The sequence below is a fragment of the Pan troglodytes genome, chromosome X (assembly GCF_028858775.2).
Source record: "Pan troglodytes isolate AG18354 chromosome X, NHGRI_mPanTro3-v2.0_pri, whole genome shotgun sequence".
In the NCBI taxonomy this organism is placed as follows: domain Eukaryota; kingdom Metazoa; phylum Chordata; class Mammalia; order Primates; family Hominidae; genus Pan; species Pan troglodytes.
This window is the reverse complement of record NC_072421.2, coordinates 151,216,680-151,326,251: the sequence shown is the minus strand read 5'-3', so window position 1 is coordinate 151,326,251 and position 109,572 is coordinate 151,216,680. Positions and strand designations below refer to the sequence as shown.

Genomic DNA, 109,572 nt, shown 5'->3' with positions numbered 1-109,572 from the left:
GCCCTGCACTTTCAAGGTGAGAACTTTGTTTCATGTTTCACTGAGCAAGTTGAGAGCATCTGATGAGAATTTCTTTCCTTGAGTTCCCATCATCAAACCTGTCCCCTCCCCAGCCCTAGCCCCCTCAGGTGAACCCCTCCCACCATGTGCAGTGGTCTCTGCCACCCCTGAGACCCCCTCTCTCCTCCTGTTTTCTGCATCTGTAATTTTTCTCTCTCCCTGTGGGGTCAGGCCCAGCAGCATACCAACATGCCCTTGGAGCTTCTATCACCGGAAGCTCCCGCTCCTGCCTCCGCATGCCCCCTGGCTCTTGCCCTGTTTCACTGCTCCTGTTTACAGCAAAACCCCTCAAGACTCCTCTACACTCATTGTCCCCCTTGATCCCCACCTGTAACAGCGTCCACTTATTGCCCTCCAATATCTGTTTTTCTGTTCTTCCATAACACTAGATTTGTGGCTTGGGGACATGGCAGCTCAGGTGAAGACCCATTTCCCAGCCTCTATGCACCCAGTAGGATGGTGGGGCATGACTGCGCCCATACCTGCAGGGCAAACCTGTGCTGGCGCCTTTCTTCCTTCCTTCCTTCCCTTCCTTCCTTCCTTCCTTCCTTCCTTCCTTCCTTCCTTCCTTCCTTTCTTTCTTTCTTTCTTTCTTTCTTTCTTTCTTTTTTTTCTTTTTTGAGATGGAGTCTCGCTCGATCACCCAGGCTAGAGTGCAGTGGCATGATCTTGGCTCACGGCACCCTCTGCCTCCTAGGTTCAAGTGATTCTCCTGCCTCAGCCTCCAGAGTAGCTGGGACCACAGGCGCCCGCCACCACACCCAGCTTATTTTTGTATTTTTAGTAGAGACGGGGTTTTGCCATGTTGGCCAGGCTGGTCTCGAACTACTGATCTCAGGTGATCTGCCCGCCTTGGCATCCGAGACTGCTGGGATTACAGGCGTGAGCCACCATGCATGGCCTTGTGCCAGCCACTTTCTGTCTCCTTACAGCTGAAAGGCAAATGTGATCTGTGATCATGGGGAGAGCTACCTTGTCGCACCAAAGGGAAGTCGCACGTTGAGGATGGCGGAACAGCAACAAAGGCAGCCCGAGGGCCTGAGGACCTGGAGCTGCCACATCGGCCCTGGGCTGCTTTCCTGGGTTTTTAAAAAATTAAGGCATTTTGTTTTTTAGAGCAATTTTAGGTTTGCAGAAAAATTGAGCGGAAAGTAAGGAGTTCCCACAGACCCCGTCACTCCCCTTACGCCTCCCCATGATGAACATTTCGAGTCAGTGTAGTACGTTTGTTACAATTGGTGAGCCACAGTGAGAAGCTCGCATGAACTAAAGCCCATAGCTGACATCGGGGTTCACTCTGGTGTTGTCCATTTATGGGTTTGGACAAAGGTATAATGACATGGATCCACCCTTACAGTATCATACAGAGTAACTCCACTGCCCTAAAAATCCGTGAAACAAGTCCTTATTGAGGGTTACTGTGCAGAAAATCAAGTGCACGCCTGGTTTTTTCACCTGCCTATCCACACATGCAGCCACAACTTGGACCAACTAAAAAACATTTGCATCACCACAGAGAATGCTTTTGTGCCTCCAGGCAGCCAATCCCTGGCTGCAGATCTAAGCCCTGTCCTGCAGTCTATGGCTGTAGATGGTCTCGCCTGCTCCTGACGGGTATGGAAATGGAAGCACACGCTCTGGAGCTCTTTGTGCCGGCTTCTTTCTCGAATCACTTCCATGAGACTCATCCAGGTTGCCATCTGTATCCCTTCTTCCCTCTGTGATGCTGACTAGTAGCCATTGTATGCACGCATGCACCGCGACTCACTTACCCATTCCCCCGTTGATGGACGTGTGGGTTGTTTCCAGTGGTAGCCATCATGGATAAAGTGGGCATATGCAGTCCTTTCTCTGAGATCCGTGCCCTAGAAGGAGCAGTGCTGGCTTGTGGAGTGGGCGTGCCACCCCCTTTGCTGTCCTCTGCTTGGTGATGCTCCTGCTTTACCAGCGCCTCCCTCCTAGGCTCTGCTAGCTGGGGGCGTTTAAGGGAGACCACAAGACTGGAGGAGGAAGAAGGGACCTGCTCCTTCCTGTGCGCACCATCTAGCAAGGCTTCTTCACCCTTGCAGCAAGTGCTTCATTTCCGTGGCACCACCTGAAGCCAATTTTCAGATCTCTCAACACTTGCAAGACCAGCTTCATTGCATCCCACCTCTGAGACACCACCACCAGACACCCAGTGCCCTATGCTCCAAAATCTGAGTACTAGGCCATCCCCTGAGCTCAGAGACCCCAGCATCAGCCAGACCCCTGCTCCTTAGAGGTCTGGATCCCAGCCCCACAAGTCCCTCTAATGAGCTCACTCCTCCACAACTAGCTAGGCCACGCCCCCACCTCAGACCTCAGAGACCCAGCTTCAGCTCTGTGGGCCTCTCTCTAACCAACTTCCTTCCTTCCTTCCTTCCCTCCCTTTCTTCCCCTTCCTTTGTTCCTTCCTTCCTTCCTTTCTTCCCTTCCTTCCTTTTCTTCTTTCTTTCTCTTTCTTTCTTTCTTTTTCTTTCTTTCTGTTTTCTTTCTTCTTTCTTTTTTCTTCTTTCTTTCTCTTTTCTTCTTCCTTTCTCTCTCTCCTTCCTTTTCTCTTTCTCTCTTTCTTTTCTTCCTTCCTTCTTTCTTTCCTTTCCTTTTTCTTTCTTATCTTTTCTTCCTTTCTTTCTTTCTCTCTCTCCTTCCTTCCTTTCTCTTTCTCTCTCTCTTCTTTTCTTATTTCTTTCCCCTCCCTCCCTCCCTCCCTCCCTCCCTTCCTTCCTTCCTTCTTTCCTACCTTCCTTTCTCTCTCTCTCTCTCTCTCTTTCGACAGAATCTCCTCTGTTGCCCAGACTGGAGTGCAGTGGGACAGTCATGGCTCACTGCAACCTCAAACTCCCAGGCTCAAGTGATCCTCCTGCTCTCTCACAGCCTTGATCTAGGGCTTCTTCCCTGCAGAACTGTGAGAGAATCCATTTCTGCTGTCGAAGCCACTTGGTTTGTGGCACTTTGCTATGGCAGCTCCAGGAAATTAACACAGCCCCTCAGGCTGGGGAACGAAGGGAGTTAGGACTCTTCAAACAGAGGAGGCTGGGCGCTGTGACTCACACCTGCAGTGCCTGCACTTTGGGAGGCTGAGCTGGGAGGATCACTTGAGCCCAGGAGTTCGAGACATTCGTCTACAAAAAATACAAAACGTAGCCTGGTGTGGTGGCACGTGCCTGTAGTCCCAGCTACTCAGGAGGCCAAGGCAGGAAGATCACTTGAAATCTCAACTGCATGCACCAAGGGAGGAGCTGTCATCCTTTCTACTTCCTGATCAGATCCTGGCTGATAGCAAAATTGGCAGCTGGAGTGGTGTCAAGAATCATATCCTGAAAGATGGGGTTTGGAGATTGGTTTGTTTGCGTCCTTGAGCTTGAAAGCAATGGTAAGTTTCAGGGTCTCACTCCTCCCGACCACTGCCTGACATTTCATGTGAGACACGTGGCGAGGCTGGGAATCAACTGACGTTGCGATTCTGTAACCCAAGCAATTAAAGTTTGTGTTTGATTTAGCACTGTTAGCCCTGCAGGTACAAGGAGTAAGAGAATTTTTAGGGCTGACCTGGTAGCCCTCTGGTGCCTTGCAAGAGGATACCCATTCTCCTCTCAGGACCCACCACAACCACCCCCTGTCCCACAATGAGGGTGCAATCCACCACAGGTGGACAGGTACACACTAAAACACAAGAGGAAAACCTATACACCAGAACAATAACATGATTTTCGTTAAGAAATATTGGCAAAAACCTGGGCGAGTATGTGTGGAAGTGAATTCTAAGGATGTTCTACCAAAAGGGATGGATATAACATTGGATTGGGCACAATTTCTTGAGCTGGGGGCATTTACCACAGGGCCTATATTTAATGTTGGTCCATGCCGCTGAAAGTGACTCTAACAGCCTATGTGGTTGGTTGATTTAAACTGGAACTCAACTGTGGCGTAAATTCAATGATAGTGAGATGCCAGAACAACCCTTGCCTAATGGAGAGAAAGGAACCCAATGTCACGATTCTGAGGGAAATAGCAGAGATTAGTGCCCTGAACTTGAAGGTTGCAGTCGTGATGTCTCTTGTATGCTATTTGTCTATTTGGTGCTTGGCAGAAGGTGGATGGCTCTTCAAGAATGACCGCAGGTGAATTGATTGCAGCTGCTGTTTCAGACGCAGTCACTTTACTGAAGCAAAGCGTCATAGCCCCTGCGTCTAGCTTGCTACTGCCCTGTCAAATAGTAACACCAGAGAAAAGACCACCAGAGCACTTTCTTTTATTGCTCAGGGTTGAAAAGCTTATGTATTTGCACTTCAAAGACCACATTTCTTTTAACCTGGCAGGGCCAATAGTACATCTTCACAGTCTTCCCTAAAGGCTCTGCCATCTCTCCTCCTCTCTGACACGAAACGGTACTTACAGACTTTGATTCTTTCTCTCTCTCTCTCTTAATTTGAGACAATCTCGCTCTGTTGCCCAGACTGGAGTGCAGTGGCGTGATCTTGGCTCACTGCAACCTCCGCTTCCTGGGCTCAAGCGGTTCTCCTGCCTCAGCCTCCTGAGTAGCTGGCACTACAAGCATGCGCCACCACACTGGATAATTTTTTTATCTGTAATATTTTGTAGAGATAGGGTCTTGCTGTGTTGCTCAGGTTGGTCTCAAACTCCTGGGCTCAAGCTATCCTCCTGCCTCAGCCTCCCAAAGTGCTCAGATTACAGGCGTGAGCCATCGCACCTGGCCAATAGCAGTTGTTTTGATGGTAAACTTTACAACTTAGCCTCTAGGTCACAGAATAGTTAAGTGGTACTATGACTTATTTAAAGGAGAAATTAATATCACCAATACCGTGACTGTAATTTGGAGATGATTACAAAGACTGTTGGGACTTTATGTCTCCCCTCTTGAGAAGAGGGTAGGAGCATATTTGTATGAAGGATACTGGCATCTTGTTAGGCAGAAACATAAAGTTGTCATTACTGCTGAGGGAAGTTCAAATTATGCAAGAAGGCTTCGAACTGATGTTGCGAAGCCAAAGGGGCAGGGGCGGGGAAGGTGCCATACTCTGCTTTGTGAGTCTGGCGCTGGGACTCTGAACCTACATTCCTTCTTTGTCTTCTGGCTGGTTGTCAGTTTCCACCAACTGGGACACTAGAGGGAGACTGGAAGGCTGGGAAGGAGAGAAGGGTCTTGCTCCTTCCTGTTTGTTTTCCATTCCTGTTGCTGTAGCGCCAGTCTCACTTGGCCCTTAGCAGCAGCAGTGGTTTCAGGCTCCAGCTCATTTCAGCCTTCTCGGAACCTGCCAGATGACACCCCTTCCTCGGAGGTCAGAGGCCCAGTTCTACATGCCCCACCAAGTGTTGGCAGCACCAGCAGCAGACATGCCACACCCAAGATATGCAAGCCCATTGATTATCAGAGGAACGCAAATCAAAACAACAGTATCACTTCATACCCATTAGACTGACAAATACACACACACCTAGAAATGCAGGCAATAGCAAATGCTGGCAGGGATGTGTGGCTAGAGAGCGCTCATGTACTGCTGGTGGAGATACAGACCAACACAACCATTCTGGAGAACAACATGTCAGTATCTCGTCAATTAAGTATATACTAGGTTGGGTAATTTTGGTAATTCTCTGTAATTCTGCTCTTGGGTATACATCACAAAAATTCTTGGCTGGGCGTGGTGGCTCACGCCTGTAATCGTGGCACTTTGGGAGGCTGAGGTGGGAGAATTACTTGAACCCAGGAGTTTGAGACCAGCCTCAGCAACATGGTGAGACTTCATCTCTGCAAAAAATACAAAAATTCGCCGTGTGTGGTAGCTTATGCCTGTGGTCCCAGCTGCGTGAGAGGCTTAGGCAGGAGCATCCATTGAGTCCAGTAGGTTGAGGCTGCAGTGAGCCATGTTCATGATACTGCACTCCAACCTGGGTGACAGAGCAATGGCCTGCATGACAAAGGTCATGGTAGCATTATTTGTAGTGACTAAGGAAGCAGATAAAACATTAGGGAGTGTTATGCAGTACTTGGAAGCAAGATTATATGTAGACTCAACAATATAAATAGAGCCTAAAACCTAGTGCTGAATGACTTCTGTGTCTGGCAATGACAAAATAAGTAATTTGACCCACAACCTCCACTGAGAGCAACTAAACAGACTCAGTAAAACAGGGAAAATATTTGCTTGAAAATATCCAAGTGATAATAGGCAGTGAAGCATATGGGACCAAGATATGGGAGAAAGGAAATGAGCTGAGAGATGAGCTCAGCATTTAAGGCTGCTTATCCCCTGTGGCCATCCGCTAATTCCAGCAGAGACAGCTGAGGGCCCAAGAAGCTGAGCAGAACAGTTAGCAGACTTAAGAGGTGAGGGGTCAAAAGTCAGAGTGCAGGGCTCACCAAGGAAGAGGGCCCTAGTAAGCTCCTCGTGCTTTGGGTCGGAAACCCAAAGGTCTAGGAATAAGTGTAAACTGGAAATAGAATAGCCCTCTAAAGGACTGCATCCCTGTCCCCTAAGGGACTGTAGTCAAGATTTGAGCTCTTTCAATCCCTGAAAATTGGATTAAGGTGATCAGGATTTCTAGTGCCCCAGCTGCCTGCCAGAAACAAATGTAAATTTTCTCTGGAGGAAGATAACATTGTCCTTGGCCTCAAATGATTTATGGTTTCCATTCACAATGTCCAGCACTCAATAAAAAATAACCAGGACAAGGCCCAGCATGGTGGCTCATGCCTGTAATCCCAGCACTTGGGAGGCTGAGGCAGGGGGATTGCTTGAGCCCAGTAGTTCAATGTTACAGTGAGCTATGATTGCACTCCAGCCTAGGTGACAGTGTGAGACCCTGTCTTAAAAACAAACAAAACATGTCATAAGGAGAAAAGAAAATTTAATAAAAATGAAATTAGAAAAGTAATATAATAAAAATAGAGCCACAAGGACTCCAAATAATGGCATTATCAGATACAGACTTTAAAATAATTATATTTAATAATTCAAGGAAACAAAAGATAGAATTGAGAAATTTAGCAGATAATTTGAAACTACAAAAAGAATCTAGTGAAAAATTTAGAAATATAAAATATACAAATTAAAGTTAGGAGCTCAATGGGTGGGATATACAAGAGCTGAAGAGAGAAATAGTGAACAGAAAGATAAATCAGAAGAAAATAGCCAGACTAAAGCTTGGAGAGGTAAAAAGGTGGTAAAAGACAATGCAAAAGGAGGTAAGAGACATAGGGGATACAGAAAGAAGGTCTCATATATGTGTGTGTGCGTATATATATATATTTTTTAAGACAAGGTCTTGCTGTGTTACCCAGGCTGGAGGGCAGTGGCACAATCTCCACTCACTGCAGCCTCGACCTCCTGAGCTCAAGCAATCCTCCTGCCTCAGCCTCCTGAGTAGCTAGCACTACAGGCACATGCAATCATGCCCAGCTAATTTTGTTCATTTTTTTTTGTAGAGATGAGGTCTTACTATGTTGCCCAGGTTGGTCTTGAGCTCCTAGGATCAAGGGATCCTCCTGCCTCAGCCGCCCAAAGTGCTGGGATTACAGGCATGAGTGACCATGCTTGACCTAATATATGCTTAATTGGAGTTCAGAAAAACAAGGTGAGAAAGAATGGGGCACAGATAATATTTGAAGAGTTAATGGATGAAATATTTCCAAACTGGTGAAATATATCAAGTCAGTTTCTAGAAGTCACGTGAACCAAGAGCGGGATAAAACAAACAAACAAAAAACCACACCTAGGCACATCATAGTAAAACTGAGGGAAAGCAAAGACAAAGAGAAAACATTCAAAGCAGCTGGTGGGTGGGTTGATTACTTTTATAGTTATGCAGTTTGACTGACAGCCAACTTCTCAACACAAACTACAGAAGCCAGAAAACAAGACAATGGTATATCTGATGTGCCAACAACAACAAAAAAACTGCCAGCCTTGAATTTTATGTCCGAGGACAATCTCTGTCCTTGGATCACAAAAATGGCCTCAAATTCTTGCCATCCCTGGATGCATACCCTGTTGTGATGGAACTTTCAGCTCCTCCCTGCAAGAGGTAGAGTCCATTTTTCCACACTCTCAGATCTGGGCTTGGCCATGTGATTTGCTTTGGTCAACGGGACATTAAAAAACACAAGGCTTAAAAAGTGCCAATATGGCTGGGCGCAGTGGCTCACGCCTGTAATCCCAGCACTTTGGGAGGCTGTAATCCCAGCACTTTGGGAGGCTGAGGTGGGTGGATCACCTAAGGTCAGGAGTTTGAGACCAGCTTGACCAACATGGTGAAACCCTATCTCTACTAAAAATACAAAATTAGCCGGGCATAGTGGCGCAGGCCTGTAATCCCAGCTACTCGGGAGGCTGAGGCAGGAGAACTGCTTGAAGCTGGGAGGTGGCAGTTGCAGTGAGCAGAGATGGTGCCATTGCACTCCACCCTGGGCAACAAGAGCAAAACTCTGTCTCAAAACAAGAAACAAAACAAACAACAACAACAACAACTCAAATAAGGGAAAAGGTGGTAGGATGGCAGGACTGACTATCATGTAAGCTTAGGAGCAGCTATTCAGTATTTGGGACTCTAGAGAAAGTCAAAGAAGAAAAGAAGAAACAGAAAAACTCTGTGTTAGCTGCTCAGGTCTGTTTACTGAAAGGGAGTAACTCCTGTTCTGGGCAACCCAGAAAGGAAAGGAAGCAAGACATGTGTCATCATTGCAAGAAGCAAGGACATTGGAAGAGGGATTGTCCAAAGAGACTGGGGCATGCAGGATGGCAGGAACAAGAGAATCAGGGGTGGGGGCCTAGGAGGATAAAACTCTCAGCTAGGAGATACTTTGCAAATGGCTCAAAATGGATAGATTGAGGAGATGGCAGTGGCGGGAAGAGATTAGGGTTAAGTGTGTGTATGTCGGTCACTGTTTGCCAGGCTGACCTGTCCTTGCCTTTTCTCATACAGACTGGTGCTACTTATTCTGCATTTGCCTTGGAAAGCTCTTGCTCTTGCTTTCCATCAGTACAGGTTGTTTGTATCTTGACTCAGCCTTCTACATATTCCCTTCCCTCCAATTCCCATCAGATGGGCCCTCTGCCTTTGCCTAAGGAGCAAGTGCTCCCCTTTTCTCCTGACTCTTCTGTAAACCTATTGGCGAGAGACCTGCCATGCACCTCCAAGCCTACCATATTCAGTGCCGGAAAAGCCCCCTTCCTGAGCTGACACAAATCAATGCATCTTTTGAGCCCTAGAGAATCAAGATGCTGATTTAATTTGAGCTATAGAACCCATAAAATCAATTTACCAAAGGGATAAGCCATAGCTGTGTGTAAAACAATCTCCTTTGTTGGGAGCTCAATTAGAAGGAATGAAATAGGTTATAAAAGAATTAGAGGCCAGATGTGGGGGCTCACCTGTAATCCCAGCACTTTGGGAGGTCGAGGCAGGAGGATCTCTTGAGCCCAGGAGTTTGAGACCAGCCTGGGCAACATAGCAAGACCCTGTCTCTACAAAAAGCAAAAAAAAAAAAAAAAAGAAAGAAAGAAAGAAAGAAAAATTAGCGAGGCGAGGTGGTGCATGCCTCTAGCCCTAGCTACTCAGGAGGCAGAGGTGGGAGGATCTCTTGAGCCCGGGAGGTTGAGGCTGCTGTGAGTTGAGATGGTGCCACTGCACTCCAGCCTGGGCGACAGAGCAAGATCTTGTCTCAAAAAAAAAAAAAAATAGAGAAACAAGGGATAATTTGAAAAAGCCACCACTTTGAAATAGTCTCACACTTCTGAAAGAGAAGAGAGGTAAAAGTGATGAAGATGGTCAACTGCTAAATTTATTTGTATAAGATCTTAAAGAAGGCCGGGCATGGTGTCTCACACCTGCAATCCCAGCACTTTGGGAGGCCAAGGCAGGCAGATCACCTGAGGTCAGGAGTTCGAGACCAGCCTGGCCAACATGGTGAAACCCTGTCTCTAAGAAACATACAAAAAATTAGCTGGGTGTGGTGGCACGTGCCTGTAATCCCAGCTACTTGAGATGCTGAGGCAGGAGAATCACTTGAACCCGGGGGGCAGAGGTTGCAGTGAGCCGAGATCACACCACTGACCTCAGCCTGGGCGGCAGAGAGAGACTCCGTCTCCAAAAAAAAAAAAAAAAAAATCTTAAAGAAGTAAATATGTGTGCTGTTCTGTTTACTCCAGCAACTCTTCTGACTTTGGTACCATTGTCTGCAAAGTTTTTCTCTGTAATTGATCAATTTTCTGCATTTTCTGTCTTTCCATTCCTCTAGCAGATGAATCTAAATTCTTGTTTGCTTTTGCTTATGAGAAAGTCTGATATTTATGGCAAAGAATTCCTCAAGGGTTTTGAATGCTCCCATTATTTTCTCTAGTCATTTACAGAAACACTTAGAGGAATTTCTCCCACCAGGGGGATCTATGATTATTTGCTATGTAGACGACTTGCTACTAGTAGCCTCAGAAACTGAAGAGCAATGCAAAACTGATGCTTTGGCTTTACTGCAATTTCTCATCTGGCGGGGACATAAGGTCTTGCTAGACAAATTGCAATAGTGCTAACCTGAGGTGAAACAATTAGGGCATCTGTTGTCAGCTGTGAAGAAAGAGAAAAAGAAGCTGATCCTTAGGCAGGAAGTATAAACAACGGGAAAGACTCTCTTAATAAATATGAATCTCCCTTTTGGAATACCAGAGCATTTGAATCAGACAGAAAAAGTCATTTTATTCCTACTGTCATCCAGTAGCATAAAAAAATTAATGAATTAATTAACAAATTAATGAATCCAGCTCTGAAAGACTCATTGGCTAAGATTCTGCAACCTACAATGTTAAGATGGCCTGGAACTTTCCCACTAGCCTTGTTTAAAATTACAGCCACTCCTTTAAGCAAGCATGGCCTAGCTCTAACTTGGGTCCAAGACCAAGTCCTGTGGCTGATTTTTTTTAATGTTTTTATTTATTTTTATTTTTTGAGAAAGAATCTTGCTCTGTTGCCCAGGCTGGAGTGTGGTGGCATGATCTCAACTCACTGCAACTTCTGCCTCCCAGATTCAAGTGATTCTTCTGCCTCAGCCTCCCAAGTAGCTGCGATTACAGGCATGTGCCACCACACCTGGCTAGTTTTATTTTTTTGTATTTTTTGTAGAGATGGGATTTTGCCATGTTGGCTAGGCTGGTCTTGAACTCCTGGCCTCAGGTGATCCACCTGCCTCAGCCTCCCAAAGTGCTGGGATTACAGGCATGAGCCACTGTGCCTGTCCTTCCTGTGCCTGATTTAACTGAATCCTCCCGTAATCATACTCAATACTTAATAGGGCTTTTCTCTTCTTTAGAAACCATGAGACTTAAAAAGTCAGAAGGATCTGGAGGTAACCCTCCAAAGAAGTCCACCATCCCGGTTGACTGGGAGGTTTCCTCTGCATCAAAGCTTTTCCAGGGGAAAGGCCTGGGCTGCCACTGTGCTGAGAGGAATACTTTCAAATGCTACTGATCACCTACAGGGCCATCGGAGAGAAAGAAAAACGCAGCTGGACCCTTGGGAGGATTGCATTGTGGTTGCCACAAAGGACTTTTCCTGTAACTGGTATTGGCTGCTCTATCCACAGTAGTAGTTATTTGAATTACTGTAAGACTCACATTTTTACTAACAAACATGTTATTTTTAACTTTGAAATTGATCTGTTTGGAATAATTTGATGCTGGGAAGACATAATCTCATCAAGCTGTAGGAGGCCCTCACTCATAGCCCAGCAGCGATTAGCTACAAAACAGTTCTACAATATCATCATTAGCAGGTCTATTCATATTTAAGGAAACAATTAGATATTGGGAGTATGACTATAGAACAGATGAAAAGAACAGCATCTAATCAATAGACAAATAGAAAGCTGGCATATATAGACAGAGGCTGCGAAGACAGGTATAATGTCACTTCATTAATTGTACAATGTAAGTTCTCTCCAGTCCCAGTATGGATAGATAAACAAAGGGTTGTCTGTTATCCAGGGAGACTTAATAGGCTGTTATAATAACATAACTTGATTGGGACTGATGCCTGAGAAAGTGCCAATAGGATGAGTTTTCCTCAACTAAAAACAGATAGGGCAGTTTGGGCTCGGTGGTTCATGCCTGTAATCCCAGCACTTTGGGAGGCCGAGGTGGGCATATCACCTGAGGTCGAGAGTTCGAAACCAGCCTGACCAACGTGGAGAAACCCCGTCTCTACTAAAAATACAAAAATTAGCCGGGCGTGGTGGTGCAAGCCTATAATCCCAGCTACTCGGGAGGCTGAGGCAGGAGAATCACTTGAACCCGGGAGGCGGAGGTTGCTGTGAGCCAAGATCACACCATTGCACTCCAGCCTGGGCAACAAGAGCAAAGCTCCATCTCAAAACAAACAAACAAACAAAAAACAGATAGGGCTGTGTACATTACACCCTGGAAGTTCATAGTAAGACTTTGATCCGCTGGGCGCGGTGGCTCATGCCTGTAATCCCAGCACGTTGGGAGGCCAAGGCTGACGGATCATGAGGTCAGGAGATCGAGACCATCCTGGCCAACATGGTGAAACCCCATCTCTACTAAAAATACAAAAAATTAGCCAGGCGTGGTGGCAGGCGCCTGTAGTCACAGCTACTCAGGAGGCTGAGGCAGGAGAATGGCATGAACCCGGGAGGCGGAGCTTGCAGTGAGCCGAGACCACACCACTGCACTCCAGCTTGGGTGACAGAGCGAGACTCCGTCTCAAAAAAAAAAAAAAAAAAAGACTTCGATCCTAGATATGGCCATAGGTATCTTTGTAGTTCACATTGAGAAATACCATTCAGGAAGACAAAACAATTACCAAAGTGCCTACATTATTATTGTCAATATGATGTTACAGGGCCAGGCATGGTGGCTCATGCTCGTAATCCCAGCACTTCAGGAGGCCAAAGTGGGTGGATCACTTGAGGCCAGGAGTTTGAGACCAGCCTGGCCTGGTGGTAGGCACCTGTCATTCCAGCTACTCAGGAGGCTGAGGTAGGACAATCGTTTGAACCCAGGAGGTAGAGGTTGCAGTGAGCTGAGATCGTGCCACTGTACTCCAGCCTGGGCAACAGAGCAAGACTCCTCAAAAAAAAAAAAGTTACATATATATATATATGTATATATATGTGTATATATGTGTGTATATATGTATATATCTATATATGTACATATGTGTATATATGTATATATCTATATATGTGTATATATGTATATATCTATATATGTATATATCTATATATGTGTGTATATATATGTATATGTCTATATATATATACACACACACACATATATGATGAAAACTCAAGAAATTCTGGGGGTCTTACAAGGACCCCCATTCATTAAAAATTTATAAGACTCCAGAGTTAAACTACTCCTTAAGCTTGGATTGGATAAGATTTTGTAAGGAGCCACAAAATAATATTCAAATGGTTAGCCATTTGAAAGCTCAGGCAATGAAGATGTCATGACAGCTAGTACAATTAATGTGTGATGGAGGGAAATGTTTACACATTTGCCTACAAAGAATCTGATTGAACCCTGAACCATTGATGTGATATATTTGAAGGTTGTCCTCCAAAGCAAGTATTGTACTGAATTCAAAAACTGATGCTATTGCAATTGTGGTCATTGTTTTGCATTTTACTATGGGCTAGCTGGATATTTAGGCATCTGCAACTTGCCCAGAAGAAGGTAAAAGCAACAATGGTGTTAATTAAATATCGCAATGTTATTATTTCATAGTAACACAGGAAGAAGATTGTAAGAGCAAATACAGATTAAAAACAAGAGGCTTAATTCTCTCTGTTGAAAATAAGGTAAGAGACTCCCTGCACCTTTTTCCTTTATCTTTTGGAATTTCTTTCTCTGTCCTTTTCAAATGTATGTAGATGTTTTTAATGGCTAAAGAAGCTCTGGCCAGTTTCACAACTCAGGAATGTTTCCTCTCCTCTGGGATCCGGGAGCCAGCTTTTCGAAATGTAATTAATCATCCAGGAAGATAACTCTCTTCATCTCTCAGTTTCAGCTGCCACCTGGCTCCGAATTGTGAAACCTGCCTACTGTAGTGGATACAGACCCACTTAGCTGTATAGAAGAGTGAGGCCCTTTCTGTCTTTTGTTTTTAATTAAATTTCCCCAACATACTCCATAGCAATGGGGAAAGGACAACACCTGTTATAATAACATAACTTGATTGGGACTGATGCCTGAGAAAGTGCCTGGTCAGATGAGTTACATTTCCCCAACATACTCCATAGCACTGGGGAAAGGGAACAACTCCTTTCCCCATTGCTATGGAGTATGTTGGGGAAATTTAATTAAAAACAAAATCTTCTCCCAACCCAGAAAACCTCTCCACAAAAGTAGAAGAGAAAGAAAACAATTTATAATTGAATAAGCATTAAACCAGAATGCGGTGTGCATCACAGGTAACCCATTGGAGGCATTGCAAAGACAGAAAGGAAGAAGACTAGCGCCCTAGCAGCCCCTTTGGGTCATGGCCTCGTCCCAAGGATGCAGAGGGCGGGCACTGAGACCGTGAAGGCATGAAAGGAGAGGAAGGACTTGATTTGCGAGTTGTGCAAGTCATAGAATTGGCAATATCCCCTCCCCAGGGGTTCACACTGTGCATTTTCTCCAGCAGGCAATTGTGATGGGACCAGAGAATTGCCAATGGCTCCCTTGCAATGTAAAAGTGCCCAAGTTCCGATATGTGTAAGCAAATGCCTCTGCCCTCAAAGGGAGATGCATCTCAATGCACTGTTGCTTTTAAAGGAAGAGAGTACTTTGGTCAGCTTCCTGGCATTGCTTAAAAACAAGACCCAAAATGGACCTTGTAATAAGACCCTACAGAATCCTTCTTGAGGATCTTCAGCCTGGAAGTCTTTTTGTTTTTTTTTTTTTTAAAGAAAAAACAAATTTTGACCACTGCCTGACATTATACACAAAAAAATCAATTCCAGGTATGTTGTAGATCTAAGAACAAAAGGCAAAACAATAAAGCTTGTAGAAGACAACAGGAGAATATCTTCAGGACCTGGGGCTTGGGAAAGATTTCTGCTTTGCTTGCTAGGAGGCTGTCTGACTCCTCCTTTGGCCAACAATGGAGTTGGCAGGGGGTTTCCATGCACCCCGTTGCTTTTGTGTTGCTATGCAGAAGAGTGGAAATGCTGTCTCTCACTACCACCTTTACGTGTTTCTACCCAGTATCCTTTTAGAAGAGATGTTCTTTCTTTTTCAAGGAACGCCTGTCGAAATGCATCAAATGCCTAGTCAGCAACTAGTGATCCTGTGAGTTTCCTCCTTTAATTTGCTGAGTAATGAATTCTGTGGAAAGATTTCCTGATGTTGAATCACCTCTGTATTTCTGGAGTAGACCCGAAATTCTATTCTATTTATAATAATAGAATATTATGTCTTGGTCAGACATAATGTCTTATTCTTTTGCTATATCGCTGGAATCCATGTGCTTATCTTTTATTTATAATTTTTGCATTTGTAATCAGAAGTGACAGTTGTTCACAGGTTTCTTTTTGTACTGTGTTTAGGAGGTTTGGGCATCAACCTAGGTTTAGGTATTGTTGGCTTTATGATATGTTTTTGTGTGGACTGGAATAGTTTAAATGATATCAGAATTATTTTGTCTTGAAAGATTATATAGGACTTGGCTTTGAAACTACTTAGGGTTGGTACTGTTTTTATGCAGAATCCCCTCTCTATTTTATTTTATTTGACACAGGGTCTCCCTCCATTGCCAGGGCTGTAGTGCAGTGGCATGACTGTAGCTCAGTGCAGCCTCAAATTCCTGGGCTCAAGCGATCCTCTCACCTCACCCTCCTGAGCAGCTAGGACTACAGGTGTGTGCCACCACGTCCAGCTAATTTTTTAATTTTTGTTTTTGTAGAGATGGGAGTCTCACTATATTGCTCAGGCTGGCCTCAAACTCCTAGACTCAAGTGATCCTCCCACCTTGGCCTCCCAAACTGTTGGGATTACAGGCGTGAGCTACTGAGTCTGGCTTCCTTCTCTACTTTAAAATGGTAATTTGTAGACTCAAATTTTCTAGTTCTTGTTGGGTTTTCAGAAAGTTATATTTTGTTAGGAAATTATCAATTTTTTTCTGTTGTTAAAGAATCAGCTTTTGTATTTATTTACAATTTTTACTATTTTATGTTTTTTATTTTATTCATCCCAGTTTTAATCTTTATTCTCTTTTTCCCCCTTCCTTTGTTTCCCCTTTGGCTTCTCTCATTCTTTTTCTGGTTGTCGTTGACTTTTGATCTATCCTCCTTAATCATGCATATCTTGACTATTCTAACTGCCCCTCGTGGAAAGCTTGAGTTGTGTGTAGAGGTTGGGGTAAGACATGTTCTTCTTTTCACGATGCTCTCGAAGCTTGTCGCTTCTGTATGCTCTCCTCTTTAATCCAATGATTGCTTAAGATAAGTTTTTTCTTTTCAACTTCTTACTTTGAAAATGTAAAAACCTACAGAAAAGTTGCAAGAACAGTACAATGATTTGGTCTCATCATTTGATATACTATTCAGGCATAAAAAGAAATAAAATACTGATCCATGCCACAACACAGATGAGCCTTGGAAGCATTGTGCTGAGTGAAAGAAGCTACACACAAAAGGCCACATAGTGTATGATTCCATTCATATAAAAGATCAGAATAGGCAAATCCATAGAGACAGCAAGGAGATGAATGGTTGCCAGGGGCTAGAGGAGGGGGGAACGGAGATTGATTGCTAACAAGTAATGGGTTTCTTTTTGGGGTGATGAAAATGTTCTGGAATTATTAGTGATGGTGGCACAACATTGTGAGTATACTAACAACCACCGAATTGTATGTACGCTTTAAAGCGGGTAATGTGATTACCTTTTTTTTTTTTTTTTTTTTTTTTTGAGACAGAGTCTCTGTCACCAAGGCTGGAGTGCAGTGGTGTAATCTCGGCTCTCTGCAGCCTCCGCCTCCCGGTTCAAGGGATTCTCCTGCCTCAGCCTCCTGAGTAGCTGGGACCACAGATGTGCACCACCACGCCCAGCTAATTTTTGTATTTTTAGTAGAGACGGGGTTTCACTATGTTGGCCAGGCTGGTCTCGAACTCCTGACCTCAGGTGATCCGCCCGCCTCGGCCTCCCAAAGTGCTGGGATTACAGGCGTGAGCCACCATGCCCGGCCTATTGTTTTTTTTAATTTTGCCTTTAAAATTGTGAATTATATGAAAATACAGAAAATGTATACAGACAGTTTATGACTAAAAATAAACCACCAACTACTGATGACAATAAACCTGAAACAAAGTAGAAATATACTAAATTTACTAAAACAGACAAAAAAAGAAAGGCCGGGCATGGTGGCTCACACCTGTAATCCCAGCACTTTGGGAGGCCGAGGCGGGTGGATCACTTGAGGTCAGGAGTTTGAGACCAGCCTGGCCAACATGGTGAAACCCCGTCTCTACTAAAAATACAAAAATTAGCCGGGCGTGGTGGTGGGTGCCTGTAATCCCAGCTACTCGGGAGGCTGAGACAGGAGAATCACTTGAACCTGGGAGGTGGAGGTTGCAGTGAGCCGAGATCATGCCACGCCACTGCACTCCAGCCTGGGTGACAGAGTGAGACTCCGTCTCAAAAAAAAAAAAAAAAAAAAGCAAGCAAGCAAGCCCTAGTAACCCTAAAAGTATAAAACAGATTGAAGCAGCGGTTTAAAAATCTTCCCACAAATAAAACAGCCGGCCCGCATGGTTTTACAGACAAGTTCTAGCAACTCTACAGACTCTGCCAGAGAATTGAAAAGGAAGGACCATTACCCAACAAAACCTTAATATTAACTAGGCAAAGACAGAACAAGATAGGAAGATTGTAGGTCCATTTTGGTCTGGAATACAGAGAAAAAAGTCCTAAACAAAAATTTTTCTTTTTTTTTTTTAATGCAGGGAATTATAATTAGATTGGCATAGTTAAGGCCAAAACTATAGACATGGCTACCTTATTTATCTTCAACCCTTGCCTTTAAGAGACAAATGAACACAAAACACAGGTGAATCTTGCTTGGTTCTAAGACAGTGAAGGAATTTCCCCAGTATTTAAATATATTCACATAACCAGTTATATAAATCTAAATATAAAACCAATCTCCAGTAAGTTTTAAGACGGCACTCACCATCTTTGTGAAAAGTTGAACATTACTAACGAAGTCTAATCATATCTTTAGAAGGGGTAAACAGTGATAGCATTTACTGAATTGGAGTTACTATTAAAATTCAAGAACTGAACGTATTCATTTAACCACAAACCAGACTTAGTTTTAAATCAGGACTGCTCAAAAAAATATTCTGTCAGTCATTCATGATCTGAATTCTGGTGTATGAGATCTATTAAAGGATGGTACGCATACAAAAGTCATGAGACATTTCTGTTTTGTAATAAACAAGGCAGTGGCCAATTATTACTCATTAGTAGCTTTTTTGAGAAAAGCTATCAAGTCTGCCCTTTCTTCCTTCTTCTTAATGCCGACAAAGATCATTTTTGTTTCAGGGATGTGCTTTTTGGGATTCTCCAAATACTCCATCAGTGTATCCTCTCCCCAGGTGATGCCTTTGTTCTTATTGGCAACCGTGTAAGAGTATCCAGCGGCCTGACCTGTCTTCCGCCCGAAGAGACCATGGAGATTTGGCCCAGTCTTGTGCTTGCCTCCCTTTTCAACGGTGTGGCACTGGGAACACTTCATAATAAAAATCTTCTTGCCTTTCTCAACATCACCCATATTTAATTCTCCTTTTAGTCGCTGGCACAGCGAAGATTCCCGCTCCGAAGCTGGACGTCCCCACTCTCACAAAAATTTTTCTAAACCAAATCCAAATGTGTATAAAGGAAAATAGCCAATAATGACCAAGTTCAGCGAATGTCAGTAAAGCAAGGTGATTTAATATTAGAATGTCCATAAATGTCTTTTTTTTTTTTTTAACAGAGTCTTGCTCTGTCGCCCAGGCTGGAGTGCAGTGGCGCGATCTCGGCTCACTGCAAGCTCCGCCTCCCGGGTTCACGCCATTCTCCTGCCTCAGCCTCCCGAGTAGCTGGGACTACAGGCGCCTGCCACCACGCCCGGCTAATTTTTTGTATTTTTTTAATAGAGACGGGGGTTTCACCGTGTTAGCCAGGATGGTCTCGATCTCCTGACCTCGTGATCCACCCACCTCTGCCTCCCAAAGTGCTGGGATGACAGGCGTGAGCCACCGCGCCCGGCCCATAAGTGTCTTTTAACCCAGGAGCAGGATAAAGGAGAAAGACGCTGGTCATCTCGTCAAGTGCAGAAAAAGCATTTGCTAAAATTCAACACTTATTCATAACAAAAACTCTTAATAAGCTGGGAATAAAAGGGAACTTCCTAGACTTGATAAAATACACACATAATTGTATTAATAGAGAAATGTTAGAAATATTTTCTTTCCTTTTTTTATATATATTTTTTATTTTGAGATGGAGTCTCTGTCGCCCAGGCTGGAGTGCAGTGGCACGATCTCGGCTCACTGCAACCTCTGCCTCCCAGGTTCAAGCAATTCTCCTGCCTCAGCCTCCCAAGTAGCTGGGATTACAGCCACCTGCCACCATGCCCGGCTAATTTTTGTATTTTTAGTAGAGACGGGGTTTTACCACGTTGGCTAGGCTGGTCTCAAACTCCTGACCTCAGGTGATCCGCCCACCTCGGCCTCCCAAAGTGCTGGGATTACAGGTGAGAGCCACCGCGCCTGGCCTAGAAGCATTTTCTTAACAATCAGTAACAAAGCATGCCTGTCCACTTGTACCACCTCTTCTGGGCTTTGTTCTGGAGGCTCTAGCCGGGGTAGTATAGCAAGAAAAGAAATGCAAGGCATAAAGATTAGAACGGTGGAAATACATCTGTCAATATTTCACATGAAGTGATCTTCTGAAACAAACAAACAAACAAAAAATTCCGAAGAGGGTATAAAGACAAATTGTTAGAAAGAAAAGAGACTTTAGCAAACTGACTGGACATAATGATGAATATACACAAGCCAAGTGTATGTCTATGCACCACCCATAGTATTTAGAAAATGCGCTCTGTAAAAAGACGTCATTTATAATAGCAACAAAAAATTTAAAATACTCAGAAATAAGTAAAATAAAAGATGTGGGTGGGGCATGGTGGCTCATGGCTGTAATCCCAGTATTTTGGGAGGCTGATGCAGGAGGATCACTTGAGCCCAGGAGTTTGAGGCTGCAGTGAGCTAGGATCATGCCACTGCACTCCAGCCTGGACAACAGAGCGAGAGCCTATCTCTAAAATAATAATAATCATAAAAAGAAAAAAGAAAGATGTACAGAAAATTCTAAACACACTTTAAAAGACCTAAATAAATGGAGAGATATTCAATGGTGATTGTTAAGATAGTGTCAAATCTCCCCAAATTGAGTGAACAGATTCAATGCCACTCTAATCAAAATCCGCACAGGATGTTTTGAGAAACTAAAGTTCATTCTAAAATGTATATGGTAGAGCAAAGGTCAAGACTAGCTCAGACCACCCTGAAGATGCACGAGGAGGGCTTGCCTGGCAAATAACAAGGCTTACTATAAAACTATCATAATTAACAAAGCCTGACCTTAGTTCGAGGGTAGACAAAGTAGCCAGTGGGACAAAATAGAGAGCCCTAAAGAGACCCCAGAAAGATGGACCTTTAATATATGACAACAGCCTGGGCAACATGTCTCTGCAAAAAATAAATAAATAAATAAGTAAGCCAGATGTGGCATGCATCTGTGGTCCCAGCTACTCGGGAGGCTGAGGTGGGATAATCACTTGAGCCTGGGAGATTGAGGTTGCAGTGAGCTGTGATCGTGCCACTGTACTCTAACCTGGATGACAGAGTGAGAACCTGTCTCAAAAAAAAAAAAAAGAGAGAAAAATACATATATAATATGACAAGGTGGCAAGGCAGATTAGCGAGGAAAGAGGGATTATTTAACAAAACGAGAAGGAAATAGAGGTGATTTATAATGGGGAAAAATGAAATTAGGCCCTCCACATCTTACACAAAAATAATTTCCAGATGGATTAAGGATTTAAATGTCAAAAAGGAAACTTTAAGATTCTTAAAAGAAAATGTAAAAAGTATCTTTCTGACCTTGGATTAGAAAAGGATTTCTTAAACCAGATATAAAAAGCATTAATCCTTAAGAAAAAAATAAGGTAGCCGGGCACAGTGGCTCATGCCTGTTATCCCAGCACTTTGGGAAGTGGAGGTGGGAAGATCGCTTGAGCCCAGGAGTTTGAGACCAGTCTGGACAACATGATGTGACCTCATCTGTACAAAAAATTAAAAAATTATCTGGGCGTGGTGGGTGCCTGTAGTCTCAGCTACATGGGCAGCTGAGGTGGGATGATTGCTTTAGCCCAGGAGTTCGAGCCATGTTTGTGCCACTGCACTCCAGCCTGGGCAATGAAACCCTGTCAAAAAAAAAAAAAAAAAAAAGAAAAGAAAAGAAAAGAAGAGAAGAGATAAGATGGATTTAATTACACTAGAATTAGAAACTTCTTTTTATGAAAGACTCCTTAAAGAAAGTAAAAAGGCAAGCCACAAATGAAAGAATACACATAGCTGGCAAAGGATTAGTGTCTAGAATATGTAAAAAATTCCTACAAATCAATAAGCAAAAGGAAGAAGAAAATATAAAAACGGGCAAAAGACAACTCCAGGCAAAACAGAAGAGAAAACACATGTGGCCCAGAAACCATGGAAGAAAAGAGCAGCCTTGCTGGTAATCAGGGAAATGCAAGATTATGGTGGGGTACTGTTTCGCACACATCAGTCTGGCAAAAACGAAGGAATCCCCCAAATAGCAAGAGTTGAAGGAGATGTACGCTTGAACCCGGGAGGCGGAGCTTGCAGCGAGCCGAGATCACGCCACTGCACTCCAGCCTGGGCTACAGAGCAAGACTGTCTAAAAAAAAATAGATGAGAAAGATGTAGATCAAAAAGGATCTTGTACACATTGTTAGTGGAAGTGTAAATTGATAGGAGCACATTGGAAAACAATTAGGGCTTATGTAAAGTTGCATGCTGGCTGATCTTACAGTAACTCCCAGGCATACATACAAGAGCAACTTCTCCCCCTTGCACTAGGAGACAGGTACACAAATGTTTACAGCAATGCTGTTTATTTATTTTTATTTTTTGAGATGGAGTTTCGCTCTTGTTGCCCAGGCTGGCATGCAATGGCACAATCTCAGCTCACTGCAACCTCTGCCTCCTCGGTTCAAGCGATTCTCCTGTCTCAGTCTCCCGAGTAGCTGGGATTACAGGCGCATGCCACTACACCCGTCTAATTTTGTATTTTTAGTAGAGATGGGATTTCACCATGTTGGCCAGGCTGGTCTCAAACTCCTGACCTCAGATGATCTGCCCGCCTCAGCCTCCCAAACTCAACTAAAGAACATATAATTTTAAGCATATATGATACAGCTATATTAAAAAAAAAAAAAAACTAGGCGGGGGGTGGTGGCTCACACTGGTAAGCCCAGCACTTTGAGAGGCTGAGGGGGAGGGATCGTTTGAGCCCAGGAGTTTGAGACCACTCTGGGCAATATAGTGAGACCCTGTCTCTACAAAAAAAATTGTAAATTATTAGCTGAGTGTGGTGGCATGTGCCTGTAGTCCCAGCCACTTGGGAGGCTGAGGTGGGAGGATCAGAGGGAGGATCACTTGAGCCCAGAAGGCGGAAGGTGCAGTGAGCTGAGATGGCACCACTATACTCCATTCTGAGCAACAGAGCCAGACTCTACTCCCTGCTGAAAAAAAACCTAAATGGGAAGCAACCCAAGCACCCATCGACAAATGAATGGATAAAGAAAATGTGGTGCACCCGCACAACAGATTACTATTGCGCCATAAAAAGGAACGTAGTTCTGATGTATGTTACAAGATACATCAACCTGAAAACAACATGCTAAGTCACATAAGCCAGTCACAAAAGGACAAATATGGTGATTCCACTTACATAAAATATCTAGAATGGGCAAATTCACAGAGACAGAAAGTGGCTACAGGTTACCAGGGGCTGGGGGAGCAGGAACTGGGGAGCTATTGCTCAACGGGTGCAAAGTTTCTGTTTGGGGCGATGGCAGTGTTTGGGAAACAGTGGTGATGGCCGAACATTGTGAATGCTCTACTTATACAACACAAGTCAGTTGTACCACTGAGTCATACTGAAAAATGGTTACAATAGCAAGTGTTGTGTTATATATGTGTTCTATCACAATTTTATTTTATTATTTTTTATTTTTTTGATATATTTTTTCCAGACAGGGTCTCGCTTTGTCACCCGGGCTGGAGTACAGTGGTGTGATCATAGCTAACTGCAGCCTTGACCTTCTGGGCTTAAGTGGTCCTCCCATCTCAGCCTCCTGAGTAGCTGGGACCACAGTAACACACCACCATGCCTGGCTGATTTTCTAATTTCTTGTAAAGACGTGGTGTCACTATGTTGCCCTGGCTGCTATCAAAATTTTCAAAAGCAGGAGAATAACAAATGCAAAATGCAGGATACTGGTTATCTTGGAGCGGGGAGGTGGTGTTGGGGAGACAGCAGAGCACCTGGGTGTATTTCAGTAGGGCATTGGTACGGGGCCCATTCCTGGGCTGGCCAGTGGACTTACAGACATTCATTAGCTTATTTTGTATTTATTTTATTTTATTTATTTTCTGAGATGGATTCTTGCTCTGTCCCCCAGGCTGCAGTGCAGTGGCGCGATCTCAGCTCACTGCAACTTCTGCCTCCCGGGTTCAAGCAATTCTCCTGCCTCAGCCTCCTGAGTAGCTGGGATTACAGGCGCCTGCCACTGCGCCCGGCTAATTTTTTTGAATTTTTAATGGAGACGGGGTTTCACCATGTTGGCTAGGCTGGTCTTGAACTCCTGACCTCGTGATCTGCCCGCCTCGGCCTCCCAAAGTGCTGGGATTACAGACTTGAGCCACCGCGCCCAGCCTTATTGATTTACTTTTTTGAGATGGAGTCTCTGCCACACAGGCTGGAGTGCAGTGGCACAATCTCGGCTCACTGCAACCTCCACCTCCCAGGTTCAAGTGATTGTCCTGCCTCAGCCTTCTGAGTAGCTGGGATCACAGGCATGCACCACCACATCTGGCTATTTTTTTTTGTATTTTTGTTAGAGACTGGGTTTCACCATGTTGACCAGGCTGGTCTCGAACTTCTGACCTTAGGTGATCCGCCCACCTCGGCCTCCCAAAGTGTTGGCCACCGTGCACGGCCTTAGCTTATTTTCTAAACAGAAAATAAAACGAAAGAGGGCCTTGGGTGGACAAGTGTTGATGGATAATGATAATCTGGCTCTGTCAACTTGAAGCAACAACAACGAAAGACAGAAGGAAAATACCACGTTCATATGAGAATATGAGAAGCCCTCCGGGGCCCTGCCCATCTGAAAAAATGGCGTAGTAGGCCACGTGCAGGTGGCTCACACCTGTAATCCCAGCACTTTGAGAGGCTGAGGTAGGTGGATCACCTGAGGTCAGGAGTTCAAGACCAGTCTGGCCAACATGGTGAAACGCCGTCTCTACTAAAAACACAAAAATTAGCTGGGTGTGGTGGCAGGTGCCTGTAATCCCAGCAACTAGGGAGGCTGAGGCAGGAGAATCTCTTGAACCCGGGAGGCGGAGGTTGCAATGAGCCAAGATTGTGCCACTGCACTCCAGCCTGGGTGACACAGCGAGACTCTGTCTCAAAAGAAAGAAAGAAAGAAAAAAAAAGTGTAGCAGAAATAGACCAAAGAGCAAAGGCAATTCAATGGAGAAACGGTAGCCTTCCCAGCAAATGGTGCTGGAACAACTGGACATCCACACGGAAAAATGAACCTAGGCACAGACTGCTGTGGCTTGAAGGTATGTGGTCTTCCAAAATTCATATGCTGAAACCTAATTATCAAGATGATGGTATCGCAGGGTGGGGCCTTTGAGAGGTGATTCGGTCATGAGGGCTCTACTCTCATGAACAGGATTAGTGCCCTGATAAAAGAGGCTTCATGCAGTGGTCTTGCTTTACTCCCCTTTTCCAACACGTAAGGACATCATGAGAAGATATCATTGATGGAACAGACCTTCACCAGGCATGGAACCAGTTGGCACTGTGATCTTGGGCTTCCCAGCCTCCAGAATTGTGAGAAAAATGATTTGAGACAGACCTTCCATCCTTCACAAACATTATCTCAAAACAGATCATGGACTCAAATGTAAAACACAAAACTATCGAATCCTAGAGGATAACATGGGAACATCAGGTGACACTGGGTTTGGTGATGACTTCTTTAGATACAAGGCCAACAGCACGACCCATGGAGAGAGAGAAAACAAAGCAGCAAACTCAGCTCATGGCCAAGTAAGGAAAGGGCAACCCGGTTACTCCAGGCCAAGGCTCCCAGGAGAAGGGAGCTGGACAGAGTTTCTGGGTCATGGTCTGGCTTCAGCCTCCCTGACAGTCCCTTCTGGAAAAGCCAGTGGGCAAGGTCGTTAGAGACTCCTGGGAAACATGGGTCCCCACTCACACATCTGGCACGGCTGGGCTGGGGACTGGGGATTGCACGCATCCAGTGGAAAAAATACAGTTGGCCTTCATATCCGTGGGTTTCACATCTGAGGATTCAACTGGCCATGGATGGAAAACACTTGAAAAATAAAAAATAGCAATACAACAATAAAGATAATACAAATTAAAAAACAAATCAGGCCGGGCACAGGGGCTCATGCCTGTAATCCCAGCACTTTGGGAGGCCGAGTTGGGCGGATCACGAGGTCAGGAGATCGAGACCATCCTGGCTAACACGGTGAAACCCTGTCTCTACTAAAAATACAAAAAATTAGCCGGGCATGGTGACAGGCACCTGTAGTCCCAGCTACTAGGGAGGCTGAGGTGGGAGAATGGTGTGAACCCGGGAGGCGGAGCTTGCAGTGAGCCGAGATCGCGCCACTGCACTCCAGCCTGGGCGACAGAGCAAGACTCCGTCTCAAAAAAAAAAAAAAAAAAAAAATCATTACACTATAACTGTTTATGTAACACTGACATTGCATCCGGTAATACAAGTAATCTAGAGAAGATTCAAAGCATTAGGGAGGATGAGCAAAGGTCCTATGCAAATAGTATGTCATTTTAGATCAGGGACTTGGGTGTCCATGGATTTTGGTATCCCCAGTAGGGGGAAGCCTGGAACCCATGCCCCGTGGACACCGAGGGACAACTGTAGTCAGAAGGGTGGGATCTTCTGTGTGTCCTGCTTCTAAGAGCACCATGGCCTTTTTGCAGCTCTCTATGGTGGGTCAGAGTGGAGCCCTTCTGTGGGGTGTCATGGCATCCTCAGTGGGTCCAAGCTCTGGGACGTGGAGGGAGAGCAGGGACCTACCTCATCAGCACAGAGTAAGATAGGACCCATCCAGATAGGAATCTGGGCCAGACTCACCTGGGTACCCATCTTCAGGTTAAAGAATGCTGGAGTGCCCCGGGGAGCATGGTGGTGCCACCCTCACCCTGTCTCTATCTTGAGCGCAATCGCCCGCTCCAGCCTGACTGCTGTGCTGGGATGTCACTGCACTGTCCTCAAGCTGCACTGTCAAGCGCAGTAACTGCCCCATGATCAGCTGTCTCTCATGTCCTTCCTCCCGGACGCTCTCCCAGGGCTGTATATTTGTTAGGGTTTTCTGACTACAGGGAGAAGCTGACTCTAACTTTAGCAAGAAAATGGATTTATCTGGCATGATGCTGGGTAGATCACCAAACTGGTGGAATGTCTAATGGAGCGGGGTTTCGGACACACAGGCGAGACCAGTTCTTTTTTTGTTTTGTTGTTTTAGAGACTGAGTCTCACTCTGTGGCCCCGGCTGGAGTGCAGTGGTGCAACCACAGCTCCGTGTAACATTGAATTCCTGGGGCCAGCCATCCTCCCGCCTCAGCCTCCTGAGTAGCTGGGACTACAGGTGCGTGCCACCACGCCCGGCTAACTGAGACCTGTTTTGAGTGGGATCCAGAGCAAGAAAGGACCCTGCAGGAGGACTGGGCTGCAGGGCAAGCTGCTCTGCCACCAGCAGCGAGAGCCCGCCAACCTAACGGTGCTGGAGGGATCTGTCCATGGTAGGCCAGGATGCTGTGCAGAACCCTCAGGAAGCCTCAATGGAAGGATCCCAGCAGGGACCATAGAGGCTGTGGCAGGGCCACACCTTCGGTGGCAGAGCTACTCACTCACCACTGAAAAAAGCATAGCTGTGGCCATGCTACTGGGACCTAGGAGAGACTTACAGCCTGATCATGGGGCATCCAGGGCCTGTGTGACCCAAGCCACCCATTGTGAACTGAGTATTGAGGTGGAGATGGCACATTGAGGCCCAGGCAGTCCAGACCACCGGTCACCTGGCTCTTTCACACTGGTATGCCCCTTCAGCTCACACCTATGGCCTCATGGGAGGTGGTGATGGGATGTCCCCATGACTGACTTAGACCCAGGTCCTCGACTGGTCATCTCATGTCACCACTAGGAAAAACACCTGCTGTCACACTGAGGCCCTTTGCAGGGTGGCCCTGAGAGACAGCAGTGAGGGGACATCCTCTAGGGGAGCAAGACACTAGGTTGTCTACTTTGTAGAGGGAGAAATGGCCTGAGATGAAGGTGTCCATGACCCCCGGGCAGTGGAAAATGGCTGGGCTGACTGGTCAGGGACCCGGGTGGAGGAAGATTGGAAGAAGAGACAGGTTTGGCGAAGAGGTACCTATGGGAGTGCTCAGGGAGAGTGTGGGGCCCCGTGCTCGTCTTCGCGCCCATGGCGCTGGGGAGCATGCAGTGTGGAGGGGGCGCGCCAGAAGCTAGCGAACAGAGGGGACCATCTGGTGGAGGTCAGCCAGCTTCTCCCCAGGATGCGATGGACCCACGATGCCAGTGGCCATGGTGGGAGGGCTGGAGGCTCTGTATAAGCCCAACGGCAAGGGCTTCCTCTTACCACGGCTCATCTAGACACTGCCGCTAGTGAATGTTCTTCCATCCACCAGCTGCAGAGACCGATGCTGAGCCCTCAATATGACGCCATTCCTCAAGACTAGCCAGCCATTGGGTGGCAGGTTGCAACCTGCACACCAGCCCTTGTCTCAAGTTCTGCTTTCTGGGAGAAGCCCTGGATAAGAAACTCGCCTCTCTTCTCCACATTCTGGGCAGGCCCGCCATTCTTGATTTCTCTTCTAACGAGGAGCCAGGGAGGAAAGGAAGGGCTCTGATTCAACAGCCCCGTGTGGCTGGGGGTTCCCTCACTTGCCCAAACCTGGAAATGAAGCATGTAGCAATTTCTCCAAGTGATCTCCTGCAGCCGGGGCAGCCCCTGGGAACGCAGACTTCCACCCGCTGCTGCTTTCCAGGCAAAGGCCTTCTCCCTCCAGGCTTGTCCAAGAAGAGGGGGAGGTGGTGGGAGAGAAGAGGAAGAGATGGAAGGGCTGTGAAAGCGGGGACCGGGTGAGGGCTGGGGCTGAGGAACAGGTAGGCGGCGGGCCCAGGCTGGCCAGTGCTGTGTGCAGGCCCGGGTCCCAAGGCCTCCGAGGCCACTCTCCCCACGACCCACCCCCTCCCCACGCTTCGCTCATCCTTTTTTTTCTCTCTCTTTCTTTTCTTTCCTCCCTTTCTCTCTTTCTTTCTTGTTTTAAACAAAGGTGTCCGTTTCAAAGACAGCAGGGAATGGCTGAGTTGAAGGAGGGATGCAGTGATTTAAGGCGAAGCCCGAGGAAGGAGCAGAGGCGTGAGGGCTGCTGCGTCCAAGACCGGGGAGAGGGGCTGAAATCGCGGACTCTCTCTGGGGGACCCAGGAGACTGCTCCTCCTGGCAGGACCCCTCTCTCCCAGAGCGGCATCGCGCAGACAACACGCCTGGTGCCCGCCCCTCAGGACCGGACGCCGGGTGTCGTGGGGTGCCTAGGACCCCCGCCCGCTTCCGTCGAGCGCCCGCCCCCGGCTTCCCGCGCCGGCTCCAGCGCCCCCGCCGCTCCCTCCCGCAGCCGGCCCCGCTCCCCTCCCCGCCCCTCCCGGCGCGCGTGCGCCCCGTGCCCGCGCCCCTCCCCCGCCGCCGTGGGCGCGCTCGCGTGCCCGTCGTCCCGGGCGGGAGCTGGAGACGGCCGGCGGCTGCTGGCCGAGCGGCTGCTGGCTGAGCGCCGAGAGCGCGGCCGGGCGAGGCGGGAGCGCGGGCGCTGGCCTGGCCGCGGGCGGGGGCCGCCGCCGCGCCGCTGCCCCCCTGTCGCGGGCCGGGCCGCGGCGCCGAGCGCGAGGGCCGGGCTCCCGGGGCTGGCGGCCATGGGCAGGAGCCGGAGGCGGCAGCGGCAGCGGCGGGCCCCGCGGGCGGGGAGGCGCGCGGCCCACGGCCCCTGACGGCCCCTGGCGGCCCGGCGCGCCCCCGCGCTCCCTGGGGGGCCGTAGCCTGGCAACGCCCGGCGCGCCCGCCCATCCCCCGCTGCCCTTTTTCTCCTGGCCGGGTGCGAGGGAGCATGCCCGCGCCTGGCCTCGGCCAGCGAAGAGTTAACCTGAGGGGCGAGCCGCTGCCCCCACCTCGGGGGCGTGCCCCCCTCCCCCGCTAGGCGGCCCGCCCCCCGCGCCAGGGTATGGCCCCTGGCCCCGGCCCGGGACCCGAGGTCCCGCGCCCGGGTCAGTGAAAGGCGTCTTCCCGTTCCCGCCCTCTGCCTCCTCTCGCCGGCCAGCAACATGGGATGTAATATGTGCGTGGTCCAGAAACCGGAGGAGCAGTACAAAGTGATGCTGCAGGTAGGGCCGCCGGCGCTGCGGCGGGGGCGCGGCCCTCCGCGGGGAGGAGCGGGCCAGTGGGGAGGCCCGGAGCGGCGGGCGTGGGAGAGCGGGAGGGCTCGAGGAGGACAAGGTAGGGAGCCGTCCGCACCCTCCCATCCTGGGGCTGTTGGGTGTTGGCGCTCCGTGGGAACCAGCCACGGGTGGGGTGGGAAGTTGGGGTTGGCCCGGGTGGGGCGCGCTTCCGTCCCGGGAGGCGCGGTGCGGCGGGCGCGGGATGGAGGTTGCATAGCAACGAGCGCAGTTCCCCGCACACGCTCTCCCCGCAGGACCCAGGGCGGGGGAGGGAGCCAGGCTCCTGCCGTGCGGGGGGCGCCGAATCTAGATCCCGGCGGGCCTGGAGCGTGGGAGTGCGTGGGCGTCCCCGGGCGCGGTCCAAGTCCGTCCGGGGGCTGGGTGCCCACCCCGACACCCACTCCCGCCTGGCCCTGCCCGAACGATGGGCTCCCGGGCCTTAGGCGTCTCGGGTGAGTGGGCACCGCCGGGATCAGCGGGTTGGGCTCTCTGCGGGTGGCAGTGCCTGGCCGGGCTTTGCGGGGCGTGGACCAGCAGGGCCCCGCGGGGAGGGAAGGAGACGCGGGGCCCGGAGCTCGGACCTGGAGCCCAGCCCCGCGGCCCGGAACGGGGCTTCTTGCCTGTGCGTGGCGTGACTACGTGAGTGCGTTCCTGTGCCCCGTCTCTGTGTGCGCGGAGGCTCCCCCGGCCCCGCATTTGTGTACTTTCTGTGTGCACCCTGCAGACTGTCTAGAGAAATGTCCCGGATGCTGTGGGCTGAGACCTCCTAGGGCTAAGTGGAGGGAGGTCAAGGTCAAGGCACCCAGGAGCAGACAGGGCTCAGACAGGTATGCGTTTAGTGGCCTGGATTCAACTCTCGGGTTTATTGGTCTGGACTGGGAAGGAATCAAGTGCTTTGCAGGAGGGGTGTTGGCTTGGGAGAACGTGGGGGAACCCGTGCAGGGATCGGCGAGAACTCCGGGGCGGGAGCGGGGGCGGGGGAAGGAGGGGCTGGGCACGGGGGAGAATTCCCAGGAATCCGGGGACTGACTTCACGCTGTGAGCCGAGCTCCTCTGGCCACCTGGTGCGGGAGCCGAGGGGCAGGGCGGGGACGCAAATCTTGCCCCACCCTGGCGGAGCTCCTGGTCCTCTCTCCCCGGCCCTTCTCCGGGGGTGCGCGGGGCCATCGGCTTCTCCCGTTCGCTGTCCTCCGCCTTCTTCCCTCTCAGTTCCCGGCTGCCACTCCTCGTCTCTTGTTCCCGCTGTTTGGAAACCTTGTGTGGCCATTGCCAGCCCCCTAGCGGGATAGGAATGCGACCGAGAGGGCGTCCTGTGGAATCCGTGTTGGATTCCAGGGCTGGGATGGTTGGTTGACGGGGACTCTGGATCCCATCCTACTGCTTCCTTTTCGGGAGTCATTCCATCAAACGGCAAGCGATTTCTCCAAGCGATTCCTCCGGGGCCGTTTTGACTTTCCTGGAGAAGGATTGGTGTCGCACTTCATTTAAGGCCAACCTCGTGGGGACGTGTGGATAGGGGAGAGCGACCCCAGCTGCACCCCAGGCCTGAAATGAGCCATGGGACGACACCGGTAGCCCTTGGGGCTCCCCACAGCCCTCCGGGAAGGCCTCGGCAGGTCGGGCTGGGCCTGCCTTCAGGGAGGTGAACTTGGGTGGGCCCTCCCTGCTCTGCGCCCTAAGCTCTCCTTCATGGAAGGGACTTGCCCACCCCAAGGAGACCCGCCAGGAGGAGGGCCACTGCCGCATGCGCCCTCTGTGCGCTTTCCTGCTGGGCTCCCTTTGAAACCATGGGAGTTTGGCTGCAAACTTTCACTTTCTACATTCCTCCTTGGCCCAATCAAAGCCGGGATTTTAGGAGGAGAACCATCCTTTACAACTAAGGGAAAACAAGAGGACTGAAAAAAGTAGATACGGAAAGCAGTGCAAGCCATGAGCTGTCCCAGGGGACTGCGCTTCTGGGGGTGGACGCATCACCAGGTCCCAGCCTCTTCAGAGGAGAAGGAGCTTTTGTTCCAAAAGACAGGTCAGCTTCTGGGACCCCGTGCCTGCCTCCTGGCCTCCTTTAACACGGGTGCTCCCCCATCTTTAGGGGGCACTTCTCCCTGTCTCCCCTGAGTAACCTCGTCCGCACCTTGTCAGGGTGAGGCACTTCATGGGTCTGATTTTCAGAAACAAGCACGTGCATCTGCAGCGCCTTCCATATACAATCCACAGAGGCCTGGGATCCCCAGGCTAGGAACCCCCAAGTCTCTAGCCTAGCCTTGTGTTCCAAGCCATTTTCTGCCAATGACTCACAGCACTTCCAAAATTACAGCTGTATTGAGCTATAATTCTCCTACTGCACAACTTACCCTTTCAAAGTGTACAAGTCAGTGGTTTTTAGTATACTCACAAGGTTGTGCAACCCACACCAGTAATTCCAGAACATTTTCATCACCCCAAAAGAAACCCTGCACTCATTAGCAATCACATCCCCATTTCTCCCACAAACTTCCTAGCCCCTGGCACCCACCAATCTACTTCCTGTCTCTATGGATTTGTTTATTCTAAACATTTCATAGAAACTGACCTTTTGTGTCTGGCTTTCATTAATCATAATGTTTTCAAGGTTCATCCATGTATCAATAGTCAATTTCTTTTTATTGCCAAATAATATTTCATTTTGTGATATACAACATATTTATCCATTCGTCAGTTGATGGGCATTTGGGGTGCTTCCACCCTTGGGCTGTTGTGAATAGCGCTGCTGTGAACACTGGTCTACTTGTATCTGTTTGAGTCCTTGCTTTTAATTCTTTGGAGTATGTGCCTGTAGCCATTGAACTGTTTTCCACAGTGGCTGGAACCAGTTTACATTCTCACCAGCAACATATAAGGGTTCCAATTTCTCTATATCTTTGCCAACAGTTGTTATTTTCTGGGTTTTTGTTATGGCCGTCCTGCTGGGTGTGAAGTGGTATCTCATTGTGATTTTGATTTGCACTTCCTGTTAGCTAAATGATGAGCACCTTTTCTTGTGCTTGTTGGCCATTTGTGGATCTTCTTTAGAAAAATGTCTGTTCTTAAGCCAGCGCCACACTGCTTTCATTACTGCAGCTTTGTAGTAAGTTTTGAAGTAAGGAAATGAGAGTCCTCCAACTTTGTACGTGTTTTTCAAGACTGTTTTGTCTATTCTAAGTCCCTCAAGTTTCCATATTAATTTCAGGATCAGGTTGTTAATTTCTGGAAAGAAGCCAGCTGGCATTTTGATAGAGATTGCATCAAATTTGTGGATCAATTTGGGTAGTATTGTTCATGAGCATGGGATGCGTTTTCCATTTATTTAGGTCTTTAATTTCTTTACATGATGTTTTGCACTTTTGTTTAAATTTATTCATGAGTATTTTCTTTATGATGCTATCATAAATGGAATCGTTTTCTTAATTTTACTTTCAGCCTTCTCATTGCTACTGTATAGAAATACAATTGATTGGCTGAGCGTGTTGGCTCACACCTGTAATCCCAGCACTTTGGGAGGCCAAGGCGGGTGGCTCACCTGTGGTTAGGAGTTCAAGACCAGCCTGGCCAACATAGTGGAACCCCGTCTCTACTAAAAATACAAAAAAAAATTAACGGGGCATGGTGATGTGTGCCTGTAATCCCAGCTACTCAGGAGACTGAGGCAAGAGAATCACGTGAACCCCAGAGGCAGAGGTTGCAGTGAGCTGAGATTGCACCGCTGCACTCCAGCCTGGGTGACAGGGCAGGACTCTGTCTCAAAAAAAAATTGATTTTTATACATTGATCCTATATCTTGCGACCTTACTAAAATTGTTTATTAAGTATAATTTGTTTAGTAGATTCCTCAGGATTATCTACATATTAGGATCATGTCATTGGCAAATAGAAATCGTTTTTCTTCTTCCTTTCCAATCTGGATGGCTTTGATTTCTTTTCTTTTCTTTCTTTCTTTCTTTTTTTTTTTTTTTTTTTTTTTTTTTTTTTTTTTTTGAGACACAGTCTCACTCTGTCACCCAGACTGGAGTGCAGTGGTGCAATCTCGGCTCACTGCAGCCTCCGCCTCCCGGGTTCAAGTGATTCTCCTGCCTCAGCTTCCCATGTAGCTAGGATTACAGGCACACACTACCACACCCAGCTAATTTTTGTATTTTTAGCAGAGACGAGGTTTTGCCATGTTGGCCAGGCTAGTCTTGAACTCCTGGCCTCAAGCAATCCTGCCCGCCTCGGCCTCCCAAAGTGCTGGGATTACCGGTGTAAACCACCGTTCCCGGCCCTTCGATTTCTTTTTCTTGTTAATTTGCTCTGGCTAGAGTCTCTAGTACAATGTTGAATAGAAGTGCCTGTGAATGTCTTTCCCTTGTTCCTCATCTTAAAGGTAAAGAAGCTTCCAGTCTTTCACTAGGGGGTATAAAGTTAGCTGTGGCTTTTTCATAGCTGTCCTTTATCAGGGTAAGGAAGTTCCCATTCTATTCCTAGTGTGTTTTTATCATGAGAGGCGTTGGATTGTGCAGTGCTGCTTCTGTGGCTAGTGAGATGACCACATGGTTCCTTTATTCCACGGATGTGGGTTGTCACAGGCACTTTCGTGTGTCATGTCGGAACCTCAGCCCCATTCCTATATTCCAATCATGTCCTCCTAGTTTGGAAAATCTGGGACCTCCTCTGAAAATGGAGGATTACTGCGTGTTGAGTTAGGAAAAGGAAGCAGGCTGGTTGCCCAGAATGGAAGGCAGGAAACAGCATGTCCCCAGCTCCGGAGCCTTTTCTGCAGCCCATGTCCCTCCACTGCCACCGGGCCCCCTTGTCATATATCTCATCGTGGTCCACACTCTGCTGAACTTGTCTCGGCCTTGGCACCCCCTCTCTGACACCATGATGTGCTTGCTAGCATCCGAGCACGCCGGAGATGGTCGGGGGATAAACCCCTGGTACTTAGGACTGGTCTCCCGCCCATCCTACTCAGGCTTTACAGGGGGAGTGGGTCAGGACCGCCTGTCGTCTCCCCTCTGTCCACATCGAGGGAGGCCAAAGGACACCTGGCCAGCCCTTCTGGTGATCTCCCAGGCATTCTTGCCTAAAGCACCTGCATGTGAGCCCCCATGGTGCTGGCAGCCATCCTGGGTGCGTGGCATTCAGCAGGGAGACACTGCAGACAGGGCCTCGCCCCCTCCCCCAGACTCCCCTTTTGTTGTTGTTGTTGTTGTTGTTTTTTGAGACAGAGTTTCGCTCTTGTTGCCCAGGCTGGAGTGCAATGGTACGATCTGGGCTCAGCAAAACCTCCACCTCCAGGATTCAAGCGATTCTCCTGCCTCAGCCTCCCGAGTAGCTGGGATTACAGGCATGCGCCACCATGCCTGGCTAATTTTGTATTTTTAGTAGAGATGGGGTTTCTCCATGTTGGTCAGGCTGGTCTTGAACTCCCGACCTCAGGTGATCCACCCACACCGGCCTCCCAAAGTGCTGGGATTACAGGAGTGAGCCACCACGCCTGGCCCCAGGCTCCCCTTTTTGTAAGGGGGAGACCATCGCCAACACGTAGGCAACTGCGGGGGAGAGAAAGTACTGCTTGAGTGCGGGAGCGTGGCTGGCAGCCAGTGTCCCCTCTTCAGCGACGTCTTCCTCCAAACTGCTCTCCCACCCACCAAGCCAGGTGGCTTCTCTGGCTCCCTCCTGCTTGCATGGGGGCTTCCTGTGAGCAGGGATTTGGGTCTGGCATGGGCACTCTGCCTCCCCGCCTCACCAGCACCAGATGCTGCCAGCACATCCACGCTGGCCTCCACCCTTCCAGGGGAAAGCTGGACTCTCAGTCAACTCAGTGGTTCTGCCGCAGAAGCTGACTGGGGAAGAAGCAGGCTCTGAGAAAGTCCTTGTGGAGTGGAAGAACAGAGGGCTGGACACTGAATTCTGACTGCCATCTTCCAGACCAGGTCATCCTGTTTTGTGTCATTGTCCCAAGATTGTAGAATGCCCTTTCCCCTCTCATCTCGGGGTTCCTGAGGACTGTCCAGTCTGCTGAAATGAAATTCGATAGTGCCAGAGAGCAGATTCGTGGTTGCAGGGATGGGCAGAGGGGCATGAGGACACTTTTGGGGAAGATAGAAATGGCCACTGTCCCGACGGTGGTGATGGTTCCCCAGGTTCATGTATGACATATGAACACCTGCCCTTTGCACACTGAAGATGTGCAGGTTACCACCCAGCAACAGACCTCACCAAAGCTTTAGAACAGGAACTCCATGGCCACATGCACGCATCCTGGGGGGAAAGGTGTCCTTTCCTTCCTTCTACTTCAGGGGCCGTGCCAGAGAAGACAGTGCAGTGTGGAGATAGGAATGGAGGCAGCCACCAACTGACAGCTGTGTGGCCAGGGGCAAGTCGCTGCATGGCCCACTGGCTCAGTGACTCAGTTTCCTCAACTGCGAAATGGCAGTGAAGAGTGCTTGCCTCCGAGGGCCATTGTGACAAGGAAAACAGATGGTGTGTCCCCCGGGATCTCACTGGGTGGAGGGGGGAGTTGATGCCCTCGGGCCATTCAGTTGGTCATTAAGAAGTGGAAATTGGCTGGGCGCGGTGGCTCACGCCTGTAATCCCAGCACTTTGGGAGGCCGAGGCGGGTGGATCACGAGGTCAGGAGTTCGAGACCAGCCTGGCATGGTGAAACCCCATCTATACTAAAAATACAAAAAATTGACCAGGCGTGGTGGCTCACGCCTGTAATCCCAGCACTTTGGGAGGCTGAGGTGGGCGGATCACCTCAGGTCAGGAGTTCGAGACCAGCCTGACCAACATAGAGAAACCCCATCTCTACTAAAAATACAAAATTAGCCGGGCATGGTGACACATGCCTGTAATCCCAGGTACGCGGGAGGCTGAGGCAGGAGAATTGCTTGAACCCAGGAGGTGGAGGTTGTGGTGAGCTGAGATCACGCCATTGCACTCCAGCTTGGGCTCGAAACTCCATCTCAAAAAAAAAATATATATATATATATTAGCTGGGCATCACGCACCTGTAGTCCCAGCTACTTGGGAGGCTGAGGCAGGAGAACTGCTTGAACTCAGCAGGTGGAGGTTGCATGAGCCAAGATCAAGCCACTGCACTCCAGCCTAGGTGACAGAACGAGACCCTGTCTCAAATAAATAAATTAATTAAATAAAAAATAATGAAAAAGGAAATTATATGGAGAAGGCCTTACATCTGGGTATGTCACAGTTAATGCCCAGTGACAGAAGAATGTCCAATATTATTCTGAGAATTTCTCTCAGGAAAGGGACCTCCAAGTTTTGAAGAAGTGTGATGTAGTACAATATTAGTTAGGACAGCCTGGGCAACATATTGAGACCTTGTCTCTACAAAAATAAAAAATTGCTCAGGCGTAGTGGCATGCGCCTCTAGTCCCAGCTTCTGGGGAGGCTGAGTGGGAGGATTGCTTGAACCCAGGAGTTGGAGGCTTCTGTGAGCCGGGATTGTACCACTGCACTCTAGCCTGGGCAATGGAGCCAGACTGTGTCTGGAAAAAAAAGAAAGAAAGAAAGAGAGAAAGAGAGAGAGAGAGGGAGGGAGGGAGAGAGAGAGAGAGAGAAAGAAAAAACAGATGGACAGGGAACAAAGCGGAGGCATATGTGGTCATTTTGCACAGGAATTGGGCTGGAGGAGGCGAGGCTGAGCAGCCTGGGGCTGGACAAGATGTCCTCCCTTTCAGTGCATTCTGCCTGTCCTCATGGCTGCTTGGAGCATTGAGAATGAAAAACGCTGCAGAGGGAATATTGCTTTGATTGTAAAACGCTGCAGAGGGAATATTGCTTTGATTGTTGCTAGATGTGAACTGTGCCCTTAGCCAGTCAGGTAGCCCGAGGTGGGTGGGAGGATGGGTTTAGTTGCTGGGCCACGTGCCTGGAAAGCTGTGAATATGTACCTGAAGGTTGATCTTGATAATGGCTTCAGGAAGTGGTTGGCTTTTCCTGTGCAAGGTGTGGGACACCCCTCTTTCCTGTGTGTTTTTTTTTTTTTTTTTTTTTTTTTTTTTTTTTTTTTTTGAGACAGAGTCTTGCTCTGTCACCCAGGCTAGAGTGCAGTGTTGTGATCTCGGCTCATTGCAGCCTCCGCCTCCTGGGTTCAAGCAATTCTGCCTCAGCCTCCCGAGTAGCTGGGATTACAGGCACCTGCCACCACGCCTGGCTAATTTTTGTATTTTTAGTAAAGACAGGGTTTCACCATGTTGGCCAGGCTGGTCTCAAACTCCTGACCTCTAGTGATCCGCCTGCCTCGGCCTCCCAAAATGCTGGGATTACAGGCGTGAGCCACCGCGCCCGGCCTCCTTTCTGCTTCTGAGCCAGGACTATGGAGGTGTCTGAGAGGCCGCCGCTCTCCCGGAAAGGTGGGGGCCAGGTGGATTGATGAGACTTCAGCAGACCCTGGGCTTCGGGGAGGGAAGGAGAAGTGAGGGGAAAGAAAGATGCCCTCATGCAGAAGGCCTTCGTTGAGGTCTGCCCTGGTTCCTCCAGGGCGCGCTCTGAGTCAGTACAGCGCCACCCTCCACCCGAAGTCCTTGTTAAGGTGCACTTTCTGACTGAGCCACTAGCATGGGGCCTGGGATTCTGCACTTCTCACAAGCTCCCAGGTGATGTGGATCCCACTGGCTGTGAGTAGCTAGGGCCTTGGGTAGGGACCGGGAGTAGATCTATGGTAGCCCCAAACCACATTAACATGGGTGGTGAAGTGAGGTGTTGTTTTTTTTGTTTGTTTGTTTTGTTTTTTTTTTACAAATAGAGGGTAAAAATTGTTTACAAATAGAGGGTAAAAAAACACCTATTAAATCAGAACATCCAGGAGTCGTTGCCTACGTGGGGGCTTTACAGGACATAACTTGTTCTTCCCTGCCATGTGCAGCTAACTGACCCCCTTCCCTGTCACCGGCACCCCTACCGGTATACATGTCTCTCATGGACGCCCAGACACCCCTCCCCCGACTAACTGCTCAAAGGCCTTTGGGATGAAGCCCTCCCATGTTTCTGTCTCTCCTGCCCCCAGGCAGAAAGGGTGGGCACAGAGTTATGGAAGCGGGTGGTGTGGCTTGCCCAGGAAGCCACAGTTGGGGGCGTGGGCAGCCATGCTACTTGCCGGGCCTGTCACCTCTTTGTCCCTGCTAGAATTCTTACACGTTGGTGGAGACATTTTGCAGCCACCAATGCAGTAATTAATTCAGGCAAAAATCATCACTGGATGCCAAAACCATTAGATGTAAGGTCATTGGGGACAGAATATTCACAAAGTCTCCAAATATTACCCCAAATTACCTGTGAATCAGGAAGGGAAACTGCGTCTTTACAGAGGAGAGATCTGGCAGCTGCCACCTGGACCACGTGATCAAACAGCCTCCCCAACAGTGGGGCAGCCTGACCCTGCCAGCCGCCAGATGCAGGGCTGGGGAGGAGACATACAGCATCTCCTGCAAGGTGCTCTTGTCACAACGCTCAGCCTGAATCTCACCGCAGGAATGAATCAGGCAAATTCAGACTCTGGCACATTCTATAAGGATGGTCTCTTCCAAGAAGTCATTCCCATTAAAGTAAAAAAAAATATATATTTTTCTAGATTAGAGAGGAGACATAATAACTAGAGACCTAACAACCGAATGTAATATGTGTGCTTCTTGATTGAATCCTAGATTTTTTGTTTGTTTGTTTTTTTTTTGAGATGGAGTCTCTCTGTGTCACCCAGGCTGGAGTGTGATGGTGTGATCTCAGCTCACTTCAACCTCTGCTTCCTGGGTTCAATCAATTCTCCTGCCTCAGCCTCCCAAGTAGCTGGGACCATAGGCTGCACCACCACGCCTCGCTTTTTTTTTTTTTTTTTTTTTTGAGATGGAGTCTTGCTCTGTTGCCCAGGCTGGAGTGCAGTGGCACGATCTCGGCTCACTGCAACCTCCTCCGCCTCCCGGGTTCAAGTGATTCTCCTGCCTCAGCCTCCCTAGTAGCTGGAACTACAGGTGCAAGCCACCACGCCCGGCTAATTTTTGTATTTTTAGTAGAGACGGGGTTTCACCATATTGGCCATGCTGGTCTCGAACTCCTGACCTTGTGATCTGCCCGCCTCAGCCTCCCAAAGTGCTGGGATTACAGGCATGAGCCATTGTGCCCAGCCTCAAATCCTAGATTTTTAAAAAAAGCTATAAGGGTGTTAGCGGGACAGCTGGGGAGATGTGAGGCTGGCCCATTGTATGAGTGCGGAATTCCGTGCTAAGGGTGTTGTGGTTCCACGGAGAATGGGACTGATGGCATCTTGCTTTCAAATACTTCTGCACATGTGTGTGTAGGAACCCCGAGAGCAGGTGTGGGGAATCTGCAGATGTTCCCACATGCTTGTGGGCGGACAATTTTCAAAATCCCGAGCTGGGGAAACATGAATGGGGACTTTGCTGGGTCACTGAGTGGGTGAATGTAGTGAGCCTGCGGCTTCTCCTTTCTCCTCTGATGCTCTACTCGTTGGGAGATCCCCCGATGCCTGACTTGGCCTGGAAGCTACAGTCACAACTGCTTCCAAGGTGTCCTGGATACTCCAGACGGCAGAGCTGAGAGCCAGCAGGCAGGTCAGAGCTCGGCCCCGGGCAGAGGATAACTTCCTGTCTCTGTCCCTCCCCAGCCTGTTTCCTACTCTACAGCAGTGGGGTAAGGGGAGTCCGAAGGTGGCAGCCCCCCCACCTCCGTGGCAGCCACGGGGGCCCCTGGAAGTGATGTGGCTTCACCTCCCATCCCGCGCGTTGCCAGTGAGAGTGAAAGGGGTCGCAGGCGCCGTGTGACAAGCACTTGGGATTGCGAGTCTCCCAGGCCACAACTGTTTTCTTAGCCTCTCCGGCCTCTCTTCTCGGCTTCCCAGAGATTCCTGATCAGCAAGAGGGCGTCGCGCCCCACCCGGCTGTGCGCCTGCCACCGCTGGGTGCAGGAGGGTGCCTGGGGCAGAGCCTGGAAACAGAGCTCAGCCTCCGACGGGGTTGGCGGGGCGGGCGGGCAGGAGTCCTGCCAATACAGCCACCAGCGTGGCGGCGCAGGGACGAGTGTGGTCCGCCCTGCTCCCGCAGCCGCAGCCACCCCGCCGCCGTCGTGGCGCGGTCTTTGTCTGCGGCTCCGGGCTCAGGGGGCGGGGCGAGCGCGCCTGGGGCTCCGCCCTCTCCGCCTAGGGCGCCCCGCTTCCCGCGTCCCCTAAGGCCCGCCAGTCCCTTGCCCAGCGGGAGATCGCCGCCCCACAGCGACTGCCCGTGGGGCCGACTTCGCGTCATGCCTGCCTCGCCTGCCCGGTGTTGCCCCCTCCCCTGTCCCTGTGTCCCCCCTCCCTTGCCCGCATGTCCCCCTCATGCGGGGAAAGCGGTGCCAGCACTTTCCCTGGCCTTGCGAATTGCTCTTCCATCGGTATTCAGCCGCCCCTCTGATGTTCCTGAAAACCCAACCTGCTCCTTCTCTGCAAAAAGCTCCGGAAGGCTGTGTAGATGCAGGTCGAGCTTCCCCACCCGGCCCCTCCCACCTTTTAGCAAATCCAGAGGCCCCACCTTCGCCCTCCCCTCCCGGGCTCCGACCCAGTGCATTGAGCAGCTCCTCGGCTTCCCTCCCGGGACTTTCTAGTCTCTCTCCCCAACCGGCTCAGTGTCAGGGTGCCCCAGGACTCTCCTTGGGCCTCTCCTGTTCTTGTCTACATTCACTCCCTAGGTGAGCTCCTCCATCTCATGCTTTTGCTTTTTAAATTTTTATTTATTTATTTTTAAATTTTTATTATTTTTGAGACAGGGTCTCAGTCCGTTGCTCAGGCTGGAGTGGAGTGGCACAGTCACGGCTCACTGCAGCCTTGACCTCCCAATGCTCAGGTGATCCTCTTGCCTCAGCCCTACCGCCTGCCCCCTACCTCCTCCACCGCTTGGGGCTACAGGAGCGAGACACCATGCCCAGCTTCATCTCATGATTTTTTTTTTTGTTTGAGACGGAGTCTTGCTCTGTTGCCCAGGCTGGAGTACAGTGGTGTGATCTGGGCTCACTGCAACCTCCACCTCCTGGGTTCCAGTGGTTCTCCTGCCTCAGCCTCCCAAGTAGTTGGGATTACAGGTGCCTGCCACCACGCCCTGCTAATTTTTGTATTTTTCGTAGAGATAGGGTTTCGCCATGTTGGCCAAGCTGGTCTCGAACTCCTGACCTCAAGTGATCCGTCTGTCTCGGCCTCCCAAAGTGCTGGGACTACAGGCTTGAGCCACCGTGCCTAGCCGTCATCTTATGATTTTAAATAAAGAAAAATTCCTAGTTTAATTGAACAGCAATGGTCACATGCCACCCAGTTAGCTGACTTGGGCTTGGGCCAGACATTTGGAGTGGGGCACTGGAGATGTCCACATGCCTCGGGAAGTTCAAGCTAGAGATAAAAACCTTCCATTTCCTGCCCTGGGCCTAATCCCTGAGTCCTTCCTTCCTCGGTCTTCCTCACTGCTGTGAGGATACCCCTGGTCCTTGTGGTCCTGTGTGGCAATTTTATGTTTTCTTGTGGTAAGATACGCATAACATAACATTTACCACTAGTGACTTTTAGTCTATTCTCAATGTTGTGCAGCCGTGGCCACTGTCTAGTTCCAGAACAGGTTCATCGCCCCAAAAGGGACCTCATACCCCTCAGCAGTGACTCCCCAGGCCCCCCTTCCTCCAGGTCCTGGCAACCATTCATCTGCTTTCTGTCTGCCTCTTTGCCTTGGCTAGACTGTGCTCATGCAGTCGTGTGTGCCGGTGTTTCATTCTTTTTATGTCGGGATGGGTGTACCATGTTGTGCTCGCTCATCCATTCATCCACTGGTGGACACGGGTTGCCTCCGAGTCTTGGTTACTATGGATACTCTGCTGTGAGCATTTGAGTATAAGTTTTCTTTGCATGCCTGTTCTCAACTATGGATACTCTGCTGTGAGCATTTGAGTGTAAGTTTTCTTTGCACACCTGTTCTCAGTTCTTTGGGGATTGCTGGGTCATATACATAAGCTACACCTAACCTTGTGAGGAGCCACCAGACTGCTTCCCTGGCTGCACTATTTTACATGCCCAGCAGCAAGGCGTGAGGCTCCAGGGTCCCCGCGTCCTCTCCAATACTCGTGCTTCCTTTCACTGATTCCAGCCTCCTCGTGGTGTGCGGCGGTATCTCACTGTGGTTTGGGTGTGTGTTTCCTCTGTGCGTACTGGCCGGTGCTGACGCGTCTTTTCCTGCGCTTATTCGATGTCTTCTTCAAGCCCTCACTGTCCCTTGCCCCCAGCCCAACAGCAGGTCCTGGCAGCCTACCTCTAAAACCCAAGCTGACTCTGACCACATCCCACCACCTCTACTGCCACCCCTGGGGTCATGCCACCATCATCTGTGGTCTGGACCACTGCCATTGCCTGCTGGTCTGGCCCTTACAGTCTGTTCTCCTGGGAGCTCCCTTCGCTACAAGGAAGGAAGCATGGCTGGTTTCTTGTCATCATTTAGGTCTCAGCTCAAGTGTCACCGACCCAGACAGGCTGTCCTGACCACTCTACCCACCCAGGCAGCTTTGTCTCTGTCCCCTCCCACCTTCCAACCAAGCCCCTTGGGGAGCGGAACGGGATGGGGGGTGTGTTCTGGATCCACCGTCTCTCCCTTCAGCTCCTTGGCACTCCTTTCCTATGGGGCACCCTGTCCAGGGCAGGTGGGGCAGGATTCCCCCCTCTTCCCTCATCTCCCGTGCTTCCCGGGCCCACCCCCCAGCATTTCCAGCCTGCCCGGGAGTCACATGTCCTCGGCCCACAGAATCCCCAGCACACGCCCCACCCACAGGCCTAGCCCCAGCCCTGGGGTCCCTGGCACCCCACCTGCCAGGGCCCCTCCCCTGCCTTGCTCACCCCCCAACACACCTGATTGTTGGAAAGGTCTTCCCATGCCCACCACGACCCCCTCCCACTCATCTGTGGGCGGGAGAGCTTGGTCCCTGCCGCACGTTGCCCCCCTAGCATCCAGGCCCACCACCGAGCCCCCGACAGGCCTGGGAGCCCCACTGGTGGGTGGGGACCCACCAGCTGGGGGTCTTGCTCACACCGAGGGGCTGGGGGTGGCGGTGGCTTTCCCAGGGCACCCTGCCTTGGGCTGCAGGCCGCTGGGTGGGCACCGGCTCCCTCGGAAGGCAGCGCAACCCGGGATCCTGCCGGCCCTGGCCCCCACCCTGCCAGCCGGGCCTGGGGCGATCAGTGCCCCAGCTCCTGTCCTCTTCTGCTCAGATGCTGGGTTGGGAGATCAGGGGCCACAGCTCGGCCACTCAGAGCCCTTTCTGCAAGTCTTAGAGGGACCAGTTGTGGGGTGTGTGCAGAGGGGCTGCGCTGTGGGGAGGGCGCATGGCTCAGTCCTCCTGGCCTGAGGCCCGCCTAGCCTAAGTGGCCTCCAGGACCCATGGCCAGGCCCTTCTGCAGCCTTCCAGAAAGAACCAGCTTCCCAGGGTTCCCTGGGGAAGGCCTGGGGCCACCTCCTCTGGAGGGGTGGGGCCTGTGCTTCATTCCTCCTTCCCCAGGTCCCCTTCCAGGCCACCAGGTCCCCTCCCCGACCTGGAGCCCACAGCCTTGTAATTAAATTGTAAACGTCCTTGTAATTAAATTCATGTAATATCCATTATTATTATTACTATTTTAGACTAAATTACTTAGAGCACATTGACTGGATCAAAGGCTACCATGAACGTTTTCAAGGGTTTTTATAGTTATTGACAAATTCTTCTCCAGAAAGTTGACCACTTTACACTCTGGGGTAAGATTCAGACTAAGTGTGTCTAGAAAGGGTGATGGGGTCGGCTGGGAGGAGGAACTGGGCTTGCAGGGGACCTGGGGCAGTGAGTGCTCTCAGTGTGCAAAGGGGAACTGGGCTGTCCCAAGCAGGATGTGAGGGCCACTTGGGCCACATTCAAGCAGAGGGGCCCTGCTAAGGCTTGAGTCCCCTGTTCAGAGCAGGGACCATGGTGGAAATTAAGGATGTTCATGTCAACTGTGGTTGAGATTGGAGCTGCAGTCCTAGAGTCAGCCCTCTTGGGCCCATCTTGGCAGCAAATCAGGAAGGAAGTAGATCTGTGTGCTGAAGAGTCGCCATGGGGCACGTCAAGCCCCTGGCTGAGCCGTGGTGTGCTCACAGGCTGCTGCACTCCCCGGGGCAGCGGACTGCCAGGGACTTGTATTTTCATCTTTGTGCTCCTCCGCCTCCTCAGTGTGGCGCTCTGAGCACTTCGATTATTTGAAAGGAAATGCGAAAATTTGTACAAAATCTATTGTGCTAGCACGTGATGGAGGAGGGGTCTTTGTGAACAGGCTTTGAGGGTTTGCTTGGCTCACAGCTCACTACCCAGTCAACAGGGTTGACTGCCACGGGGTGGCCTCGCTAAGGTGAAGCATGATGCCCAGCATGTGGTCAGGATGGCACGGGAGCACTGGAGAAGATGAGAGTCGCTGGGAACCTGGGCGAGGGGGGACAAGGGGCATTTGAGTGGGCTTCAGGTACGTGAAGTGTTGCAAGATAAAGTGGGTTTCTTCTGGATTGTTCCAAAGGAGGGAGGTTGCTCTCAATGAAGGAAACATTCAATAGTGAGAGTTTTCCGATAATGAGCTCAGTCAACAATCCCCACTCTCCCCATACTAGAAGCAAAGTGAATTTCTTCTGGATTGTTCCAAAGGAGAAAAGTTTGCACTTGATGAAGGAGACTTTTTTTTGGGGGGGGGTGGGGGGTGGATGGAGTCTGACTCTGTTGCCCAGGCTGGAGTGCAGTGGTGCAATCTCAGCTCACTGCAGCCTCCACCTCCCAGGTTCAAGTGATTCTCCTGCCTCAGCCTCTCAAGTAGCTGAGATTACAGGCGTGCACCACCATGCCCGGCTAATTTTTGTATTTTTAGTTGAGACGGGGTTTCACTGTGTTGGCCAGGCTGGTCTCGAACTCCTGACCTCAGGTGATCTGCCTGCCTTGGCCTCCCAAAGTGCTGGGATTACAGGCGTGAGCCTCCGTGCTGGGCAATTTTTGTATTTTTAGTAGAGTCCGGGTACATCAGACCCAGGGGCTGGGTCATGCCTGTAATCTCAACACTTTGGGGGGACTAAGCAGATGGCTTGAGCCCAGGAGTTCGAGACTAGCCTGGGCAACATGGTGAAACCCCATCTCTTATTATTATTATTTTTTAAAAGGTAGATCAGATAAATTACAGGTCCTTAATATATATTCAACAAATTACAGAAATATATAAAATTTTAATTCAGCCAAGAAACATATTAAAGTTTTATCTTCAGCAAACTGTTAGGAGTTGGGATGGAAGTAGAACTCAGGGTGAAGCCCTCTTGGGGTTTGTTGTCTAATGAAAGGGAGGTAATTAGACAATCACACATAAAAGGCTGAGCTCCGGCCTGGGTATCTTGAGGCCTCCTGGACTTGCTGTAGCATCTGGAGAAGTATGGGGCATCATCTCGCATCACTTAGCACCAGCACTGCCACCCAGCCTTGACGTGGGTCCTGTTGGCCTGAGCGTTTTTCCTTGAAGAAGGTATTAAAGGCAGATTGAAGCCGCCTGTGCCCACCCATCCCCTACGCACTTCATCTGCTCGCCTCTCTGCCGTGTTTTCCACCAAGTACATACTATGAATGAGCCTCCATTATGTGCGCCTCCATTAACTGCACATGCGGAATACCAGGAATTGTTTGTTCGACTGCTGGCAGACCTTTGGGCTGTCCCTGGTGTTTGGCCACTGTGGCCTTCATGCGCACATCCTCCTGGTCCTCCTGGTGGTGGTTCTGAAGGGCATCTCCTCACATCTCATGGCTCCAAGTGCTTGCTAGTGGGTCCCCTTTGCCCTGAGCACCTGTTGATATCCTTTGCCCATGTTCTTCTTGAGTTGTTTGTGTCTGTGTTTTCTTGTTGTTTTGTAGGAATTCTTTGCATATTCTGGAAAACCCATTATGAGGTCCATGCATTGTAAGGCTCTCCTCTGAGCCCGCCTTTTTACTGTGTTTAGGGTGTCTTTTGTCGTCTAGAAGTTTTACATCTCTTCCATTATTGCTTCCCCATTTGAAATATTGAGAATTTCATCTCTATCCCACACCATAAAGATATTGTTCTCTTGTTTTGCTTTGTCCCTGTAGGTCTTTGATCCAATTGGAATTGCTTGGCCAGGGCTTGGACTAGGTCTTCTGTCTTGGTGGGGCGAGCTCCCAGGGTGTGGAAACGTTTGCAGGTGGGGCAGGAGGGAGAGTCTGGTGGGAAGCAAGCCTGGGGTTGGCCATGTTGAGTGTTTGTGCCTTTTAGAGACTGGAGTGGTCAAGTAGGCAATCCGACGGTTGGGGCATTACAGGGGTGGCTTTACCAGTGTGCTACCTCAGGATGGTTGGGGGTGGGGCGGGGAGGCAGGGCTCTGAGCAGGACTGGAAGAGCTGCTGTCATCAGAAGGGCCACAGTGTGGCTCCTTACCATGTGCCTGGCCCTATACCTCTTTGCTCATGGCCCCATATTTTCCCACCTTGTTGGTAGCCCTTAGCCCTTCCCCAGAGGGGAGCTCATTTCTTCCTTGGGGGTCCAGCATGACTGATGAGGAGGAGAGAGAGAGCGAGCGAGAAGGCTTCAGGAGCCCGTGGCTTCCACCCAAATACCTGCCTGGCTATCACAGGCGATCACTCTGATTGCTGCTGATCCGAGGTGCTGAGGCTGTGCCCACGCCCATCCCCCTCTTGACATCCCAGCCTCCACCAGCCCGCCCAGCAAGCGCTCCTCAGTTTCCATAGCAACACTGCTGCTCGGTAATGATTCCGGGTAGAAAGGCATTCGTGCGTTCTCTGTCATCTCTGTCACCTGAGCATCCCACTGTCTGCTTGCTGTCCTGCCCCGGGAGTTCAGGAAGAAACCCTGAGGACAGCTCTGAGCCCTTCCGCTTGTGTGTTGGCTTCTCCTCAAGGGCAGTGGTAAGGTGGTAAATGTTCCCAGAGAAAAAGCCCTGATTTGGAGCATTTGCCGATTTCCCTGGTGTAAATGGTGCCACTATAGCCGATTTCAAGCCACCACTGCGATGTCACTGAACTTGGAGTTGGGGGGAATGCACACATAGTATTTCCATCTCCCATACCAGATGTGAATAACCCCAAAAGCACAGATGACAGAAAAGTGTAGTAAGATAATTAGACAGTGATGTGTTCCGAGGATTTATTGCCTTTGCTGTTAATATCATTCAGTTACCTGTACATTTCTACGGTTAAAATACCAATAATCGCTGTGTTTGACAACTGGCTTCCAAATTTCCCAGCTTCAGTTGGCTCTAGCCACTGCTGCTGAGAGTGTCGAGGCCATTCCATCATGTCCCTTTGTCTACAGCCTTCCTGAACCCACACTCTGCTGCCGCCCACCCTCTTCCATCCTGCCTTTCTAACTGTAGCCTCTCCACCAAGCACAGCATGCCCTGTCCTGACTGACATTCTTATGGTCTTCCAACAAATACCTTCTTGGCTGAAAGCTGTTTCCTTTATAGTATTTGATCCAGAAATTCCACCTCAAGAAATTTTCTCCACCTTGACAACCACTGGTTACACAAAGATTTAAGTATGAAAAATGTATAAAATGGACCCCAGAATGTGTCTTTGCCACATTCTTTATAATAAAAAATCAAAGCCACCCTTACTGATGTGATGATGAACATGATGGTCCACTGGTGTGTTGGTGTGGATGGACCTTAAGGGGCCTGCAGCTGCAAAATGGCACACATAGAAAACAGACTGGAAGGAAACAGGCCGCATGGCCAGGTGCGGTGGCTCATGCCTATAATCCCAGCACTTTGCGAGGCTGAGGCAGGAGGATTACTTGAGGTCAGGAGTTTGAGACCATCCTGGCCAACATAGTGAAACCCCATCTCTACTAAAAATACAAAAATTATCCAGGCGTGGTGGTGGGTGCCTGTAATCCTAGCTATTGGGGAGGCTGAGGCAGGAGAATCACTTGAACCCAGGAGGCAGAGGTTGCAGTGAGCCAAGATTATGCCACTGCACTTCAGCCTGGATGACAGAGCAAGACTCTGTCTAAAAAAAAAAAAAAAAAACAGCTGGGTGTGGTGGCACACACCTGTAGTCCCAGCTACTTGGGAGGCTGAGGCAGGAGAATTGCTTGAGCCCAGGAGGTGGAGGTTGCAGTGAGCCAAGATCGTGCCACTGCACCCCAGCCTGGGCAACAGAGCAAGACTCCATCTCAACAAAAAAAAGCCCCCAAAAAACAAAAAAATGAACTGTGTTTCTTTTATAATCGGACAAAACTGATTTTGACAAAAAGCTCTTTTCAGTATATGAAAATTTTGGGGAGAAGGGAGACATAGAAAACTTCAATGATTATCTACAAGGACATAGTCAAATAGAAAAAAGGTAATGCAGGAGCCGCTGCTGAGGCCACAGGGGTTCCGAGGACAAGCTGGGCTCTCCTCAGATAGCTGTCTTCCCGAAAAGACTCGTACAGCGGTGGTTCTACTGTATTGCGGGCACTAAGACAAGATTTTGCCGTCAGAATTGACATCTCTGTGAGAAACCCGGGGTGGGAGGTGCCGCCGTGAGAATGCAGGACAGAGAGTTCTTCTAAACTTGCTAATATTCGCACAACTCGGAAAAGCAGAGGGCTCTGTGCAGGCGCAGCCACCTGCGCCCACGCCCAGGGCCCTTCTGCCCTCTCATCTGGCACAAGCTCCCAGCCTGCTCCATCCCTAGGCGGACTCTGGGTCTCCTCGCCCTGCCCTCTCTATGCTGACTGGGGGCTTTGCTTCCAACTGCCAACCAGCCTCCCTGGGTCTTTTCTTGGCCCTGTTCCCTTTGCCTGATGGAGGCCAGGTGTCCCCTGCTCCAGAAGCCTTCCCCGCCTCCCACCGAGGCGTGCATGGCCAGCCGTGTGCTCCCTTAGCTGTGGGTAAGGTCTGTCCCCACGCTCACCTGCGGGGCATAGCCATTTGGGCATAATGCTAGTGTGTAGCCTCCCCAGGCCCAGAACAGCCCTTCCACAAGCCGCTGAGCCCATGAGGAGACCCTGCACGCCTGCCTCGAGAGCTGCCTCCTCCTAGAAGTGCTTCCTGCTGACCCTTGCTGGCCCCATGGCACGTGCCCTGAATTCTGGTGGAGTTCGTCCCTTCTCTACTTGCCTCCCTTCCCCAAGGAGGACTTGAAGGTCGCAGCATACTGTCCCAGGGTGCTGCGGAAGCAGCCTTCAACCTTGTGGGCACTCCTTGCCCCACCACCTGCGCTGTGTGTAATGGGCTTCCTTCTGCTACCCTTCATTGTCCTTCCTTCACCCCTACAGCATCCCGCAGAGCTGCTTAGGTCCTACTTCCGCCTTGGGCCCTGGCCCACTATGGCCTCCTCCTCCCTGACCCCTCCTTCTGGCCACCGGGCAGCCTGTCCTGGCTCATGACCTTGACTCAGTGCCACAACCTTGCTGAGCTTGCTGACGTGGTTTCCTCATCTGCAATAATGGCATCTCCCTCAAGGTTGTTGGGGGTTAGGATTTTGTGGGGACCCACATCAGGGGTCTTTCCCAGAATGTAGCACATGGCACGTGCCCAAAAAACAGTGGTGGCATTTTTTTTTTCTTTGAGACGGAGTCTCGCTCTGTCGCCCAAGCTGGAGTACAGTGGTGGGATCTCGGCTCACTGCAAGCTCCGCCTCCTGGGTTCATGCCATTTTCCTGCCTCAGCCTCCCGAGGAGCTGAGACTACAGGCGCCCACCACCACGCCCGGCTAATTTTTTGTATTTTTAGTAGAGACGGGGTTTCACTGTGTTAGCCAGGATGGTCTCGATCTCCTGACCTAATGATCTGCCCGCCTAGGCCTCCCAAAGTGCTGGGATTACAGGCATGAGCCACCACACCCGGCCTAGTGGTGGCTTTATAAGGACCACTTTCTTGGCACCTCTTTTAGGCTACTTTGCAGTTCCAGGGGGCTTCTTGTACATCAAGGCCTTTTCTCTTGGGCAAGTCAGTTGTCACTGTGAGGACACAACACCGTATCTTTAGGCATCTTCATACTTGTCCCCCAACCTGACCCTGGCCCTCCCTAGTGAGTAGACATTTGTTGAGAGACTCGGCTCATCTGAAGAGTCAAGGTCATCCTCTTGCTTGATGCTGAATGAGCACAACACAGATGCTCACTGAGTGTTGGCTGTTATGGTCCAGTCATTGCCAAGGAACTCAATGGGATCTTCATGCTAGCTCTGGCCTCAGTGCCGCCCTAGAAAGAAGTGGGTCCGGATGGGGAGAGGCCAGGAGAGCTCAAGCAGTGTCTGGAGGACGTTGTAGGGCGGTATCACAGCCTCCAGACCCAGTGCACAGAGGCTGGGTCCCCCAGTCCTTGGTGTGACTTGGCGATCCCCAGCTGGCCTTCAGTGGGATGAAGGCTGAGCAGTGGGGCTTGCCTGGGAACAGGGGCACCAAAGGTAGCCAGGGCTGCAGACAGCAGATTCCTTGCTTGAGTGGCTTGGGGTGCTGGTTGTCAGCCCAGGTCCTGCCAGCTAGGGCCTCTGCCTTGACCTCAGAGGGGAGGAGCAAGCCTTTGAGGGTTCTTACGGAGGCGTGTCTCTGCCGCAGGTGAACGGGAAGGAGCTCTCCAAGCTGTCTCAGGAGCAAACTCTGCAGGCCCTGCGCTCCTCCAAGGAGCCCCTGGTGATCCAGGTGCTGAGACGCAGCCCCCGCCTCCGGGGGGACAGCTCCTGTCACGACCTGCAGCTGGTGGACAGTGGCACTCAGACCGACATCACCTTCGAGCATATCATGGCGCTGGGCAAGCTGCGTCCGCCCACCCCGCCCATGGTCATCCTGGAGCCGTACGTCCTCTCTGAGCTGTGAGTCGCCCTCAGGAGGGCCCCGGGCCCTGCCTCCAGAGAGGGCAGGCCACCTGGAGCGGCCATCCGCACGCCACCCTCTCGGGCAGGAAGCAGGCCCCTCGGCCTCCAGAACTGACCGTGGTACCCAAGGGCTCCAAAACCTCCAGGCCTCTAGCCTTGGGCCGGGCTCCAGCAGGCGCCCCGTTGTATCTACCCCCAGGGCCGAGGGAGGACCCTCCTGTCCGGGACGTCGCTGCCGGAAGTGCCAGGGTTGAGGGCCTCAGCTCCTCCTCCTCCATCCTCTCTCCTCTGCCGCCTCACAAGCATCACTCCTTGAATCTTCTTGCATCCCTTGTCTGTCTCATTCCTCTACCTGCTCTGAATTTCCTCCATCTCTTCAGCTTCTTTCTTTGGCCCGACCGGAAGAAGGGCCTTTCATCCAGGCCTGGTGGCTCATGACCGCGTGAGCGCTGCCTCATTCTGCTAATCTTAGCCCGGGCTGCGGGGAGGTAGGCCACAGGGCCATGAGCAGCCAACCTTAGTTTTGGGGCCAGGAGGGCAGCCCCTGGAGGTAGGGTGGGCCCCCCTCTGCTCTGCAGAAGTCCTCCAGGGCCTGGATAACTCCTGGGGGCGTTGCATGAGTGGGGCCAGTGCTGGGCGGGCGGGTGGGCACCCGGAGATTGGAGAAGTTGGTCCCTGCCAGCTGGCGTGGTTGGAGGAGTCTGGTCTGGGGGACGGGAACACTAGAGGCATGCGCAGGTCCTCTGCGTGGACGCTGCACACTCAGGTGCGAGAAGTGCCCCCGGTCTTTGCATGGCTGCATGTTGCCCAGGAAGGGGCTCTGCAGGAGGCAACTGGGCCACCCACCCTTGAGAGCACAAGCAGAGCAGGTCTCCGTGCCAGGCACGCTGGGATCGGCCTGCCTGGGAGCTGGGGCTGAGGTGTGAGAGGATGGCCAGCTGGTCTGACCCCCACCTTCTCCTGGGCAGCCCCCCAGTCAGCCATGAGTATTATGACCCGGCGGAGTTTATGGAGGGCGGCCCGCAGGAGGCAGACCGCTTGGATGAGCTGGAGTATGAGGTGAGCCGGGTGGCCAGGCCAGGGCCCGCAGCCAGCTGCGGGAGCCGCCCCGACGCCTGTGTGCCTTCCTGCCCAGGCCCAACCCCGTGGCCCTCCTGGCACGCATCTGGCTGAGTCAGGGAGGGTGCGGGTGAGGTTACGTGTTCCGTCCATGTCGGTGAGTCCACGTCCCATGCACGTCTGTCTTCTGTGTCCTGTGCCTGTGTGTGCCTCGTGCATTTCCTGGGAGGGAGACCACTGAGTACGTGCGCCACGTGGGATGGTAAGAGAGACCCTCAAAGCGGGGGCTGGAAACTGAGCTCGGGGGCTCCAGAGGAAGCTGAGGGGCTGCGGGCTGAGGGGTTGCGGGCTGAGGGGCTGGGCTGTGCTGCCTGCTTCCTCACTCACGCATTTCTGGGGCTTTCTACCTCTGCTTCCTCCCGGACCCCTCGTGGCAGGAGGTGGAGCTGTATAAAAGCAGCCACCGGGACAAGCTGGGCCTGATGGTTTGCTACCGCACGGACGACGAGGAGGACCTGGGCATTTATGTCGGAGAGGTATGCAGACGGGTATGCCCCAGCCCCGAGGCCCATCCACGTGGCCTGCCTGTGGCTCAGAGGCTGCCCTTAAGGTCCCAGCTACCAGAGACAGGGCATCACAGCTAGGGTGCTGCGTGGTGAGGCGATGATGGTCGACGGCTTCAGCCACTGTCCAGTGAGGTAGTCATCTGCAGAAAGAGGCCTGTGCCTGGGTGGGACAGCAGATGGGCCTGAGAACTAGCAACAGGGTTGCTGTCTAGCCTTCTCCCGAACCCATCTTGGGCAGATGTCTTGTGTATCCCCAGGAGGGGGATGGCCCCTCGCTCCCCTCCCTACTAGTAGCATCCCACTAAAGCCACCCTTCCAGATGGACAATGTCCTACTTCCCACCAATGCCCAGGGCTGACCAAAAGCACAGGCTTCCGTGCAGAAGAGCCTAGGAGTGCCAGGGGCAGGGGCGGGGAGAGGTGACTACTCCACAGCCTCTGCCTCTGCTTCCTGGGGCTCAGAGCTGGAAGGGGAGCCAGAGAGCCTTCAGCTTGCTTTGGGGGCCCCTGAGGTGAGCCTGCCCCCTTCTACTGAAAGGGCATGTTAGGCACCAAGTCCCCAAGATGCGTGTGTCTTGCAGGTAAATCCCAACAGCATTGCAGCCAAAGACGGCCGGATCCGTGAGGGAGACCGCATCATCCAGGTGAGCACTTGCAGGCTGCAGGCCTGGCCCAAGGCCCCGCTGTGCCCGTTGGCCCAGCCACCTCTCTTTAGCCAGTCCCTAGCTCTCTCCCACTAAGAGCTAACCCTGAGGCCCAGCAGCCTGCCGTGTCCTAAACCCGGGCTGAGTCTCATCTCTCTCCTGCCCACTCACCCCAGTGGCTCCCGTGTGCCTATGGGATCTGCTGGCATCCAGGGCCCCCGCTGCTCTGAAACCTCCTGGCCCCTCTCCCTCTGCCCCACTCCATGCTCTCCTGAGCACACATTTGCTCTTGCAAGAGCCAGGCCGCCCTCTCCCTGGTACCTTCCACTTAGTTACATCCTCCCAGAGCTCAAGCCCCAGCCTAGCCCAGCCGAGCCCAGAGTGCTTGGGCTCCCTGCACCCGCCCAGGGTCCGCCCCAGGGCCAGCCCTAGCATGCTTGTTGATTGTATCCTGCTTGCCTCAGATTAACGGTGTAGACGTCCAGAACCGGGAAGAGGCGGTGGCCATCCTGAGCCAGGAAGAGAACACCAACATCTCCCTGCTGGTGGCCCGACCTGAGAGTCAGGTGTGTATGCCTGGCAGGGTGACCCGGGGCCACGACATCAGGCTTTCTGTCTTGGAAGCTGCTGGCCGTGACTAGGGCACAGATGTGCCAACAACCTGGAGTTGATGGAGGGCGGGTGGGCAGGGGTCTCTCAGGGCCCGTTTCCCCTCCTGGCCTCTGAAGGCTGAGGGGGCTGGGACGCTGCCCCCAGGTTGCTGAGCTTCACCGAAACAAGCCAAGTGCGGGGCCCAGAGCAGACAAGAAGGGTATATGGGGAGGTCCTTGAAGCTGTGGGGACACCAGGGCCTGTCTCCACAGCTGGCGAAAAGGTGGAAGGACAGCGACCGGGATGACTTCCTGGATGACTTTGGCTCTGAGAATGAGGGGGAGCTGCGTGCTCGTAAACTGAAATCACCCCCTGCCCAGCAGGTGAGGAAGGAAAAGGGCGCTGGTGGGGAGGGCGAGGAGGAGAGAACTGGGTGGAAGGCGCTGAGGCTGTGCAGGGTCTCCCAATGCTTGGCAGGGAAATGAACCAGGCCTGAAGCCCCTTCCGATCCTCCTGTGACATCCCGTGACATCCCTGTCCGTGGGACCTAACTGAGCGGTACTTACCTTTCTGCTCTAGCTCGGAAACGAAGAGGAGAAGGGGGCTCCCGATGCCGGCCCAGGCCTGAGCAACAGCCAGGAGCTGGACAGCGGGGTGGGCCGGACTGACGAGAGCACCCGGAACGAAGAGAGCTCTGAGCACGACCTGCTGGGGGACGAACCCCCGAGCTCCACCAACACCCCGGGAAGCCTGCGCAAGTTTGGCCTGCAAGGGGACGCCCTGCAGAGCCGGGACTTCCATTTCAGCATGGACTCTCTGCTGGCCGAGGGGGCGGGGCTGGGAGGGGGCGACGTCCCGGGCCTCACGGATGAGGAGTATGAGCGCTACCGTGAGCTCCTGGAGATCAAGTGCCACCTGGAGAACGGCAACCAGCTGGGCCTCCTCTTTCCCCGGGCCTCCGGAGGCAACAGCGCCCTGGACGTCAACCGCAACGAGAGCCTGGGCCACGAGATGGCCATGCTGGAGGAGGAGCTAAGGCACCTGGAATTCAAGTGCCGCAACATCCTGCGGGCGCAGAAGATGCAGCAGCTGCGTGAGCGCTGCATGAAGGCCTGGCTGCTGGAGGAGGAGAGCCTCTACGACCTGGCGGCCAGCGAGCCCAAGAAGCACGAGCTGTCCGACATCTCCGAGCTGCCCGAGAAGTCGGACAAGGACAGCACCAGCGCCTACAACACTGGGGAGAGCTGCCGCAGCACCCCGCTGCTTGTGGAGCCCCTGCCCGAGAGCCCCCTGCGGCGGGCCATGGCCGGCAACTCCAACTTGAACCGGACCCCTCCCGGCCCCCCTGTTGCCACCCCCGCCAAGGCAGCTCCTCCACCGGGGAGCCCCGCCAAGTTCCGGTCCCTCTCCCGGGATCCTGAGGCCGGCCGGAGGCAGCACGCGGAGGAGCGCGGCCGCCGCAACCCCAAGACGGGGTTGACCCTGGAGCGTGTGGGCCCTGAAAGCAGCCCTTACCTCTCGCGGCGCCACCGCGGCCAGGGCCAGGAGGGCGAGCACTACCACAGCTGCGTGCAGCTGGCCCCGACGCGAGGCCTGGAGGAGCTGGGCCACGGCCCCCTGAGCTTGGGCGGTGGCCCTCGGGTGGGCGGGGTGGCGGCCGCGGCCACTGAAGCACCACGCATGGAGTGGAAAGTGAAGGTGCGCAGCGACGGAACCCGCTACGTGGCCAAGCGGCCCGTGCGAGATCGGCTGCTGAAAGCCCGTGCCCTGAAGATCCGGGAGGAGCGCAGCGGTATGACGACCGACGACGACGCGGTGAGCGAGATGAAGATGGGCCGCTACTGGAGCAAGGAGGAGCGGAAGCAGCACCTGATCCGGGCCCGTGAGCAGCGGAAGCGGCGCGAGTTCATGATGCAGAGCCGGCTGGAGTGCCTGCGGGAGCAGCAGAATGGCGACAGCAAGCCCGAGCTCAACATCATTGCCCTGAGCCACCGCAAAACCATGAAGAAGCGGAACAAGAAGATCCTGGACAACTGGATCACCATCCAGGAGATGCTGGCCCACGGCGCGCGCTCCGCCGATGGCAAGCGGGTCTACAACCCTCTTCTCTCAGTCACCACCGTGTGAGCTGCCCAGGCGGGTACACGGCCCAGGCCCAGGGAGCCCCCTGGGGCCCCGGCCCTCACTCTCCTATAGAGATTGTGTGTGTGTGTGTGTGTGTGTGTGTGTGTGTGCACGCGCGCGCGCGCGCATGCTCGCTGTGCCCACGCACACATCTCCTCGTCTGGGTGTGCGCACAGGGCTTTGTTAGCAGAGAGAAGCCCCTGAGGAGAAGGGACGCTTTTCTTCCTTCTGCCCAAGTAAAGTGACCATGCCAGTGGCCAGCACTGGGGGCACACCTGTGATGGGCACCCCTTCGGCTGTGCGTGTGCATTCCCCATCCCCCATGCTCTTGCGTGTGCTTGCACGTGCACGCACACACACACCCAGTGCTCTCTCCACCCGACCCGTGTACTTGCAGACAGGGAAGTTGAGCTGAAAGGAGCACAAGAGAGTGTCCGGCTTCGCTGCTGAGCGCGGCCTCTCCCCGCCGCTGCGCACTGCAGTTATTTGTAGACAAAGGCACCCCTGATTTTTTGTGGTTTTTCTCCCTTTCTGTGCTTGCCAATAGTTGTTTTGTTTTGTGGACCTGCCCTGGGGGCTGGCAGCTCCTTCAGGCAGCCTGGCAGAGGTGGAACTCCCCTCTCCACTGATGGCTGGGAAGGGAGTTGGGGAGGAAGAGTGGGAGGGAGGGCTGGGGATGGATGGGAGGGAAGGGGAGGGAAAGGTGGGAGGAATGGGAAGCAGCTGTTCTGGTGGCTTCCACTCTGAGGTGTGGGAACGGGGAGCCTCTGGGGGGCACCTGTTTCCCCAGTGACTCAGAGAGAGCAAGACTGCAGGAACGGAGGGGTCCTGCAGGGTGTCCACCAAGAACTCACAGAGCCCGTTCTGCGCCCCACACCATCTGGAGCAGGGGCTTCTCTTCTGAGTGAACTGAGGAAGGTGCTTAGATGGTGAGGGGTCTAGAAACCAAGCCCCATGAGCAGCAGTGGAAGACCTCGGGCCATGCGGCCTGGGGAGGACTTGGTGGCGATCCGCAACCTGGACCCCAGTGAGAGGCGGTGGGCTGACTGGGAAGGAGAGGCCCCCAACCTCCTCAGGATTTGCACGTGTGAACTAGGCTGCCTGTGGGGTGCCCCTTAGGCTTGGAGAGCCCCAGATTGGAGGCAGACAGACTGCACCACCCCTTCCCCCCTGCATCTCAAGAATAAAGCAAGCTGCCTTTGTACTTGGTTGAATCGTGGCCTCCCTGTGTTCATTCTTATTGGGCTGGGGAAAGAGTTGTCAGTTTGGGGTGGGAGAAGGAAGAGGGGGGCAGGGTTAGGGTCAACTGAAAGCCACGCTGCAGCCCTCGGTTTGTCTTGGATGTCAGGAGCAGTGACTGTGACCTCCCATGGACAATTGTGTGGCACTCCAGGAGATATACCAGAGTCGCCTGAGTCATTTCAGAGGTGTCACAGTCACAGGGTGGTGACCAGATGCAGAAGGCTGGCAGAAGCCTGACTTCAGACTAGCCTCCAGGCAAGGGCCACGGTCATCTCCATGGACCAAACCGTAGGTGGGGCCCGCTGCTGGCACATGCCACAGAGAAGTGGGTTCCAGCCCCATCCCTCCCAACAGGGCCTGATGCCGTCCACTCTGGAAGGCGGAAGCTGCCCTCCCCATTTGGTGATCCCACAGTGCCTAGCAAGGTGCTCAGTTTGCAGAAGGCACCTAGTGGATGTCTTGGCCAGATAGATGAATAACCGCGTCGTTGCCAGGGCCCTTCCATCCTGGGAGCTCTCAGCAAACCTTCGGGCTCTGTCAAGTCCTAGGAGCCATGCTCAATGCTGGGCAGGGTCAGGGCCTCAAAGACAACTCCGCAGAAAACATGGGCACAGCCTCTCATGGGAGTGGCACCCCCTGGAGTGGGCAGTGCTGCCACGAAGGAGCTGAAGTGGTCAAGGAGGCATTCAAATTCTCCAGAAAGAAGACAATATAGGCCAGGTGCGGTGGCTCACGCCTGTAATCCCAGCACTTTGGGAGGCCGAGGTGGGTGGATCACATGAGGTCAGGAGTTCGAGAGCAGCCTGGCCAACATGGAGAAACCCCGTCTCTACTAAAAATACAAAAATTAGCCGGGCGTGGTGGCAGGTGCCTGTGATCCCAGCTACTCAGGAGGCTGAGGCAGGAGAATCACTTGAACCCGGGAGGTGGAGGTTGCAGTGAGTCAAGATCACGCCACTGCCCTCCAGCCTCGGCGACAGAGTGAGACCCCTGTCTCAAAAAAAATTTTTTTTCGTTTAAACTTCTCTTAAGTACCGAGATCTGGGCAGCAAGTCAGTGACGGATTAGACGCTAAGAAGGCTGTGAGGGGAAAAAGTCCCAGTGCCTGTTCCCAGAAGCCTGGAGTCCCGCTGCAGGGAAGGCTGGATCACAAGGGTGCCAGCTGCCTCTCTGCCGCATAGCAGCTCTGGGAGGGAAAGCCTGGCATATCACACCCCACCAGCAGGGAAGAGGGGAAGAGGCTTGCTGGCTGGATGGCAGGAAGGGGAGCAGAGGGCAGAGGCTGGAGATAATGGCTTCCCCCACCCCTCAGGGCCTCACCCCCATGAGGGCTTGGCACATCCAACCCTTGACCAGCTCCCTAACCCTGCCCCTTGGGGGAACAAGGCTCCAAGGGCCCAGCCCCTGCCACAGAGAATTGGCCGGAGTTGACTGGAGATGGAGGTCAAACTGTCCCCTTGGCCTCCCTCTAGCTGCTGGGGGGCTCACTTGGATGGTCCTAAAGGCACCCCCCTTCTTCCAATGGTGGGGTGCCCTCCAGTGTTCACGGGATGTGGGCTCATATGGGCCTGGAGCCTGGAGTCCCTTGGCTGGCTCAGGGAGAGGTGGCGCCAGGAAGGCTGGCAGCACTTGGCTACTGATGCCCTGGAATAGCAACTTCACGTCTGGGTCCCACGGCCATCAGGCTTCGTGGTGGAGCCAGAACTAAAAAGAGCAACTGGGCGCCCGACAGTCGCCCCGGTGCCTGCTGCACCCGGCCTGCCCCAGCCACCCGCCCTGCACAGGCTGCTGAGTCTCCTCTGGAATCTAGAAACTGCATCTGCTGGCAAAGCTGGTGTGGCCCCTCAGCCCCAACGCTCCTGCTGCACTGTCCTGGGGTGAGCGCCCAGCTCTTCCTAGAGGCCCACCTATTCTTGGCAGCCGGCCCCTCCCAACCCCCCTCCCAAGGCCTGGGGGTGGGAAGAGGGCTCCCTGCTTATACAGATGACCCCCTCCCCGAGACTCTGACAGACCCAGGTCACAGGCAGTCCTCACCTGCTCCTGACACCCCTGGCCCCTCAGTGCTGCTCTCTCTAGCCACCGAGCTGAAGTACTGAGGAGCCCCTACCTCCCAGGCAAGTTTTGGGCCTTCCCTTCTTTTCAAGAGCAGCCTTGGCTGAGCGCGGTGGCTCATGCCTATAATCCCAGAACTTTGGGAGGCCGAGATGGATGGATCACCTGAGGTCAGGAGTTCGAGACCAGCCTGGCCAACATAGTGAAACCCCGTCTCTACCAACAATACAAAACATTAGCTGGGTGTGGTGGCAGGAGCCTGTAATCCCAGCTACTCGGGAGGCTGAGGCAGGAGAATTGTTTGAACCTGGGAGGTGGAGGTTGCAGTGAGCTGAGATTGCGCCACTGCACTCCAGCCTGGGCAACAAGAGCGAAACTCTGTCTCAAAAACAAACAAACAAGAAAAAGGCAGCCTCTCTGGAGAATTCCATTTCTCTCCAGTAACAGCCAATGGGTGACCCAGATGTCAGGACTTTGGTGGCTGGTCCCACTGGACTCCCTGACACCTTGGAGTAGGCACTGTCACTGCCTCGCAGCTGAGCAAACCGACTTGGGTCCCGTGGCTGGGAAGGGCTCACCTGGGATTTCCACCCAGTCCCTTTGGACTCCAAGACCCTCACTGCCTCATGGGCCCTCAGTGCCACTAAGGAATACCATTAGCTAGTCAGGAGCCAAGATGTGCCAAGCTGAAAATCAGGCTGATGGGAGAGGTGCAGGATGAACTCCAGGCGTGGTGCCAGGCCGGGATGCCTGCCTGGTGTCCTGAGGGCGCGGGTGCTCTTGGGAGAGGTGTCTCTAGGAGGAAGTGATGTACCCCTCACAGGTGGGGTTTTGTTTTTTTCTTGAGACAAGGTCTCACACTCTGTCACCCGGGCTGGAGCACACTGCTGTGATCACGACTCACTGTATCCTTGACCTCTCCAGGTCGAGTAGCTGAACTACAGGCGCATGCCACCACACCCAGCTAATTTTTCTATTTTTTCTGTAGAGACAGGGTCTCACCATGTTGCCCAGGTTGGTCTCAGACTCCTGACTTCAGGTGATCCTCCCACCTCGGCCTCCCAAAGTGTGGGGATTACAGGTGTGTGCCACCACACCTGGCCATGGGTGTGTATTTTCTCAATATCCCATGAAGGCACAGCACACGGGAAGCCAGGTGGCGTGGTCAGGGTGTGGAGTATGGAGGGGCCAAGCCCAGACAGCTGCACGCCGCATGGGCAGGGTGGGGGCACTTGCTGTGCCCAAAAGCAGCGCAGGGAAACCCCTCTGCGTGCGGAATGGGCCCGGGGCTTCCAACACAGGAGCCGTGATGAAGACCAGGCTGGCTGTTTCCCCATGGAGCCTGTGGGGCCACCTGGGGAGGAGGTGGCCGAGCCCACTGCCCTCACCAGAACCAGGAGAGAGTCACTGGGAAGGTGGATACAGGGTTTTGTGGGGACCAGACAGGGGGCTTCATTGGGAGGAGGGATGGGAGTTCTAGACCAAAGCCCACCCCTTTCCTGCCTGGTGCCTCTGCTGGCCAGGCAGACAAGAGGACGCTGGGCCCCCAGCTCTCCCAGTCGGGGGAAGGCACAATAACGCAAGCCAGCAGCCCCAGGTCCTGTGCAGTCCCAGGTCCTGTGATGTTTATTGAAGGAAGCAAGGGCAGGGCTGGGGTGCCGCCGTCAGGCCTGGATGTGGCTCTTCGCACTGAAGGCCAAGTAGTAGATCACAAGGCCGATCGCCGCAGCCAGCACCTCAGTGGACACCCAGGGCCCGTTCCAAGTGCCCTGAAAGAAAGGAGATCACAAGCCAGCTCAGGGGAGTACAGGCGAGCAGACCAGCCAGCCCTGGTCACCCTCTGCCAGGGGAACCAAGACATGCTGGCCAATCGCGGCCCAGCAGCAGAGCTGGGGCTGTGGAGAGGATAACCTTCACTCAGCCCGAAAACCCCAAAAAGGAGGAGGGACCAGGCCACTCACCCGATGGTCCACGCTGACTGTAAACAGAGGCGGGATGATGGAAATGTCCTCGTTATTCCTCTGAGCCTGCAAGGGAGGTGCAAGGGAGGTGCTGGGGTCCGGGGTGCCCGGCGTGTGGGGGTGGGGAGGGGAGGGGAAAGACAGGTAGGAACACCGGCCCAAGCCCCAGAAAAGGAAAGGAGAGAAATGGGCAAGAGACACTGAGGAAGGGACAGGATCACAGAAAGGCCACCCAGCTCAGGACTCGCTGCCAGCACCTCCCAACCCAGCCCATCCTGCTCCCCAGGGACACGGGAGCACAGTGGGCTACAGGAGTCCTCACCTTCCTGAGGAGGCTGTAGGACTCCTCGTCGAAGAATCTAACCTCATAGGTGCCTGCATGGGCGCTCTTGTGGTCCAGGCTCCAGGACACCTGGGTTGGGTGTTGAGCAGAGTGTGGGCAGAGTGGACACGGAGGGGCCACCCTGACCACCAGTGCCGACACTGCAGCACTCCGGCAGCCAGAGCCCACGGCCCCTGGCCCTGGTTGACCGGCCACCCCTGGGGCTTCAGGTCACACCCGGGAGCAGGGAGCCCCCTAGCAAGGGAACCATTGGCCCCTCACCTGATAACGCCCCACATCCTGGCCTCGAGTGACAGGGAATTGTTTTCCACCGACGTCAGCATAGAGAGCCATGTTCTGGGTGAGGGAACAAAGGCAGGGTCACCTTCTGCCCCCTCTGGGTGTGGGCAGAGGAGCCCTGTGCGCCGCTCACACGGCCTGCAGGTGGGCAGGCTAGGCCCAGTTGGGGGCTGCAGTCTCCCTGGCAGGAGGTACCAGGTAACACTCACCAATCCCGTGACTGGCCCTCTGCATTGGTCTTCCCTACGGGGGCACAAGGCCAGATCCCCATGGCCGGGCCTAACTGGACGCATAGGAACCCTGTTGACTGTGAGCAGGGGCGGGATGATCAAAAGGGCCGAGTGATTTTCTGAGTCTACAAGGGAGGTGCTGGGGTCAGGGGTGCCCAGTGGGCTGCCCAACGGGTGCTTTACCCTAAGAGGGCCATACCCAAAAAAGGCCCCATTTCCTTCTTTGGACTTATGGGAACTTAGCTGGGCATGGTGGCGAGCACTTGTCATCCCAGCTACTTAGAAGACTGAGAGGAGAATCGCTTGAACCCGGGAGGTGGAGGCTGCAGTGAGCCAAGATCGTGCCAATGCACTCCAGCTGAGGCAACAGAGTGAGACCCTATCTCAAAAAAACAAACAAAAAACAAAAACGAAAACAAAACACCCACACAGACAAACTGGCCAATGGCAACCGGGGTGGGCTGACTCCTGGCCCTTTCTCCCGGTCCAGATACTCATTCAGGAAACAGCGGGTGGTGAGCCCAGTGTTACCTCGTGTAGGCACAGCACACAAAGCAGGTGAGGAAGGTGACCTGTCAACACTGGCTAGGATCTGGCATCACCGTGCCCCGATCTCTCCGGCACCCCAAGAGTTGGAATCTTGATTCTCCCTCTATCGATACAGGTCCCCCATCAACTAGCAGTGAGGAGCACCCCCCACCCGCCCTCCTGTCTGAAACCCCACTGTCTCACCTGGACCCTGTTCTTGCATGTCAGGGAGATCTCCACAATGAAGACGGTCTCAGTGGAAATGACAGCGTCAGAAGTGGTGTAGTAGGAAGGGGTGATCTGGGGCTCCAGGCAGGCCTCGGCTGCGGGGAAGAGGGAGAGATGCCTGGGTAAGGCCAGCTCGAGTATCCCGGTCTGAGGGCAGGATGGCCCGGCCCTGCCTCATAGCACGGATCAGCTGGGGACCCACGCGATCCTCCTGCCCCTTCCAGGTGGGATATGCGAGACAGATCCAAGTGCTCGGTCACAAATGCAGTGGCAACGTAGGCGGGATGGCTGTGAAGGAAGGCTGGGGAGGGGCAAGGCCGGCTTTCTGGAGGTGTGCAGGAAGAGCGAACTGGGGGCAGGTGGGGGCTGGATTCACTGGACAATACATGCCAACACTTGGACCTATGACACGGAGGCCCGGGGGCCAGGCCAGCCTCAATTCAGAGCCACAAACGGCCTGGACGAGTTACTGAAGGCATCCTCAGCAGAGACATCGGGGGTGGGGGCTGCAGGCAGGCAATGCACTGCGGCTTTCAAGATGAGAGAAAGGGTCTCTGCCCCCGGCCAGTTGACAGAAGGTGAAGACTGGCCCCAGCGTTTCCTGAGGAAGCAAACGGGAGAGACTCTGGTTCCAGAAGCACAACTTGTTAGCTGTGAGAGAAAGGACCTTGCCTTAGCCTTCTCCATAACCAGAGGCCCAAAGGAAAGGAAGGCTGCCGCCTACATCAGAGGGTGTGAAACAAAGGCTCCCCAAAGTGGGAACGTTCTCAGCCACCCGCTGTCCAAATGTGGTGCCCTGGCAGAACGATGGCTTCAGCAGAGGACGTCAGAGAAGGCTCTGGGTCTGGACCACAGGAGGCAGATCCCTAGGAACAGCGTGGAGGCAGTTCTCAGGGGCTAGATCCCACCAGCCCTTCTGTGTCCTGCCTAAGTTGGGCCTGCTTCCTGTGGCGCAGGGGAGCCCCCGAAGGGTTTTATGGCCAGGCTTGTCCTCTGGATACGTCCCTGACTATAGTTCAGGGAATTCCTGAGGGGCAGATGAGGAGTGTGCGGAAAGGGAGGCCAGTTAGGCTGCCAAAACGTTGCAGGCAGCAAGGCTACTGGCCTGAAGGACGGCAGAAAAGGGAACGTGGAGAAAGCCGCCCCTGTCCAGTCCTGGCCCCCAGGCCTGGGGCTGGCTGCTGCAGCCACCTCCTAAACACCCTCTGGAGCTCAGACCTCAGCCCCTCACGAATGCAAATCGACGGGACCCCTGGTCGGCTCTGCCGAAAACTCTGGTAAGGGTAAGGCAGGGCCCTCCGGAAAAGCCAGTCTTCGGCCTGGCACTCAAGGCCCTGCGCACCTTTGGCTCCCCATCTAACTCGCCCCGCTCTTGCTCCCTCTCCTCACTGAGGTCCCTTCCTAGCTTATGTGGCTCCTCCAGCCCCGTTTTTGGCCGCGATCGCTCAGCGCTACAGAGCTTCGCTCCGGTCCGACCCCACAGGGAGCGGGAGCGGGGACATGTGTCACGTTCCGTGCTGCAGCTTGGGGGCCGGGCGCACCATGGAGGCTCGGGGACTCCTCTTCGTATGGGCAGACAAGGAAAAGCCTGGCTGCCGGTAAACGTGCGCGAGGTGCTTTGGTCCCCCCGTCCCAAGGCCGCCTGCCTCTCGGGGGAAGGCCCGGCCCGCAGCGACGGACCCTGAAAGGCCGGACCCCCGCATCCCTCCTCCCCCCAACACCACCTGCCGTGGGTCAGAGGCTCGCAAGAAAGAAGCCCCGGCTGGGCCGCTACCTGAGCAGCGGGAGAGGCTGGACAGCAGGAGCAGCGCCAGGGCGCCGAGAGATGCCATCGCCGCCATCGCGTCTTCTCTGCCTAGAGGGAAAGAAAACGAGCTCCCATGAACACGAGGGGCAAACGAGGAAGAGCGACGCGTAAGTGGCAGCGGCAGCCAATCGCGCACCGAAGGGCTGGGCCGGCATTGTGACGTCTCTGGCAGCACTGACGTGGCCCCTCCCTGAGCCAGGGGCCCAGCTGGTCGCGGTCCCCCCCTCAACATGGCAGCAGCGGCGCTCTAGGCGCCGGAAGGGGGCGTGGGAATCGGTGCGACCGCGCGCGTGCGCAGTACCGGGTCCGCGCCTGTCCCCGAAACTTCGCACCCCGTCGAACTCTCGCGAGAGCGGTATCTGCGTGTCGGGACGTGCGGAGGCTCTCACTTTCCGTCATGGCGCTGAAAGTAGCGACCGTCGCCGGCAGCGCCGCGAAGGCGGTGCTCAGGCCAGCCCTTCTCTGCCGTCCCTGGGAGGTGAGCAGGGAAAGAGCCACGGGACCGCGGCAGCGGTCGCGGGGGAGCGGTGGGGTAGCCGCACCCGAAGCAGTCTGGAGTCCGATTGGCTAGGGGCCCCACCAGGGGCGGGGAAAGGGCTTCGCGCCGGCGTTGATTGGCCGCCTCCGCTGTCACTGAGGGGATTGGCCGAAGTTGGCCCTGGACCGGCTCCCCCAGGGGGTCTGCATCGGGTGGCGGGGGGCCCTCCGGAGGGGCCGGGAGAGTGGGCCACGGCGGCTGTCACCTCCTTAGTGTCCTTGAAGGAGCCCTTCTGAGGCAGTCACTCACGTATCCCGGCCCGCCTTTCTCAAACCGCTTCGGGAATCCGGTTCCGGGACTCAAATTTCTCCACGGTTTCCCCTCTCGTGGACCGCTTTGCCACCTATCCCGGTGGCAAAGAACCGGACTTTGCCAGTCATCCCCCATAGTCCCGCAGTCTTAGAGCCCCAGATGCCTTCCCCTCGAGGCGCCTGGAATGGGAAGGAGCTAGGGTTTCTGAGGCTGCGGGGGTTTTGCTTCTGCTCTTCTCCGTGTGCGGTCTTGCGTATTCAGGTCCGAGTCTTCTTTCCTTACACTTATTTAAGAGGAGGTTAATTTAGGTCCTAGGTGGGCTGGAAACCATCTGAAGCAGCTGCCAGCCAGCACCTGGCCCTGATGGGTAAGAGGTTTGACCTCTAGGCCATGCTCCCACACTGAGCCACTGCGTGGCCTTAGGCCATTTCCTCCTCTCTCTGGGTTCTAGTTTCCCCTTTGGAACCCAGAGGGGAGGAGACTTCATGTTCTCAAAGGATCCTGTCAACTCTGACCTTCCAGAACTCCGTGACTTTGCTGCCACTCCCCAGGGACATCTCTACTTGCCATGTTTTCTCCTTCTGACCTCTGGGGGAGACTGCTTGTGCCTAATGAAATTCTCTTGACGATGCTGACTTCTCCCACCTTGCTGCTGAAAGGACGGCAGTATATAGTGGCTTTCCAGAGGCTCTGATGGCTCCAGCAACTGGGCTCCTGTAGGCTCTTGGTGAAGACATGTGCCTCCTCCCTGACCTCCCCTGTGTGTGTGCCTGTGTGTGCGTTGGGGTGGGAGTAGGGGACAGTGAACGGTGGGTAGCTGGGCAGTGCCTTGCCCTGAGACTGACCGTCCTGGGTGTGAGAACCCTTACAGAGGAACCCCAGGTCTTGAATCCCACTGATTTGGACGCCATGGGAAAACATGCAGCCACCATTGACACATGGTCCAACAGAAATATGCCAAAGAGAGAAGCCTCAGCAGGCATAAGATGTGGGGTGTGGATGTTCTTTCTTTCCGTGGAACCATGAAAGGGTGATGGGAGAGCGGGAGGCGTGTACATATTGCATCCTGCCTCACACTTGGCTCCTTTGATTGGTGGCTTCACAGGGAAGTCAGGTGCCTGCATCTGTACAGTAAGGTCAGGGAAGTCCATCTGGAGCGCTCTCTGGGTCTTTTGCCAAAGCCCAAAGGAACACCTGGCACAGGGACCGGGTGGCGGAGAGGTTCAGCTCAGCCCTGGTGGTGATGTTGCCATCTGTGAGGGAGGTCCATGCCCTCAGGAGATTGGCTTGCTGCCACAGCTGAAGCCCAGGAGGAACTACTGCTGGGAGCTGCAGGGGTCCACCCGTGACCTCCCAGGGACACCAGCCTTGAACTCTGACCTGAGGGGCCAGTGGGGTGAAGGGGCAGGCGTGCTGTGTGGCACTAGCTACTGTGAGCAGCTCATACACCTCCTCTCGCCTAATCTTTCCAACAGTCACGGAAAGTAGGTACCTCCGTTCTGTGAATTTCAGATGAGGCCATGAAGCCATCTCAAGAAGAGTGGATGGTGGATTTGGACCGAGGCCTCCCTAGTCTCCAGATCTTTTTTCATTTTCTGATGTGCTTGTTCACTCAGGAAATGTTCCTTATGTGCCAGCTCTGGGCCAGGTACTGTGCTGGGTCCTAGGGTGACAGTAGTGGACCACACTGACTTGGCCCCTCCTCTCGGGCTCAGGGGTTGAGGAGGGAGCAATGCAGTGATAACCTAGGGAAGGGGGTAAGTAGGGCCTTAGGTTCCCAGCTCAGTAGCCTTAGGGCATCAGGGAAAGCTCCCTGGAGGAAGGTCCATCGAAGCCGCTTTCTGCGTGCTTACAAGAGCCCCCAAATAAGATGATTTCAGATGTTGATAAGCGCTAGAGAGAAGACAGAAAAGTCCCGACCCGTTGATAAGCGCTAGAGAGAAGACAGAAAAGTCCCGACCGTGCCTGTGGTTGCAGATCCAGGTGCCACACAGATCAGCTGAGCTATCCTCGGGGCTCTGGTCCTTGTGGGCACCCTCTCCTAGCCCCTGGCTTGGACTGATGAGTGCCGGCCAGGGACACACAGACAGGGAGAGGTCAGACTCTGCCCGAGCCTTTCTGGACTTCTAGCTGGAAGGCATGCCGCCCGAGCCTTTCTGGACTTCTAGCTGGAAGGCATGGCTCTTTGGCCAATGGCTATGATGCTTCTGCCATTGGCTGGAACACTTTGCTGCTGCCTGGTGGTCAAGTGGCATGGCATCCCCAAGTGACAGGGAAGACCTTGGCTCTGCCACCATCTCAGGTGTGTTCTAGGTGGGGCTTCTTCCAGGACAGCAGGTCACTTGGCACCTGGCACATTTGGCTCAGGCAGCTTTGGCTCTGAAGCTGTCCGGCATTTCCAATCAGGGCGTTGGGGACATTCGGCATCCAGCAGTCCTTTCCGAAGGCCTTCCTAGAGTTGGGTTTCTGTTATCAACCTTCCAGAAATGGCTGGATGTCCCTACACATTTGTTTTCGATTTCTAATGCCGAAGGGCCATTCCCCAGGGGGCCAACAGTGCTTGTCTCAGGGAGGCTGGAGGCTGGGTGCTACCTTCTTATCTCCCTATTCTGCTTTTTCTGTAGCGACCACATGCTGCTTTTGTAATAAGAAAAAGTGATCGGCGAAGTGATAACGTGACTGTTGTCATGGATCTGTGGTTTGTTGTAATGATTTCCCTGCTGTACCAGGGTTAGTTTGCCAATTTTTGCATGTTACAAACATCGCTGAGCGGGAATAACTGGCCAAAAAAATAATCAGAAGCAAAAAAGAGGAGGGAGGGCAGGGACACACCTTTTAAGAAATTTTCCGAAGAGCCGAAGGAGGCAGGAGGCTGGAGCGCCTTCTACTTTCCAGGTGCTCCAGCGGGCCGGCCCTGGGGACTGAGGCTTTGGAGCTAATTATCTATTGTGCCCCTGGCAGTGGGCCATGCTGCACAGACAGGGGACCTGCCTGGGCACAGTGGGGACGGTCCGTTTTTCCTTCCAACTTGGCTTTCTGGGTTAGACATCAAACCAACCGCTGGCATTTGGTCTCTCTGCCAGGTTCTAGGTGCCCACGAGGTCCCCTCGAGGAACATCTTTGCAGTAAGTACCTGCCCGTGCCCATGCATGTGTCTTTCTCCATGTGGCCGCAATTGTGCGCGTGTGTGCACGGCCTGTGTCCTGTCCTCTGAGACGTGGTCTCCAGGGGTTACCCACCCCTCTTCTGGGAGTTGTACTAGCCAGCATCCCCCTGGGAAAAGGTCCCACTTTCCTGGTCACGGCCTTGCTCTTGGAACCTTGGCTGATTGTGTCTTCTTCCTTTCTCATCCTTTCTAGGAACAAACAATTGTGAGTATTCTTCTCTGCCTGTTAGGTTTGGGGGGCTCTTAGTTGCTTTGGGGTTAACTAAATTCCAGGTGGGGGTGGGCTGCTGCTGACCCAGGAGCCCCGGATGAGCAGCCCTGTCTGGGACGGGGCTGCCCCAAGTTGGCACCTTGTGACGGGGCAGCCTGTGGGGTCAGCGCCAGTGGGAAGAAGGGAATTGGCTTCAGCCCATGGGGGCCGAGCTGGGGGCATGTGGGATCCCCGAAGGCCCACCTTCACCCTCTGCCTCCCACAGCCTCCGTCCGCTAAGTATGGCGGGCGGCACACGGTGACCATGATCCCAGGGGATGGCATCGGGCCAGAGCTCATGCTGCATGTCAAGTCCGTCTTCAGGTATGGAGCTCCTGGGTCCCCGCCTTGTCCTCAGCCAGGGGGCCCTGAGGACTTTGTGCCAAGAGGGGCATTGCGCCCAGAAGCACTCGGTGAGGCCATGGCAAGACGACCTGTAAGCCCAGGCCTTGCGTCCCATGGCCTGTGATCCTGCCAGACTGGCCTGGGCTCGGGGAAGGTGGCACCAGTCCTGCCACAGTGTGCATTGTGGAGTTCAAGCGTGTCCCCATCAGTCAGTGAAGGTGGGCCCAGTCCCTTCTCAGTCAGAGCCAGGTCAGGGCAGGTAGCAACAGGAGAGAGGTAGCCTGGGCAGGCTTCCTGGAGGAGGTGCGGGGGGGGCGGGGCCTGGGCCAGCCTCCCTGACCCTGCCGTGCCTCAGGCACGCATGTGTACCAGTGGACTTTGAAGAGGTGCACGTGAGTTCCAATGCTGATGAAGAGGACATTCGCAATGCCATCATGGCCATCCGCCGGAACCGCGTGGCCCTGAAGGGTGAGCTCCAGGGCCAGGGGCCAGGATGGGGCCATAGGTGTGATTTCTTTCTTGCTTTCTTCCTTTGTTTCTTGCTTACTTGCTCGCTTGCTTGCTTTCTTGCTTGCTTTCCTGCTTTCTTGCTTGCTTGCTTGCTTGCTTTTTTGCTTTCTTGCTTTCTTTCTTGCGTTCTTTCTGAGATGGAGTCTCGCTCTGTCGCCCAGGCTAGAGTGCAGCGGTGTGATCTCGGCTCAGTGCAACCTCTGCCTTCCAGTTTCAAGCGATTCTCCTGCCTCAGCCTCCCGAGTAGCTGAGATTACAGGCGCCCGCCACCACGCCCAGCTGATTTTTGTATTTTCAGTAGAGACTGGGTTTCACCATGTTGGCCAGGCTGGTCTTGAACTCCTGACCTCGTGATCTGCCCGCCTCAGCCTCTCAAAGTGTTGGGATTACAGGCGTGAGCCATCGTGCCCAGCCCCTGTGATTTCTTTTACCTCCCTCTGAGCTGACTCTTGTGAGGCCCCACGGCTCTGATTTCAGGGCTTGTCTGGCTAGAGAGGACCCTTGTGCTTGGAGACTGGGTGGACGCCTCCTCGGGCCTGTTTGCGCTGCGATGCTGGGATTCGAGTGAGAGCAGCTGTGTGTGAGCCTGTCCAGTGACGGGCTCCCTGATGGGTTCCCTCCCACCCCTCCTTCCCTCCTGAGACAGTCCTCTCTGCTGGGGTCAGCTTTGACCCTCAGCATCTTTCTTCGCAAACCAGGTATCACAGAGATGCAGTTCTGACCCTCTGCCTGGCTCCTCGGCTGCAGCCAGCCTGGAGGTGGATGGCACAGCCCAGGCAGGGATTCTTGGGGCTTCACTTGAGGTCCTTAAACTGCTTCCATTGCTCATTTTGCACACTCAGCCCATTACTTGCACTGTGTGAGGAGCGTGTGAGCAAAGATGAACCCAGGGGGAGCCCCAGGCCCTGGCAGTCAAGTAGAGGGGCCTTTGTGCCAGCCACAGGGGACCCCCGCGCTCTGAGTGGAGGAGTCTGGGTGGGGTGCCGCTCACCAGCAGGCAGCCTCTGCTTGGCGCCCTCTGACTGCTGTCTCCAGCGGCCACTGGCCTCTGCTTCCCTTCCTCCAGGTGTCCTGGGTCGTAGGGTAGGGTCCGGCCAATCCGTGGCCTTCTCCAGGCAGCCCCTGCCTGCCCCTGAGTGTGGTGCCTTGATGCGGGGGCTTGGCAGTAACACCGCCAAGGCCACCTTGCTAGCTCCAGCCTGGCCGGCCAACCTGTTAGTAAAGAGTGGTCACTTTCTGTTGCTCCAGAGCCTGGGTGGAGAATGGCATGGCTGCCTGGCTGGTTGCCAGCCTTTATTCATTTATTGACTTGTTCATTCCGTCGTTCAGGGGTTATTCATGGAGCACCTGCTGCACCAGGTGCCCTTCGAGATCCCTGAGCATGTAGCCTCATGGGGCTTAGGCTGGAAGTTGCATTCTAGCATTCTAGTGTTCCATGAAGCATTTTTGCTCCCCAAGTCTTCTGACCCCGGCAGCCTTCAGCTGCCCTGCTGAGGTGGGGCGGGGATGGGCAGTGCCACTAAGCCTGTGTTGTGTTTTGTAGGCAACATCGAAACCAACCATAACCTGCCACCGTCGCACAAATCTCGAAACAACATCCTTCGGTGAGATCCGGGTGTGCGGGCTGGGGGCTTGGTGGGGCTAAGGTGGGGTGAGCCAGTGGAGTCTGGCTCCAGTCAGCCACCTGTCAGGCCTAGCAGCCTCTTTCTCCGTCCCCTCCCAGCACCAGCCTGGACCTCTATGCCAACGTCATCCACTGTAAGAGCCTTCCAGGCGTGGTGACCCGGCACAAGGACATAGACATCCTCATTGTCCGGGAGAACACAGAGGGCGAGTACAGCAGCCTGGAGCATGAGGTGTGCATGGGGGGCCCGAGATGAGCCCCCCCAGGGTCAAGATTAAGGGGAGAGCTTAAGGAACCAGGGACAGGTGTACCCTTAGAGGGCAGGGGCTGTGCCCGAGGGAGAAGCCAGAAATAGGCAGACAGGGTTGCTTCCCACGGTGGCCCGGTCGCGCCAGCTTGTTTGGCCAGTGCTGCTCTTCAGTAGCACATGGGTCTCTTCTCCCCATGCCCTCCTCAGAGTGTGGCGGGAGTGGTGGAGAGCCTGAAGATCATCACCAAGGCCAAGTCCCTGCGCATTGCCGAGTATGCCTTCAAGCTGGCGCAGGAGAGCGGGCGCAAGAAAGTGACGGCCGTGCACAAGGCCAACATCATGTATGTCCCCTGACCTCTCTGTGAGCAGTCCAGAAGCAGCTGCAGTGGCCTGCTTGGGCCTGCTCTGAGGGATTTGTGGTCCAAAAGCCCAGCTCCCCACCGAGGTGCCACCCTAGGCGAGTGCCCTGTTGCCCTCGAGGCCTTGCCAGAACCCACACTTAGGGGAGGTGGGGTGGGATTCTGTCCATTTTGCTGGTGAGGGACAGGTTAGAATTCAGACCCCAGCCTCATGGGGCCCTCTGCACGCCCCGTCTCTCCGGCTGACTGTTGAGATGGCCAAGCTGGTGTCCTATTCCTAACCCCCCACCAGGAAACTGGGCGATGGGCTTTTCCTCCAGTGCTGCAGGGAGGTGGCAGCCCGCTACCCTCAGATCACCTTCGAGAACATGATTGTGGATAACACCACCATGCAGGTATTAGCCTGCCCAGTGCTGTCCCCCTGCCCTGAGTGCCCTGGGCTTCTCTCACCCATGCTTCCGAATCTGCTCCTCAGCCAGCCCCCTCCTTGTCCTGCAGCTGGTGTCCCGGCCCCAGCAGTTTGATGTCATGGTGATGCCCAATCTCTATGGCAACATCGTCAACAATGTCTGCGCGGGACTGGTCGGGGGCCCAGGCCTTGTGGCTGGGGCCAACTATGGCCATGTGTACGCGGTGTTTGAAACAGTGAGTGCCGGTGGCAGTGCCGCGGCTTGCCGCCTTTCTCCTGTTCACAGACTTAGTGAGGCACACTCATCCCATCCGGTTAGCCCGTTCAAAATGCATGATTTAGTAGTATTTTGGATATCCAGGGTTGTACTGCCGTCACCACCAGCTCATTCCAGAACATTTTCACCACCCCACGAGGAAAGCCTGTCCCCATAAGCTATCTGTCCCCACACCTTCCCCCAACCCCTGGCACCCGCTGGTGGGCTTTTGTCCCTGTGGAGTGGCTTCTTCTGGACGTGTCACAGGAGCAGAGTCACTGCCCGGCATCCTTCTGCTCTCCACCCACTCTCCTTCGTCTTGCCTCCCCAGGCTACGAGGAACACCGGCAAGAGTATCGCCAATAAGAACATCGCCAACCCCACGGCCACCCTGCTGGCCAGCTGCATGATGCTGGACCACCTCAAGTGAGTGGCTCCCAGTGCCCCGCAAGCCCCTGGCCAGCCCTCCGGGCCCCAGGGACTGAAGGCTGGCTGTCCCATCCTCTAGGCTGCACTCCTATGCCACCTCCATTCGTAAGGCTGTCCTGGCATCCATGGACAACGAGAATGTGAGGTTCCCCTCGCACCCTACCCTGCTGCCCCGCCCAGTCTCCCCCTGCAGCCTCCTGTAGCCCGCCTCATGCACTGACCACAGCCCCCAGGGGAGGATGGTACCGGATCTGGCCCCATCTTCTGGCCCTTAGCTGGTGCCACTTCCCTCCTGTGGCAATCCCAGTCCTGCACGTCACAGGAGACAGCGGGGGGTGGCAGGGCCTGGTGTGTGCCGAGCCTGCCTGTGTCCTACAGATGCACACTCCGGACATCGGGGGCCAGGGCACAACATCTGAAGCCATCCAGGACATCATCCGCCACATCCGCGTCATCAATGGCCGGGCCGTGGAGGCCTAGGCTGGCCCTAGGACCTTCTTGGTTTGCTCCTTGGATTCCCCTTCCCACTCCAGCACCCCAGCCAGCCTGGTACGCAGATCCCAGAATAAAGCACCTTCTCCCTAGACTTGGCGTGGGCCTCCCTCACTCCAGGCACCGATGTTCAGTCCACACTTTATTAAGAAAGGAATACACACACTTTCTCCGAGAGCCCTCACGGGGGTCTCAGGCAGAACACGCTCTGAGAGCCGGGCCTGGCTCCAGCGTCTCTCTGCCCTGTGGTTGTGGAGAACTGGCGCCCAGCAGGGTGGTGGGAGCTGTCCCGCTTTTCCCTTAAGGCACAGAGAGCTGGAGGTGGAGCCATAGCCGGGCCTAGGGGTTGAGCCAGGGGTGCTGGAGGCAGTCAGCGGCACTGGCCCGTTTTTCGGGGATGTACTCCATCATGGGCAGCAGAAAGGCGCTGAACTGTGTGGCCTGTTCTAGGGGCCACTCGTACTTTTCCATGAGTACCTCGTACAGGCCCCAGTGCTTGAGATTGTGGATGTGCCGCAGCTCTCCTGCGGGCAGGCCAGCGGGCGTCAGGCTCTGTCCCTGTCTCTGGGCCTGGCTTCTGCTTAGGCCCTGGCTCCTGGGACCCAGTGTTCCCTCTGTTGCAGAATCCACGGTCCCCATCCCACCCTCCCTGCAGCCACATGGCCTGAGGCTGCCCAGGCCCTCACCTCTCCGGTTGAAGAACTCCCGGGAATAGCGGCCTGAGAGGGCGAAGGCTGGGGGGATGTCCCCCAGAAGCTCCACTATGTGAGCGATGTGGTCTGTGGGCAGAAAGAGGAGGTTGGGGGCAGGCAGGCCGGGAGGCCGGGAAGCTGAGCCCAGAGCCCTCATCCCTTACCCTCATCACGACTGTAGTCTTCTCCAGAATGCGGCTCGAACAGGTAGTCACCAGTGGCCAGCTCGAAGGCCTGGAAGGGGGAGGAGGTGAGGCTGCTGGCTGGTGGGCTGCTGGCCCTGGGCACAGGGCAGCCCGGGCGGGCGTACCATGCAGGCTGTGCTCCAGATGTCTGCCGGGGGGCCGTATTCGGCGCCGATCAGCACCTCGACGGCCCGGTACTGCCGAGTCTGGATGTCTTCCGTGAAGTGCTTGTGCTGGAAGCAAGGGGAGCCCTGGGGACGGGCCGGGGCCAAGGCTGTCCTGCCCCCACGGACTCCTGCCCCACCCCGATCCGCCTACCCGAGGAGCTCAGTGGGGTTTGCTATGAGCCTCGGGGTCCCCAGATCCTCCAAGAGGGACAGGCCCAGTGATCTGAGGCTGAGGCTGATCCCTTCCTAGTGGCCCCTGCCCTTGGCCATGGCCCCAGTGCTGTTGACTGGGCAGGACCAATGCCCACCCAGCCGACGGTTCATGTGCACTGCAGACTGGGGTAGGGCTCCCCAAGAGTGGCCCTGTGCCTCCACCCTTGGAGGAGGGCCCCCCACTCTGCTCTCCCACGCTTGCTCATACCACCCAGCAGGCGTTGCCCAGGTCTGCGATCTTGATCTTGATCTTATCTGCATTTTGGGGCTCCAGGGGGTTCACCAGGAGGTTCGAGGCACCGAATGGTGCTGGGGAAGGCAGAGCAGGGAGACTGAAGTGGTCCGACTACTGCCAGCCCTGCCTGCCCACCACTTGCCACCCAACTTACTGCTAGGCGACAGGAGGCCCCCGGTCTCTCGCTGATTGGACGAGCCGGAGAGGATGGAGCAGGAGGCAGGAGAGAAGAGGGAGCCAGAGAAGCCTGAGGTCTGTGAGCCGGGGCTGAGGCTACGGCCGCCCCCCGGGGCGGGGGAGGAAGAGGCTGGGGAGGGACCTGCTCTGGCGCCCCCGGGGTGGCAGCCTGAAGAGGATGTGGAGCCGCTGCCCCCGTCTAGTCTCAAGCCAGAGTCTGGGGAGACGGGGTGGAGGCAGCTGCTGAGCAGATGCCCTGCAGCCTTTGCTGCGCTCCACGGCCCATCACCCCCTGTGGCCCCTCACCCTCAGCCTGGGTGGCAGCCTCCATGGCCTCCAGCCTCTGCAGGTCCCGCAGCCGCTCCTCCAGCAGCCGCTTCTGCTGTTTCCGTTTGCGCCTCATCTTCTTCCTCTTGTTTTTGGACAGCTTACCGGTCTGCTGTCAGAGCCAGGGTCACCCCAGGGTTCCTGTCGCCCGCCCCAGTCAGCATGAAGTGGAGGTTTCCCTGCACAGCCGCCAGGGAAGAGGCCTCTCCGGGCCCCAGGGCTCCCATGGACACCAGAATGTGGCGCCAGCACCCCTTGGCACCAGCTACTCACTACTCTCCCTGCCTCCCCGCCTGTGGCCCCACTCCCCACCGCTCCATTAGGAGTGGGAAGACCTGGCCGGCCCGCCTCAGGGTGCTCTCTGTCCCCTCTCAGCCCAAGCTAAGGCAGGCGGAAGTGGCCATTCGGGGAAGACAGCATCCTTTCACCAAGAGCAGTTTGGGGCACTTGACCCCCCCCGGGAATCACCGTCAGCCCAGCCACCCAGCCTTTCGGGATTACCACCGTGGGAGTGCGTGAAGGTGGGGGGTGGAGCCACTGTGGCTCCAGAGATGGCCTCCAGTTGGCTCAGATGGGAGAGAGGGGCCCCCCAACTTACCAAGACCTCCTGGGGGGCAGTGCTGACTGGGAGTGCAGGTGGGGAGCAGGGGGGGGACAGGGAGGAACAGAGACTCAGGCAGGGGTTCACGCCCAGAGGCCCTGACCCAGCCCCATGTGGGCCCTTGGTACCTATGGAGCGGGAGGGGGGCGGCGCCCCTGCCTGTTGCCACTCCGTGGCCTCGGCAGCCAGGCGCCTGATGTAAGCGTCCCCCACACACAGCAAGATGTTCTCGGGCTTGATGTCCGTGTGGATGATCTTGCACTTGGTGTGGAGGTAGTCCAGGCCGTGCAGCACCTGCGGAGAGTCGCACCTGACCTCCTCCAACTCCCGCCCAGGCCAGGCTGGGCAGCCCAGTGGGTGGCACTCACCTGCCTCACGATGCTCTTCACGCAGGGCACGGGCAGGCCCTGGTAGTTGGACTTGATGATCCATTTGAGGAGCTGGTGGCCCAGCACCTCCAGCACCATGCACACATCTGGGCTGGGAGTGAAGGGCGGCCAGTGGACACTAGCTGCAGTACAGGCCCCACTCACCCTCCGCTAGGGGAGCAGCAAGGCTTGGGCCGTGTGGAGGTGGGGAGGCAGGGCCTCCCCTGGGCAGTCCTGGTCACCATTATGCTGGTGTCATCATCGATAGTGTCCCTGTCACTCTCAACAGGTATGCCAGTTGGGATGGTGCATTTTGTGGTCATCCTAGAGGTGGCGCTGGAGGAGCAGGCACGGAGGCCTCTCGGGCCAGCCCACTCCCACACTAGTTATGCCATAGGACCTCTTGGCAGTCCCCCAAAGGGAAGGCAGTGCCACAGAGACAGCACCTGCCGTTTGGGGATAATAGCAACGTCCATGGACGATCAACGCTAGCCTCCACGTAAACACAGTTACCCGGGGGCGGGGTCGTGCCAGAGGCTCCCGTTACTGGGAGGGATGCAAGCCCATTGTGCGGATCTGCAGACAGGCTCTAGCAGCGAGGGCCCCCCCATTTGCCGGCCCTTGGCTGCCACACTGCTTTGCTCTTCCTGCAAAGGATACGGACTCCATTGACTCCTGAGATCCTGAAGTCATCAATGAGTTGGACAATGGTCTCTCTTTTGGGGTCACTGGGGTCGCTGTCCCGGACCTGGAGCAAAAGCCAAGGGGCCACAGATGGTTCCACCCTGCCCTGAAGCCCACAGCTCCCTTCAGTGTACCCTTCTCCTGCTCCAGCTGGGCCCTGCTGGAAGAAAGGCCGCCAACCCCTCCTGTCCCTCGCCTGTTCCTCCAGATCCTCCCCCTTGGGCACAGCCAGCTGGAGGCTGCCCCTCAGGGAGCCCCGCCCTGCCCCACAGAGCCCCGGCAGGCCTTGCACCCTTATTGCCAGGCCCCAGGCAGCTCCAGGGGAGCTGGGAGTGGGGTAGGGAGGTGCCTCACACATTTCAGGAGCTTGATCTCATCCACAGCTGTCTCCGTGTAATGCCCTGCACTCTTCACCACTTTGAGGGCTACAAAGCGCTTGCGCCTGCAATACCGAGACCCTTGTAGGCTGTGGCCCTGGCAGGACCCACGGCGGGGATCAGGGTGGCCCCAACCAAGCCCAGGGACAGGATTCCAGCCAGTGCTGGGCCCCGGAGGCAAAGGAGGCACTCACTGGATGTCCCAGCAGAGCCAGACGGTGGAGAAGTGGCCCCAGCCCAGTTTACGCACCACGTGGTACCGCCCATTGAACAGGTCGCCGATCTTCACAGGGTAGTAGCCGCCTGCCCAGGGGAGATGATAGATCGGGGTGGAGGGGGTTCTCACTCCCCTGGGCCCCCGAACACCTCGGCCCCATTGACCATCTGGCCCATGTGGGCCCAGGACTGCCCTGGGTCCCTGCAGTGGCCGTGAGGCCGCATGTCCCCAAGGCCAAGTCTCACCCTTGCAGTAGTCCTTGGGGTCTTCCTGTTCCTCGTCGTCGGAGCCCAGAAGGCCCTGCAGCATCTGAGGCACCGGTGTGGCCAGGGCTAGTTCGGAGCCCGAGGACTCGGGCCCGCAGGATGCCTGTGAGCTGTGGGTGGGGTGAGTGGCAGTGGGCATGAGAGACGCCAGGGGCTCCGGGTGCCCCAGCCGAGCCCTACCTGCTGCTACTGCCGCCGCTGCCGCCGCTGTCGCCACCACCGCCCGTGCTGGCGCTCATCCCGGCCACGCAGCCCGCAGCTCCGGTGCCCCGGGCGGCTGCTCCTGTGGGGCCCGGCCGCGGCCTGCGAATTTATAGCCTCGGCCGGCCGCTGATCTCACCCGCCTTTATAAATAGCCTCCCAGCTGCTCGGCTGTGGGCAAGGTATGCGGTGCGGGGAGGGGGCGGCGCGACGGCGGCCCCAGAGAGCCCGGTCCCCGGGCAGAGGCCCCCCTCCTGCTCCAGGCCCACCCTGGAGGCAGAGGGGGCTACTGCTTGGGGACTAGGGGCAACTGGGCCCCCATGCTGAGCCTCCGCACCCCAGCTGAGGGGGAGGTCCACGCGGGGGTGAAGCAACCCGTACCCCAGGTCGGGCTCCCGTTCTCCGGTGCGGACTGTGGGGATGTGCTCCACTTGGCAACCTGGTCCTTAGGCCAAGCCCCCACCACCTGTGCCCCTGTGGGCATCCTCCTGGAGGTGCCCTTCTCATTCCCATGGGAACCCTGTCCCTGGCTGCTCCCAGCCACTTCCTGCTTCTTCTATGTTTCATCAGCCCCTAGGACAACTGGGAGCCCAGTGCCCTCTGAATGTGGCGTCACTGGGGACCCCTCATTTCCCCTACCAGAGGCAACAGGCCTGCTGAGGGGAGGCCTGGGAGCTTGCCAGCCCAGAACCTGCTCCTGCGACGCTGCCTGGCACTCTGGCTCCCAGCGCCTGCCCTTCCTCTCCACCATTTGCAAGGTGCCTGTCGTGGGCTGCTCCATAGCCAGACGTGAGGGAGGCAGCAGGAAGCTGCTCGCTGCTGGGGACAAGCAAGCCCATAGCCACTTCCCCATGAGTGCGGTGGTGACTGAGGGGCCTGTGACCCAGGGGCTGCATCATGAGAGACCAGGAGAAATTGGGTCCCCAGAAGCATCCAGGGCAGCACAGGGCACACTGGGGCAAGGCCTGCGGCCAAGACGCGTTCCAGCCCTTCACGTGCTGGCCACGGCTGCCACATGGTTCGAGGGCGAGGACTAGAGGCCTGGTGTCTGTAGGCTTAATGTGGAGCTTGGGTGATATGGGGTTGGGGGGTGGTCACTGAGCTTCTGCTCAGCAAAAGATCACTCTGGCCACTTCAAGGACAAGAGAATGGAGAGGCGAGGGTGGAGCCGGGAGGCCAGCTGGGGCCTGACAGAGGAGTCCCAATGAAAGGGAGGGGGCTCGGCAGAGAGGGTGTTTGTCCCAAGATATTGGTGCAGTGTCCCTGTACCAGGGTCCGTGAACTGGTAGGGGTGGGCCAGGCATTGCTGGAGGGGCCAGCGAGGTCAGAGAGTGGGAGGGAAAGTGAAGCCTGGGTACCTGATGGCCTCTCTTTGTCCGTAGGTAGCAGGTTATAGGCATGGGGCTGAAGGACTCTCAGTCAGGAGAGCACTGAGTCAGCTCCTGCAGGGAACAGCAGGGGCTGGGGATTGGGCCCTTTGTCAAAAGGCATTTCTGGCCAGGCGCGGTGGCTCATGCCTGTGATCCCAGCACTTTGGGAGGCTGAGGCGGGCAGATCACCTGAAGTCAGGAGTTTTGAGACCAGCCTGTCCGACATGGGGAAACCCTGTCTTTACTAAAAATACCAAAATTAGTCGGGTGTGGTGGCACACGCCTGTAGTCCCAGCTACTCGGGAGGCTGAGGCAGGAGAATTGCTTGAACTCCGGGAAACAGAGGTTGCAGTGAGCCGAGATTGTGCCACTGCACTCCAGCCTGGGAGAGAGAGCGAGACTCCGTCTCAAAATAAAATAAAAAGACATATTTCTATTTTATTTCCGGATGTGATTTTCCAGCAGGCAAATAAATACAATGGGGAGAGGGGGAAGGAGGGGGATCCTTATAAATTAGAAACAATCTTAGGTGGGGGGAAGATGGGTGGGCTGGCAGGGGAGGTGGCAGGCAGGGAGCCCACTGCTGGGCACAGTGCCTGGCTTTGCACCCTGTGCCCCCAGGCTCTGCCAGCTCCCCTCAGTGGCTGGCTCGGTTCCGGGGTCATAAGGCACTGCGGTGTTGGTGGATCTGGCTTGCTGCTGTCTGAGCCAGAGCTCACAGGTCAGTCACTTTGTTTTCCACCAGGGCGGCGACCTGCTGCAGGCGGCAGGCCAGCTGCAGCTTCTGGCCCACAGGGTCCTCCTCCAGGGCACTGATAATCTGCCCGGGCAGAGGAGGGTGCCTGTCTGAGCCTGCCCCTCTGCCTGCTGGCCCAGGGCCACCCACCCTGCTTCCATCACCGCAGGAGCCTGGGGATCCAGCAGGGGCTGCCTGGCGTCTCCCTGGGGAATCGGAATGAAAGCCGAGTCCCTTCCCCAGCCTGGGCCCCGCCAGCACGGGCTGGCACCCCTGCTCCCCCGGGAGGGTCCACGGGCCTCCCGCTCCACTGTGCCTCCCCTCCGGAGTGCCCTGGGCCTCACCTGATCATAGTACCTGTGGATGTGGTTGTAGAGTTCTTGCAGAGCCTCCAGACAGTGGGGAGCAGAAGTGTAGTTCTGGGGGCACCACGTGGAGGGGGGCAGTGAGGTCCCAGCCTGGTCCTCAAGCCCCAAGTCTCCCCCCTCTGCTCTGCTAGTCTTTCCACCCACGTGTGGACAGGCGCACCCCCCCGGGCCATGCCTCACCCCGGAGAGCTCAGCCAAAGCAGAGTTCATCTCCTGGTAGCTCGCCGGAGAGCTCTGGCGAATGTCCGCATAGTATCTGGAGGAGCAGACTTAGTTAGGGGTGGGGCAGCCCCCATCCCCGCAGCCCCGATGCCTCTGACACCCACCTCTCCACCATCTGCTTGTAGCGTGGGATCTCCCGGGCGTAGAGCAGTTTGTTCACTGGGGAATCCTGCTCCGGAGGGAGGGGAGGCGCTAGGCATGAGCTCGGAGGTGAAGGCGCCCCCATGATGCTGCCACTGCCCACCCAGAGCTCTGTGCACAGCCCTCTAGGCTTCCCCCATAAGCCTTTCCTCCTCAAGCCCCTGCCAGCTGCTGCTGCTGGCACTGCTCTCACCCGGCCCACTTTATGCTCCGAGGTGGTACAGGAGTCAATGAAGGTCTGGGCGATGACAGCAAGGATGGCGTCCACATTGTCCGACACCCGTACATCAAAGATGAGCTGTGGGTTCTTCAAGGCATTCACCCAGAACCGCAGCAGCAGACTGGGGGCGCAGGGCAGGCGTGGGCGTGAGGCCCTGGCCTGCCATCGTGATCTCCGCCCCATGTACTCCAGCCTACTGGCAACACACTCGGGGCCAGGGGCCGCTGGAAGCTGGCCTGGTGGCCTAGGTGACCTGGGCCCTAGATCTTCCTGTAAGTTCCAGAAACCCCAGGTGGGCGCATCCACCCTGGGAATGTCCTGGTCTCTCTGGGACTCAGTGGACCATGTGCACAGCAGGGGTGGGGCAGCAGGAAAGGCACCTGTTGGTCTTCCAGATGTGCAGGGTCCCTGGGTCCTCGATGCCGTGCTTCTCTGCTAGCTCATCCAGAAGGTCAAACAGGTACTTGACGGCGATGGGGATGGGCCGGTTCACACTGAGAATGGCCTGGAAGGTGTCGTCCACAAACTTCTGCAGCGTGCCCTGCGAGGCAGGGGATAAGGGCTGTGTGGAGGGCAGGGTGTGGGGGCCATCCACGGCTGAGGCTGCCCCTGCCCCTCCCACACCCTGGCTCGGTCGGGGTCCCTGGCTGAGCCTCCTCTCAGGCCCAGCCACCCAGGCCGCACCAACCTTCATGGACAGCAGACGGGTGAGGTAGATTTCCGGAATGGCCTTGGCCCTTGCTGGCTCGCGCTCCCGCAGGCTGCTGCACCGCACCTTGGCCCCTTCTGGCTCCTCGGTGGCTTTCACCAGGTGCCAGAGGCACACCCCCCCCTCCTCGCCATCCTCCAGCGTGGGTATGTCTGAGGGCACAGGAGCCTGGCTTCAGGGCTATACCCCCTGCCCCTGGCCTGGGATGCCCAGTCCACTCCCCCGACAAGGTGGGGCAGTGTGGGGACTGGAAGAAAGGAAGGAGAGATGGACAGAAGATCTCGGTGGGGTGGGGGATGAAGTTGAGGCAGATGCGTGGCCAGGAGTTCTGCCTGCCCAGCCTGGACTCCAGTGGCCCCAGGTCAGGGCCGAGGGACTCACTCTCTCCCAAGGGGCACCTCTGGGCCAGGCTCTGGGAGATGGTGCTGCCACGGTGCAGCTGAGGGACGAGCCCCACTGTTGCTCCATCTGGGACCTGGCAGAGATGGGGAGCGGAGGCTGTGCTGACCCGTAGCCAGGCGCCTACACCGCCCACATCCTGCCCTGCCTCGCCCTGCCCCGCCCCAGACCCGCCCTGCCTCGCCTCACCCTGCCCCACCCCATCCCTGCCCTTCCCTGCCTTGCCTCACCCCGCCCCGCCCTGCCTTGCCCCGCCCCGCCTTGCCCCGCCCCGCCCTCGCCCCGCCCCTCCCCGCCCTGCCTCGCCCCGCCCCAGCCCTGCCCTGCCCCAGCCCCGCCCTGCCTCGCCCTGCCCCTTCCTCGCCCTGCCGTGCCTCCCCCTGCCCCAGCCCTGCCCTGCTCTGCTCTGCCTCGCCCCTCCCCGCCCCAGCCCCGCCCTGCCCCACCTCGCCCCAGCCCCGCCCCAGCCCTGTCTTGCCCTGCCCCAGCCCTGCCCTGCCCTGCCTCGCCCCGCCCCGCCCCAGCCCCGCCCTGCCTCGCCCCGTCCCGCCTCGCCCCGTCCCTGCTCACACCTTGTAGTGTTGCAAGGTGTTGAGTCTCTTCCAGTGGTTTTGGGTCACGGAGGTCAAGTCTTCATCCGATAGGGTCAGGTGACCAGCCAGGCCTGAGCGCCACTCTGGAGGGAGTCAGGGAAGCAGATAGTCTACAGCCTGCTCTCCACGCCCCACACTCATAGTAAGGCACAGTTGAGGGGCTCCAGGTGCCGGAGGGGTAGGGAAGGGTCCCTGGGGTGGGTGGGCAGGGCTGGCTCTCTCACCAAGGTCTAGGGCATGCACTGAGGGCCTCTGGGAGAAGGGGGTGCCCTTGTAGACTTGGTCCAACACCTTCTCCTTGACCTGGGTGATGGTGTCCGTGTCGAGCACCCGGGCTGGCACGCGCTGCGTCTCGCTGCTGCCTGCGGCCCCGCCAGCCCCGGGCCCCACCAGCACCATCAGCGTCAGGGGCTGGAACTCCACGTCCTCCCGCAGCAAGCGGCTATCATTCAGGGTCCGTTTGGCCTTGCCTGTCACGGCGTCCACGGGGCCTTTGTCCACCTGGTACTGGATGGCCCGGAAGAGCATGTACAGTGGTTCACCAGCCACCTCCTGCACTGCCAAGATGAGCCGGCATCAGCCAAGCGAGGGGGGATTGATGACAGCCCTTCTCGCCTCTGCCTCGTCTCCAGCCCCGGAGAGGGTTCAAAGTCCTTCCCTTTCCAAAGCCCCCCTTGCCAGGCCTTCGTCACGTAGGGCGCAGGCAGTAGCCCCCTCATGGCAAGAGGGGAGGAGTCTGCCACTCAGGGCTGGGAGCAGGCGGGACAGTGCCCCTCACCCTCAGGAAGGCGTACAGGCAGATGGACAGCCAGTTGGTGAGCAGTTTCTCCACCATGGTCTCTGTCCTGCGGGGAGCCGGCCACAGGGTCAGGCCTTTGTGTCCCTGCTGAGCACATCTCACTTTCCTTCCCTCCACCTGCTGGGGCTTCCTGGCCCCACCCGCCCCTGGACAGAGCCCGCCCAGGGTGCGATGGGGGCAGGTCTGTGGCAAGCCCTCACCCCCGCCGCTGGGTCCAGGTCAAGGCCAACCTGCGTAGCATGAGCTTGGGGTTCCTGTGCACGTAATGGGCCGCCAGGTCACCCAGCAGGGTCCTCATGATGTCCGTCAGGTACTCCAGCTTGCCGTGTAGCGCTAGCGACAGCAGCGAAGCCACATGGCAGCGATCCCTCTGGGAAAAGCTGGGCTGCTCCTCCAGGGTGTGGATGAGCTGAGCAGGGGTCGGAGGCTCATCCTGGGAAGCCCCACTCCTCCCCCACCTTTGTCTCAGGCCAGTAGTTCCCCAGCCCCACCTCCTTGCCCACTGGGCACTCCCGCCACACGGCCCTCACCGTGAGGAGGAAGAGCTTGCTGTTGAGCAGGTTGGAGAGCTGCGTGAGGCCCTGGCGCACAGTGGCACAGTGGCCGTCCTCCCCTGGCCCCTCAGGCTTGGGCTGCAGCGGGCAACCGCCATGGCCAGGGAAGAAGGCGCGCTCGGCATAGGTGCGGTAGTCCAGGAAGGGGATCCCGCTGCCCTCCAGGTCGCTGCTGAGGTCGGTCATCTCCGTCATGAGGTCTGCGGAGCCAGGAGGCGCCGAGGTGTGAGTTCAGGCCTCGTGGGTACCCTGTCCCCCGGCCTCCGCACCCACCTGTGAACTCCTTGCGGCACTGGTCTCCCACGCCGGTCTCCAGGCTCTCCAGCTGCACTAGCACCTTCTGGTAGTCCCGCAGGGCCTGCTTGCTCTTGTGCCTGCAGCCCGGGGCCAGCATCATCAGCCAGGGCCGGGGCCAGCATCAGCCAGGGCCGGGGCCAGGCCAGCCGCCTGCCAGGGCGCCCTTGCCAATGGCGAGGAGGGAAGTGTGCTGGGGGTGGGGGGGTCTCACCTGTACATGAGGGTGAGGAGGAGCACGGCGGCAATCAGCACTGCAGCACCCATGCCCACGCCTGCCTGGGCCTCCACGGGAAAGGCAGACAGCGGGGGTTCAGCCTCGTACTGCACAGGGCCCAGGGCCAGCTGCACATTGCCCATCTGCACCTGGGGGGCGGGCAGGGTTCCTGAGTGCATGCTGGCGGCACCCGGTCCACCTGCCCACCCAGGGCACGGACTCACCACGAACTGTGGCAGGCCGGAGCCATTGGCAGGCTGCGGGGCGTGCGCAGGCGGCTCGCAGTACAGGTGGGTGCGCGTGAGCGTCTTCACCAGGCACTCACCGCGGCCGATGTGCACGCGCACCTCCTCCTTGCTGATGCCCAGGTTGAGGCCCTCGCCCTGGGACACACATGGGAGCCTCAGCCGCTGGCCCCCACAGAGGCGGCCTGAGCACCGTGGCGGGGCAGGGTTGAAGGTGGCCCTCACCTCCACATCCAGGACATGGCCTGGCTTGAGGCGGTAGGGGCGGGCAGGCCCCTCACGGCTGAGGGGTGCCAGGCGGGGGTTGGGCTGGTACAGGAAGCCCTGGCCCCCACTGGCACTGGCGAAGTCCACTTGCACGTTGTCTAGGGTGAAGAAGACCCGCTGCGGGCGGGCCCTGTCTGGTACAGCAGGGCTCCGGCACAGGAGGAGGCTGGACGAGTTGACGGAGCAGACGGTGGAGCACTGTGGGGCATTCAGGGCCGACCACAGGTGGAGTGAGCTGGGCTCCGCTGTGCACTGCTAGGGGCATGGCGGCCTACCCTCCCCCTCCCCACTGGGCATGGGCATGGTCGGGGACAGCCTTGTCGCCTGCTGGTGAGGGGCTCACCTGCAGCAGCCCCCCACCGAGCTGGATACAAGCCTGGGGGTCCGCAGCAGGGGCTCCACAGCTCCTCCTTGGCTGTGGGTCCTGGGGCTGGGCCCTGGAAGCCTGCACCTCTGCGTCAGCCTCCAGCCACACAGACAGTAGGGGCCGCTGCACCACGTCTAGGCCGGTGCCCCTGACACGGATCAGTCGCCCACCCCTGTACCAGGATGGCAGTCGGGTGTGGGCGGGCGGTGGGCAACATAGCCCAGCCCGCATCCCACCTTCCCTCCTGCCTGGTGCACAGGCTGGCCTGCGGGCTGACCCTCACCCCCGGAAGCTGGCACTGGGCTCCGCCGCTACGAGCCGGGGGTTGGCGGTGTAGCGGAAGGGGCTGGCGAGCAGTGTGCGCTGGGCATGGCCAAAGACCACAAGGACCGCTGCTTCTCCTGGGACAGCCTGGGGCCTGGTGCGGCACACAATGGCCTCCGGACACACTGGCTCCAGGCTGCAGGATGGGTAGTGGGGTCTCTCATCTCGGCTCTACCACCCCTCTACCCCAGCCCTGGCCCAACCCCCGTAGGAGAAGCCCTGCTTTGCCTGCCTTGACAAGGGCAGGGACCACTGGGGGTGGCCACAGCAACCACTTCTCTAAATGTACCACCCCCACTGTGTAGAAAGGACACTGAGGCCTATGGGAGTGCCCACCACCCGACGGCAGCCAGGCCGGGACTCACATGGGACAGGGTTGGCCACCCACGAAGGCACTGGTGTTGCCACCTGTCTGGAGGTGCTGACCTCGGATGGTGAGCTGGGTGCCCCCTGCCTGGGGGCCCCAGCGAGGACTCAGGCTCAGCAGGACAGGGTCCTGGCGAACAGCGCAGGCTGGGTAGGCACGGCAGCCCAGCCTGGCCCTTTCACCCCCCTGGGCCATGCCCAAGGCCCTCCGGTTCTGAAGCGCAGGTCATCTCTGGACTTCACCTCCTGGGGCCAAAGTGGACCACGCCCTCCTTCCCGAGGCCACTGCACACTGGCCAGCTTCCTCCCACCCACCCCTGCCGCATGGGGAGTAGAAGTGGGGCTCTTTCATCCTCACTGCCACTCTGTCCCCCTTGGGACAGCCTCCTCCCCACCACAGCTTACAGCCCCCAGACCTGGAGCTCTAAACTCTCAAATCCAGTTGCCTCTTTGGGCAGAACCCACCCCTGCCCTCACTGCTCCTGTCCCAGGCTTCCCACCCAGGAAACGGTGCCACCAAGTGCCCAGCGCAACAGATCCTGAGAGCTTCGTGCCTCAGACTGGCCTGGCTGCCCACCTCCACTCACATGCCATGGCTTCCCTCCTAGACATGCAGCGGTGCTTCCTGCTCCCCGCAGACCCAGCTTGACATCCTTACTAGGCGCCTGTCCTTCCTGGCCCTCCCTCCTACCCTCCCCTGCGTAGGGCGCACCTGGGAGGCCACTGACCTGGTAGGTGAAGTGCTGGCTTGAGATGCCTGGTGGTTGGCTCTTAATGGCCACCCGGACGGGCCCAGTGGTGCCATTGGGGGCAGGAGATGTCACACACACAATCCTGGAAAGCCGAGGCCTGGGAGCTGCTCAGGGCTCAGGGACGCAGGGGACAGCCCACCAGCTGCTACCGAGCGCACTTTCTCCACCCCTCCCCTGACCCGAGTGCCCCAGGTTTCTTGGCCACAGGCCTTCCTTATCTCTGGGTGGCCATCTCTGAGGGCCTCCCCACCCATCTTCACCCTCCAAGTGCCTCACCGGGCCGACGTGCGGTAGAGAGAGGGCTCAGGGTTGCAGGGCCGGCTGGCCACGCTCACGGCATACTGCACATCGGCGAAGGCCCGGCCCAGGTTGGAGCCCAGGATGGTGAGGGCCAAGCCTCCCTCAGGGGGACCGGTCAGGGGCTCGACCTGCAGCAGGCAAATGATGGCAGATGGGGTCCCCCGCACCCACACTCCACTCTGCAGTGCCGGGTGCCCGGCCAGCCAACCAGCCCAGCCAGGCCGAGCTGCTGGGGTTTGGGGGCCTGGGGCAGGGCTGGTCTGATCACAGAGGATAGGACAGTGCGGGGCAGGAGAAGTGGGCCACTGGGCTGTGGGGGCCCGGCAGGAGACTCACTGCATCAATGCTGGGCGCAGGACACAGCAGCTCCACAGCCCCCGGCGGGCACAAGGGCCCATAGCGACAGGCAGGCTGGCCGTCAGCACACCACAGGCAGCCCAGGCTCCTGTTGGCCGCTTGGCAGTGGCTGCAGTCCGGGTGGCCCATGGCGCAGTCGTACAGGATCACTAGGGAAGGTCAGGCAGTGTGCTGAGCGCCTCCTGTCTGCCACCCACCCTGCCCCGCCTGCCTGGCTGCCCTCAGGCTCACCATAAAGAGCATGGGTGTTGTCCAGCCTCTGGGCCTCGCCCTGGGTGACGTAGATGGGCACTGGGAGCTCCCGCTGGGACATGGAGGGATAAAACTGTGGGCAGAGTGTGGGGTCAGGCTGGGTGCCCACTCAGGGCACCTCTGACTCTTGTCTCCTCTGGGCCACCCCCCAGAATCAATGTGATTGTTCCCTGCCTCTCCCCCAAGACTGGGGCCCACAGACAGAGGTTATGGGCCCCAAGCAGGCTCTTCACAAAGATGGCAGACCCCTGAGGGTCTACGGAAGCTTGGGGGCAAGAGGGTTTGGAGGGCAGCCACTCACCTGGTGGGCCTGGCAGTGGATGAGGCCTGAATCCCCTGCTGTCTCCTCCAGGGTGGCCGGCAGTCCCCGAAGTTCTCCAGGCAGCTCCAGCCAGCAGTGGAAGGAGGCAGGCAGGCCCTGGGGAAGGACGCTGTCAGGAGTGTGGACACGCTGTTGGCAGACCTCACTGCCCTGCCCCCTTCCCTCCTGATGGCTCACTCGGAAATGTTGAAGGTTCCGCACGCGTAGGGCCAAATGGCTCTCCCAGCCCACAGGCACCAGGTGGGGACCTGCCAGGCCTTCGACCTGTGGGCAAGCCCCTGGGCCACGGACCTGGATGTCCACCTGGGAAAACAAAAGCCCTCAGCCCTTCAGAACTCAAAGGGCCTACTGCTGGGCGGGTCTGGGAAGGGTGGAGAAGGGACAGCCCTGTCTCTGCCCGAAGTTCGGGCCCACCCACCTCCTGGGCGCTGTAGATGGTCCTCTCGCCCTCTGGGCAGTGCTCTCCGTACACGCAGTGGCTACTCTGTGGGCACCAGTGACACCGCCAGATGCTGCCCACGCAAGCGCGACACCTAGAGGGGCAGGGTGGCTGCTCAACTGAGTGCCCTCTGGGGTCGCCACCCCTACCCCAGGAGGCAGGCCCAGGGACTCACGGGGCAGCCGCCTCCAAGGCCTGGACGGCACTGCAGTCATAAAAGGAGAAGTTGGTGACAGCCACAGTCACGTCCTCGAACATCAGGGCCAGGGGCACAGTGACGTGGTCTGGGAGGGGACAGTGGGGGCAGGACAGGTCAGGTGGCTCATTACCCCTCCAGCTTCCATCCCAGCCCCCTACCCCATGCGCCACTCACCTGTGCCTGGAGGGTTAAGTGGCACCTGGTCTTGGGGAGGGGTGACACAGGCCACGTGGGGCCCTTCCACATGAGCCAAGCTGTCATAGTCCCCGAACGCACAATGGAAGTATTCATCTGCATCCAGGATGGGCAGCCGGGGGACAGACAAAGTGACCTGGGATGCAGCGGGGAGAAACCGGGAGATGTAGCCAGAGAGAGGGGGCAGCAGAGGCCATGGGAGAAGAAGGAGGACGGGAGGCAGGCGGGGTTCATGCTCCAGGCAGTGGTCATGCTGCCCAGAGGGCCCAGTGGTGGTGGGCGGCTTACCTGGCCCTGCTCCTGGCGGGGGTGGTGGCCCGGCAGCAGGCTCTGGATGTGCAGGCAGTGGCTGTCCTCCTCATAACTCCACAGCCACTGGTTCAGCTGGCCCGCCCGCCCGCACTGGCCCTTCCGGGTACACCTGCCAGGCAGGGGTCCATCAGGTCACCGTGGGGGTCCTACACTCCAAGGATGACCGGCAACAGGGGGCTGGGGAGGCCGGCCCAGCTGGAGTGCAGTGGGGTGCAATGAGCAGGAGGCGTGAAGGGGACTGTGTCCAGAGAGAAAGGGGCCAAGCAGGCAGGGCCTCATGGCCAAGGCGTGGGCTCCAGCCCTAAGAGGCAGGTGCGGCTGGGCTGAGGGACGCACAGTGACTCAGGGCTGCCTTAAAGGATTCCAGGGGCTGCCGTGTGGAGCACCGGCTGGAGGACAGCTGTGTGGGGTTCTGGACCCTGGCTGGGGCTGCTGGGATGAGGAGTCCACAGGCCGGGTGGTGTCGGAAAAGGGGGGTGCCAACCAGATTGACGGCTCAGTGAGATGGGGCAGGATGGGTGACCTCCGTGGTGGCCCTGAGTCTCTCCAACAGGCAGGGTTGGCCTCCCGGCACGCCTAGGGCTACTTCCAGGGGCAGCCTCCTGGCACACACCACCCGTTGGCCCTAGCCTAGGCACAGACCCCGTGCTCACCTGCCCTGGAGGACACACCAGCCACACAGCGGGTCCTGGGCCTGGAGGCAGCTGGCACAGTCAGGGAACTGGGGGCAGGCTGCCACAGGTATCCGGTCCACCTGGAGGGGCAGCAGAGCAGAGAGGCAATGGGCACGAGACTTGGGCCGCGTGTGCTGGCCCCTTCAGCCCCAGGATGGCCCTCACCTGGTGGGCAGTCAGGACATAGAGGTGACTGCCACTGCTGTCCAGCAGCAGGTCTGGGCTGATGGCTGAGCCTGGAGGCCCCACTTGCTGGGAGTGGTAAACCTGGCCCTGGGAGCCGTGGAGAAAGACCTGAGTGGGGAGACAAGGACGAGGCTGGGCCAGATGGCCAAAGGTTGTCTGTTCCAGGGACACGCCCTCCTCCTAGTGGGGGCTCCTTTTTAGAGCCAGTTCCCCTTCCTGCCGGGCCATCGAGGGAGGACACATCACTTCCCCCACTCAGCACCCTCAGGCCTAGGACACTCTCCAGGGAACCATGACACCGGGGCAGCAGCGGCACCCTGGGTGAGGCCCCGTGTACCAGGGACAGTTCTGCCAGGTGGGAGGGCAGCTATGGGGAGACAGGAAGGTCACCAGGAGGCACCACACCCTGCCCACCTCACCCAGCCACCCCAGCCACCTTCACCGTGAGCCACCACCAGCTGGTGAAGGCCGGGCTGCAGGGGGCAGTGCTCAGCCAGCAGTCACTGTGTGGCAAAGTCCCCTGACCCAACCGTGGGATGCGGGCTAAGAGGTGGAGGTTGCTGGGGGCTTTCCTGAGCCTCCGTGGCCAGGGGCACACCCAGCCGGACAGCAAGGCCGGGCCCTCACCTTGTGCAGCTGGCCCTGGGTGTCCCCCAGGAAGGCTATCATGTGCCCATCTGCCTGGAGAGCTGCCACGGCGCTGACCGGCTGCCCGAGCTTCAGCAGAGGCTGGACCTCCAGGGGCTGGCGGCCAGCAATGGGGCTGGGGGTGTGCTCGTCGCCACAGGGGTACGACTCGGGGGAGTCCTACGTGGCAGGAAGTGGAGAATCAGCCCCCGGAAGAGAGCAGAGAGGCAGTCGGGGGATACCCAGGCTGCCAGCGGGAGGAGAGCCAGGCACCCTGGGATTACCCCAAGGCCCAGCAATCAGGGCCGAAGGGCCAGGGCACCTGGCAAGCTCATAGCATCCAGAGGGAGAAAGGCGGAAAGAAATGGGTGGAGAGCAGGCAGGAGACCTGGAGACCCAGCTGACCCCTGGCTGAGAGGTTGGCTGGCACTTCCCATGGGCGGGCACCCCTGTCCAGTGCTGAAAGATGCCAGCCATCCACAGAGAGAGGGGGGATGGAAGGGCATGCCACTCACAAGGGGCAGGGTGACGCAGCGCGACGTGACGCCGTACTCCACGGTGGCTTCCTCTGCGCCGCTGGGGCCCCGGCCGCCCGCCGTGTAGCAGAGTCTCCGGGCCTGCTCCATGCTGGCACCCAGCTCCACCATGGGGAAGGCACAGAGCGCCGCCTGGGTGCCCCTTGGGCCCGCGGCAAACACCCCTAGCAAGGTGCCCGGGGCAAGGAAGGCGGCCTGGATAAGGCCCTGGCCCTGGCAGGCGAGGGGGACCTCCACGTAGGAGTACAGGTTGGTGTCCCCCAGGCAGACGCGGGCCACGTAGGAGCGGTACTCAGCCTGGGCCCGGGCCCCGCGGCGGCGGAACACAAAGTAGGCGGAGCGGGCGTCGGCAAAGGCCCCGACGTAGCTGTTGTTGTAGTCGGAGAAGTCGCCCACCACCAGGCGGCCCAGGCCCTCGCTGGAGAAGGGCTGAGACCCGGCCAGCTGGCGGATGGCCAGGGGTGGCACCCCTGCCGACAGCTTGCCCGCCAGCCCTCTGGCCACAAGCAGGAGGTCCCGGCCGGGCAAGGGCACCACCAGCCCCACCGTTGCCACTCCCGGGGTATTGGCAGCCACAAACTGCCCGTCACCAGGGTCCTCAGCCTGGTACAGCACCTCGGCCACATCCCCAAGGCGCCGTGTCTCACACACGCCCTGCCGCACCTGCCCACAGGCCACCAGCTCCTGGGCGCGGCTGCTCACCAGCAGCAGCTGGTTGGCATTGTCAGTGAGCTGGGCCTGTGGGCACTCGGCTGGGTCACGGAAGGGCACGCAGTCAGGGCTGTCGATTACAGGGCCAGTGACAGCCACGGCCTCGAGCTGCAGCTCGGGGCTGAGCTGGAAGAGGCGGTTCACTGCGCCGACATAGAGTGTGCCTCGGCCAGGTGCCAGTGCCAAGTGGTTGAGAGTGGTATTAGGTGCGGAGAAGCGATGGGCCCCTGTCAAGGGCAGTGGCGGTGGGGACAGCAGCAGCAGGAGGAGGCAGAGGCCGAAGGGAGGCCAGCGAGCCATCACGGGGGCCTGTGAGAGGGCACAGGTCAGGGCAGTGGGAGCGCAAGGCAGATAGAGGACCAGAGGAAGGTGGAAGGTGGGGTGGACAGAGGCCAGGGTGCTCAGGGCCAGGGAGGGAGGGAGGCAGAGAGATGGAGAATGAGAGAGAGTGAGCGGAGACAAGGAGACAGAGGGGGCACAGAGAGAGGGGGACATAAGGAGGGACAAAGACAGTGTCCAAGAGCTGGAGCAAGAGGCAGGGAGGGGAGCATGCGCGCACGCACAAGCACACAAGGACAGAATTCTTTCATCTCCTACTTTATATGCATGTAGATTGTTGAAGGGGGGCAGGTCCTGGAAAGCCACAAGAGCGCTAACAGAGGGACTGTGAGTCACAGAGGGGGCAGGGATGGAGAGAGGGCAGGGGAGGGAGGGAGGCCGTGGGAGCTGGAAGGCTGGCGGAAGCTGTGTCACAGCGCGCCCCTGCGCCCGCCACCCAGACAAGAGAGATCTAAGTGGGGTGAGAGGAGTGAGGCCACCGTGTGCCCCAAGGGACCAGACAGGGAGAGAAAACCTGCCTTGGGCAGCCAGGGCCGGCTGCAAGGAGGAACCCTCCGCAGCTGGGGGAAAGAGCCAGGCAGCTGCGGGCTGAGCAAGGAGCAAGTCAGCGAAGAGGCAGGGGTGAGCTCCATGCTGGCGCCCAGCTCCAGGGCGAGGAAGCACTGGGGCAAGGCAGCGGGGGTGCTGGGAGAAGCCAGGGGTGTCAAGAGACAACACAGGCTTCAGGGGTGCGGGGAGGCCTGCTCCTGCCCCATGGGCCCCAGCAGTTTGGGTCTCTCAGGGGCTGGCACAGGGGGCCTCAGTGTGGGAGTGTCCCAGGAGAAGAGCAGACCAGGAGAGCTGGCTGGGGGAGGGGTCAGGGAAGGGGCAGGGAGGGGTGCCAGACTGGAGATGGTTCCTGGGTGTGTCTGGTGGGACCCCGGGGTGAGCCCCCGAGGGTGAGAGGTGGGAGCAGCCCCTGCTCTGGCCCCTCCTGCCCTTCACAGAGAGATGCTGCCCTGGGTGTGTGGTCACATGCCAACCAGGAGTGGGGCCGCTGGGACTCAGGGCAGAGCAGCGCCTGGAGGAAGGCCCAGGAGCTGCTTATCTCAGGAACACAGGCAGGAAGAGCACGGACACTTCCTGCGGACCCCGGGCTATCTGGGGCAGTGTCTGCCATGAGGGAGGCTGCAGCCTGTATGTCCTGGGCCTGGCCACAGCCATCCTGCCCTACCCTGCCCCTCCCAGGAACATTTTTGGGGACACCGGGCCTGGGCACTTACCATGAAGTGGTGCAGCAGAGGGATCTCCTGGGCGGCGTGGCACATACGCTCAGTTCAGCTGCCCCAGGGCAGTGGCGATGGGCATGAGATGGCTGCGGGGGGGCATTGTCCTGAGTGGGAGGGAGACAGTCGAGGCTCAGCCCCATTCGAGCTGGCCTGGGGAAGGAGGGGCGGCGGTGGGGGTGGCGCCCAGGGCCTGGCGACCGGGCTCCCTCACAGCTGGCAGCTTTGTCAATAGTGGCCAGGCCAAGGCAGCCCTGCCTCCACCACAACAATGTTCCCTCTGTCCAGAGGCCAGGCCAGGGCCCCACTCGCTAGTGCTGTCACCCCCACTGGGCTGTTCTGGACAGGGGGCTCCTTGCCACTTCCCACCCTCAGGGAGCCACCCCCGGGATCCGGGGACAAAGGGCCGGGGTTTCCTCCAGCCAGCCCTCCCCCTCTGGCCCTGCAACCCCTGTGTCACTAAGCATGCCCCTCCCTGGCTCCCCGGGTCCCTGTGAAGGGCACGGGGTGGGCCTTGGAGCCCCTGCAAATGCCGGCTGGTAGCCTTGGGGCCTGGGTGAAGTGCCAGTCCTGGCCCTCAATGCCTGCCTTTGTCCAAAAGATCTTCCTCCACACCCCCAGCCCAGCCCTGCCCCTGGGGACTGGTGAAGTGGTGCCAGGTACAGCATGGTGGCAGTGAGCAGGACCACGGGAGGAGGCTGCTTGAGATGGGCTGAGGCAGAGGGTCCACAGGCCGGGGCTGTCCACCCCACCCTCTGAAGCACCGTCCTGCTGGCCTAGATGCCATCCATGCAGGGGATGGGGAAGGGAGGGGCACCTAGCAGCTAGACCCCCTGTCACCCTCACAGGCCACCCTGGCCAGTGGCACAGGAGCAGGTGCACTGGGGATGGGGTCTCTGCCTCCCCCACAGCACGGCAGCAGTAGGCTCCAGGGCAAGGTGGCAGTGGGCTGCTGCCACCTGGCTGGGCCAGTTGGGTGGCTGTGGGGGTGGGGAGCCAGGCGGGCAGCCTCTCTACCCTGTACCCTGCCCGAGGCTGGCGTTGGCTTTCCCATTTCGGGGAAGAAACATGGTTCCCCACCTCCTAACCCCAGGGCTACCACTTGGGGGACACCGTGCTCCCAGACACCTAGTGCCGTCGTCAGGCTGGGCCGACACCCGAGGGCTCTTGCCTGACCCCAGCCAGTTGGCCCTGAGACCCTAGCTTCTCCCTGGCCCAAGCACACCCTGATGCCTTGCCCTGAGGCCTGGTAGCCCCTGCACCCCAAGCCCAAGCCCAAGCCTGCCCCAGCTCTTGCCTACCTGGTGGGCCACCAGCGAGGGCCAAGTAGCAGCTGGCGGTGCCAGGAGCACGTCTCACAGAGCCCCAGCCTCCCTCCCCACAATGCAATCGTGCCCAGTCCGACTCATCCCAACAAGCCTGGCCAGGCAGCCCAGCCTCTCTCCGCCCGCCCCTTTGCCCAATGGCACAGGGCAGGATGTTGCTGCCCTCTGCTGGCCGCAGCGGGCATGATGGCGTACTGACCGTGGGCACCTGGCAGGTGAGAGACGGCAGCGCCCTCCTATTGGGTGGGCATTCCATAACCTGGCACGAAGCACCTACTGGATGCCAGGCTTGGGCTTGGCACTGGCACCATTCGGAAACAAACACAGGTTGGGAAACTGAGGCACAGGAGGTTAGGAAACTTGAATAAAGTCACACAGCTAGTATGTGGCAAGGCTGAGTCAATCACAGGGCCCCTTCACTTAACCGTCAGGCTACATGACCTTGAACCATGAACCTTGGCAGGCGTTGGGCAGGAGATGGAGCTGAGGCCTACCCCAGGCCAGGCCTGCACGTGACATGCCCACGTGGCGTTGAGGAAAAACCAGTGTTTCCCACCGACTGGAACACAAGGTTGGTCAAGGGCCGTCTCCCAGGGTGTGGCGGAGGTCAGCAAATCAGGTGGGGTCTTTGTAGCCAGGCTTGAGAACTTGAACTTGTCTCGCCATGGGCAACTGCAAGCTGGTGGCACTGGGGCAGAGAATGTGGGGAGGCCTGGTCCAGTGGTGGTCATGGGCATGGAGAGAGGCGGGCGCGTTCTAGAGGCGCTCTGGGGAGGCAGCATTCTGAAGACTGTGCGTTGGACCCAGGGCAGGAGGTGAAGGCAGGAGAATCCAGGCGACCCTGGGGCTTTTCTGCTGGGGCACTGTTCCCCCTGTGGCAGGGCCATCCACAGAGGGGCTGGCGGAAGTGGGAGGACGGTAAGACTGAGGGGCCCATGAGGGAGGAGGAAATGGTGATGGGGCTGGGGAGGCCTGGGGGTGAGAAGCTTGGCTCAGGTGGCTGGAGCCCTGGGGGCGGCCAGGGTATAGGGCCAGGTGTTGGCCCTGGAGCTCAAAGGCCCAGCAGACTCGGGGTATGGGTGCTTCCCTGAGCAGCTGTGTCATTCTTTCCAACCTGCATGGAGAGAAATGGGGCACAGAGGTGGGTAACTTGCCCAGGGCCATGACCTGACGTTGTTTCTTCAGAGTGCATTCCACAGAGATGGGATTTGAACCTGGGCATTCTGGCACGGGCCACGCTCTGGACCACTGGGCCCCAGATCCACAGCTTCTCACCTGCAGCCGCTGAGGATGTGGAGGCAAACCAGGCAGGCCCATGGGAAGGACCACCAAAAAGCGAGTGAGCAGCCGGTGAGGGGTCTCTCCCCAACAGGAAGGCCAGGCAGCCTTGAAGGAGCCAGGGAGGGATCTAGAAGCTCCAGGAGGGGAGGCTTGGGGGAGCCAGCTGGCCTCTCTCCCTCTCCCTGTCCTTCCCCCCATGCCTACCCCAACACACACACACATGTCCTTGCTGGCCCCGGATGAGACAGACGCCTGCAATCTGGCATGGGGAATGGGTTTCTCCTTCCTTTCCACAGAAGAAAATAAATCAGGCTGGGCGTCGTGGCTCCCGCCTGTAATCCCAGCACTTTGGGAGCCTAAGGCAGGAGGATCACTTGGGCCCAGGAGTTCTAGACCAGCATGGGCAACATAGTGAGACCCCCATCTCTATAAAAAAAATTTAAAAATTATCCAGGCATGGTGGTGCGAGCCTGTAGTCCCAGCTACTTGGGAGGCTGAAGTGGGAGGATCGCCTGAGCCTGGGAGTTGGTGCCTGCAGTGAGCTGTGATGGTGCCATTGCACTCCAGCCTGGGTGACAGTGCAAGACTCTGTCTTTAAAAAAAAAAAGAAAAGAAAGAAAGAAAAAAGAAAATAAATCCATCCACAGGCAGCACCATTTTTATAAATATGTGTGTATATGGCCTGCAAATGCACCTTCTACGCTTTCTGAGCAGATAAGAGGCGTGGCTATGGCAGCCCCTGGTCTGAAGCTGGTGTAACCAGAAAGGATCTAGGCTGGTTTGGGGAACCGGAACATCTTATGTCAGGGGAGTCGTGCTGGATGTATCCTGCAATGGCCGGGTCCCCTCACCAAGGGATGGGAAGGCAGCGTCAACTGATCTGGTGTCGTCTCCTTGCTGTGTGCCAGGCTTCTCAATGCTGGAAGGGGACTCGTTGGGTCAGTGGGACGTGGGCTTCACGTTTGCTGGGCTGAAGACGTAGCTCTCCATGCTGGCATCCCAGCGGACACCCCCACTGCCACTGCTGCACCACGTCTTCACGTACACCAGAGAGCAGACTTGAGAGTTTCTGCGCATACAGTGGGTGTGAAATGGTGCCCTGCTGGGTTTTGAATCGGCATTCCTTGACCACCGGCCATATTGCAGCACTTTTCATTTCTTCTGTCAAATGCCCATGCATGTCTTGGCTTACACTTTGCAGGTGTTCTGTATTTTCCATACCAATCCCTGGGGTGTATGTCTTCGGCCTACCTGTTACTTGTCTTCTCGGTTTGCTGATGTATCATGTGATAAACAGAAAGTCTTAATTTTAATATCATAGCATTTATCAATCTGATTTTTTTTTTTGAGACGGGGTCTCGCTCTGTCGTGCAGGCTGGGGTGCATTGGCGCAATCATGGCTCACTGAAGCCTCCTGGGCTCAAGCGATCCTCCCACCTTAGCCTCCCAAACACCTGGGACTACAGGCAGGCGCCACAGTGCCTGGCTAATTTTGTAATTTTTTTGTAGAGACAGGGTCTCGCTATGTTGCCCAGGCTGGTCTCAAACTCCTGGACTCAAGCGGCCCTCCCGCCTTGGCCTCCCAAAGTGCTGGCCCGTGAGCCTGTGAGCCACTGCGCCTGGCTACCTTCTTTTGAATTCCCATTCAGACTGTGTGTTGCTGGTATATAGAAAAACAATGGATTTCTATGTACAGATTTTGTATCAAGTAACCTTGTAAACTCTCATATTAAGTCTAATAATTATGTTTGAGTTCTCTTTGTGGATTCTTTTTGATTTTCTGCGTACACAATCCTATCATCTGCAAGTAATGACCATTTTGTTTCTTCTATTCCAGTCTTTTTAGCTTTGATTTCTTTTTTTGAGGCAGAGTCTGGCTCTGTCACCCAGGCTGGAATATAGTGGCACAATCTTGGCTCACTGCAACCTCCGCCTCCCTGGTTCAAGCAGTTCTCCTGCCTCAGCCTCCCAAGAAGCTGGGACTACAGGCACCCACCACCATGCCTGACTAATTTTTGTATCTTTACCAGACACAGGGTTTCACCATGTTGGCCAGGCTGATCTGGAACTCCTGATCCACCTGCCTTGGCCTCCCAAAGTGCTAGGATTACAGGCGTGAGCCACTGTGCCCGGCTGATTTCGTTTCCTTGCTTTACTTCCCTGGACTTGCTTTCTCTTGCTTTTACTTCCTTTGAATGAAAGCATAGGAGGCGCCGGGCATGGTGGCTCACGCCTGTAATCCCAGCACTTTGGGAGGCTGAGGTGGGTGGATCACCTGAGGTCAGGAGTTTGAGACCAGCCTGACCAACATGGAGAAACTCTGTCTCTACTAAAAATACAAAAAAATTAGCCGGGCATGGTGGCCCATGCTTGTAATCCCAGCTACTTGGGAGGCTGAGGCAGGAGACTCGCTTGAACCCAGGAGGCCGAGGTTGCGGTGAGCCAAGATCGAGCCATTGCGCTCCAGCCTGGGCAACAAAAGCGAAACTCTGTCTCCAAAAAAAAAAAAAAAAAAAAGCATAGGAGGCATTCTCAGTGTTCCATTATTAAGTATGATGTTTGCAGGGAGCATTCGATAGATATGTTTATCAGATTTAGAAAGCTCCCTCCCATTCCTAGTGTGCTATATGTTGAATTTTTATAAAATGCTTTTTCTGAATGCATTAATATGATCACAGGGTTTTCCTCCTCTAATCTGTTAATGTGGCAAATTACATTAATTCATTTTTAAATGTTAAACCACTCTTGTATTTTCTGGACTAAACTCAACTTTGCGTGATGTATTTTTTTCATATACAATTCTGGATTGGGTGGTTTTTTTTTTTTTTTTTTTTTAGCCTCGTATTATTATCCTCGTCTGGTTTTGGTATCAAGACATCGTAAAGTGAGTTGAGGCAGTATTTCCTTTTTCAGCTGTTCACTGGAACAGTTAGTCTAAGATGGAGATGATCAGTTACTTCCATGTTTGCTGGAGATCATCTGTAAAACCATCTAGGCCTTCCTTGTTTTTTATTTTCTGTTTTTTGTTTTGTTTCTTTTCTTTTCTCTTCTTTGTTTTTTTTGTTTGTTTGTTTTCTTTTGTTTTGTTTTGTTGTTGTTTTGAGACAGAGTCTCACTCTGTTGCCCAGGCTGGAGTGCAGTGGTGCAGTCTTGGCTTACTGCAACCTCTGCCTCCTGGGTGCAAGCGATTCTCCTGCCTCAGCCTCCCGAGTAGCTGGGACTGCAGGCATGCACCACCACGTCCAGCTAATTTTTGTATTTTTAGTAGAGACGGTGTTTCGCCATGTTGGCCAGTCTGGTCTTGAACTCCTGACCTCAGGTGATCTGCCTGCCTCGGCCTCACAAAGTGCTGGGATTACAGGCATGAGCCACCGCATCTGGCCTGGCCTTCCTTGTTTTTGTAGCTTCCTGCCTGTCCCCCTATAGATTTTAAACAATGAATCCAACTTCTGTAATAATTATGGGACCATTTAGGTTTTCTGTTTCTTCTTGAGTAATTTTTTTATTGTGGGAAAAAATACATAACACAAAATTTGCCATCTTTTTTTTTTTTTTGAGACAGGTCTTGCTCTGTTGCCCAAGCTGGGGTGCAGTGGCATAATCATTGTAACCTCAAACTCCTGGTCTCAAGCAATTCTCCTGCCTCAGCCTCCTGGGTAGCTGGGACTATAGGCATTCACCACCATGCCCAGCTAATTTTTAATTTAATTTTTTTTTTTGAGACAGATCTCACTTTGTCACCCAGGCTGGAGTACAGTGGCGTGATCTCAGCTCACTGCAACCTCTGCCTCCCGGGTTCAAGCAATTTTTGTGCCTCACCCTCAAATTTTTAATGTTTTTGGTAGAGATGGGATCTTGTTACTTTGCCCAGGCTGGTCTCCCATTCCCAGACTCAATCAATCCTCCTACCTTGGCTTCCCAAAGCACTGGGATTACAGGTGTGAGCCACCATGCCCAGCCTCCAACTTTATTCTTTTGCATGTGGATATCAAGTTTCCCCTATACCATTTGTTGAAAAGACTGCCCTTTTCCCAATTTGTAGCCTTGATACCCTTGTCAAAAATCATCTGACCATATACTTGAGAGTTTCTTTCTGGGCTCTGGATTATATTCTGTCTCTGTCTTTATGCCAGGACCACACTGTAATATGTTTTATTTTGTAAATCAGGAAGTGTGAGTCCTCGAACTTTGTTCTCCTTTTTCAGAATTGTTTTGGTTATTTGGAGCCCCTTGAGATTTTATCTGAATTTAGGATGAATCATTCTATTTTGAGTCAATTTTTGATAAACAATATTTTTCTAGGAACATGCTTTTTTTTTTTTTTTTTTTTTTTTTTTTTTTTTTTTTTTTTTTTAGACAGAATCTAGCTCTGTCGCCCGGGCTGGAGTGCAGTGGCATGATCTTGGCTCACTGCAACCTTTGCCTCCTGGGTTCAAGCAATTCTCCTGCCTCAGCCTCTCGAGTAGCTGGGATTACAGGTGCCCGCTACCACGCCCAGCTGATTTTTGTATTTTTAGCAGAGACGGAGTTTCACTGTGTTGGCCAGGCTGGTCTTGAACTCCTGACCTCAGGTGATCCACCTGCGTCGGTCTCCCAAAGTGCTGGGATTACAAGCGTGAGCCACCGCGCCTGGCTGGAACATGCCCATTTTGTTTAAGTTTTCAAGTTTATTAGCATAAAGTGTTTTGGTTTTATTTTATCATTGATTTATTATTAATAAATGTCTTGGGTCAAAACCAGATGACGTTGCTTAATGTTCATTTATTGTTAACCTACAAAAATTGCAGTTTCATCTTGTTCAATCTAATACACACGGAAGAGCATATGCTGCTTAGATGAATCATCCCCACTGACAGCCATCATGGACCCTTCTTTTTCCCTTCACAGTTAGTCCTAGCCTTTCCTTGGTTTTCTTTATACTTGTCCCAAATATGAATTAGCCTTAAACAATAAATTATTTACTTTTGCAACAAATTTTTTGGTTTTATTTTTTTAAATGTGTTAACTAGAATCACCATGCTGTACATCAGATCTCTGGAACGTCTCCATCCTGCATAACTGAAACTTGGTACCCTTTGACCAGCATTTTCCCATTTCCCCTACCCCAGTCCTGGCGGCCACTGTTCTGCTCTGTTTCCATGAAGCTGACATTTTTACTTTCCACGTGAGCAGCGTCATGCAGTATTTGCCTTTCTGTGCCCGGCTTACTTCACTTAATGTAATGTCCTCCAGGTTCCTCCATGTTGCAAATGGCAGGATTGCCTTCTTTTTAAAGGCTGAGTAGTGATCCATTGTGTGTCTGTACCACATTTTCTTTATCCATTCATCTGTTGGTGGGCATTTCGTTTGATTCCATATCTTGGCGATTGTGAGTAGTGCTGCAATGGACATGCGAGTGTGGATATTGCTTCGACCTACCGATTTCATTTCCTTTAGATACATACCCAGAAATGGGATTGCTGGATTGTATGGTCATTCTCACGTTAAATATTTTGAGGAACCACCATGCATACCATTTTCCATACTGTTCCAAAATGTTCCCTTTTCTCCACACCCTCGCCAAAGTTTGTTTTCTTTTGTCTTTTTGAAAACGATCATTCTAATTTGAGTGAGGTGGTGTCTCATTGTGGTTTTGAGTTGCATTTCCCTGATGATTGGTGATGTCGAGCATTTTTTTCTTTTTTTAAGATGGAGTTTTGTTCTTTCGCCCAGGCTGGAGTGAAGTGGCGCGATCTTGGCTTACTGCAACCTCTGCCCCCCGGATTCAAGCGATTCTCCTGCCTCAGCCTCTGGAGTAGCTGGGATTACAGGCGTATGCCACCACACCTGGCTAAGTTTTGTATTTTTAGTAGAGACAGGGTTTCACCATGTTGGCCAGGCAGGTCCTGAACTCTTGACCTCAGGTGATCCACTCACCTCGGCTTCCCAAAGTGCTAGGATTACAGGCGTGAGCACTGCACCCGGCTGATGTTGAGCATTTTTTTTTAATAGACCTATTGGCCGTTTGTATGTCTTCTTTTGAGAAATGCCTGTTCAGGTCCTTGCCCATTTAAATTGGGTTATTTATTTTTTCAATTTTCAATTTTTAATTTTTAGGAGTACATAGTAGGTGTAACTGGGTTATTTTAACTGGGTTAGAAAATACATTTGCTTGCTATTGAGTTGTTTGAGTTCCTTGTGTGTTCTGTGTATTAACCTTGTATCAGATGGATGGTTTACAACTATGTTCTTCCATTCCATAGGTTGTCTCCTTCACTCTGTTGATTGCTTCCTCTGCTGTGCAGAAACTTTTTAGTTTGATGCAAACTCATTTGTCTGTTTTTGTTTTGTTGCCTGTGCTTTTGGTGTCATATTGAAAAACTTATTGCCCAGACCAGTGCCAAGCAGCTTTTCACGTAAGTTTCTTCTAGTAGTTTTCTAATTTCAGGTCTCACATTTGAATCTTCAGTCCGTTTTGAGTTGATCTTTGTGCATTGTGTGAGATAAGGGTCTAATTTCATTCTTCTGCAAGTGAATATCCAATTTTCCCAACACCATTTATTGACAAGACTGTCTTTTGTCTATCATGTATTATTGGCACCTTTGTCGAAGATCAATCAACTGTAAATGCATAGATTTATTTCTGGGTTCACTATTCTGTTACGTTGGTGTATGTGTCTGTTTTTATGCCAGAACCATGCTGTTTTGGTTACTATAGCTTTGTAACATATTTTGAGATCAGATAGCATGAGTCTTCCAGTTTTGTTCTTTTTGTTCAAGATTGCTTTGGCTATTTGGGGTCTTTTGTGGTTTAACATACATTTTAGAATTGCTTTCTCTATTTCTGTGAAAAATCTCATGGGAATATTGATAGGGATTACATTGAATGTGTAGATCACTTTGGGTAGTATAGACATTTTAACAATATTAACTATCCCAATCCATGAACACAGGGTATCTTTCCATTTATTTGTGTTTTCTTCAGTTTCTTTCATCTGTGGTTTACAGTTTTCGGTGTATAGGTCTTTCACCTCCTTGGTTAAACTTATTCCTAAGTATTTTATTTTTTATAGCTATTATAAATGAGATTGTTGGCTTGATTTCCTTTTTGGATAACAAAATAAATCTTCTTTGATGATTTCTTTTTTAGAAAGTGCATTGGCTGGGCACAGTGGCTCACGCTTGTAATCCCAGCACTTTGGGAGGCTGAGGCGGGCGGATCACAAGGTCAGGAGATCGAGACCACGGTGAAACCCTGTCTCTACTAAAAATACAAAAAATTAGCCGGGCATGGTGGCAGGCGCCTGTAGTCCCAGCTACTCGGAGAGGCTGAGACAGGAGAATGGCGTGAACCCGGGAGGCGGAGCTTGCAGTGAGCCGAGATAGTGCCACTGCACTCCAGCCTGGGCGACAGAGACTCTGTCTCAAAAAAAAACAAAAAAACAAAAAAGAAAGTGCATTGTTAGCATATAGCATATAGAAATGCTACTAGGTGAGGCATGATGGCTCGCACCTGTAATTCCAGCACTTTGAGAGGCCAAGGCAGGAGGATCACTTGAGCCCAGAAATTCAAGACCAGCCCAGGCAACTAAACAAGACCCTGTCTCAATAATAGCAATAATAATAATACTAATTAGTCAGGCATGATGGTGCACATTTGTAGTCTCAGCTACTCAGGAAGCTGAGGTGGGAGAAGCCCAGGAGGTCAAGGCTGCAGTGAACTGTGATCGAGCCACTATACTCCAGGTGGGGTGATAGAGCAAGATTCTGTCTCAAAAAAAAAATAAAAAATAAAAAATAAAAGCTATTAAGTTTTGTATGCTGATTTTGTATCCTGTACCTTGACTGAATTCTAACAATTTTTCGGTGGAATCTTTAGGGTTTTCTGCATACAGGATTGTGTGATCTGCAAACAGAGACAATTTAATCTCTCTCTCTCTCTTTTTTTTTTTTTTTACGAAGTGTCACTCTGTTGTCCAGGCTGGAGTGCAGTAGTGTGATCTCGGCTCACTGCAACCTCCGCCTCTCAAGTTCAAGTGATTCTCCTGCCTCAGCCTCCCAAGTAGCTGGGATTACAGGCATGCACCACCATACCTGGCTAATTACTGTATTTTTAGTAGAGATGGGGTTTCACCATGTTAGCCAGGCTGGTCTTGAACTCCTGACCTCAGGTGATCTGCCTACCTCGGCCTCCGAAAGTGCTGGGATTATATGTGTGAGCCACCGAGCCTGGCCTAATTTGGGTTTTTAAATGTTTTTTTTTTTTTTTTTTTCTTTCCTCATTGCTGTGGCTAGGCCTTCCAGGACTATGCTGAGTAGAAGTGGTGAGAGTGGGCATCCTTGTCTTGCTCCTGATCTTAAAGGAAGAGCTTTCAGCTTTTCACCATTGAGTATGATGTTAGCTGTGGGCTTGTCATATATGGCCTTTATGATGTTGAGGTATATTCCTTCTATACCTAATTTGTTGAGAGTTTCTTTTTAATTTTGTTTTTTTGGTAGAGACAGGGCCTATGTTGCCCAGGCTGGTCTTAAACTCCTGGGCCCAAGTGATCCTCCTGCCTTGGCCTCCCAAAGTGCTGGAACTACAGGCACGCACCAATGTACCTGGCTAATTTGTATTTGTTTGTTTGTTTGAGACAGGGTCTTGCTCTGTCACCCAGACTGGAGTGCAGTGGTATGATCCTGGCTCACAGTAGCCTCGAACTCCAGGGCTCAAGCCTCCAGAGTAGCTGGGACTACAGGCACACACCACCATGATTGGTTAATTAAAAAAATTTTTTTTTGTAGAGGTGTCTTGCTATGTTGCCCAGGCTGGTCTGAACTCCTGGGCTCAAGAGATCCTCCTGCCTCGGCATCCCAAAGTGCTGGGATTACAGGCATGAGCCACTGCACCTGGCCAAGAGCTAATTTTTTTTTTTAATCATGAAAGAATGTTAAATTTTGTCAAATGCTTTTTCTGCATCAATTGAGAAATGATTTTATTCTCCATTCTGTTAACGTGGTGCATCACATTTATTGGTTTGCATATATTCAATCACCCTTGTATCCCAGGGATAAATTCTACTTGCTCATGGTGAATGATCCTTTTAATGTGCTATTGAATTCGGTTTGCTAGTATTTTGTTGAAGATTTTTGCACCTGTGTTCATCAGGGATATTGGCCTGTAGCTTTTTTTCTTTTAGTGTTCTTGTCTGGCTTTGATATCAGGGAATTTTCTGACCTTATTAAATGAGTTTGGAAGCGTTCCCTCCTCTTTAGTTTTTTGGAAGAGTTTGAGAAGGATAGATATTAGTTATTTAACTGTTTGGTAGAATTTACCAATGAAGCCATCAGGCCTGAGCTTTTCTTTGATGAGAGACTCTATTACTTGTCCAATCTCCTTACTCATTATTGGTCTGTTCAGATTTTCTATTTCTTCTTAAGCCAGTCTTGGTAGGTTGGATGTGCCTAGGAATGTATCCATTTTTTCTAGGATACCCAATTTGTTGGAGTATAATTATTCATAGTAGTTTCTTTTCTTTTTCTTTTTTTTTTTTTTTTTTTGAGACGGAGTCTCACTCTGTTGCCCAGGCTGGAGTGCAGTGGCACGATCTCAGCTCACTGCAAGCTCTGCCTCCCGGGTTCATGCCATTCTCCTGCCTCAGCCTCCCGAGTAGCTGGGACTACAGGCGCCCGCCACCACGCCCAGCTAATTTTTTGTATTTTTAGTGGGGACGGGATTTCACCATGTTAGCCAGGCTGGTCTTGATCTCCTGACTTCATGATCCACCCGCCTCGGCCTCCCAAAGTGCTGGGATTACAGGCTTGAGCCACCGCGCCCAGCCTATTCATAGTAGTTTCTTACGATCCTTTGCATTTCTGTGGTATCAGTTGTAATGTCTCATTTCTGATTGATTTATTTGAGTCTTATCTCTTCTTAGTTGGTCTAGCTAGAGGTTTGTTGATTTTATCTTAAAAAAAAATCCCAACTCTTAGTTTCATTCATCTTTTCTGTTATTTTTCTAGTCTCTATTTCATGTATTTCTGCTTTGATCTTTGTTCTTTCCTTCTTTCTGCTGACTTTGGGCTTATTTTGTTCTTCCTTTTCTAGTTCCTTGGTGTGTAAAGTTAGGTTGTTTATTTGAGATCTTTCTTACTTCTTTTTTCTTTTTTCTTTTTTTTCCAGTGACTCTTGTGCCTCAGCCTCCCAAGTAGCTGGGACTACAGGCATGTGCCACCACGCCCACTCATTTTTGTATTTTTAGTAGAGACGGGTTTTCGCCATGTTGCTCAGGCTGGTCTTGAACTTCTGGCCTCAAGTGACCCACCAACCTTGGCCTCCCAAAGTGCTGGGATTATAGACGTGAGCCACCATGCCCAGCCTCTTTCTTATTTCTTAATGGAGGCATTTAAGGCTCTAAACTTCCCTCTCAGAATTGCTTTGCTGCACACTGCATTTTGTATGTTGTGTTTCCATGTTCATTTGTCTCAAGAGATTTTTTTTTTTGTTTCCCTTTTGATTTCTTCTTTGACCCATTGGTTGTTCAGGAGGGTGTTGTGTATTTCCACAAATCTGTGAGTTTTCCAGTTTGCTTTCTCTTAGTGATCTCTTGTTTGCGGTTGGGAAAGATGCTTAATGTGATTTGATCTTCTTGAATTTGTTAAGACTTGTTTTGTGGCCTGACATATGGTCTATCCTGGAGACTACCCCATGTGCAGCTGAGAAGAAAGCGAATTCTGCTGCTGGTGGATGGAATGTTCTGTGTATGTCTGCTAGGTCCATTTGCTCTAGAGCAGTGGTCCCCAATCTTTTTGGCACCAAGGACCAGTTTCGTGGAAGATAATTTTTCCATGGATGGAGGGTTGGGGGGTATGGTTTCAGGATGAAACTGTTCCACCTCAGATCATCAGGCACAACCTTGATCCCACACATTCGCAGTTCATGATAGGGTTCGTGCTCCTATGAGAATCTGATGCCGCTGCTGATCTGCCAGGAGATGGAGCTCAGGCGGGAATGCTCGCTTGCCCACCAGTCACCTCCTGCTCTGCAGCCCGGTTCCTAACAGGCCACAGACTGGTACTGGTCAGTGGCCTGGGCTTGGGGACCCCTGGTCTAGAGTGTTGTTCAAATCCTGCAGCATTATTTTTTTTTAACTTCCCTATAAGTGGAATCATACTGGATATATTTTTCTATAACTTGCTGTTTTCACTCCACATGACATTTGTGACAGACATCCAAGTTGATGCACATAACCGTAGTTTATTCATTTATTTATTTTTTTAGACTTCTATGGTCTGACTCTGGGACATTTCTATTGCTGTATACTGTTTCATTGTATGACTCTAACATAGATCTTTTATCTGTTCTTCTGCTAATGGACACTTGGGTTGCTTCTGGCTTTTGCCTATTAAAAAACATTTCAACATTATTTTAAGCATTATAAACAATGATGCTGTGAGCGATTTTGTACATGGGATCTGGTGTCTAGGAGTGAAATTGTTAGCTTCTAAATGTGCACATCTTCAACTATACTGAATAATGCTCACTGTTTTCCAAAGTGGTTGTCCCAGTTTGCCTGCCCCGGGGAAGTGTGAGTTCCTGCTGCTCTGTAGTACTGCCAACACTTGGTATTGTCAGACTTTACATTTCTGCCAATCAGTGGATGCAAAAAGATACTTCACTGTGGGCCGGGTGCGGGGGCTCATGCCTGTAATCCCAGCACTTTGGGAGGCCAACGTGGGTGGGTCACCTGAGGTCAGGAGTTTGAGACCAGCCTGACCAACGTGATAAAACCCTGTCTCTACTAAAAATACAAAAATTAGCCAGGTGTGGTGGCGTGCACCTGTAATTCCAGCTACTTGGGAAGCTGAAGCAGGAGAATTGCTTGAACCTGGGAGGCAGAGGTTGCAGTGAGCTGAGATTGTGCCATTGCACTCTAGCCTGGGTGATAGAGTGAGACTCCGTCTCAAAAAAAAAAAAGGGTATTTTACTGTGGCTTAAATTTGCATCTCCACAGACCTTCTGTTCTATCTCTGGTCTTCTGTACAAAGTGGGGCAGAGATATGGGCATCTAGCATCTTCTTTGTTTTCTTTTTTTTTTTTAATCTGCATAGCCAGTGCAAGGACAGCAGCTTCTTATAGAGACTTCCAATAAATCATCTTGTTCTGCACTCCCCAACACATACACACACATTGTTTCCGAGTTATCTGGTGCCTCCGATTCTTGTGCAAACCCAACTTTGCCACTGGCTGCCTCCCACTACTTTTTTTCCCCTAAGTGTTAAAACATTTATTCGAGAT

The 109,572-nt window shown here is 54.5% G+C and overlaps 6 protein-coding genes and 1 long non-coding RNA gene across 28 annotated transcripts; 3 read left to right on the top strand and 4 right to left on the bottom strand.

Moving 5' to 3' along the window:
* Positions 1-18,412: 18,412 nt before the first annotated feature.
* Positions 18,413-18,908, bottom strand: LOC742456 (cytochrome c-like). The gene has a single exon (XM_009441055.5). It carries the CDS (start codon positions 18,865-18,867, stop codon positions 18,550-18,552), a length of 318 nt encoding a protein of 105 aa, XP_009439330.1. The 5' UTR covers positions 18,868-18,908; the 3' UTR covers positions 18,413-18,549.
* A 10,348-nt stretch (positions 18,909-29,256) lies between these two features.
* Positions 29,257-58,004, top strand: PDZD4 (PDZ domain containing 4). 8 transcript variants are annotated; one of them, XM_063804134.1, is made up of 9 exons: positions 29,259-29,912; positions 51,551-51,804; positions 52,007-52,249; positions 52,776-52,866; positions 53,304-53,402; positions 54,013-54,075; positions 54,540-54,641; positions 54,939-55,049; positions 55,246-58,004. In XM_063804134.1, the coding sequence occupies exons 3-9, from the start codon at positions 52,242-52,244 to the stop codon at positions 56,791-56,793; spliced, it is 2,022 nt and encodes a 673-aa protein (XP_063660204.1). In that variant the 5' UTR covers positions 29,259-29,912; positions 51,551-51,804; positions 52,007-52,241; the 3' UTR covers positions 56,794-58,004. The 8 variants fall into 8 exon arrangements, with proteins under 8 accessions (XP_016800035.1, XP_016800034.1, XP_063660204.1 ...); XM_016944546.4 differs by lacking the exon at positions 52,007-52,249 and having other exon boundaries at positions 29,257-29,912; positions 51,551-51,786; XM_016944545.4 differs by lacking the exon at positions 52,007-52,249 and having other exon boundaries at positions 29,257-29,912.
* Positions 58,005-61,682: 3,678 nt separating this feature from the next.
* On the bottom strand, positions 61,683-65,601 carry SSR4 (signal sequence receptor subunit 4). Of its 6 annotated transcripts, none has more exons than XM_063804140.1 (11): positions 65,428-65,581; positions 64,378-64,519; positions 63,856-64,254; positions 63,630-63,748; positions 63,429-63,549; positions 63,137-63,255; positions 62,877-63,022; positions 62,650-62,724; positions 62,368-62,457; positions 62,046-62,111; positions 61,683-61,853 (listed from the first exon to the last, which is right to left on the bottom strand). In XM_063804140.1, exons 6-11 carry the CDS (start codon positions 63,165-63,167, stop codon positions 61,749-61,751), a joined length of 513 nt encoding a protein of 170 aa, XP_063660210.1. In that variant the 5' UTR covers positions 63,168-63,255; positions 63,429-63,549; positions 63,630-63,748; positions 63,856-64,254; positions 64,378-64,519; positions 65,428-65,581; the 3' UTR covers positions 61,683-61,748. The 6 variants fall into 6 exon arrangements, with proteins under 6 accessions (XP_063660210.1, XP_063660211.1, XP_063660208.1 ...); XM_063804141.1 differs by having other exon boundaries at positions 62,877-62,974; XM_063804138.1 differs by lacking the exons at positions 63,856-64,254; positions 64,378-64,519 and having other exon boundaries at positions 62,877-62,974; positions 65,428-65,601.
* A 166-nt stretch (positions 65,602-65,767) lies between these two features.
* Positions 65,768-74,432, top strand: IDH3G (isocitrate dehydrogenase (NAD(+)) 3 non-catalytic subunit gamma). The gene is made up of 13 exons (XM_016944559.3): positions 65,768-65,938; positions 69,334-69,375; positions 69,610-69,621; positions 69,893-69,990; positions 70,367-70,479; positions 72,065-72,125; positions 72,245-72,377; positions 72,603-72,736; positions 73,047-73,149; positions 73,253-73,399; positions 73,751-73,845; positions 73,928-73,988; positions 74,227-74,432. The coding sequence occupies exons 1-13, from the start codon at positions 65,858-65,860 to the stop codon at positions 74,326-74,328; spliced, it is 1,182 nt and encodes a 393-aa protein (XP_016800048.1). The 5' UTR covers positions 65,768-65,857; the 3' UTR covers positions 74,329-74,432.
* Positions 74,433-74,462: 30 nt separating this feature from the next.
* SRPK3 (SRSF protein kinase 3) lies at positions 74,463-79,681 on the bottom strand. 3 transcript variants are annotated; one of them, XM_016944556.4, is made up of 15 exons: positions 79,030-79,681; positions 78,829-78,959; positions 78,561-78,669; positions 78,344-78,431; positions 77,966-78,053; positions 77,306-77,412; positions 77,066-77,231; positions 76,935-76,960; positions 76,316-76,448; positions 75,987-76,226; positions 75,806-75,906; positions 75,343-75,450; positions 75,197-75,266; positions 75,027-75,119; positions 74,463-74,864 (listed from the first exon to the last, which is right to left on the bottom strand). In XM_016944556.4, exons 1-15 carry the CDS (start codon positions 79,086-79,088, stop codon positions 74,680-74,682), a joined length of 1,704 nt encoding a protein of 567 aa, XP_016800045.1. In that variant the 5' UTR covers positions 79,089-79,681; the 3' UTR covers positions 74,463-74,679. The 3 variants fall into 3 exon arrangements, with proteins under 3 accessions (XP_016800045.1, XP_016800046.1, XP_016800047.1); XM_016944557.4 differs by having other exon boundaries at positions 76,316-76,445; positions 79,030-79,680; XM_016944558.2 differs by lacking the exon at positions 79,030-79,681 and having other exon boundaries at positions 78,617-78,669; positions 78,829-78,919.
* A 364-nt stretch (positions 79,682-80,045) lies between these two features.
* On the bottom strand, positions 80,046-96,096 carry PLXNB3 (plexin B3). Of its 8 annotated transcripts, XM_016944542.3 has the most exons (36): positions 96,009-96,096; positions 94,705-94,814; positions 92,372-93,412; positions 91,857-92,036; positions 91,209-91,337; positions 91,023-91,123; positions 90,346-90,478; positions 90,037-90,193; positions 89,839-89,947; positions 89,643-89,757; positions 89,402-89,527; positions 89,204-89,320; positions 88,882-88,975; positions 88,630-88,799; positions 88,270-88,421; positions 87,970-88,075; positions 87,241-87,371; positions 86,835-87,011; positions 86,528-86,723; positions 86,143-86,382; positions 85,897-86,055; positions 85,670-85,821; positions 85,435-85,535; positions 85,138-85,361; positions 84,838-85,016; positions 84,587-84,653; positions 84,033-84,360; positions 83,788-83,891; positions 83,198-83,291; positions 82,796-82,968; positions 82,488-82,648; positions 82,081-82,228; positions 81,851-81,915; positions 81,705-81,780; positions 81,501-81,575; positions 80,834-81,240 (listed from the first exon to the last, which is right to left on the bottom strand). In XM_016944542.3, the coding sequence occupies exons 2-36, from the start codon at positions 94,747-94,749 to the stop codon at positions 81,136-81,138; spliced, it is 5,730 nt and encodes a 1,909-aa protein (XP_016800031.1). In that variant the 5' UTR covers positions 94,750-94,814; positions 96,009-96,096; the 3' UTR covers positions 80,834-81,135. The 8 variants fall into 8 exon arrangements, 6 of the variants coding, with proteins under 6 accessions (XP_054532701.2, XP_016800031.1, XP_016800032.1 ...); XM_016944543.3 differs by lacking the exon at positions 92,372-93,412; XM_016944544.3 differs by lacking the exon at positions 96,009-96,096 and having other exon boundaries at positions 93,961-94,811.
* Positions 96,097-96,106: 10 nt separating this feature from the next.
* On the top strand, positions 96,107-99,473 carry LOC134809295 (uncharacterized). Its single transcript, XR_010154694.1, has 3 exons — positions 96,107-96,603; positions 96,840-96,950; positions 97,218-99,473. It is a non-coding gene; the product is annotated as an uncharacterized LOC134809295 (long non-coding RNA).
* Positions 99,474-109,572: the final 10,099 nt, after the last annotated feature.

What these genes read in the sequence shown, in the direction of transcription:
- IDH3G (XM_016944559.3), top strand. Translation starts at nt 65,858, where the DNA reads ATGGCGCTGAAAGTAGCGACCGTCGCCGGCAGCGCCGCGAAGGCGGTG. An exon ending in CATGTCAAGTCCGTCTTCAG is followed by an intron (nt 69,991 to 70,366) that starts GTATGGAGCTCC and finishes GCCGTGCCTCAG; the next exon opens with GCACGCATGTGTACCAGTGG. An exon ending in GAACCGCGTGGCCCTGAAGG is followed by an intron (nt 70,480 to 72,064) that starts GTGAGCTCCAGG and finishes TGTGTTTTGTAG; the next exon opens with GCAACATCGAAACCAACCAT.
- LOC742456 (XM_009441055.5), bottom strand. Translation starts at nt 18,867, where the DNA reads ATGGGTGATGTTGAGAAAGGCAAGAAGATTTTTATTATGAAGTGTTCC.
- SSR4 (XM_016944560.3), bottom strand. Translation starts at nt 65,494, where the DNA reads ATGGCGGCGATGGCATCTCTCGGCGCCCTGGCGCTGCTCCTGCTGTCC. An exon ending in CAGCCTCTCCCGCTGCTCAG is followed by an intron (nt 63,749 to 65,427) that starts GTAGCGGCCCAG and finishes TCTTCCCCGCAG; the next exon opens with CCGAGGCCTGCCTGGAGCCC. An exon ending in CAGTCAGCGTGGACCATCGG is followed by an intron (nt 61,854 to 62,045) that starts GTGAGTGGCCTG and finishes CCTTTCTTTCAG; the next exon opens with GGCACTTGGAACGGGCCCTG.
- SRPK3 (XM_016944556.4), bottom strand. Translation starts at nt 79,088, where the DNA reads ATGAGCGCCAGCACGGGCGGTGGTGGCGACAGCGGCGGCAGCGGCGGC. An exon ending in TGGGCAACGCCTGCTGGGTG is followed by an intron (nt 75,451 to 75,805) that starts GTATGAGCAAGC and finishes CCTTGCTTCCAG; the next exon opens with CACAAGCACTTCACGGAAGA. An exon ending in TCTGGAGCACAGCCTGCATG is followed by an intron (nt 75,267 to 75,342) that starts GTACGCCCGCCC and finishes TCCCCCTTCCAG; the next exon opens with GCCTTCGAGCTGGCCACTGG.
- PLXNB3 (XM_063804131.1), bottom strand. Translation starts at nt 93,598, where the DNA reads ATGTCCCCCTCTCTCTGTGCCCCCTCTGTCTCCTTGTCTCCGCTCACT. An exon ending in ACTTAACCCTCCAGGCACAG is followed by an intron (nt 89,948 to 90,036) that starts GTGAGTGGCGCA and finishes GTCCCCTCCCAG; the next exon opens with ACCACGTCACTGTGCCCCTG. An exon ending in GCCATGTCCTGGATGTGGAG is followed by an intron (nt 86,056 to 86,142) that starts GTGAGGGCCACC and finishes TGTGTGTCCCAG; the next exon opens with GGCGAGGGCCTCAACCTGGG.
- PDZD4 (XM_016944545.4), top strand. Translation starts at nt 29,853, where the DNA reads ATGGGATGTAATATGTGCGTGGTCCAGAAACCGGAGGAGCAGTACAAA. An exon ending in TGGATGAGCTGGAGTATGAG is followed by an intron (nt 52,867 to 53,303) that starts GTGAGCCGGGTG and finishes CCCTCGTGGCAG; the next exon opens with GAGGTGGAGCTGTATAAAAG. An exon ending in AGGGAGACCGCATCATCCAG is followed by an intron (nt 54,076 to 54,539) that starts GTGAGCACTTGC and finishes TGCTTGCCTCAG; the next exon opens with ATTAACGGTGTAGACGTCCA.